Below are 129,063 nucleotides of genomic sequence, written 5' to 3'. Positions count from 1 at the left end.
TGCATAGTGATGGACCCATCAACTGTGTACACAGATACAGATAACTTGAAGAGTTGGAAACTATTGGATTTCCCTTGTCCTAAGGCAAACGTTACTATTTCATCTTTGAAATGAATGCCTCAACACGGTTGAAGGACACAGTGGTGCAGCGGTAGAGTTGCTGCCTTACAGCGCCAGAGACCTGGGTTCGATCCTGACTATGGGTGCTTGTCTGTATGGGGTTTGTACATTCTCCCCGTGACCTGCGTGGGTATTCTGTGAGATCTCAGGTTTCCTCCCACACTCCAAAGACGTACAGGTTTGTAGGTTCATTGGTTTGGTATAAATGTAAGTTGCCCCTAGTGGGTGTAGGGCAGTGTTAATGTGCGGGGATCGCTGGTCGGTGTGGACTCGGTGGGCCGAAGGGCCTGTTTCCACGCTATATCTCTAAACTAAACTAAACCAAACGTCAACCTTCATTCCAATCTGGTAGCACTCATGGGATAACATTATTGTGCTTATTGGCAAAACAAAATTCATTGACCAAATCAGAGTGGATATTTCATTTCCTCTTCCTTTCATTCATGAGAGATATAACATTCGCACATAGTTCCTTTGAACCACAACAGGGGTAAGCGATCTCAACCACAACGTGAGGTTGAGAAGCGTAGTGATACAAGGAATTATTGGAGTACAAAATAATACACAAAATGCTGGGGTAACGGAGTACTGATTGTGGATGATCAGCCGTGATCACATTGAATGGCGGTGCTGGCTCGAAGGGCCTAGTGACCTACTCCTGCACCTATTATCTGTTGTCTATCCATGTTTTCCAGAGATCAGGCAGGATTCAGATTCAGATTCAATTTAATTGACACCGACAATGACAATTAAATTGAATCTGAATCCTGCCTGACCCACCGAGTTACTCCAGCATTTTGTGTCTTTTTTTGTATGCCAGCATCTGCCATTCCTTGTATCCCTATGCTTCTTCAAGCCCACTCTGTGGTTGAGATCTCTTACCCCTGCTGTGGTTCAAAGGAACTGTGTGTGAATGGTATTCCTCTCATAATCTACTCCTTCACTAGGGATGATGCCTCAGTGGGTTCAAAGGTGGAAACATCCCATGGAATGGATGGAGTTTATCCACCTTTAAATCTAGGAGGCAAAGGAAGAGATTAACGGTTGCTCTATCATCGACACCATTCACCTACCTTCTTCCAGAACAATGGTCCAGACTTGAAATATCACCTGCAGAGATGCTGCCTGACCCACTGAGTTAAACCAGCATGGAGTATTTTTTTTGTGTGGAAGCTTGGGTTGTTCTTCTCACAGCAATGGAAGTTTGTAAGGAAAGGGCTACGAGTTCATGATGCATTTAGATAAGGTAAATAACAACAAGCTGTTCCCATTGGATTTCGGGGCAAGGGGAAGGTGACAAATTTAGAAACATAGAAACATAGAAAATAGGTGCAGGAGTAGGCCATTCGGCCCTTCGAGCCTGCACCGCCATTCAATATGATCAAGGCTGACCATCCAACTCCGTATCCTGTACCTGCCTTCTCTCCATACCCCCTGATCCCTTTAGCCACAAAGGCCACATCTAACTCCCTCTTAAATCTTATAGAAACTTACAAAATTCTTAAGGGGTTGGACAGGCTAGATGCAGGAAGATTGTTCCCGATGTTAGAGAAGTCCAGGACAAGGGGTCACAGTTTAAGGATAAGGGGGAAATCCTTTAAAACCGAGATGAGAAGAACGTTTTTCACATAGAGAGTGGTGAATCTCTGGAACTCTCTGCCACAGAGGGTAGTTGAGGCCAGTTCATTGGCTATATTTAAGAGGGAGTTAGATGTGGCCCTTGTGGCTAAGGGGCTCAGGGGGTATGGAGAGAAGGCAGGTACGGGATACTGAGTTGGATGATCAGCCATGATCATATTGAATGGCGGTGCAGGCTCGAAGGGCCGAATGGCCTCTACTCCTGCACCTAATTTCTATGTTTCTATGTAAATATAGCCAATGAACTGGCCTCAACTACATTCTGTGGCAGAGAATTCCAGAGATTCACCACCCTCTGTGTAAAAAATGTTTTTCTCATCCCGGTCCTAAAAGATTTCCCCTTTATCCTTAAGCTGTGACCCCTTGTCCTGGACTTCCCCAACATCGGGAACAATCTTCCTGCATCTAGCCTGTCCAACCCCTTAAGAATTTTGTCAGTTTCTATAAGACCCCCCCTCAATCTTCTAAATTCTAGCGAGTACAAGCTGAGTCTATCCAGTCTTTCTTCATATGAAAGTCCTGACATCTCAGGAATCAGTCTGGTGAACCTTCTCTGTACTCCCTCTATGGCAAGAATGTCTTTCCTCAGATAAGGAGACCAAAACTGTACGCTATACTCCAGGTGTGGTCTCACCAAGACCCTGTACAACTGCAGTAGAACCTCCCTGCTCCTATAGTGATGGGTAGATGAGACATATATATAGGATATGTGAAAACCCCTTGTTATGCAGTAAGTTGTAGTGAGCTCCGATATCATTCTGTAACGGTGCTGAAAACATGGAGGGCTTTCTAAAGGGGACATGGTGGGATTAGAAGGAAAAACAAATCTCAGTGTTATGGGGAAAGCAGGTTGGGGTGGGGAGAGTAGAACAGGGTGGAGTGGAATGCCTAACAAACTGCTGAAATGTGGGCTGGATTTGGCCTCTGACAATGGCGTGATGACTCAATAATTCAATGACTCTGTCCAGAATAGGCTAGTTGACAACTGGAGCTTGCCACGTGGAGACTTTGGATGTAAAATCAGTCTCCAGAACGGGAAAGAGAACTTTCCTTGATGTTGCGCTGTGTCATTTTGACAAACCAACTCCAAAGTATTTCATGCAATCAATTTACTGCAGTGGACTCTGTGATCCTGATTCAATCACAGTATACTTGGTATTTTCTGTCGTTTCAAGTTTTCCACAATGGCAAAGTGTCTCGTTCAACATTTTCCAGAGAATATAAAGCGAATCTTGGCTTTGGCAATTCTATGCGTTCCCCTATTTATTTTTCCATTCCCATAGCCTCATTGCCTTTTCACCTCTCCAGCTGAGATGATAACTGGAGACTTGTCAATGCCGTGTGCCAGACTGTTGTAAGGACAGCCCACAGCACTACCCTGCTGAGGCCCAGCCTTTAAACATTGGAAACCCTGTGTGTCAACAGCCATTAACGTGCTATTAAAACAACAGTAGGTTGCTGCATTTATTGCAGTTATTATTCATTACAGTTATAGATGTTACTGGCAATTTCCCTGCAGCAAATACGGTGATGAAATATAATAACAAAACCCCCCAAAAAACTAATTTTGATTGTGTTATTTGAATTTGGAATGTCTATCCTAATATGCCCTTATAATAAATAGGATGTTCTAATTATCATTCACATTCTACAGATCATTTGACTAAAAAAAAATGTTATTGCTGTTCCATACTCAGCAAAATCCCGGTTGCTGTGGTGTTGCAAATATCTCATTACATCTTAGCAGGACTTCAAATTACTGCCTCTGCTTTATTCACTGGATCACCACATGCTTTGTTTCCCTGTCGATGAACTAAGGGTTTTTGATAAATCACAACTGGTCTGACATTAATGTTCTTCCTTCCTTTAGTTTAGCTGAAAGATACAGCAAAGGAACAGGCCCTTCGACTCACCAAGTCCATGCCGACCATCGGTCATCCTTTCACACCCGCCCTGTAATCCCACTGTTGCATCCACTCTCTACACACTAGGGGTCATTTACAGTGACCCGTTAACCCACAAACCTGCACTTCCTTGGGATGTGGGAGGAAACCGGAGGATCCGGAGGAAACCCACGCCGTCACAGGGAGAACATGCAAACTCCACATAGACAGCACTGGAGGTCAGGATTGAACCCTGGGCCTCTGTTGCTGTGAGGCTTTGTCACTGTGTCGCCCATTTGCAGCACAGTTGATGCTTTCAACATCTGATAGCAATATAGTGTCTCGTGATATTAAGACCAAGATATATGAGATGATGTGGTTTCTTACAATGTGATGGAACTGTAGTGTAGTGGCATAACGTGTGGAGTTACTGTGCTAGTGTCCACGGTTTAACCTGACTCTGTGCACAGTCTGTGTGTAGTGTCTACTATCTTCCAGTGACTGCATGGGTTTCTGCTGCCTGCTCCGGTTTCCTCCCACACCGCAAAGGGGTGAATTGGCCACCATCATCTCCTTCACTAAGGATGATGCTTCAGTGGGTTCAAAGGTGGGAAAATCCCAAGGAATGACTGGAGTTTATCCACCTTTAAACTAGAGGCAAAGGAAGAGATTGCTCTATCTGAAAATGTCAAATAGTTGATGGATAAAAGGTAGCCGATGACTGGAGGCCAATAAATGTGACCCTTCTCTCCCCCCCAAGTAACACAATTTCAGATCAGCTTAAACCTCATTATCATTTCTCACTTTTTTCAACTGTGCAATCTCTTGTCATGAGATTATTAATATCTGAAGGCAGTTGGCGGTGAGGTAACACGATTTGTTTCCCCTTGTTTAAGAATATAAAAGGTAAAACATAGAACAGTGCAGCATAAAACCAAATCTCTTCAGCCCATATTGTCTGTGTACAATGACACAATGACCAACTCTTATCTGTCTGCCCTTAATCCATAACCATCCGTTCCATAGCAAAAGGATTTGAGTATAGGAGCAGGGAGGTTCTACTGCAGTTGTACAGGGTCTTGGTTAGACCACACCTGGAGTATTGCGTACAGTTCTGGTCTCCAAATCTGAGGAAGGACATTATTGCCATAGAGGGAGTGCAGAGAAGGTTCACCAGACTGATTCCTGGGATGTCAAGACTGCCTTATGAAGAAAGACTGGATAGACTTGGTTTATACTCTCTAGAATTTAGGAGATTGAGAGGGAATCTTATAGAAACTTACAAAATTCTTAAGGGGTTGGACAGGCTAGATGCAGGAAGATTACTCCCGATGTTGGGGAAGTCCAGGACAAGGGGTCACAGCTTAAGGATAAGGGGGAAATCCTTTAAAACCGAGATGAGAAGAACTTTTTTCACACAAAGAGTGGTGAATCTCTGGAACTCTCTGCCACAGAGGGTAGTCGAGGCCAGTTCATTGGCTATATTTAAGAGGGAGTTAGATGTGGCCCTTGTGGCTAAGGGGATCAGAGGGTATGGAGAGAAGGCAGGTACGGGATACTGAGTTGGATGATCAGCCATGATCATATTGAATGGCGGTGCAGGCTCTGTCCAAAAGTCAGCATATGGCTGTCCAAAAGTCACACACAGTTTCTATCCAGAAGCCTACTTTAGTACATTTAACTTTTCTGCTTTATGTAACTTAAGAAATCTCAAATAACATTTTACTGGTCTCTGAAATATGTATGCAATGCCACTGACGGTAAAATATTGTGATGGGACCGATCTTTCACTGCCCTGAGACTGGGTAAACATAGAAACATAGAAATTAGGTGCAGGAGTAGGCCATTCGGCCCTTTGAGCCTGCACCGCCATTCAATATGATCATGGCTGATCATCCAACTCAGTATCCCGTACCTGCCTTCTCTCCATACCCCCTAATCCCTTTAGCCACAAGGGCCACATCTAACTCCCTCTTTAATATAGCCAATGAACTGTGGCCTCAACTACCTTCTGTCGCAGAGAATTCCACAGATTCACCACTCTCTGTGTGAAAAATGTTTTTCTCATCTCGGTCATAAAAGATTTCCCTCTTATCCTTAAACTGTGACCCCTAGTTCTGGACTTCCCCAACATCGGGAACAATCTTCCTGCATCTAGCCTGTCCAACCCCTTAAGAATTTTGTAAGTTTCTGTAAGATCCCCCCTCAATCTTCTAAATTCTAGCGAGTACAAGCCAAGTCTATCCAGTCTTTCTTCATATGAAAGTCCTGACATCCCAGGAATCAGTCTGGTGAACCTTCTCTGTACTCCCTCTATGGGTATTACGTGCCCTTGGACCATATTGTTTCAGTAAGGTCCCAGGCGCACTATTAGTTTTGTTTTGTTTAGTTTAGAGATTTAGTTTAATTTACTTTAGAGATACAGTTTGGAAATAGGCCCTTTGGCCCTCCAAGTCCTCACTGACTAGCGATCATCCTGCACACTAACACTATCATTTTTTCCAAAACCAAATGGACCGACAAACCTGTACATCTTTGGAGTCTGGGAGGAAACTGGAGCACCCTGGGAATACCCACGTAGTCACAGGGAGAGCGTACAAGCTCCATACCGATAGCACCCGTAGTCGGGATCGAACCCGGGTCTCTGGCGTTGTAAGGCAGTAACTCCACCGCTGAGCCATTGTGCCACCCCAATGGCATGGTCCCAGGTGAACTATTTTGACAGTACAGAGACTCTCTTAATAGCAAACTGGTTGTCTGTACTTCACACCTGGCAAAGCCCTCAGCTGTCTGTAAAATGAGATATTTGTCATCTGAACCAGCACGAGGTGTTGTGCTATGGGAGGGGAAAAAAGTAAACAGAGACAATATATAACAGGACTCTTGTGGATCTTGGGGTGCAAGTCCATAGTTGGCTGAAAGTGGCAACACAGGTAAGCAGGTTGGTAAATAAGGCACATGGCACGCTTGCCTTCATCAGTCAGGGTGTTGAATATAAAATGTAATAGGTAGGACCTGCAGATGCTGGCTTATACCAAAAATAGACACGGAGTGCTGGAATAACTCAGTCAGGCAAAATCTCAGGTGAAAATGGATAAGGTACGATTTGAGTCGGGACCCTTCTTCAGACCCTGAGTTTTAAGCAAGGTCCTGACCTGAAACATCACCTATGTTTTTTCTCCTGAGATGCTGCCTGACTTGTTGAGTTACTTTGTTGAGTTACTTTGTGTCTATCATTGAATATAAAAGTAGGGAAGTGCTGTTACATCCATATGTAAATAACCCAGCCACATTTCTGCTGTTGTATGCATGTCTGGTTGGCGAATTTACAGGAAGTATGTGGAAGCTTTGGAGCGGGTGCAGAAGAGGTTCACCAGTATTTTGAATGGATCGGGCAGTATTGGACACAAGGAGAGTTTGGACAAATGTGAATAGTTTTCTCTGTAGTGTAAGAGGGTGAGGAACGAACCTGATGAAAGGCACAGAGACAGTGGGCGGAGTTGTTTTCCAAGGAAGGAAATGTCAATCACCAAATGGCTTGGCTTTTGATGTTAGAAATGTGATGGCAATTTTCAATGCATGTGTTTTCCACAGAGAGTGGTAGGTGCCTGGAATGTGCCCCCGTGGGTGATGGTAGAATTGAATTTAATTGAATCATTTATTGTCACATGTGACAAGTCGCAGTAAAATTCTTAGCTTGCATACATACCCAAGGTATACAAATAGTCGCCCATAAAGGGCAATTACAAAGTACCCCAGCGCCAGATCTCCCTTTGTCCCCCACCCCTCCCCCTCCCTCCCGGCAGTTCCGCCCACACCGGGTCCTCCTTTATTCCTTCCCTTGGCAGCGGCGTCCTCACTTCACGTGTCTGTCCTCATGTGTCGATTGGTCGGTGACATCATTTCAATGAGGATGGTGCCGGTTTCTCACAAATCAGATTTAGTTTTTTTGAAGACGTGGCCAAAAAGGTCAAAGAGGCTAGAGCTGTAGCTGTTGTATATATGGACTCCAGTAAAGCATTCGACAAGGTTCCTCGTGGTCGGCTGCTCTGGAAGGTTAGATCGCAGGGGATCCAAAGAGAATTAGCTGAATGGATGGAAAATTGGCTTCAGGGAAGCAGAGAATGATGGTAGAAGGTTGCTTCTCAGACTGGAGGCCTGTAATGAATGGTGTGCCTCAGGGTTTGGTGCTATTTGTCATCTATATCAATGATTTGGATCAGAACATACACGGTGAGTTTAGCAAGTTTGCAGATGATACCAAAGTGGGTGATTTTGCAGAGAGTGGAGATGGTTGTGAAAAATTCCAAACGTATCTGGATCAATTGACCAGGTGGGCTGAGGAATGGTTGATGGGGTTTAATGCAGAAAAAATGTCAGATGATGCATTTTGATGGGCAGGACCCACACAGTGAATGGTAGGACTATGGGTAGTGTTGTAGAGCAGAGGGATCTAGGAGTGCAGTTGCATAATTCCCTGAAGGTGGAGTTGCAGGTAGAGTAGGGTGGTCAAAATGGGTTTTGGGCACATTGGCCTTCATCAGCCAGAGTACTGAGTATAGAAGTTGGGAGATCGTGTTGCAGTTGCATAAGACGTTGGTGAGGCCGCATTTAGCGTATTGTGTTAAGTTCTGGGCACCATGTTATAGGAAAGAAATTGTCAAGCTGGAAAGGGTACAGAGAAGATTTACGGGGATGTTGCCAGGACTAGAGGGTTTGAACTTGAGCAGGGTGGGTCTCTATTCCTTGGAGTGCAGGAGGATGAGGGGTGATCTTGTAGTGGTGTATAAGATCTTGAGAGGAATAGACGTCTCTTGCCCAGAGCAGGGGAATCAAGGTGAAGTGGGAAAGATTTAATAGGAATTTGAAGGGTGATTTTTTTTTTTACACAAAGGATGGTGGGTGTATGGAATGAGCTCCAGAGGAGGTAGTTGAGGCAGGGACTATTGCAACATTTAAAAAAAACAATTAAACAGGTACATGGATAGGACAGGTTTTGGAAGGGTATGAGCCAAACGCAGGCAGGTGTGACTAGTGTCAATGGGATATGTTGGTCGGTGTGGGCAAGTTGGGGCATAGTGCCTGTTTCCATGCTGTATGATTCTCTGGTACTCTTATGTCAGATTACAGTGTATAGAAACATAGAAAATAGGTGCAGTAGGCCATTCGGCCCTTTGAGCCTGCACCGCCATTCAATATCGGGAACAATCTTCCTGCATCTAGCCTGTAAGTTTCTATATGATCCCCCCCCCCTCAATCTTCTAAATTCTAGCGAGTACAAGCCGAGTCTATCCAGTCTTTCTTCATATGGAAGTCAATATAATTTATAGTGTATTGCATCTTTTATTCCTATTACCAACCCAGAACTGAAAATGTATTGTTTCTTTCATCTATAGCGGCGCTCTGCTTTTCCTGTATCCCAGAGGAATGATATCCTTTTTCCCTGTCACCTTTTGCCCTTCTTAGATCCTTCTACACTCTTTAAAAAATAAAGAAAACCACTTACATTTACGTTGATCTATTGCTGATCTCCTAATGCCTCAAACTAGAGCAGGTCCAGTTGAGCTGCAGTGAATGTAATGTAGATTCCTGCACACAGCAAGGTTGGTCATGAGCAGAAGCTTTGATTTGGTGAGAGTTGAAGGGTAAGTAAACCTTGGGCAAAAAGTTGAGGAAGTAACCCTGTTCTGCTTTGAATTAGTCATGCCATATTTTTCATGCATGTAGGTAAGAAAGGAGTCTGGACTTTTGGTTTATCATTTTAGTTTAGTTTATAGATTATAGATCCAGCGTGGAAACGGGGCCTTCGGCCCACCGAGTCCACACCGACCATCCATGCGCGTTAACACTATCCTAACACTATCCTACAGCACTAGGGATGATTTACAATGTTACCAAGCCAATTAACCTACAAACCTGTACATCTTTGGAGTGTGGGAGGAAACTGAAGTTCCTGGAGAAAGCCCAAGTTGGTCATAGGGAGAACGTACAAACTCCATGCAGACAGCACCCATAGTCAGGATCGAACCAAGGTCTCTGGTGCTGTAAGGCAGCAACTCTACCAGTGTGCCACTATGCCGCCCTTATCCGTTGTGCACCTCACTGGAGCGCCAGCATGCAGGTTCGATCCTGACCTCGGCTGCTGTCTGTGAGGAGATTACACATTCTCCCTATGACCACATGGGTTTCCTCCGGGTGATCCGGTTTCATCCCACATCCCAAAGATGTGTGGGTTTGTAGGTTAATGGGCCTCTGGGAATTGGGGAGTGGATTAGAAGAGATGAAATCGGGCTGGTGTGGACGGGTGATGGGTGGTCAGTGTGGACTCTATGGGCTGAAGGGCCTGGTTCCATGCTGTATCTCCAGAACTACACTAGGCTCCAGCTGACTCCAAATGTATTACTTCAACTGTGGTTTTGGAACTTGCAGCTGGATGGCCAAGTCCGAGTTTGTAAAGAACCTTGAGAAATGTTGCCACATCAAAGTCAATAATAACTTCAAGTCTTATTACGAGACCAAACAACCCTGTGACTTATGGGACAGTCCCACGATCATACGTTGACCGCGACCAAACCGGAAGCGGGGGCCGCGCGTAGGTAGAGTGAATGACGTGAAGTTCGAGCGAAGTTCACGGGAAGTTCACGCGTGACGTACGGCATTGAGATGCTGCGCACGCCCGTCGAGGCGGTGCGTTCGGCGTCGAGGCGGCTGCGGGCCGGCAGACCGTTGCTGCGCAGAATTTTTTAACATGGTCAGTTTTTTGGAGCCCCGCGCGATTTCGGGACCAGCTCTGCACAACTCCATACGGTTCGGCGATCGAAGTGGGACCGGCCCCGCGAGGCCGTACGGCTCAAGCGATCACGTTAGGTCGCGCTTGCCGCATGGAGTCGCTTGCTCGTGGGACAGGCCCTTCTGTCTGTCTGTCCTTGAACATGTGGTTCCTGAGGTTTATAGGAAGATGGAGTTTAATGCTGATAAATGTGAGGTGCTACACCTTGGCAGGACAAATCAAAATAGGACGTACATGGTAAATGGTAGGGAATTGAAGAATACAGTTGAACAGAGGGATCTGGGTATAACCGTGCATAGTTCCTTGAAGGTGGAATCTCATATAGATACGGTGGTAAAGAAAGCTTTTGGTATGCTGGCCTTTATAAATCAGAGCATTGAGTATAGAAGCTGGGATGTAATGTTAAAATTGTACAAGGCATTGGTGAGACCAAATCTGGAGTATGGTGTACAATTTTGGTCGCCCAATTATAGGAAGGATGTCAACAAAATAGAGAGAGTACAGAAGAGATTTACTGGAATGTTGCCTGGGTTTCAACAATTAAGTTACAGAGAAAGGTTGAATAAGTTAGGTCCTTATTCTCTGGAGCACAGAAGGTTAAGGGGGGACTTGATAGAGGTCTTTAAAATGATGAGAGGGATAGACAGAGTTGATGTGGACAAGCTTTTACCTTTGAGAATAAGGAAGATTCAAACAAGAGGACATGACTTCAGAATTAAGGGACAGAAGTTTAGAGGTAACATGACGGGCAACTTCTTTACTCAAGAGTGGTAGCGGTGTGGAATGAGCTTCCAGTGGAAGTGGTGGAGGCAGGTTCGTTGGTATCATTTAAAAATAAATTGGATAGGCATATGGATGAGAAGGGAATGGAGGGTTATGGTATGAGTGTAGGCAGGTGGGACTAAGGGAAAATAATTGTTCTGCACGGACTTGTAGCGCCGAGATGGCCTGTTTCCGTGCTGTAATTGCTATATTGTTATATGACTACAGCATGTTTCATAGCCATTCCTTCCACCATTAGGGTGATATGATTACTTTATTTGTTTTATTCAATGGCCAACAGTTAATGGTTTTATTATATTTGAGGGTGTCAAAGAATATGGGGAGAAGGTGGGAGAATGGGATTAACATAGAAACATAGAAATTAGGTGCAGGAGTAGGCCATTCGGCCCTTCGAGCCTGCACCGCCATTTAATATGATCATGGCTGATCATCCAACTCAGTATCCCCTACCTGCATTTTCTCCATACCCTCTGATCCCCTTGGCCACAAGGGCCACATCTAACTCCCTCTTAAATATAGCCAATGAACTGGCCTCAACTACCCTCTGTGGCAGAGAGTTCCAGAGATTCACCACTCTCTGTGTGAAAAAAGTTCTCCTCATCTCGGTTTTAAAGGATTTCCCCCTTATCCTTAAGCTGTGACCCCTTGTCCTGGACTTCCCCAACATCGGGAACAATCTTCCTGCATCTAGCCTGTCCAACCCCTAAGAATTTTGTAAGTTTCTATAAGATCCCCTCTCAATCTCCTAATCTCTAGAGAGTATAAACCAAGTCTATCCAGTCTTTCTTCATAAGACAGTCCTGACATCCCAGGAATCAGTCTGGTGAACCTTCTCTGCACTCCCTCTATGGCAATAATGTCCTTCCTCAGATTTGGAGACCAAAACTGCACGCAATACTCCAGGTGTGGTCTCACCAAGACCCTATACAACTGCAGTAGAACCTCCCTGCTCCTATACTCAAATCCTCTTGCTATGAAAGCCAACATGCCATTCGCTTTCTTTACTGCCTGCTGCACCTGCATGCCTACCTTCAATGACTGGTGTACCATGACACCCAGGTCTCGCTGCATCTCCCCCTTTCCCAATCGGCCACCGTTTAGATAATAATCTGCTTTCCCGTTTTTGCCACCAAAATGGATAACCTCACATTTATCCACATTAAACTGCATCTGCCAAACATTTGCCCACTCACCCAGCCTATTCAAGTCACCTTGCAGTCTCCTAGCATCCTCCTCACAGCTAACACTGCCCGCCATCTTGTCATCCGCATTGGAGATATTGCCTTCAATTCCCTCATCCAGAGCATTAATATATATTGTAAATAGCTGGGGTCCCAGTACTGAGCCTTGCGGTACCCCACTAGTCACTGCCTGCCATTGTGAAAAGGACCCGTTTACTCCTACTCTTTGCTTCCTGTTTGCCAGCCAGTTCTCTATCCACATCAATACTGAACCCCCAATGCCATGTGCTTTAAGTTTGTATACTAATCTCTTATGTGGGACCTTGTCGAAAGCCTTCTGGAAGTCCAGATACACCACATCCACTGGTTCTCCCCTATCCACGCTACTAGTTACATCCTCGAAAAATTCTATAAGATTCGTCAGACATGATTTACCTTTCGTAAATCCATGCTGACTTTGTCCAATGATTTCACCACTTTCTAAATGTGCTGCTATCCCATCTTTAATAACTGACTCTAGCAGTTTCCCCACTACCGATGTTAGGCTAACTGGTCTGTAATTCCCCGTTTTCTCTCCTTGAGAGGGAAAAATAGATCAGCCATGATTGAATAGACTCGATGGGTTGAATGGTTTATTTCTGCTCTTCCATCTTATGGTCTTATTTATATGAGTAGGGAAATGTTTCTGTAAATGGATGCTACTGACCAAAGCTCTCCGTTAAAATCTGTAGGAAAGAGCTGCGGATGCTGGTGTACTTCGAAGGTAGACCCAAAGCTGGAGTAATTCAGCTAGACAGGCAACATATCTAGAGAGAAGGAATGGGTGACGTTTTGGGCTTATCCCGCTGAGTTACTCCAGCATTTTGTGTCTGTCTTCGGTGTAAACTAGTATCTGCAGTTCTTTCCTACACATTTTGTCTGTTCCACTGCAAAATCTCCTCAAGGTATGTCTACTTTGAAGAAGTTCTCCTGCTCTCTCCAACGTGAGAAGGGTCTTGACATGACACGTCATCCATTCCTTCTCTCCAGAGACGCTGCCTGTCCCACTGAGTAACTCCAGCATTTTGTGTCTATCTTTGTTAGAATTGTTGGGCCAAGAATTTGAGGCAGGTACATTAACAATATTTAAAAGATATTTGTACAGGTGAATGAATAGAAAAAGTTTTGAGGGATATGGGGCAAACACTGGCAACTGGGAGTAGCTTAGATGGGGCACTTTGGTTAGCATGGACAAGATGGGCCAAAGGGCCACTTTCCATGCTGTAGTACTCTATGAGTAAATCTCTACTCTTTTTCGCTATTGTGCTAAATACATTTCTTGTTTCTTGGTCCTCCAAAATATTCCAAATGGAATTTAAACTGGAGGTGGTACCTCATGGTGGTACCCCATCTCCCCCCCCCCCCCTCCCCCACACCTCTCTCCCCTACCCCCCTTTCTCTCCCCCTCTCCATCTCCCTCTCCTCTCCCCTCTCCTCACCCCTCTCCCTCCCCCCCCCCCCCCCCCCCCCCCACCCCATCCCCTCTCTCCCCCAGTTAGTTCAATCTTCATTGGGTTTCATCTCTGTTTATGCTGTTTGGTTAATTTGGAAATTAAAACGGAACTATTTCCACAGAATACAAGGAATGTTTCCATCCAATATTTTGCGTGTGTGTGCTGGTTGCGTTGTGAACAACTAGATCAAGCATAAAAGGCTGAACCAGAAGATCAAACTTTTCAGTTGCATTTTACAATCTTTATTGCAGTAGGAAGATGCACATATTGTTGAACAATAACACACACACACAAGTATGTTTCAATGCAGTTGTTCTGCAAGATTTTTATAGAAAGCGTAAATATTAACAAATGATATAGCATATGGTTTGTGACCACCACTTTATTCCCTCAGATCCGTCTGGTAATTATGTCACACTTACGTAATTAAGTATCGCACACTGGAAACTTGTAACTGCCTTTAGTCATTCAACTTTCAGTATACAAGTCAATTTGACTAAATTAGAAACTAGCAGAAATATACCTCCTGCATTGGCCCACACAAGAGGAAGAACTCTGTTAATTCTAGTAAAATTAATTTTCTGTTTCCTATTCGAGTGCATTCAACTAATTTCTGTACAATTCTAATTTATCCTACACATTATAGTTCAGCTGCATGCCTTCACTGATAAACTAGTATTAAGCTTGCCTTCATAAACACGAATGCACACTCCTTAAAATCCCTTTCTTCCCAGAAAATAATCAAACAGTAGGTTCAGAATGGGAATGAGGAGGAATTTATTTTGTGAGAGGGTGGCGAATCTGTGCAGTTCATTGCCACAGCCAGATGTGGAGGCCAAGTCATTGGGTATTTGTAAAGTGGACAATGATAGGTTCTTGTTTAGTAGAGAACTGCAGATGCTGGTTTAAATCGAAGGTAGACACAAAATGCTGGAGTAACTCAGCGGGACAGGCAGCATCTTTGGAGAGAAGGAATGGGTGACGTTTTGGGTCAAGACCCTTCTTCAGACTCGGAAGGTTCTTGATTAGTAATGGTGTCAAAAGGTTCTAGGGGAGAATGGAATTGAGAGGAAAACATATCTCCGCCAGGATCGAATAGCGGTGCAGATTCGATGGGTTGAATGACCAAATTCTTCTGGTCTGATGTTCTTAGTTTTCAATTGGATGATTTGTAAAAAATATTTAACATCTAATTATCAACATTAGAATTCATCTGGTATTCAGTACATAGATACATAGCCGATAGGATCAGGAGTAGACCATTCAGCTCTTCAAGCCAGCACTGCCATTCAATGTGATCATGGTTGATCATCCACACTCAGAACCCTGTTCCTGCCTTCTCCCCATACATATCCCTTCATTCCGCTAGCCCTAAGAGCTCCATCTAACTCTCTCTTGAATGCATCCAGTGAATCGGCCTCCACTGCCTTCTGAGGCAGAGAATTCTACAAATTCAAAACTCTCTGTGTGAAAAAGTTTTTCCTCATCTCAGTTTTAAATGGCCAACCTCTTATTCTTAAACTGTGGCCCCTGGTTCTGGACTCCCCCAACATCGGGAGCCCATTTCCTGCATCTAGCCTATCCATTCCCTTTATATAGTAATCTGCTATACTGATATATCTATGGTGGTGAATCAGCTGTTTTAATAGATAATGTGTTTTTCTTTCTTTCTATAGGTCAAAATGATATTACATTTAATAGATATCCTGTGGATATGCACCTCGTTGATGTTGGCATCATCGGTACACTCAAGTAAGTCTTCATTAACTTGGTCTTCGCTTTGTTGGTCTCATACTTCTGTACTTTGTGCATCAAATGACAAAGGATTGCTATGTAAATGTGCTGAACTTTTGGAAAGAAAATAGTTGTGCACTTGCAAAATTGCAGTAACTAATAATATATTTTGCCCTGTGCCACCTTTTCTTACATGAAAACAGTTGCAATGAACGTGATACCAATTTTTAAGCATCAAGGCATAGTATGTTTACAATGTGTGAAATTGGATTGGGCTCTTCAATGTGATTTAGAACCAGAATAACATAATTGATGATCAAAATGTGACTAGTGTAGCTGGGACGTGTTGGCCGGTGTGAGCCAACTGTATGACTGACTCTAAAAATCACTCAGTGTTCACATTTCTTGTGGATGTTGACTAACACTGTTTTCTTGCCATCTCGTGGATAGCCATTCCTCATCTGTGTCCTTATGTATAGAGTAGTGGCAAGCTTCACATGAAGAGCAGCACCACCGAGTCCATCCTAACCTTCTACACATCCACCAATATCACTTTTCAACAGGCACTGGACATTGTAGTCGCCCATTAAAAAAAAAAAGATGAAAACTGATCTATATTGCAATCAACCTTGGTTGTACTGAGATCTAATGAAAATAGATTGATTGGTTAATCATTAGAATCAGTCCTCTACAACAGAGCAATAGATTCAAGCCGAGTAACTTTTATTTCTGTAGCACATAGAAAAATACAAACTTGTTAGAAAGTTGGTGCAGGAGTAGGCCATTCAAACCCTACGAGCCTGCACCGCCATTCAAATATCATGGCTGATCACTGCACACAGTATCCCTCGCTCAGAGGACTCCATACCCCCTGATCCCTTGGGAGCCACATGGGCCACATCTAACTCCCTCGACTGGCCTCGACTACCCTCTGCGGCAGAGATGCTGTTCCACAGTCTAGGGGCTGCAACCTCTGTGTGAAAAAGGTTCTTCTCATCCTAGACCGCGGGATGTTCAGTAACCCTAAGTCGGCCGATCTGAGGGCCTGAATGACCTGAAGAAAGACTCAGTGAAAAGTTTTGTGAACCGAACCAACTTTCTGTTTACCCATCTTTGCTACAATGATCCCCTCTCAATCTCCTAAATTCTAGAGAGTATAAACCAAGTCTATCCAGTCTTTCTTCATAAGACAGTCCTGACATCACAGGAAACAGGCCATCTCGGAACCCTACTCTGCATGCCCTCTATTTTGTTAATGTCCTTCCCACCTTTGGAGCACCAAACCATAACAATACTCCAGGTGTTCTCACCAAGACCCTGTCCAACTGCATTTAGAACCTCCCTGATACCCAACTCACCTGCCTCCACCACTTTAAAACTGGAACTCATGTTGGTCAAAGTGCACCACTCTCTAGTAAAGAAGTTCCCCCTATACAACCCCTAAACTTCTGTAGATTAATTCTGAAGTCATGTCCTCTTGTTTGAATCTTAGCCCTCGCTCAGAGGGAGCGTCCACAAAGGCTCTGTCTAGTAGAGATGATTTTTTTTAGTCTCGACTCAGGTGTCCCCTTAACCTTCTGATCCAGAGAAGAGGGACCTAACTGTTTCACAGTCTAGGATCTCTGCAACTTAGTTGCTGAAACCGCCCCTGAGCTTATTCTGGACCGTGGGATATTTCAGCAACCTCTCAATTTTGCCGATCTCCTTCCTATAATTTGGCGACCAAAAACCAGACTCCAGATTTGGTTCTCACCAATGCCTTGAACCAACTTTCTGTTCACCCATCTTCTATGCTACAATGACCTGATTTTAAAGGCTTGCAAATTACAAAGCTTTAACCATATTAACCATATATATTAATAAGCATTATTCCTCAAACAGGCCATCTCGGCCCTACAAGTAAAAATGACGAACAAATTTTGTTCCCCTTAGTCCCACCTGCCTGCACTCGTACCATAACCCTCCATTCCCTTCTCATCCATATGCCTATCCGATTTATTTTTAAATGATACCAGCGAACCTGCCTCCACCACTTCCACTGGAAGCTCATTCCCACCATCTACCACTCTCTGCGTTAAGAAAATCCCCCTCATATTACCCCCCAAAAAAAACTTCTGTCCCTTAATTCTGAAGTCGCATGTCAATCAAACAACAAAAACATCTTCCCTATTCTCAAAGGGAAAAGCTTGTCCACATCAACTCTGTCTATCCCTCTCATCATTTTAAAGACCTCTATCAGGTGTCCCCTTAACCTTCTGCGCTCCAGAGAATAAAGACCTAACTTATTCAACCTAATCTCTGTAACTTAGTTGCTGAAACCCAGGCAACATTCTAGTAAATTTCCTCTGTACTCTCTCTATTTTGTTGACATCCTTCCTATAATTTGGCGACCAAAATTGTACACCATACTCCAGAATTGGTCTCACCAATGCCTTGTACAATTTTAACATCACATCCCAGCTTCTATACTCAATGCTCTGATTTATAAAGGCTAGCATACCAAAAGCTTTCACTATACCAAATATATTAATAGCAGGATTCCTCAAATTTGTCATTTTGTTTCTTCCGTAAAAATGACAACGTACCGTACTCTCCCCAACTTTATGCTTTTGTCACCCTGATATTTCTCATCTCAACAATTGTGCTTTTAAAGATCTATATCGTCAGAGCAGCAATAGTTACAATTATACTATTTATTACACTTCCTACGGATCAGTCCTTTTCGATGTTACTCATGGAAAACACAACCTTATAAACCCCCCCACCCCAAAAAAAATCCTTCACAAATATGTCAGTAGTACGCAGGGCAATCAAACAACAGAAACAGCTCTGTATTAAAACAGAAATGAACAAATCTCTGGAGGCCAATAACACATGAAAGTTGAGAAAAGTATGGAGCTGGTTAAATCTATAAATCCAGACCCTCATTAGACCCTCCTTGTGTGGCTTTAAATAAAGTCATGATGACATTTCAATAATATTCGGCAGCAGGTTTATTTGGTCAGATTAGGAGCATAGCAATTATAATCATTTGAAAACTCGGGGCCAGGGGTGGAGCCATTTCATTAGTAATTGGCGGTTGAGTTTGTCGTGCACTCCCAGGCATCCAGGGCCAGGAGCAGGCATCGCTGAATAAACATGTAAAACTCTGCCCATTCATATTTGTAAAATGAATGGGGCTGGAGGAGAGGCTGGTGCTGATGGTGGTGGGATGAGGCAGCTGCAGTCATCGCAACCATTGCAAAGGACTGGTCCTCCGATGTTAGTACAGTAAACCCTGGCAGCGACAGACCTCTATATAACGGATGCCGCTTATGGTGGACGGGCTGATGCTCCTGTTGCACCGGCTCCACACTTCCGCCAGTTACCCGATGGCTTGGCATCATGCTGCATGCTTCTGGTCACGGGAGTGGAGAGCGTGAGCAGTAGGAAGGTGGCATGACTACCGTGCGTGGGGCCGGGAGCTCCGTGGCTCCCTGGCCTGTAAATTCCGCATGGTTTAATCTGCCCCCCACACTACATTTAGTCCCTCCCGGCTGCACACCCTTACTCAGTAATTGTTACTGCTTCTGCAAATGGGGCATTAGTATTAGCAGGTTGAGTTGGTGGAGTGCCAATATGTCAGAGGGTTGGAGGGAATAATAGAAGTAAGGAGGGGGCAAGCTTGAGAGGAAATACAAAGTAAGCATGAAATTTTAATGGTTAAAACCTCCGCCAGTGCTCATATTTTAAACTCAAAAGCCAAAGTAGCCTTTATCGTCATTCAGACCTTTCGGTCTGAACGAAATTGTGTTGCCTTGCAGTCATACATATAATAAAAATAACAAAAACACACAATAAAACACAAATTTAATATCCACCACAGTGAGTTCACCAGGCATCCTCACTGTGATGAAAGGCACAAGTCTTAAGGTCTCAAGGACCCTCAGTGAAAAATTGCATCTCAGTTACTTCTCTTTGCTGAATGCATGAGCAAAGACTCCTCTCTGTAGGCAGGTAGCTATCTAATGTAGAAGATGGTCTTGAAATAGTTTGTGTAGCAATACTGGGCCATTCCTAACCTTGGGTCCAAACATCAGAAGATCTGTATTTGCTAAGTCCATATGATATATATGGACTTAACGGATAGTCCATATTCCTGTTGCCTGTCCTAAACACTTTTTGTTTCCTCAATACTGATTAAAATGCCTCTGCTTTTACAGATATTTTGTAAAATAATTAATGGATTAAGCATATACCTAATATGGGTATATTTGCTACTCCATAATCAAAGCTAAACATATCGAAAATGTAAGGAATTATTCAAAAACCATAATTTTGCAATATTATAAAATGAAGTTGGCAAATTCATTGCATTGTGATTAAATAATGTACATTTTTAGGGCTCCACCCCTCTGGTTTCCATTCAGTGCCAAAGAAACCCGTAATTCCTCTCAACTCCCATTTATTGGAGCGTTGGGAATAAGGGAGGAGAATGTAGAGAGGCAGCTGCAGTTTAAACAGTTAGCTGGAGATTTTGATTCAGTATTTCCAGGAATAGAGCAGGTGATGCTGGAAATGGCTGAAGCAATTAGGTGGGCTGTTGGTGGCAAGACTCACTAAAGTCTCGCACACCCATTCCTGGCAAACACACCACGAAACAACATTTCGTAAACTGAAAGGAGTGGACAAAATACATTTTGATGCATTATGTTCCCATGCATGAAATCCATTAAAGTGATCAATAGATATGTGAAAATTACTACAAAAACAGTAAGTGTTGGAAATACTCAGCAGATAAGACCACCTCTTGTGGAGGAGAGCTGATGGAGTCTCCAAACTGAAACTTTGACTGTTTCTCATCTGAGTCATACAGAGTGGAACTAGGGCCTTTGGCTCAACTTGCCCACACCGACCGACCAACATGCCCTATCTAACTGGTCCAACCTGTCTAGACATAGAAACATAGAAACATAGAAATTAGGTGCAGGAGTAGGCCATTCGGCCCTTCGAGCCTGCACCGCCATTCACTATGATCAGGGCTGATCATCCAACTCAGTATCCCGCACCTGCCTTCTCTCCATACCCTCTGATCCCCTTAGCCACAAGGGCCTCATCTAACTCCCTCTTAAATATAGCCAATGAACTGGCCTCAACTACCCTCTGTGGCAGAGAGTTTCAGAGATTCACCACTCTGTGTGAAAAAAGTTCTTCTTTGCCAATGTCCCTCTAAAACCTTTGTTTAAGAAGGAACTGCAGATGCTGGAAAATCGAAGGTAGACAAAAGTGCTGGAGAAACTCAGCGGGTGCAGCAGCATCTATGGAGTGAAGGAAATGGGCAACGTTTCGTCCCGAAACCCTTCTTCAGACTGATGATTGTAATTGGCACTGCTTCAGTCTGAAGAAGGGTTTCGGCCCGAAACGTTGCCTATTTCCTTCGATCCATAGATTCTGCTGCACCCGCTGAGTTTCTCCAGCAATTTTGTCTACCTTCCCTCTTAAAACCTATCCTGTCCTTTTACTGTTAAATGTTTTTTTAAATTTGTGAAAGTACCTTCCTCAGCTACCTCCTCTGTCTGCTCGTTCCATATACCTACCACCCTCCGTGTGTAAAAATAACCTGCTTTTCATTCTTAGGTTCCTATTAATTCTTTCCCCCCCTCATCTTAAAACCTATACCTTCTGGTTCTTGGTTCCTCTATTCTGGGTGAAAGACTATGCATTTACCCTCTCTATTCCTCTCATGATCTTATACACTATAAGATCATCTCTCGTCCTCCCGCGCTCCCAAAGAATAAAGTCCTAATCTGCTCAACCTCTCCCTACAGCTCAGGCCCTTGAGTCCTGGCAACACCCTTGTAAATCCTCTCTGTACATTTTCCAGCTCTTCCAACGCAAGGGACCTGATCTCCTGAGCATTTCCAGTGGGATCTGTTGTAGTTTTAGATTTTGTTTATTGATTAACATTTCCTTGTAAAATGAAGATGTCCACTCCAAAGAATGAACGGCTAAAATCTCTAAATCGAAAATTTGAACATCAAATTTGTAGCGTTACAATTTGTAATTTAGTAATTGTGTCCCAAAGTCACAAGAAATGGGTACTGACAAAGGGCATGATCGTAACTTGTGGAGGGAGTTGGTCATGGCAGTGTGCGTGCACCTACTCAAGGAACAGAGCTATCTGAGACACAAGTTTCATTCGATTCCAAGATTTGCAGGTCATATTTTAAGCAGACTGTACCTCGATTGTGGCTATAAGTGTACCTCCTCAACTCTACAAAGCTTCTGCAAATCACCAATAAGGCACATAAAACCCCTGCCAGGAAAAAACATTAGACTAAAATTGGAAGACCAGATAACAGTTAGCACCAAGAAAAGGCAGAATGAGATTCCAAGCTGTGGGAAAGTTGTTGGTTTTGCTGCCCCTGGTATGTTGTTTTATTACTGGAAGAAAATATGCGTTACAATTTTGGGTGAGGTGTAGAAGAGAAATGTAAAAATGAGTGAGGTGAGAACAAAATTGGCCATGGACTTGTGATCTGCTTGTTGCTATGCTAAACATGGTGGTGGGAAGTAAACAAGGGAACGCTGGAATACTCAGCAGGACAGGAGGCATCTGTGGAATTGAGCTAACATTTCATATTCCACCAAAATTCTGATGAAAGGCCGTAGATTTGAAACTTTAAAACTCTGCCCTTTTCCTGCCAAACTGGCTCCTTCCAGCATTCTCTGGTTCATTTCAGATCTTCAGCAACTGCAGTATTTCTTTGCCCATGGAAAATATGTCAGTGGTTCTCCTCCTAATCCTGCTTTCTCATCAACTCTGAGAAGCAGACCAGAATGCAATCCTAAAAGGCAAATGTCAAAACGCATATAAGATTAACTAAATACCAAGTAATGTTTTTAAATATACTAAAATAAACCTTGATATTGTTTCCAAAACCAAAATCACCAAATCGTTGATCGACACAAAATGCTGGCGTAACTCAGTGGGTCAGGCAGCATCTCTGTGGAGAACGTGGACAGGTACAAAATGCTGGTGTAACTCAGTGGGTCAGGCAGCATCTCTGGAGAAAAGGAATAATGCCCCTGTCCCACTTAGGAAACCTGAACGGAAACCTCTGGAGACTTTGCGCCCCACCCAAGGTTTCCGTGCGGTTCCTGGAGGTTTTTGTCAGTCTCCCTAATGGTCGAAGGTGGTTTCAGCTTCTTCTATGTTCTGCCGATTATTTCAAAAAATTCTAAACCGGCCGCGACTAAAAATAGGTTGCCGTTTTAAAAACCGGTGATTTTCCAGTTGAAGCCGGTTGCGATGTTAGTTGAAGGTTGAAGGTTGAAGCTAGTCGAGGCCCTTCTTCAGACAGAGTCAGGGGGAAGGGAAACGAGGGATATAGATGGTGGGATCTGTTTGTGAAAGGAATGGTTTTATAAACTCAACTAGTTGTGGATGTGCTCATCGTGATTTCTTTTTTCATTGCCCTCAGCACATGACAGCGAGAAGATGATGAGAATTAAGATTAAGAGGAGCTCTCACGTGAAAGGCAACCTTGCCAGTTTTGTGTCCCTACCTTGCCACTATTCAATGCTGGCCACACTTCCGCCCTCCAAACAATCCCTTCAGGAATTCCCGCGCATCAAGTGGACAAAAATCGAGGAAGGAAGGGACGGAAAAGTCAAGAAGGAAACTTTAATTCTGGTGGCACATAACGGCGTGATAAAAATTGCTGCAGATTACGATGGCAGAGTGGCAGTGCCCAAACATCCCGAGAGTATGAGTGATGCAACTCTGACCATTTGTCGTCTACGCGCCAGCGATACTGGTCTTTACCGCTGTGAGGTAATGATCGGCATTGAAGATGAACAGGACACTGTCTCCTTGGACGTTGTTGGTAAGTTGGCTCAATGCTGCGGTAATATTGTAGTTTGACCAAAGGCCAGTGGACTAACACCACCGCGATGCTTGTATAGATGTGATACGCATAGACTAATGTAGGAAATAGATACGATAGGATACAGTAGAACTTTATCTATCCCAGGAGGGAAATTAATTTGCCAACAGTCATGAAAACACATACACACAAACAAAATATATGAAATTAAGATGATGAGTGAAAAGGCTTGGGGGATGTGCAAAGATTGGGGAAGGGGGCATGGCAGTCGGTATCAGTCTACCCCATGACAGAAGGGGGAGGAGTTGTACAGTTTAATAGCCACAGGGAAGAAGGATCTCCTGTGGCGTTCCATCCTGTAATTTATAAGTTTCAAAAAGAAGCCCCAATTAGGAACAGAAATGGCTATATTTGTCACCATTTCTTCTTGCTTCTAGTTAATCTAAGGTAAACCCATCAATAGGGATGACATTATAGTGTTGTATTGGTGGTGTTAAAGTGAAATAAATCTCCCCAATCCTCCTGCAGTTAACATCACTGTAGGTATCATCTTTCATGACATTGTTTTGGACATGAAAATAGATGGCCTCTTTACCATTTGAATAGCAACCAGTTGGATATAAAAACCTTATAAAACTGTTTGTTGAGATTTTTAAGGTGCTATATGCTAAACACTCCCGACTTCAGTTCATGATTTTTAAAGAGTATTTATGCTGCTAATGGCATAGGTGGAACAGTTTTAGTTTAGTTTATTGTCACATAGTTTATAGTCACGTGACAAGCTTTTGTTTTGTGTGCTAACCAGTCAGCGGAAAGACAACACATGATTACAATGATACTTGAAGATAATAACAAATGCAAGTTGAAAATTGCTGTTTTACATTGAGATTTTGTAACTAGAAGTAAAACTGCATCTGTGATTCAGAAAAGGATTGCCAATTGAGCCAAGATGCAATCAATGTGTTTGGTTATGTTAGTGAATAGCTTGATGTACTGCAGTTCCCCCATAGCCTCTATCAATATCAAATTACATTGACCAGTTTCTCTTAAAATCCTTTGGCTTGTGAAACTGGGGCCGAGGAATAAAACCCCAAAATGTAAAGTTGAGGCCATTTCTACCAAAACCTGCAAATACAGAACATTCTTTCTCAAAATCAATGTAGCTCTACCAGGGATTATTTCACATTCAAGCGGTGGATTTTGAGATGTACATAGTTACTGCAGTTGTAATGCAATATTTCAGACTTCAAATATGTTTGAAGCAACCCTTAATCCAAAAGAAGATCGTTATAGCTCCTTTCAATTTCCCTAATTTACCTGATCACTTAGTAACTGTTACCCTGTCCACAATTTCAGATCAATTGACATCCATGTAACAAATGTCAAATATTAATGGTGTGGTATGGTATTTAAATGAAGTCACTTGTACCGAGGTGCAGTGAAATTCATTTTTATATACAGTTCAGTGCAAGTATCCCTATACATTAGCACTTAGATACATATTAGATAAGCATGTCAGATACAATACAAGTGTACAGCAGTAGTACACTGAGATGGTATACAGAGTCGCCAGTTTGGTGCCATTTTTAAGTTTAATTGTTGTAAGTGCAGGGATCTTGACCTGACCATGAAGGTCTGTTGTCCTGGCAGCGTTGCAGGGTCGGCCTGGCCAAGTGTAGCCGTGGTGTCCGTTAATGACAAATGATCTGTCGATCACATGCCCTAAATCCCTCTGACCCTAACCGTGCCCTCACCTCGTGTTACGACCCATCCAAACTACGTTTAAGCATTGTGCAGTGAGGCAGCCAAGTCCATCAGCAAATGCATAAAACGTGGTAAGAATCATTCTTCTTTTTCCCCCTCACTCAGACGTTTTCCAGGCGGAGTCCTGGAATGACACAAGCTGAATTTTCCTTTCTGTGGTCCAGCAGCTCTTGAGGCTGATTCCAAATCCCAAAAACTGGCTTGCAGCTAAAGTCAACTCTCAACACATGATGGGCAACTAATTTTACATCAGTAAACTGTGAAAGACAATTCTAATCAACCACGTGCCAGATGGCTGCCTTCTCTATTGATCTTTCTTGTTGGCACAAAATAAATGGGTAACTTGCTTTCCAAAAGGTGAAGGATTTGTCTAGCTTGTGCATTTAAGGTACACTTTCATCCTGGCTTTACTCCACAGTGCAAATGAGGATCTATGATATTTTAGAAGCAGTTTCATCTGCAGCTTGCAACGATCCAGAGGCAATGATTGTCCACATCTGGCTTAATGGCTCGTCACTGAAGTATGCTGAGGAAAGTGATACTTCCGTAGAGTGAAACTGATGAAAATTGGCTCCTTGATGTCCAATTGACTGTGACAAATCCATTTCAGTGACATTACAGAAAGTTGCAGGCAACTAACTGCTTTGCTATAGATCAGCAGGAGTCTCCGTCTTCCAAAGCGAAGGAGAAGAAACTTCCCCCTGTGCTTTTGATGCATGTATTCAAAACTACCATTTCACCCACAGGTGTTGTATTCCACTATCGGGGAGCATTCAGCAGGTATTCACTCAACTTTGAAATGGCCAAAGACGCATGTCAGGACAACAGTGCCACCATTGCAACTCCGGAACAGATTCAGGCCTCGTATGAAGATGGGTTTGATCAATGTGACGCTGGCTGGCTTTCTGATCAAAGTGTCAGGTAGGCCAACAACATAAGGGCAATATTGTTGTGATTCGCCAAGTCATCATTTGGAAAAGTATATTTTGGAGTTGGGAAAGATTACAGCTTAGATGATTCAAAGATTCAATGACACCTTATTGTCACTTTGCATGTGACTCCGCCCACAAGTAACAACATGACATAGTGACAGTTACAAATGACTCAGAAAACACTAAACATTAATAATAATAAAACATTCATGATAAAACACCATTGATCAAGCATGTGAACCGACAAAATACCTGATCAAAGGGAGGCTACAGATTTTTGGCTGTTGAGTAGAGCATCTACTCATGGATACAGTTTTTATGTCTGGCTGTGGCAGCTTTGACAGTCCGGAGTCGCCTTCCAGAGGGAAGTGATTCAAAGAGTTTGTGGCCAGGGTGAGAGGGGTCTTGCCCGCTCACTTCCTGGCCCTTGCAGTGTACAGTTCATCAATGGAGGGAAGGTTGCAGCCAATAACCTTCTCAGCTGATCGGACGATTTGATAGAATATTAAAACAGATTTATATAAAAAAATAATGTGCTACTTTGCCCATGAATCACCCGATATAATTATCAGGATTATTAGCTGAACAAATAGTTTCGCTGCATCTTAATGCCTCAAAATGAATAATTAATGAGATAATTAATGAGAATTAAGGGACTGAAGTTTAGGGGTAACATGAGGGGGAACTTCTTTACTCAGAGAGTGGCGGCTGTGTGGAATGAGCTTCCAGTGAAGGTGGTGGAGGCAGGTTCATTTTTATCATTTAAAAATAAATTGGATAGTTATATGGACGGGAAAGGAATGGAGGGTTATGGTCTGAGCGCAGGTATATGGGACTAGGGGAGAATACGTGTTCGGCACGGACTAGAAGGGTCGAGATGGCCTGTTTCCGTGCTGTAATTGTTATATGGTTATAAATGAATTCATCTTTTTTGTTTGAAGGACAAACTTTGGGCAGAACTATGCAAGATGACCCTTCCCCTTGGCTGAACTAGAGATTTCAAGAGACACTTAATTAATAGGATGTATCAGTGAAGATGATTTTTCAATGAAGTGCTGATAGAGCATAACCCTTTAAAAACAATAATGTTTAATTGAGCAATTAACCCAAGGCCTATGAAGTTAGACATCTAAATTATTTGGCTTTTTTTTTCAGAGCATTGAATATTTTTCAAAAGTAGTTTTATTGGCTGCATCTCAGACAACAAATAGGGAAATAAGTTGGTATCTTTTGTGATCTATTGATTAAGGTAGTTCAGCATTTATGAAACCACAGATCGAGTAAAATAATCGCTTTTCTTTTTATTTCTTAGGTACCCAATTACCAAGCCTAGACCTGGGTGTTATGCAGATAAAAAGGGCCAACCTGGTGTCAGAACATATGGCATACGAGACCCTTTTGAGACATATGATGTTTACTGTTATGTGGCAGACATACGTGGTAAGATGGATTTTTTGACGTCTAGACATTTATCACGTTGGAATGTGTGGAATAATATTCAAACAGATGGTATATGGCTCCATGAAGTTAGTGGAGTCAAATTTTGCTCAGGCCCAATGAATTATTTTTGAAGTGTTATTCTAGTTTTTCAGGTAATCCTATTCCTTAAAAAAAAAAGCTGGAATGCTAGTAGTCAGTTAGAGCCTCGATCAACTGAAAAACAGTATCTTCAGCACTCCCTTACAATTGGGCCCCAGTGGGACAGCAGTTATAGTCACTGCCTTACAGTTCCAGGGACCCAGGTTTGACACTGATACTGGGTGTGTATGTGTGGAGTTTGTACATTCTCCCTGTGATGGCGAAGGTTTCTGCCAGGTGCTACATCTCAAAGACACGCCAGTGGATTAAATCGGTTCCATGATTAATTTAGGCTGCCGTGAATTGGTTCTTAGTATAGGTAATGCAGAGGCAGGACGGTTCACCAGACTGATTCCTGGGATGTCAGGACTGTCTTATGAAGAAAGACTGGATAGACTTGGTTTATACTCTCTAGAATTTAGGAGATTGAGAGGGATCTTATAGAAACTTACAAAATTCTTAAGGGGTTGGACAGGCTAGATGCAGGAAGATTGTTCCCGATGTTGTGACAAGGGGAGCTTAAGGATAAAGGGGAAATCCTTTAAAACCGAGATGGTAACTTTTTTCACGCAGGAGTGGATCTCTGGAACTCTCTGCCACAGAGGGTAACAGGGCTATATTTAAGAGGGTTAGATGTGCCCTTGTGGCTAAAGGGATCAGAGGGTATGGAGAGAAGGCAGGTACAGGATACTGAGTTGGATGATCAGCCATGATCATATTGAATGGCGGTGTAGGCTCGAAGGGCCGAATGGCCTACTCCTGCACCTATTTTCTATGTTTCTATGTTTCTATGTGTGAGATGGAATAACAGGTAATAGGGAAAGGTGAACGGGATTGTTCTGCTTGTAGCAGGCACAGATCTGATGGACCAAATGGCTTCCAGTGTGTTGAAAGAAGTAAGTAGATTCTGCATTAATCCAATAAACCGTTACTCCACGGAGGTAAAATAGACAGGTGTGTCTATTTGAGGGCCATAGTGACAGGTAAATACCATGTTGATGAGTCTTGCCTCCACAGGCAACTTGTTACATGGCAGTGACTTGATGACCACTTGCTTTGTTGCAGGAAAGAATATCACTCTGATTTCCATTGACACAAAATGATCTCACCAAAAGATTTGTATAAACATAGTCAATGGAGATGACAGAGGGTGATTAGGTATCAGTTCTATTCCTGTAATGTTAAAGAGGTTGTGGTTTAATTCTGACCTAAAATGTCACCTGCCACCCATTCCCCACCTGACTCACTGAGCACGTCCAACAGTCTGTGTTTTTGCTGTGCTTTTGTTTCTATTGGCTATTTCTATTTTCTGTTCTATTGCCCTCTTTCTCAGCCTATTCTGTCTTGTTGTTGACAATTCTGGTGTTCTAGGTTCACGAGGCTAATTCCCAGGATGGTGGGACTGTCATATGTTGATAGAATGGAGTGGCTGGGCTTGTACATTCAGGAATGAGAGGGGATCTTATTGAAACATATAAGATTATTAAGGGTTTGGACACGTGAGAGGCAGAAAACATGTTCTCGATGTTGGGGGAGTCCAGAACCGGGGGCCACAGTTTAAGAATAAGGGGTAAGCCATTTAGAACGGAGACGAGGAAAAATGTTTTCATGCAGAGGGTTGTGAATCTGTGGAATTCTCTGCCTCAATGGGCAGTGGAGGCCGATTCTCTGGATGCTTTCAAGAGAGAGTTAGATAGAGCTCTTAAAGATAGAGGAGTCGGGGGATATGGGGAGAAGGCAGGAACGGGGTACTGATTGTGGATGATCAGCCATGATCACAGTGAATGGCGGTGCTGGCTTGAAGGGCTGAATGGCCAATCCTTCACCTATTGTTTATTCTGGTTTCATTTTAAGAAAACCTCTTAGAGAAGTTTCCTATTAAATAGATTATCCAAAGTGTGTTTTGTCCAAATTAATAGCAGATCCCATTTACTTTAATTATCAGTATCTCATTAAAGTAAATGGGAATTGGCCCACACATTCCGAGTTGACATTGTAAAAACTATTATCCATTCAGCTCTAATCTAGGGTATTCGATATTCAGTTGTTTACTATTGATTTGGCAACTCATTCATCCCCAAATAATGACTTAATAAGATTACGTATACCACTTATCAGCTGGAATCGGGCATATAATCACTGAAATTAAATCAAACCCGGCAATCTCGATCATTGTACATAGTCTTGCTATCACTGTGATACAATACATTGGATTCCATTGATCGTGGAATTAAGAATGCTATGAAATCTTTGCACGGAGATTGAGAGAATAACAACAGGAGCATTGCGTTTTGAATCTTGTAAATGGTGCATATTAGTTCATTACAGAGATAGGAGGGAATGTCTCACCATTTCCCTGTCATGATGTCTTTTGAAATGGCATCAACTCCACGAAAAAAACGATTGGCTTTTTAAATATAAGCAGCATTTACAATGAGATAAAAATGATATGGCTTGTATGATCCCTCACTAAAACTTTACAAAACTCTCAGTTTCCATTTGATCAAAATGAATAATTTATTGTCTGTCAGATGTGTTCCCCTTGGGGTGTTGCATTAATGAGTACATTTGAAATATTTAACTAAAGAGGAATGTGGTCCAAAATTCTACTTTAAAAAGGATCACTTTTTCCAAAATGTTTTATCCTATGATATGTTGAGTACAACAATGTAAGCTGCACATATCCAATTCCATCAATGCACTAAAACGTCCTGTGTTTCTGGACTAGTGGATAATACTGAGTGTCGTATAATGCTGCACATTGCCAAGTCTTACTCTTCCCTTCTGTTATACTGTTGGATTATCATAAAATGCATTTGATCAACTCATCTTATTTCGGAAAGTTAACTCTGCCCTCCGTGACCAGTGATTCTGGACCCACCAATGCAATTGAATCTTAATTTCCACTTGAACTCTGCAATTAAGGATAGACTGCAAATATCAAATGTCCATACCCTGCAAATGAATAAATAAAAATGAATTACACAATCTGACAGTAATTGAAGAAAACATTTAGTGCCAATAGACATAAAATGCTGGAGTAACTCAGCAGGACAGACAGCATCTTCATTTTACCACTTGCGTCTTTGGACTGAAGAAGGGTCTCGACCCGAAACATCACCCATTCCTTCTCTCTGGAGATGCTGCCTGTCCGGCTGAGTTACTCCAGCATTTTGTGTCTACCTTCGGTTTAAACCAGCATCAGCAGTTCCTGCCTACAGGTTTAGTGTCATATGCACAAGTGCAGTGAGATACAATTCCAATGAAAAAGCTTGCGTGCAGCAGCATCACAGGCACATAAGGTGCAGGCAACATGCAAAATATATGCTATAGGTAAATTATACAAGACATTGAGAAGAAAAAGTGTGTGCAAACACAAGAAATAGGAGCAAAAGTGATATCCGCTTCTCTACACAAGCACCGCGATCTTTCAGAGCGCATGCCTACAGCATTAACTAAAGTTGGTCAACTTGACCAAATAGGGGATATGAGATTAGTTCACAAAAATAGTATTGAGGTAAAGGATGAGCTTAACCCAGACTACACTACGCAGGCACGAGGGACTGAATGGCTGACACCAGTTCCTATTTGTTGTCGCCTTATTTTCTGCAAGCTTCCTGGTTTGCAATTGCATGGCCACTCACAGGATAACCTCAGTGACCCAACGGGGAAAGAAAATCAAACAACCTTGATGGGAAGGCCACATAAGTGGTGGCATATGTACACAGCAGAGAAATACCTCAGATTCTTTCACTTACTCACTGCTGATTGTTGGGGCTGTGGGGGTGGTGGGTTGTTGGTGGTGGGTGGAATACAATTTACATCTTCAGATAAGGAAAAGGGCTCATTTCACCCAGTGTCAACATTCAGGCCATTGTTGGCAGCTAGTAAAGGAATTGTCATGGTTTCCATTTCCATTCACCATGTTAGCTTAGTGAAGCAGAGCTAAGGCTGAGAGAAGTTCTAACAGGGCTGTTTGATTAAGTTTCATTCTGGCTATCATGGAGGCTTGCTAGTAAAACAAGCACAGTCCACATTCTGAATTAGGAGTAGAACACAAAGTGCTGGAGTAACTCAGCAGCATCTTGGGAGGATTTGCTGAACTTTTTTTTTGTACCGAGGGGAATATTTTGCCAACTTTATGTCCTATAACACTGACACCCTTCAAAACTTCAGAATTTCAAATTCTTGCTCTCAAAATCCGTTTGGAATATTTTACCAACAGATAATTTAATCACTAAAATGACCTTTTCCCCAATGTTGTGCAAACGCATATGTCTCCACTGCCAAATTAAACGGAAAGTTTGATGAACCCTTTGCACTCAAATTAAGGAAAGGTTCGTTAGGTAACTTGCAATGAATTGGTGTTCCTGCTGTTAATACTATGAGGATAATGAAAAACTACAGTCAAGTGCTTACTATTCAGCCTTTTGAAACGCTCTTTCAACTTTGTCAACTCAAATGTATGAGCAGAATGAAAAATATATTCCTGCAGTCAAAACATTGGAAGTTAAAGATCAAAACATAGAAACATAGAAATTAGGTGCAGGAGTAGGCCATTCGGCCCTTCGAGCCTGCACCGCCATTCAATATGATCATGGCTCATCATCCAACTCAGTATCCTGTACCTGCCTTCTCTCCATACCCCCTGATCCCCTTAGCCACAAGGGCCACATCTAACTCCCTCTTAAATATAGCCAATGAACTGGCCTCAACTACCCTCTGTGGCAGAGAGTTCCAGAGATTCACCACTCTCTGTGTGAAAAAAAGTTTTTCTCATCTCAGTTTTAAAGGATTTCCCCCTTATCCTTAAGCTGTGACCCCCCTTGTCCTGGACTTCCCCAACATCGGGAACAATCTTCCTGCATCTAGCCTGTCCAACCCCTTAAGAATTTTGATTCTATAAGATCCCCTCTCAATCTCCTAAATTCTGGAGAGTATAAACCAAGTCTATCCAGTCTTTCTTCATAAGACAGTCCTGACATCCCAGGAATCAGTCTGGTGAACCTTCTCTGCACTCCCTCTATGGCAATAATGTCCTTCCTTGTGCGCAATACTCCAGGTGAGGTCTCACCAAGACCCTGTACAACTGCAGTAGAACCTCCCTGCTCCTATACTCAAATGACTTTTCAAATGAATTAAAATTGAATCTGAATCTGAAATCTCAAAAGAATAGCATTCACTATGTATCCTCACATCATTTGTGTGTTCCAATGCCTCTTGGTGGTTTATGAGGTCTTAGGATTGATCCTAAATTAGTACTATAAATAAAGCTCTATTTCTAGTACTGATGACTACACAATGAATGCAGCAAGAACAAAAACCAAAGTGCTGGAGGAACTCAGCAGGTAAGGCAGCAACTGTGGAGGGAATGGACTGATAGTGTTTCAGATTGAGACCCCTCTTCAGGACAATGGCCCAAGTCGTTGTCTGTCCATTCCCTCTACACATGCTGCCTGACCTGTTGAGTTCCTCCAGCACTTTAGTTTAGTTTAGAGATACAGTATGGAAACAGGCCCTTCAGCCCAACGAGTCTATGCTGACCAGGCAATCCCGGCACACTTCACAATCCTACGCCCAAGGGGTAATTCACAATCTTTACTGAAGCCAATTAACCTCCAAACCTGTACGTCTTTGTAGTACGTACAGGCGAACCTACAATTAACCTACAAACCAGAGCACCCGGGGGAAACCCATGTTTTTTTAGTTTAGAGATACAGGGTGGAAACGGGCCCTTTCGTCCCACCGGTTCCACAACGACCAACGATCCCCGCATATTAACACCATCCTATACCCATTAGGGACAATTTTTTTTAACATTTACCAAACCAATTAACATATAAACCTGTACGCCTTTGGAGTGTACAATGTTCTGATCACGAGAAGAACGTACATGCAGCAGCTGTAGTCGGGATCAAACCCGGGTCTCTGGCGCTGTAAGGCAGCAACTCTACCGCTGACCTCTATTTAGTTGAGGATTCCATCACCTTTATCTTGTGCCTCCAAGCCCTGCTAAGTTATATGTAAATTGAAAGCATGATTAGGCTCATCTGTGAGGTCCAAAAAATCTTTACCATCCTGTTTGCATTTACAGTCCCATGTAAGAACGTGTGCTACTTTGGGAAGTAACTTCTGGTTAGTCACAGCGTCTGTGGAATTAATAGCCTACCTAGTATGTCGGAGCCTTATGGGTGGGAGAAAGGGATGAAAGGGACATCTTTCTGTGGGCGCTAGGTATTGAAGTTGGCATTCTTTTAATTAAATGATGCTCATCACTTCTAAAAATTAAGTCTCTTGGTTCACGAGTAATTATTGGTGAAAATAATGAGATTGTACAGCGTCTGAATAAATATTTTCCAATTGAATTGAGTGAGAAATGTTCTTGAAATATTTGTCTCCTTTGATGATTGGAATAATCAAATGTTTACAACTAACTAGTTGTGACTTCAAAGTTCAAGATGTGTCTTCATCACCGCTGGTTTATTTTTTGGATTTGTTTTAAGTTCTATTATTCAAATCTCTTTGTACGGTTTCTTCCCTAACTTCTGGTTCCAAGTTAGGACAAGATAGAAACTTACAAAATTCTTAAGGGGTTGGACAGGCTAGATGCAGGAAGATTGCTCCCGATGTTGGGGAAGTCCAGGACAAGGGGTCACAGCTTAAGGATAAGGGGGAAATCCTTTAAAACTGAGATGAGAAGAACTTCTTTCACACAGAGAGTGGTGAATCTCTGGAACTCTCTGCCACAGAGGGTAGTCGAGGCCAGTTCATTGGCTATATTTAAGAGGGAGTTAGATGTGGCCCTTGTGGCTAAGGGGATCAGAGGGTATGGAGAGAAGGCAGGTACGGGATACCGAGTTGGATGATCAGCCATGATCAAATTGAATGGTGGTGCAGGCTCGAAGGGCCGCATGGCCTACTCCTGCACCTAATTTCTATGTTTCTATGTTTCTAAGTTCAAGTGAGTTTATTGTCATGTGTCCCTGATAGGACAATGAAATTGTTACAAGTAGACCTGACTCCAATAAATCAAAGGCTATTTCAGAACTGATATCACACAGGATTTTGCGGTACTTTGAGTGAAGCTATGATGTTACGAGTTAAACACAAGAACCGACCAGCATGTTGGTTGTGTTATGGAAAGAGGAAGTGTGTGTTTGACCCACAGATCTGTCTGACACCTGTAGTTATCTATTTCTCAATGGCTTGGCATGATGTTTCAATTAATATTTTAAACTGTCTTTACGATTGGCAGCTTATTGTGGAAAGCTGCCAATTGATCATTTCAATCAAAATGAATGTTAAAGTTGGGGGTGGGGTGAACCCCAGTAGAACCCCATATAACATATTAAAAAATAATAAATATTTAAGGATCTAAAACAGAAGCAGGAAATACTGGAAATACCATCATCAGTTGCAAAAAGAAAGACTGGTCAATATTTTGGCTTCGCCTTTTGTTAGAATACTTTGGCAAAGAATCAAAGACCATGGGTTCAGTCTGTTATCTCATTGTAGATCATTCAGCAGAGTATTTCTCCTTAAACCTATCCCTGTAAACCAATCATTAAGTCACAGCCAATGACCATTCTACCTTGTTTCTGAGTAAGAAACTATGTTTCTCGAAAAACCGAAAATGAAATTATTGGAAAACTGAAGAAGGTTTCTGACCCGAATTGCCATCTCCAGATAGGCTGGTTGACCCACTGATTCACTCCAGCACTTTGTGCCTTTTTTTTTGTAAATCAGCATCTGCAATTCCTGGCTTCTCCTAGGAAAACATGGCCTCCGGTTTAGACTCAGAATGCAGATGTAAGCGAGGGAGGACTATGCATTCGTAAACTCCTTTCCAGCTGACTCCAATCTTTTCTGCAGGTGATCCAATACGCATAATGCAACATCTGAGAGGGTAATAAATAAAATGACTGAAATTTCTTTCCTTAGATTTTGTTTACATTTGCAACAAAAATGCTTCATGAAGCCATGACATGATATGGTATTCCTTATAGATAACTCCGGCTTTATTCTTTGGATTTATCTTTCCATTTAAATGCCAATGTTAGGATCAACAACAACTTTAGTCGAAGGAGTTAGGGTGAGAAAAAGATAAGGACTTGGTATAGAAAGGAAAAATGCAAACAAATGATTTTATTTTTAAAATCTTAAAATATTCCTACCAAGGACAAATACAAATTAACAATGGGGGAAAAGAGCAAGGCGAATGATAACCTCAGTAATAACATAATATTGAAATGAAAATAAAGGTCACTTTGAGTTCTACAGTGTAGATATTAGTTTGCATAATTGTGTTTTCTCTCCGAATCTTTTTACAACGTGTGATTGGTTTTTCTTTATTGTTTGACAACAGGGCATGTGTTCCACGTAACAACACCGGGAAAGTTGACGTTTGCCCAATCAAAAGTGGCGTGCCGGCGTAGAAATGCCCAGTTGGCGACCACTGGCCAGTTGCACGCGGCGTGGAAGCAAGGTCTGGATCGCTGTGACTATGGTTGGCTAGCTGATGGCAGTGCGCGCCATCCAATCGTCTATGCCCGGAGTCAGTGCGGAGGAGGCCTCGTTGGAGTAAGGACCAAGTATCGATACGACAACAGAACTGGGTTTCCACATCCTACTGCCAAATTTGATGCCTACTGCTTCAGAGGTAAAAACATTTTTTTCCCCTTGAATTTTGGAGATTACCGTAGGGTGTACGGGGGGAGATGCAGCGAGACCTGGGTGTCATGGTACACCAGTCATTGAAGGTAGGCATGCAGGTGCAGCAGGCAGTAAAGAAAGCGAATGGTATGTTAGCTTTCATAGCAAAAGGATTTGAGTATAGGAGCAGGGAGGTTTTACTGCAGTTGTACAGGGTTTTGGTGAGACCACACCTGGAGTATTGCGTACAGTTTTGGTCTCCAAATCTGAGGAAGGACATTATTGCCATAGAGGGAGTGCAGAGACGGTTCACCAGACTGATTCCTGGGATGTCAGGACTGTCTTATGAAGAAAGACTGGATAGACTTGGTTTATACTCTCTAGAATTTAGGAGATTGAGAGGGGATCTTTTAGAAACTTACAAAATTCTTAAGGGGTTAGACAGGCTAGATGCAGGTAGATTGTTCCCGATGTTGGGGAAGTCCAGGACAAGGGGTCACAGCTTAAGGATAAGGGGGAAATCCTTTAAAACCGAGATGAGAAGAACTTTTTTCACACAGAGAGTGGTGAATCTCTGGAACTCTCTGCCACAGAGGGTAGTTGAGGCCAGTTCATTGGCTATATTTAAGAGGGAGTTAGATGTGGCCCTTGTGGCTAAGGGGATCAGGGGGTATGGAGAGAAGGCAGGTACAGGATACTGAGTTGGATGATCAGCCATGATCATATTGAATGGCGGTGCAGGCTCGAAGGGCCGAATGGCCTACTCCTGCACCTAATTTCTATGTTTCTATGTACCTTTAATAAATCTCTTCGTGAGGCACCGTGGTGCAGCGGTAGAGTTGCTGCTTTACAGCGTTTGCAGCGCCGGAGACCCGGGTTCAATCCCGACTACGGGTGCTGTCTGTACGGAGTTTGTACATTCTTCCTGTGACCGAGTGGGTTTTCTCCGAGATCTTCGGTTTCCTCCCTCACTCCAAAGGCGTAGGTTAATTGGCATGGTAAATGTAAAAATTGTCCCTAGTGTGTAGGATAATGTTAATGTGCGGGGATCGCTGGTCGGCGCGGATCCGGTGGGCCAATGGGCCTGGTTCCGCGCTGTATCTCCCTATCTAAAACAAAAACTATTCCCACTTCTTGGAACTACATATGGAATAAGGATGATCAATGAGCATTGTTAGTTTTTCTGTTCCATCAGCTGCTAGTACAGTGGATAGGGCGTCACGCTGAGAATGCAACATTATAAAATTCCTTTGGGAATATTGTGCAGGAAACCAAAGATGGAAATAAAATGAAAATAGATGTACATTGTACAGTGATCGGTCCCTTACCTCTCTCCTGCTTTTAGTAAGTTGGCTCAGTGTGTGCTGATTCTTCCTGAAGAGATTGTGGGTTATTCTCTCTGACGTCCATGTTAAAGGCACTCTTTCTCACAGCTTTACACACATACGAAGGATGATCTACTCCCACGGCCCTATCGTGGTACATTTTCATCATTAGTTTATGTTGTAGGAGCAGAATTGGGCCATTCGGCCCATCAAGTCTACTCCACCATTCAATCGTGTCTGATCTTTCTTTCCCTCTTAACCCCATTCTCCTACCCTCTCCCCATAACCCCTGACACCCGTACTAATGAAGAATCTATCAATCTCCACCATAATAATATCCATTGACTTGGCCTCCACAACCCTCTGTGGCAATGAAGTCCACAGATTCACCACCCTCTGACTAAAGAAATTCTTCCTCATCTCCTTTCTAAAGGAACGTCCTTTTATTCTGAGGCTAGGGCCTCTTGTCCTACACTCTCCCACTAGTGGAAACATCTTCTCCACATCCACTCCATCCAGGCCTTTCACTATTTGGTAAGTTTCAATGAGATTCCCCCTCATCCTTTTCAGCAGGGTAAAGTTCCACTGTTGGGGTTTCTGAATGTGCTATTTTCCTAGGATGTCCTTTCTTTCTGTTGTGAGTTGTAAAGGTCTTACCGTGTGTGTAAACATGAGCCAAAGGTCAGTGTGTGATTTAAACACATCTTTAATGAGCAGTTAGCAGCATTGAGGACAACAGGTTATCAATACATCCTGGCTGCTTGAAGGCAAGAATGGCGTGGGAGAGGCTTGCAGGAACCGAAAGGGGAAACGTGCGGTAGGTGAGACCCCGTGGTTAGTGGAGACCGAGGTCCTTCGTCCCAACTTGCCCACATTGCCAACATGCCCCACCAACACTAGTCTCACCTTCCTGTGTTTGGCCCATCTCCCTCTACACCTAACTTATCCATGTTTTGGAAAGTTATGCCGCTGTCCCACTTAGGAAACCTGAACGGAAACCTCTGGAGACTTTGCGCCCCACCCAAGGTTTCCAAGGGTTTCCGTGCGGTTCCCGGAGGTTGCAGTGGGGTTGGTACATACATTAAATACATGCTTCTTATTATGGGGCTTACAAACCTGAAGCAAGCAGAAGTGGAATTGATTGATATAGAGACAGAGATAGATTAATTCTTAGGTACACAAAATTGCTGGAGAAACTCAGCGGGTGCAGCAGCATCTATGGAGCGAAGGACATGGGCAACGTTTCGGGCCGAAACCCTTCTTCAGATTAATTCTTGATTAGCATGGAGGTCAGGGGTTATGGTGAGAAGGCAGGAGAATGGGGTTAGGTGAGAACCATGATTGAATGGCCTGATTCTGCACCTATCACTTTTGACCTTATGTGAACATATGTGGTGTAATGAAGAAAGTGACAGGGGGTGGGGATAGGTAGGATATAATCCCATGAGGAGTGCTTCATTTTGTCCACAGGTGTCTTTTTTTCATTCCCAGTCACGTGGGAAATTGTAGACAAGTTAGTTCCACAGTGGCTCTCTCTCAATTCTCTCCGCCTAAGGAGTTATAGCATAACATCCTAAGTATTTTGTTACACTGCTTAGTGACCACAGTTGGTTGAGACACTAATGTGAAACAGCAAATTAATGGCATATGCTGCATACATTTTCATCCCATCCGTTATATATTATTTGTCTTGTACAATGGCCTTTTTTTTACCTTCTGCAGTTTTGACCTCTCTCTTCTGCTCTCCTTTCCGGGAAGAGAGGGAGAGAAGGGGGTTTGGGGCATGGAAGGGGGAGCTGTGGAGGGGGAAGAAGGGGAGTAGAGCTGAGAGGAAGAGATTTAGTTGAAGAGTGGAAAAGGGGGAAGGAAAAAGAATGGGGAATGTGAAAAAGAGAGGTATGGGGTCAGTGGGAGGGGAGTATGCAAATGGAGAGAGGGTGGGAGATGGAGAGAGGAGGTGAGAGAGAAAGGAGAGAGAAAGGAGAGGGGGAGAGAAAGAATTAGAGAGAGAAGAGAGAAAGAGATGCACTAAAGGTACACAAAATTGCTGGAGTAACTCAGCGGGTGCAGCAGCATCTATGTAGCGAAGAAAATAGGCGACGTTTCGGGCCGAAACCCTTCTTCAGACTGATGGGGGGTTGGGGGGAGGGGGAAGGAAGGAAGGAAAAAGGGGAGGAGGAGGAGCCCGAGGGCGGGCGGATGGGAGGATGGGAGGAGACAGCTCGAGGGTTAAGGAAGGGGAGGAGACAGCAAGGGCTAGCAAAATTGGGAGAATTCAACATTCATGCCATCAGGACGCAAGCTGCCCAGGCGGAATATGAGGTGCTGTTCCTCCAATTTCCAGTGTTGTCACTCTGGCAATGGAGGAGACCCAGGACAGAGGTCAGATTGGGAATGGGAGGGGGAGTTGAAGTGCTGAGCCACCGGGAGTTCAGGTAGGTTATTGCGGACTGAGCGGAGGTGTTCGGCGAAACACTGACTTGATTACTAAATCTTGTGTAAATATCTGGATTCGGCTCTTTTCAATGAAGGGTGAAAAAGTTTGATTTTTAGAATGTAAGCTTAACAGGGATTGGAGCCAAGGTGTTTGAATGGTGACCCATATGGTGGGTTTGAAGGAAATTGTGAATCTGGGTTTGAAAGGAAATTGTGAATCTGCAAGTGATTTGGACAACGAAATGTGGAAATCTCGGGGCGTAACATTCCATTACAGGCAAAGGTGGGTGAAGTGTCTTGCCCAAGGACACAACGACAGTATGCACTCCAAGCGGGATTTGAACCGGCTACCTTCCGGTCGCCAGCCGAACTCTTAGCCCATTGTGCTATCTGTCGTCCCTATCTCGGGGCTGTTGGTTACCATGGCTGGTACGAGTGCTGGAGAGAGTTTGAAGATCTTTACGAATTAAATTAAATGAAGCTATTAGAGGCTATTAAGGTAAAACATTTCTGGACCATTCAAATTGCAAACCATTTGACATTCAAACATGTGGTAATTTGTTATATTCATGAATTATGTAATTAATTATTTTTAATCACTTGACAAAGGTATAGATAGAGTGGATGTGGAAATGATGTTTCCACTGGTGGGAGAGTCTAGGACCAGAGGTCACAGCATCAGAATTAAAGGGCGCTCTTTTAGAAAGGAGGCGAGGAGGAACTTCTTTAGTTAATCTGTGGAACTCATTGCCACAGAGGGCTGTGGAGGCCAAGTCAGTAGATATTTTGAAGGCAGAGATGGACAGATTCTTGATTAGAACGGGTGTCAAGGGTTATGGGGAAACAGCAGGAAAATAGGATTAGGAGGCAGAGATCAGCCATGATTCTCCATCCTGCCATCTGGGAAGAGGTACAGGAGCATTAGCTGCAAAACCAGCAGGATGCTCCTCAGCTTCTTCCCGCAGGCTATAAGACTGCTAAACGGACTTTGCCCCCCTGCCAAAGTATCGCGCACCAACCACCAACCTGGACACACTGCAGCAGAGCCACTGTCGTGCCGCTGCCGATCGGAACGCCTGTTGATGTTTAGTAGAGAGTAGAGTGTTAATTTGTTCATGATATATGTATTTTTATTTCTATTTATTTTTTACTGCACACTGAATGGACACTGGTTGAGCAACGTTTTTTTGTTTCCTCTGGGTACGTGAGTACTCGGGAAAATGACAATAAAGATATACAATACAATACAATATAATGATTGAATGGTGAAATGGACTCGATGGGCTGAATGGCCTAATTCTACTCCTATAACTTGTGAACTTGTGAATTCCAATTAAATCTGAGTTCAAAATCCTGAAATGAAGGAACGGAAGGAGGCCATTCGAACTATAATCCATGAGTAGCTCTGATGGAGCTGTTCATTGAGGTAAACTTTGCCATCAGTTCTCCAGAGCATTGTAATACTTTTAGTTGCAGCTGGAATCCAAAATTCTTTCAAAACTGTTCATCTGCTCCCACATTTCTATCAGATGGTTCATTCCAGACAACAAAACCATAATCCCCTGAAATCTGTGTCCTCGGGTTATTCCCTCTTCTGCCACTGGAAACATTTTCTCTTCATTGCTCTATCGAATTCAAGTAAATGCTTTCCTTCTCCTTACCAAATCTCATAATCTTTTTTCCCTCTGAGGAGAACAATCCCAGGTTCAGATTTAAAGCATTGAATCATTAAAACAAAGAAGAATTGGAGCAGGAGTAGGCCATTAGGTCTCTTGGGCCAATCATCTTCAAGGATTTTCCTTTCATTGTAAGTTTAGAAATTATTATCTATTTTTTTTTAAATTATTAAAAAAAAAATATATATATATTATCTGCGTTTCATAGAAACATAGAAAATAGGTGCAGGAGGAGGCCATTCGGCCCTTCGAGCCAGCATTGCCATTCATCGCAATCATGGCTGATCGTCCCCAATCAATAATCCGTGTCTGCCTTCTCCCCATATCCCTTGACTCCACTAGCCTCTAGAGCTCTATCTAACTCTCTCTTAAATCCATCCAGTGATTTGGCCTCTGTGGCAGGGAATTCCACAAATTCACAACTCTCTGAGTGAAAACGTTTTTTCTCACCTCAGTCTTAAATGGCCTCCCCTCTATTCTAAGACTGTGGCCCCTGGTTCTGGACTCGCCCAACATTGGGAACATTTTTCCTGCATCTAGCTTGTCCAGTCCTTTTATAATTTTATATGTTTCTATAAGATCCTCCCTCGTCCTTCTGAACTTCAGTGAATACAAGCCTAGTCTTTTCAATCTTTCCTCATATGACAGTCCCGCCATCCCAGGGATCAATCTCGTGAACCTACGCTGCACTGCCTCGATCACAAGGATGTCCTTCCTCAAATTAGGAGACCAAAACTGTACACAATACTCTGGCTGTGGTCTCACCAGAGCCCTATACAACTGCAGAAGAACCTCTCTACTCCTATACTGAAATCCTCTTGTTATGAAGGCCAACATTCCATTTGCTTTCTTCATTGCCTGCTGCGTTCACTGATTATTACAGAGTTTTCATTCCCATTGATATTTAGTTGGATAGTAATAGTTGGGGGGCACAGTGGCACAGTGGTAGACTTGACCCGGGTTCGATCCTGACTACGGGTACTGTCTGTACAGAGTTCTCTCTGTGACCTGTGTGGGCTTTCTTCAGATGGTCTGGTGGTTCGATTTCCTCCCACATTCCAAAGACATGCAGGTTTCTAGGTTAATTGGCTTTGGTTAAATTGTCCCTAGTGTGTAGGATAGTGCTTGTGTACAGGGTGATCAATGGTCAGTGTGTACTTAGTGGGCCAAAGGGCCTGTTTCTGCAATGTATCTCTAAAGTCTAAAGCCTGGCATCTACACAGCAGTGCCCAGATACCATTCCAATATAGGTTGACAATGATCTAGGGACATTCAAGCCAAGAGAGTTCCTGATGTTCATCTTCTCTAGTTAGGATCTAACCTAATATCTTATCCAATACGATTACCATTGTTGAATCTGCCATCACTCATCTTGAGTGTCACAACTGAGAATGTGAACTGAACCTCTGCCTTTAAAGTTGATAGTTCATTGGCTATATTAAGAGGGAGTTAGATTAACCAAGGGGATGTTAAACACTCATCACGGGATACGATGTGATAGCCAGGATCATATTGAATGGCGGTGCATAATCTTCTCATGCACCTAATTTCTATGATACCAAGTTTTCCAAACTTGCAACCTAAATTATCCAAGAATGACCAGTGGTAATGGTCATCATCCTGAGTGTCACAACTGAAATGTAACTGAACCGGCCTTTAAATATAAGCTCATTTATTAGACATTTAACAATGTTAAACACTCATCACCATCAATGTTAAGGGTATGTACAGGATAATCTTCTCATGGGTTCTTTGATACCAAGCCAAACTTGCAACCTGAATTATCGAAATGCATTCTCCTCCCCTTTTCTTCTTTTCGTGGTCATCTTGTTACAAATGTTAGCCTCGCTGTCATCGTTCGTCCTGAAAAGGATGAATGATGAACAATCAGTGGGAGCCATCACCTGTCACAATAGATGATGGTGATAGAAACATATAAACATAGAAATTAGGTGCAGGAGTAGGCCATTCGGCCCTTCGAGCCTGCACCGCCATTCAATATGATCATGGCTGATCATCCAACTCAGTATCCCATACCTGCCTTCTCTCCATACCCCCTGATCCCTTAGCCACAAGGGCCACATCTAACTCCCTCTTAAATATAGCCAAAGAACTGGCCTCAACTGGCTTCAAATGGGGCTGAAACCCAAAGGAAATAGGCAACGTTTCGGGTCGAAACCCAAAGGGTTTCGGGACGAAACGTTGCCTATTTCCTTCGCTCCATAGATGTTGCTGCACCCGCTGAGTTTTTGGCTGATCATCCAACTCAGTATCCCGTACCTGCCTTCTCTCCATACCCTCTGACTCCCTTAGCCACAAGGGCCACATCTAACTCCCTCTTAAATATAGCCAATGAACTGGCCTCGACTACCCTCTGTGGCAGAGAGTTCCAGAGATTCACCACTCTCTGTGTGAAAAAAGTTCTTCTCATCTCGGTTTTAAAGGATTTCCCCCTTATCCTTAAGCTGTGACCCCCTTGTCCTGGACTTCCCCAACATCGGGAACAATCTTCCTGCATCTAGCCTGTCCAACCCCTTAAGAATTTTTGTAAGTTTCTATAAGATCCCCTCTCAATCTTCTAAATTCTAGCGAGTACAAGCCGAGTCTATCCAGTCTTTCTTCATATGAAAGTCCTGACATCCCAGGAATCAGTCTGGTGAACCTTCTCTGCACTCCCTCTATGGCAATAATGTCCTTGGAGACCAAAACTGTACGCAATACTCCAGGTGTGGTCTCACCAAGACCCTGTACAACTGCAGTAGAACCTCCCTGCTCCTATACTCAAGTGATAGCAGAATTAGCTCGGGACACTTCCAGTTTCCAGCCCCACAATTTGGATGCTTCTGCTTTGGGGCCATTCTCCTCCCTATCATCCACATCCTGATTTGGGAATTATTTTCTTCTTGCTGGGCCTCAGTCTTATAAGTTTTTCTCTACCCAGTAGATTTCCATTTATTAATGGATTACACCAGTCCCTCAAGGCGACAGTTAAGGGCAGATAAGAGAGAGTGGCCATATTCTTGATAATAAATTCAAAAAATAGTGAGACCAGTGTATTGAATCAGTGAGTTCTGGTTTGGATTGCTCAGCTTTAAGGGATGTAGAAGATACTGTAATTCCAGCCAGAAGAAACTATGACAGGAGAGAGAGCTGCCGGACCATGGGGAAAGGGCAGGAGAATGGGAATAATGGGTGAACTCTTATAAAGAGCCAGCGCAGACAGAATATGCTGGAAAGCATACTTTTATCATTCACAGAGATCAGATTAGAACAGTTGGACTGGACTGATTCTTCTCATTCTCCTCTTCTGACTTAAGGCTCCAAGCAAATACACAAAGATGCTTAGCTTTTGAGCAGGGACAACACAACAGACATTTCTTTCAGCACAACCTAAAGGGTTTACATAGATACACAGATACATAGAAAATAGGTGCAGGAGTAGGCCATTCAGCCCTTCGAGCCTGCACCGCCATTCAGTATGATCATGGCTGATCATCCAACTCAGTATCCCGTACCTGCCTTCTCTCCATACCCCCTGATCCCTTTAACCACAAGGGCCACATCTAACTCCCTCTTAAATATAGCCAATGAACTGGCCTCAACTACCCTCTGTGGCAGAGAATTCCACAGATTCACCACTCTCTGTTTGTGGAACTTGATGCGAATGCCTAGCACAGGATGATATTTACAGTATCAGTCGTTGGAGCTTGAAGTAGTTTCCTCAATGTTCATGGTCCTGAACGGATGGGGAATTTTGGGGAATTTGCACACCGGGTTCCTGTGACTAGAGTTTTATTTGTCGTTTTGTCACTTCTGGATTCTTTGGGAAGACAAAAAAAAGAGGATGTGAAAATGCAATTTGTTTTTATCTCTTGCTGCCATGAATCAACATGGTTGATCTACTTTCATGTAAAGTTAGGATTGTTGAATTAGAACTTAAAAGCATATTTCCAACAAACCCTTTCAAGTAGGCAGGTACTGGGACTCAGACCAACGTCTGTGGAACACATGTTCGTCCTGTTATTCAGAAGTAGATCATTTTTCTTTAATATATCTCTGTATCGTTGCCTCAGACTTGTGCCGCTACATTCTGTCGAGCAATTACATCATTTGTTTTTAAGAAGCGTTTATATCGTTAACTGAGAATTATTTTCGAACAATATGTTCTTGTATTTTTCTTCAATCTCCCATATTGGCTGAGGGAGGAGGACACTGGCCATTTTATGGGCTGCTCTGTAATTCCCCACAAGGAGGCGCTCAACATTGCCCTGACATGATAAAACTCAGACCTCTGATCTTCATATGAGATATTAGAAACATAGAAACGTAGAAATTAGGTGCAGGAGTAGGCCATTCGGCCCTTCGAGCCTGCACCGCCATTCAATATGATCATGGCTGATCATCCAACTCAGTATCCCGTACCTGCCTTCTCTCCATACCCTCTGATCTCCTTAGCCCCAAGGGCCACATCTAACTCCCTCTTAAATATAGCCAATGAACTGGCCTCGACTACCCTCTCTGTGGCAGAGAGTTCCAGAGATTCACCACTCTCTGTGTGAAAAAAGTTCTTCTCATCTCGGTTTTAAAGGATTTCCCCCTTATCCTTAAGCTGTGACCCCTTGTCCTGGACTTCCCCAACATCGGGAACAATCTTCCTGCATCTAGCCTGTCCAACCCCTTAAGAATTTTGTAAGTTTCTATAAGATCCCCTCTCAATCTCCTAAATTCTAGACAGTATAAACCAAGTCTATCCAATCTTTCTTCATAAGACAGTCCTGACATCCCAGGAATCAGTCTGGTGAACCGTCTCTGCACTCCCTCTATGGCAATAATGTCCTTCCTCAGATTTGGAGACCAAAACTGTACGCAATACTGCTCCCCCTCTACATATTAATGTTTTAGAACATGGCAAAGGAGGACCAAGAAATTGATAGAAAGGGCAAGGTAGAGCACGAGAGCAAAGGCAAGATAGAATATAGTGAAAGAACAGAGGTGAAGACCAATGAGGAGAAATGTGGGCCCCCTATGGAGAGAGATGGGAGAATTTATAATGTGGAATAAGGAAATGGCAGATTAATTAAACAATTACACTGTGTGTGTTCATGGAAGAAAACACACAAAATCCTGTCTGATATAATAGAGAACCCATTTAGTGAGGAAGAGGAACTAAAGTAAATTAGTTAGAAACATAGAAAATAGGTGCAGGAGGGGGCCATTCGGCCCTTCGAGCCAGCACCACCATTCATTGTGATCACGGCTGATCGTCCCCAATCAATAACCCGTGTCTGCCTTCTCCCCATATCCCTTGACTCCACTAGCCCCTATAACCCGTGCCTGCCTCCAGTGATTTAGCCTCCACTGCCCTATGTGGCAGGGAATTCCACAAATTCACAACTCTCCGGGTGAAAAAGATTTTTCTCACCTCAGTCTTAAATGACCTCCCCTTTATTCTAAGACTGTGGCCCCCTCGCCCAACATTGGGACCATTTTTCCTGCATCTAGCTTGTCCAGTCTTTTTATAAAGATAGTAATCAAAAAATATTCCAGAGAAATTGATAACAATAAACAGTGCTAAATTTCACAGGATGTTATAACTTAGATCACATAGTTCTTATAGAAACTTACAAATTCTTAAGGGGTTGGACAGGCTAGATGCAGGAAGATTGTTCCCGATGTTAGGGAAGTCCAGGACAAGGGGTCACAGCTTAAAGATAAGGGGGAAATCCTTTAAAACCGAGATGAGAAGAACTTTTTTCACACAGAGAGTGGTGAATCTCTGGAACTCTCTGCCACAGAGGGTAGTTGAGGCCAGTTCATTGGCTATATTTAAGAGGGAGTTAGATGTGGCCCTTGTGGCTAAGGGGATCAGGGGGTATGGAGAGAAGGCATGTACGGGATACTGAGTTGGATGATCAGCCATGATCATATTGAATGGCGGTGCAGGCTCGAAGGGCCGAATGGCCTACTCCTGCACCCAATTTCTATGTTTCTATGATGAGGGGGCTATGGAGATAATGGATGCTTTATTTATCATCCCTAAACATTCTATGGATTTTGGCATTGTTGATATGGAATGGAAAGTAGTGAATGTGACCTCACTATTCTAGAAATAACAGGGAGAGAAAATACTGCATCCACTAGTTGTCCCTTACCTATTCTCGTGGTCACATCCTCAAGAAAGTCCCACCAGATTCATCAAGGAACGGACAGAAGATCTCTTAGGCTATAGACCAAAATGCTGGAGAAACTCAGAGGGTGAGGCAGCATCTATGGAGCGAAGTATCTATCTTTGCTCCGTAGATGCTGCCTCACCCGCTGAGTTTCTCCAGCATTTTGGTCTACCTTCGATTTTCCAGCATCTGCAGTTCCTTCTTAAACATCTCTTAGGCTGTCATCAGTAGTAAAGAAAATGCTATAATGTATAATGTAAAACCAGAAAATAACGGGGGGAAAAAAATAAGAGACATGCCTTCTCTCCATACCCCCCTGATCCCTTTAGCCACAAGGGCCACATCTAACTCCTTCTTAAATATAGCCAATGAACTGGCCTAAACTACCTTCTGTGCCAGAGAATTCCACAGATTCACCACTCTCTGTGTGAAAAATGTTTTCCTCATCTCGGTCCTAAATGATTTCCCCTTTTTTGTTTTGTTTGGATTTATTGACATTTGATCTGTTCAATTAATTTAATCAATCTCTGTAAAGCACTTTGGTTCAAATACTGGTTTTGTTGAAAAGTGCTATATAAATAAACATTATTATTATTATTATTATTATTATTATCCTTAAACTGTGACCCCTTGTTCTGGACATCCCCAACATCGGGAACAATCTTCCTGCCTCTAGCCTATCTAACCCCTTAAGAATTTTAGACAAGAGCATATTCTGCATAGATTTCTGAAATAAAATTCATATTTAACTGTCAGTGAAAATTAATTTAAATAAAAGACTTTGCGCAAGTCCTTGACCAATCAGCTGGAGTTTCTTGAGGATGTGGCCCATAGAATGACAAAGGGAGAACTAGTAGGTGTGGTTTATTTGAATTTCAAATGGCTTTCAATAAGGTCCTACACAGAGCGTTCTCCTGCTTTTGCTTCTATTTCGTAGCCCCTTAATTTTCATTGATAGGCTGTGCAAAGATATTTGGTCTTTAATAGTCATTTGATAGTCAAATACATAAGGTCGTCAGGTCATAAGTAATAGGAGCAGAATCGGGCCAATTGGTCCATCAAATCTACTCTGCCATTCAATCATGGCTGATCTATCTCTCCCTCCTAACCCCACTCTCCTGCCTTCTCCCCATAACCCCTGACACCCTTACGAAGCAAGAATCTTATCTCTCTCTCTGCCTTAAAAATGTCTCAGCGGGACAGACAGCATCTCTGGAGAGAAGAGATGGGTGATGCTTTGGGTCGAGACCCGCCATAAGGTACTTCAGGTGAAAAGCTTTTGTTACATGCTGACTAGTCAGCGGAAAGACAATATATGATACAATCGAGCCATCCGCAGTGTACAGATACATGATAAAGGGAATAACGTGATTAATGTTTAGTGCAAGATAAAGTCCAGCAAAGTCCGATTAAAGATAGTCTGAGGGTCTCTAATGAGGTATATAGTAGCCTTGGACTGCCCTTCTCGTTGTTGGCAGGATGGTACAGTTGCCTGGTAACAGCTGGGAAGAAACTATCCCTGAATCTGGAAGTGTGCATTTTCACACTTCTAGTGCTTTTTTTCACAGCATATTTGTTTATCTTGTAATAGAATCACAATACGCTCAGTTTACCAGACATCTAGGCAGCATTGTTCCAAAATATAGCTTGCTGGTCATACTTTGTATCATCTTCTTTAATATTTTGTAATACATTTGGTTAATACAAAAGATGTGTTGGATGCAGATGGGTGAGATGGCCTTGTATTATAGCCTGCCTCATGTGTGGCAGCATCTCACTTGGGTGCATTCCTTGGCATCAATTCCTGAAGTTGTAAAGTGTATTTATTGACAGCTTGTTCAGCTGGAAAGCCATCGGGTTTCAAGAGTAATAATGTGTCTTCCACTGGATTGCTACTCAAGTATGCATTCAGGGGCTTTATAACAGGAAAGTGAGAGTCGTATTCTTAAAATAAATGTGCCCAAATATATCTCATTTCTTACCGAATACTTCCTGGTGACTCTGGACTAAGGCAACTTTATTTTTAATTGACACAAAGCTTGCGCTGTGTAAGCTTCTTGATGAATTTGTCAGAAAATTGCACTCAATAAATATTGTCTGACTATGGGGAAAAAAAACTACTGACTGCATTAAAAAAAACTAGACATTCGGACCCATACGAACTGGTGTGTAGTTTCCAGAGCCACATTTTTTTTTTAAATGAAAGAAATTAAGTCTCAGTTTGATAGATGAAAAATTATAAGAAAACAGAAAATGGCGTATCCGGTAAACAGATGTGTTGAGATGATTAGATGTGGAGAGTTAATAGATTTGTTGGTTTTTATTGGGAAAATCTGTCTCGCGTCTTACATCACTGACTGCTACCAGAAGACACCATTGAGAATACGCTGAATGGGGGTGGGGAAACTAAGCTAATGAAGAGCAGCTGTATCTAGAAATGAGCAACAAAAGCTGGAGATTGACCTATAAAACGCATAGAGAAAAGCTATTTACGTGGCTTTCCATGTAGATGAGCAAGAATCCGACAGGATTCATTGTTTTATGTCATTGCCATAACAAACATGTTAGACATCTGTGCAACATATACACTATCGACTGTTCCCACACTCCAGCATATCTCATGGATTCCAAGTGCCAGCATCATCAGATTACTTCTCCACCTATTTCTGACTAAATGTTCAAGTGGCTTCTCTACTTGTCCGTGTCCGTGGATATCTTGTGTCAGTGGGTTATGTGGAAATGTATTTGGAGCTAAATGGCAAAGGTAGCAGCCCCCTAAATTCATCGCCAATATGCTGACTGTCTCTGCCTGAACCCAGGCTCTTTACTTGCCTGGGTCAGGCAGTGGCAAAGATATCACTTGGGGTCCATTTTCAGATTCAGATTCAAACTTTATTGTCACTGTGCAGTGTACAGTACAGAGACAACGAAATGCAGCCGTCCCCTAGAGATTTCCATATCCATTTGCTGAGATTTGTGTTAGTGGTTAGGGTGGTAAGAGTCTGTGTTAAAACAGCCCTCGGATATGTAGACTTGGGCACTTTCTTCTTCCCATGAACGCTTCCTGGTCCAAATCTCCACCTTTTTACCACGGATCCTTTTGAAAATCTTCAGCGCACAATCTTTCTGATCTTGGTGAGCCTTTTGAATGCAAGGGTGAAACCCTACCACTGTCACAAAGACTCAAGTGATCTCGGTCAAGGTCAGGATGCAGAATATGAGGCAGTACAGTGGAGCAGGGGCAGAGCTGCAGCCTTGAAGTGCCAGAGACCAGGGTTCAATCCTGACTACGGGTGCTGACTGTACGGAGTTTGCACGTTCTTACAAATTGTAAATTGTCCCTTGTGTGTAGGATAGTGTTAGTGCATGAGGTCATAAGGTCATGTGATAGGATAGAATTAGGCCATTCGGCCCATCAAGTCTGCTCTGCCATTCAATTATGGCTGATCCATCTCTCCCCTCTAACCCCTTTCTCCTGCCTTCTCCTCATAACCTCAGATACCCGTACTAATCAGGAATCTATCTATATCTCTGCTATAAAGATATCCACTGACTTGGCCTCCACAGCCTTCTGTGGCTAAGAATTCCACAGATTCACCACCCTCTGACTAAAAATATTTCTCCTCATCTTCCTAAAAGAACATCCTTTAATTCTGAGGCTATGACCTCCAGTCCTAGACTCTCCCACTAGTGGAAACATCCTCTCCACGTCCACTCTATCCAAGCCTTTCACTATTCTGTATGTTTCAATGAGATCCCCCTCATTATTCTAAACTTCAGCTAGTACAGGCCCAGTGCCGACTAACGCTCATCATAGGATAACCCACTCATTCCTGGGATCATTCTTGTAAACCTCCTCTGGACCCTCTCTGGAGCCAGCGCATCCTTCCTCAGATATGGTGCCCAAAATTGCTCACACTATTCCAAATGAGGCCATACCGGCATTTTAAAGAACCTCAGCATATTACCAGTCGGTATGAACTCGGTGGGCCGAAGGGCCTGTTTCTGTCCTAAATCTCTAAACTAAACTAAACTAAACTGATATGGATGAAGGGGTGCCAGTGGATGTAGTGTATCTAGACTTTCAGAAAGCCTTTGATAAGGTCCCGCACGGGAGACTGGTGACTAAAATTAGAGCACATGGTATTGGGGGTAGGGTGTTGACATGGATAGAAAATTGGTTGGCAGACTGGAAGAAAAGAGTAGGAGTGAGCAGGTCCTTTTCAGAATGGCAGGCAGTGGCGAGTGGAGTGCCGCAAGGCTCAGTGTTGGGGCCGCAACTGTTTACCATATATATATTAATGATTTGGAAGAGAGAATTAGGAGCAACACTAGCAAGTTTGCGGATGACACAAAGCTGGGTGGCAGTGTGAACTGTGAAGAGGATGTTAGGAGGTTGCAGGGTGACCTGGACAGGTTGAGTGAGTGGGCAGATGCGTGGCAGATGCAGTATAATATAGATAAATGTGAGCTTATCCACTTTGGCGGCAAAAACAAGGGGGCAGATTATTATCTCAATGGGGTTAGGTTAGGTAAGGGGGAGGTGCAGCGAGACCTGGGCGTTCTTGTACACCGGTCACTGAAAGTTGGCTTACAGGTACAGCAGGCAGTGAAGAAAGCTAATGGAATATTGGCCTTCATAACAAGAGGATTTCAGTATTGGAGTAAAGAGGTTCTTCTGCAGTTGTATAGGGCTCTGGTGAGACCACATCTGGAGTATTGTGTACAGTTTTGGTCTCCTAATTTGAGGAAGGAAATCCTTGTGATTGAGGCAGTGCAGTGTAGGTTCACGAGATTGATCCCTGGGATGGCGGGACTGTCATATGAGGAAAGATTGAAAACACTAGGCTTGCATTCACTGGAGTTTAGAAGGATGAGGGGGATCTTATAGAAACATATAAAATTATAAAATGGACTGGATAAGCTGGATGCAGGAAAAATGTTCCCAATGTTGGGCGAGTCCAGAACCAGGGGCCACAGTCTTAGATTAAAGGGGAGGTCATTTAAGACTGAGGTGAGAAAAAACTTTTTCACCCAGAGAGTTGTGAATTTGTGGAATTCCCTGCCACAGAGGGCAGTGGAGGCCAAGCCACTGGATGGAATTAAGAGTTAGATGGAGCTCTAGGGGCTAGTGGAGTCAAGGGATATGGGGAGAAGGCAGGCACGGGTTATTGATAGGGGACGATCAGCCATGATCACAATGAATGGCGGTGCTGGCTCGATGGGCCAAATGGCCTCCTGCACCTAATTTCTATGTTTCTATGATATCTGGTTCCCAGCCATTTAATTTCTGAATGATTCCACTGAATCTCCTGCTAAGGTAGAACGGGAGTTAAGTGTAAATGTCAAGGATTTGCAGACTTGTAAACGGACAGTTTTACTTAGGAAGTTATTATTAATCATGAAAGAATCACGGGTTGGAAACATAACCGTTTAAAGTGTATGTGATGAGTAAGCGCTTTTACGTCATTCCCATGTCAGGTGAGTGGACCTCTGACTCATTGTAGGAAGGGAGCGCTGGAATAATTTTGTGCTGTATTCATGCCGACTCCATCCCCACACACCTCGGGAACACTGGAAATTTGCACACAATCTGCACATGATTTTCCAGTCATTTTAGCTGCAGCACAAGGACACAAATCTCTTCCAGAAGTGTTTCACTCACAGACATCTGATTGCAGTTAGTGCCTCTGTTGGCTCGGTACTCGTGACAAAAAATCAAAATGAAAGTAAAAAAATTCCCAGACTGCCTCGTGGAAATGAACTCACACTTTCTGTCTGATTTCTGGGGGATTTTCACACCCAAAACCATGTATATGGCAAAGCTGCTTTCCCTTGTTACTGTAACACTAGCTTGTTACAGGTAACAGCTCAATGGCATCCAAATATATCAATGGCAATAAAAGCCTTATAACTTAAAAAAAAAATACTTACCCTCCCTGCCCCCTCCCCCTCCCCGCTGCCCCCCCCCCCCCCTCCCCCCCCTCCCTCTGCCCCCTCCCCCTCCCTCCCCCCTCCCCTCCCCCCCCCCCCCCCCCCCCCCCCCCCCCCCCCTCCCCCCCCCCTCTGCCCCCCCCCCTCTGCCCCCTCCCTCTCTGCTCTCCTTCCCCCCTCTGCCCCCCCCCTCCCCCCCCTCCCCCCCCCCCCCCCCCCCCCCCCTCCCCCCCCTCCCCCCCCCCCCCCCCCCCCCCCCCCCCCCCCCCCCCCCCCCCCCCCCCCCCCCTCCCCCCCCCCCCCCTCCCCCCCTCCTCCCCCTCCCTCCCCCCCTCCCCCCCCCCCTTCCCCCTCCCCCCCCCCCCCTCTGCCCCCCTCCCCCCCCCCCCCCACCCCCCACTCCTCCACCCCCCCCTCCCCCCCCCCCTCTGCCCCCCCCCCCCCCCCCTCCCTCTCCCCCCTCCCCCTCCCCCCCTCCTCCCCCTCCCTTCCCCCCTCCCCCTCCCTCTGTGCCCCCCCTCCTGCCCCCTCCCCCTCTTCCCCCCCCCCTTCCTCCCCTCCCCCCCCCTCCTCCCCCCCCTCCTCCCCCCCCCCCCCCCCCCCGCTCCCCCTCCCATAATTTAATTGATTCATCACTTTTAGCATTTGACTAATGCACTAAATAAATATAATCCCGAACTCATTTAAAATCACAATCTTATTTTCAATGACCTTTTTTTAGGGTCACCTGAAGGACTTTGGGAATGTAGATAAGACCTGTTCTATAATTGGTGTGCTAAATTTAAAATAGACAATCTGGTCCAATTAGTGAGGTCCCAAATATAGGTTAAAGCAGCATTTTAAACACTGAATATGTAGCACAGACTATACTGAGCTTGTTCTAAATTAAGCTGTTCCCATGCAAAGATTGTCATTCTATTTAAAATCCCTCTACTCTCTGCATTTGTCAGGATGAATGACTAATAACATCGAGAAAGGTAAGGCAACCATTAGTGGTTATTAAACATTGAGGGTGGCGCTGTGGTACAGTGTTAGAACTGCTGCCTCACAGAGCCAGAGATCCTGGTTCGATCCTGACCACAGATGCTGTCTATATGCAGTTTGTCCATTCTCCCAGTAACTACGTGGGTTTACTTCAGGTGCTCCGGTTTCCACCCACATTCAAAGGTTTGTAGGTTAATTGGCTTCTGTAAACTGTCCCTGTTATCTCGGATCTAGGATATGAAAATGGTACAACATAGAACTAGGGTAGGGGCTAATCGATGTTGGCGTGTGCCAAAGGCCTGTTTCCACGCTGGATGGATTCAAGATGTTGGAGTAGAACATTCGGAAAACAATCAGGACACCAAATTTGCCTCTTGTTTGAGAGTGGCTGGAAGAAAACACAAAGGGCATGTTTTCGAGGTTGGATGTTGATGGTGCAGATAGGACATTGGTAGGGAGAATTGGAGAGAAAGCCTTGCGTTGCAGGCTCAGGATTTCTCCAGCTGCACTCACTGAGTGAGCAGCTGTTCGTCACAAGCCCTGATGTTTAATGGTAGACGTGAAAATTCCACGTGGGCTAACCAGCCACTTCTCATTAGGTTTTAATGAATGTACATGTTTGTGCATGTGCGCCCAGCAGCCAAATAAATCTCCCACATTTTTGGTTTAGAGATACAAGATGGAATGCTGACCATCGATCGCCTGTCCACACTAGTTCTATGTTATCCCACTTTCTCATCTACTCCCCACACATTAGGGGCAATTTACAGTGGCGAATGAACCTACCAAACTATGTTCAAGAAGGAACTGCAGATGCTGGAAAATCGAAGGTAGACAAAATTGCTGGAGAAACTCAGTGGGTACGGTACGAGAGCTGAGAAGGGGAGGAGACAGCAAGGGCTACCGGAAATTGGAGAAGTCAATGTTCAGGCCACTGGGGTGCAGACTGCCCAAGCGGAATATGAGGTGCTGTTCCTCCAGTTTCCGGTGGTGCTCACTCTGGCCATGGAGGAGATCCAGGACAGAAAGGTCGGAATGGGAGGGGGAGTTGAAGTGCTGAGCCACAGGGAGAGCCTGTCTCAGCTCTCCCTCGGCCCTCTGGCTCCTCCTCTTCCTTTCTTCTTCCTGCATCAGTCTGAAGAAGGGTTTCGGCCCGAAACGTTGCCTATTTCCTTCGCTCCATAGATGCTGCCTCGCCCACTGAGTTTCTCCAGCAATTCTGTCTACCTACCAAACCTGTATGTTCTTGGGACGTGGGAGGAAACCCACAGGGAGAACGTGCAAACTCCACACAGAGAGCAGCCGAGGTCACCCGTTCTCTGGCTCTGCGAGGTTTTCTGAATGCTGTGGGTCTTCTGATTGCAGAGTACTCCTGAATAAGCCACTGTTCTGAATGAGAAGGAGAAATGAGTGTATATAAAGCATGTCTTACAAACTGGCAAGTCCTGGTACCTTTTCTGCCTGCTAATATATGACTATTTTGCCAGTAGAAGTGTCATAAGTAGCTGCTGATATCCTGCTGGGGTTGTGGTTGCCTGAAATGTGCACATGGAAACCACCCCCTTTAGAAGGGTGTAAGCAAAACATCAGAAGTAAACTGAGAAAATAAAAAGCAACCATCCCAATTTAGCACCTATGTATGATGTCATTCCCAATTTAATGTTAGGAAAATATACAACATGTTTATTTATTTAATGAATGATTCATTTTGACGGGCCTGAATACAATTTCTGTGCCAAAGGCTGCCTTGTCTGATTTGAATTATAGGTTTCTGTAGTTTTGGAGCCGGTCTAAGAAGTCAGGAAATGGAAGGTTTAAATATAAAAGAAAATGGGAAAATCTCGGCTTTATGAGCTTCTTAAAGAACTTCGAAAAAAAAAAAAAAAACATAATTATCTCATAAATTATTACACGATTCATCTGGATATTTTCATCTGAAAACACAATGCAAACATTACTTTGCTGTCCAACACTGGTAACGTTTTAATGCAATGTGATGACAATTTGTGATTTTTCAAGTGAAAATCACCTTCAGAACCATTCTTCTTCATGGCCCAAGCTTTCAAGTTACAGCGCTTGTGATCAATTTTACTTTGAATGTCTTTGGCTTTTACCATCTTACCTTCAGTCAAATATTTCTTATTGTCAGAACTTGGGTTGTTATCATCCTGGTCTTCAAATGGGGTTGAAGATTATTATTCACACCATTAAGAGATCGTGAAGCCAATAGAGCTATGTAATGGGCCTCTTGGTAGAATAGGTCTTCAGTGAAGATTAACTATCTTCAGAAACATTGACATACAGTATGGAATCTGTTTTAAAATATCTAGGTGGGGGGGGGGGGGGGGGGGGGGGTGGGGGTGTGATTGCTTACAAATTTCACCCATTGTTTCAATATGATTTGGGGATAATCTAGTTATAACCATATACCCATATAACAATTACAGCACGGAAACAGGCCATCTCGGCCCTACAAGTCTATGCCGAACACCTGCACTCGGACCATAACCCTCCATTCCTTTCCCGTCCATATACCCATCTAATTTATTTTTAAATGATAAAATCGAACCTGCCTCCACCACTTCCACTGGAAGCTCATTCCACACCGCTACCACTCTCTGAGTAAAGAGGTTCCCCCTCATGTTGCCCCTAAACTTCTGTCCCTTAATTCTGAAGTCATGTCCTCTTCATTTGAATCTTCCCTACTCTCAATTGCATTACTCTCTAATTGCATTCAAACAAAATCTGGGATAGAAATTCATGTATGGTCACATGCTAACATCCAGTATTGAGGATATAATGCCTGCAGCTCCCAATACATTTAGCACCAGTGAAGTCTATGGAAGAGAAGTGCAATGGACAATGGATACCATGGTACTCAGTAACCACCAGTGAAGACATTTCTGTCCCCATATATTGTTATAGCGTACTTAGAAATGACTAGAAATGCATACAGGTCTGACTTACTATCATTTGATTTTGATCCCAGGTTATCGTGGAGTGAGCAATCATGACTATATACGACTTGTCCAAAATGTATTGATTTCATTTTAGGCAGGAAATTTATATATCTAATCCTATAATAATTTTGAAAAAGCCTGAGAAGGGAGGGTGATTTAATAACATTAAATGTGGCAGTATTTTCACTCGGGTACATAGGGTCCTGGATACCCAATTTCTTGTGTGAAATTTGAACAATGTCATTTATCCCTGTGTGAAATACAATATTGTGTTCAGTATTGCTCTCCCTTTTTAATGTGTTGGAGATGGGACGACAGATGGCACAATGGGCTAAGTGTTCGGCTGGTGACTGGAAGGTAGCCGGTTCGAATCCCGCTTGGAGTGCATACTGTCGTTATGTCCTTGGGGCAAGACACTTCACCCACCTTTGCCTGTGTGTGAATGTAATGTAATTATGTGAAGCACTTTGGGGTCAATGCAAGTTGACTCAAAATGTGCTATATAAATAAGATTATTATTATTATTATTATGGTGAGAGAACGTTTACTTGATCTGGAAATGGGCGGGTTGACCCGTGAGGAAAGAATAGACAGACCAGGATTGTATACACCAGAGTTTCGAAGAGTGAGAAAGGACTTGATTGAAACATAACATCTTGAAGGATCTTGGCAGGATGGATGTGAAGAGGTTATTTCCTCTTGGAGAGAATCTGGAAGAGGCGTCAATGTTTAAAAATAAGGTTTATCCATTTAAAACTGAGAAGCAGCAAAAGGTTCCCTCGCAGGGGATCATGAGTCTTTTGAACTCTCTTTCTCAAAGGGGAATGGAAATCAAGTCTTTGAATATATTTAAGTCTGAAGTGGATATTATCTTGATGTGCAGCGGTAGAGTTGTAGCCTGAAATAACCCATGACCCGGGTACGATCCTGACTGCGGATGCTGTCTGTACAGAGCTTGTACGCTCTCCCTGTGACCAAGTGGGTTTTCCACAGGTTCTTCAGTTTCCTCCCACATTCCAAAGACGTACAGGTTTGTAGGTTAATTGGCTTCGGTAAAAATGGTAAATTGCTCCTAGTGTGTGGGATAGTGCTAGTGGATGCCTATCGCTGGATGGCATGGACTCAGTGGGCCGAAGGGCCTGTTTCCGTGCTGTATCTCTAAACTAAGTTACATATTGAGATGAAAGATAAGACGAGAGGTTGGGGTTACAATCAGATCCGCAATGATTTTATGAAATGGCGGAGCTGGTTAGAGTCAAGTCAAGTTTATTCGTCACATACACATACGAGATGTGCAGTGAAATGAAAAGTGGCAATGCTCGCGGACTTTGTGCAAAAAGACAAACAAACAAACTACAAACAGAATGGAACAGAATCACATATTCTTTTTCATATTAAATATTGTGGGGTGGAAGGAAAAAGGGGAAAAAAAGCAGTAGAGTGGTTCAGTAAAGTTAGTCTCTGGTGAGATAGGAGTTTACAGTCCGAATGGCCTCTGGGAAGAAACTCCTTCTCAACCTCTCCGTTCTCACCGCATGGCAACGGAGGCGTTTGCCTGACCGTAGCAGCTGGAACAGTCCGTTGCTGGGGTGGAAGGGGTCTCTCATGATTTTATTGGCTCTGGAGTTGCACCTCCTGTTGTATAGTTCCTGCAGGGGGGCGAGTGAAGTTCCCATAGTGCGTTCGGCCGAATGCACTACTCTCTGCAGAGCCTTCTTGTCCTGGGCAGAGCAATTCCCAAACCAGATGGTAATGTTCCCGGACAAGATGCTTTCCACAGCCCCTGAGTAGAGAGCCCAAGTTGCTTCCTTTTGCTCCTAATTCTTATCTTTATATTTCGCTGAAATTATGGGCAAAAATGTCATCATTTTCTTTTTATCTGTTCGTAGGAAAACCTGCGAAGAAATATCCGCAAATAACCTGGGGATCAAAGATAGTCCACGAAATGACAGCCAATCTGACCGTCAAGAAGGTGGCACCACCCGCTGCGTTCACTGAAGCTGAACAGGCTGGAGGAACAAGCACCACACCGAGCCACAGTACGCATCCAAGCAGCACAGCAAGGCCCAGGGGTGAAGCTACAGTACACATATCAATGGGACAAAGTACAACTGCTGGGGTAACCACAGCCATTGACAGTACTACTCCTACTGCAAAGGAAGGACAGCTTCAACCAAGAACAGTGTTCACATTTGCAGGCAAAACGGATAATACAACAGAAGAGGAATTGAAATTACCTGTGGGTGGTAGCACCGTAAGAATAGAAAGCTCAGAAAAAGCCACCCAGACTGGTGGACAACAGATCACAGATCACACTACCAGCAGCACAAGACTGGCAGGTAGGGACATGGAGGAAATTACAACAGAACGTGCAATAGTGACCACTAGGACATTGGAGGGCGAGGACCTTAAGCCAGTGTTACCGTCATCGACCACTGGTAAGGTGCAAATAACTGAAGAAGTGCTCCCCTCTAATGATTCGGTGTCTGATCCGGAGGTTGAGGAGCAAGAGCTGGAACGTGAAAAGGATTCGGAGAAAATAACAGCAACTGCTATTGTTACGGTAGCTAGCATTCACGAATCAGCCTCGACAGAGCAGGGGAAAGTTCACACTGAAAGCACTGAGAAAACAAAAGTGAAACAGGATGGGAAATTCCATCCATCGCCAATAGTACCAATCTCAGGGGTATCTCAAGCTGCGTCGACAGTGCGTGTTTCTCTAACAGACTCGACCCCTATGTTACCCCTGGACCATACTTATGGACTGAAGGAAAGGGTGGGTGGGAAGATGGCAGTATCGATGGATACAGTAAGCATCTCTGCACCAACCACTGATGTTGATACCATCCCGTCTGTAGAAGAAGATGCCAAGCATATTGAAAATGTTACTTGGACAGAAATTGGAATTGAAACCAGCCCACCCAAGACTGTAAATGATACTGATGATACAGTGTTACCCCCTAGAAGTATCAGTGTAATGACAATTGAGCCAGAATTCATTGAAGTCAAGCCAGCAACATCGCCGTCCACTATCGCAACAGTGAAGCCCACAATATCTGTGCCTCACACGCATACTGTTGAATCTGAAGAAACTACTGTTTCAGAGTCACACATCAGCAAGGTGGATAAGGCAGAACCACATTCAGAAACTGTCACTTCGGAAGTTATACCAAGTGGAGATTCTGAAGCACCAGGGATTAAGGCTGTTCATACCGAGTCAACTAGATTTGTTGAAAAGTCATCGGTTCATTCAGTTACCTCTGAACCTCAGCAGTTTACTTTGCAGCCCACACTCCATCACAAACCTACCACACCAGAAAGTGCTGTGGAAATCTCATCACTAGAATCCGCCCACAAAAGTACCATTGTGGACGATTTCATTACCAGACGTACTGACGTTGTTCGGGTACCAGCCCTGTCGACAATGTCTGTGTCAGTGGAGGAAACCCGTCGCTCCTGTTACCACAATGAAAGATTTATATCAGACCGGTGCATACGAGGGAAGCAGACCAGGGGAGGAGATCACAACAGAACATCGATTGATTGAGGAATCTCAGTCTGTTCCAGATGCAGTGACAAAGGTCGCGGAATATACCGACGAAGCAGTTTTTGTAAGTCATGCAGGCGAGGCCACGGAAAAGCAAACTGAATATGTGAGTTACGTCCCAAGTCAACCGATGGAAGAGCACAGTGAAGCACCTACAGCTGCTGCTTCGGGTTCTGAAATGACATCTGTGGAACTGGATGGCAAAGTGGATTTAACAAGTGGGCTATCACTGAATGAATCTGTAGGTGTAACTGGAACGGTGCCATCCACAGCTACTTCAGTTCCAAGTGCTCAAACAAAGGAGGCTGAAGAAATAATCCGCTTCTCTGAATTTGGTCCAAAGGTATCATTTGAGACCCCATCGCCAGCAACTGTTGGGAGAAGAAATGTCACGCACAAAATAACTGCGGCCATTGAGACTTCGGAAGCAAAACGCGAAGATCATATTACCACAATAATAACGCCACCACAGGAAGTGTCATCGACTGGTTTTATGGCCCTGAACAAAACTCACACAGCGGGACCAGTGCTAATTAGTTACGAGGGACAAAAAGCTACACCCAAAGCTACGGTCCAGTATACATTTTCACCAGTGGAAAGCTCAACAGATGTAAGCCATCAGGAAACACCAGGGGTTGGTACAATTAAAAAAACTCAGCTTGAGCAAACAAGTGAGGAAGTCAGTGTAATCAGCCAACACACTGAATTGGATTCAACAGCCCCATCAACAATACACACTCATAAAAGTGTTGAGAGTGAGCCAGGGAAAGCAATGGCCCCTCACCCCGGCTTTGCAGAGGAGACTTCAACTCCTGAGTTCGAAATACAAAGGACTGTCAAATTGCAGACTGAGTCAGTTGCCGTCTCCCCATCTATGGAAGGAGAACAGAGACTGGGTTCGGGTGCGACAGAGAAAGCCACAGCCAAACATGAAACAATTGTGACAAGCTCTCAAACGTCGCAACCCATCCACATCAAAACGCCCATCCCTGCAGATGCCACCAAGGTGCAGGTCATTGTAACGTCGACTGAAACACTGCCAACAGTACTAGCTCCTTCTGCCAAATTAAAACCAGGTGGCTCAGTAGCAGAACATGAAATTAAAACCACAGCAAAACCTAGGCAGCCAGTAACAAGTGCAACTCCAATTATTATTGAAAACGACCCTGATGAGACTACAGCGGAAAAGATTATGATTATTGATGAGTCAATCACCCTGCCTCCTTTCAGCGTGGAGGTTGATTTATCTGACACAGTATCACAACTGGATATTGATCGCGAATATTTCACGACGCCAACACCCAGAACAAAGCTAGTGACGGCAGCCCCTAAGCCTTCGCTTACACACCCTAAGGCTACCCAAAGGGCTCTGCAAGGCCCAACATTTTCAACTGTTTCATCATCAGCTACAGATTCGCCAGTCCCAGTGGAACCTAAGGAACGGCAAAAGCCTGTGGCTATCGATGAAAAATTAATTGCTAACACAACCGCACAGATGCAACCATCAACAACAGATCTAGGCAAGTAATTGTTTTTGCAATAATTCACGCAGTCTATCATATCTGTGTGGTTCAATTAATTGAATATTATTTGGAATTGACAGCACTCTGATTTTGCAGAATGCCAACCTCTTACTTTAAGATTATTGTGGCAATTCCATTTAAAATGCTGAGAAACTCAACAATTAGAATATAAATGTGATCAAGGCCATTGTGCAGGTACACTATTTCTTTGCACACGGTTATGAGGTGAAATTGTTGCATTCTACACTTGGAGCACTATGGAATTTGTCTAGTGGTTGTTAATAAATAGTTATGGCCAATTGTTCAAATTGGCACAATGTAAATTGTAGTTGGCGATTTGGTTTCAGCGTGATGGAAGCAATTTAGAGTTATCATGCTTGCATGAATTCATAAACACTGAAGTGCATAAATACTGAATGTAGTCTTCTGGTGTTTTTATATATATATATATGTTTAAGAATTTTCCATTTTGTGGGAAATGTTTGTGCTGGAGTTACATTCTTCTAAGAACGTGAGTATATAATTTATGCTGTCACTCCCGTGCGGTTCAGAACAAAGGCTACACTGTTAGAGGCAACATCTTTCTGAATAATGTGTGACCAAGACTTGTCTGCAAACTCAGGTAATTTAAAGAATCTGTGGGACTTGGTCTGGCAACAAATAGAATGGTACAGCCAGTCACTCATCTCAGTGGTAAATGTGTGATCTTACGCTATGCAAATAGTCAGCTTTGTTCAAACAGCAGTGCTATATTTCAAAAGTCCTTTACCGGCTGTGAAAAGATGATGTACAAAAACACATTGTTAAATTCCTTAAATTGTGATCACAGCGTCCATTAGGAGAATATTTCAGCTGGAGACCACCAGTGCAGGTCTCAAGGGATAATAGGATGTTAGTGGGAGGGTTTGTAAGTTATACCCAAGTTATTGCTAACCCATTTACTCAGTATTCTCCCATGGAAAGATGTCCATGAAGTCTGTTAAGCCTCACAGGGATTGGGGTGGGCGTGGGATCAGTTTAGTTTAGTTTAGAGATACAGTCTGGAAACGGGCCCTTTGACCCACTTGAATCCACGCCGACCAGCGATCACCAATACCACTAGTTCTATCCTAAACAATAGGGCCAATTTATCTACAAACCTACACATCTTTGGAATGTGGGAGGAAACCGGAGCACCCAAGGAAACCCACGAGGTCACAGAGAGAACGTACAAATTCTACACAGACAGCACCCGTAGTCAGGATCGAACCCGGGTCTCTGGCGCTGTAAGGCAGCAACTCTACCGCTGCGCTATTGTGCCCACTGTGTGATATAAATGTCATAGAAACATAGAAAAATAGGTGCACGAGTAGGCCGTTTGGCCCCTCGAGCCAGCACCACCATTCAATATGATCATGGCTGGTCATCTAAAATCAGTACCCCATTCCTGCATTTTCCCCATGTACCTTGATTCCTAACTCTAAATCTAACTCTTGGAAGCATCCAGTGAATTGGCCTCCACTGCCTTCTGCGGCAGAGAATTCCACAACTTTCTGGGTGAAGATGTTTTTCCTCATCTTAGTCCTAAATGGCCTATCCCTTATTCTTAAACTTTGACCCCTGGTTCTGGACTCCCCCAACATTGGAAACATTTCTCCTGCATCCAGCCTGTCCAATCCTTTAAGAGTTGTATATGTTTGTATAAGATCCCCTCCCATACTTCTAAATTCCAGTGAATACAAGCCCAGTCGACCCATTCTTCCAGCAGACTAGTTAATGAAGCATGAGATAAAACGTCTTTCATTGGATACCAACTGTGACCTGGGCCTGGGACACTAATGCGAACGCAACTGCTGTTGAACTTGTTCCTAAAACTCAGTGTTTTAGTTTCTGACAGTATGAGTTCACCTAGGATAGGGATTCCAATACACACAATTCTTGTCTATACATTTAGTGTCTTATATTTGGAATGAGTGCAACTATAGCACTCTCTGGTCTGAGTATGGGATTTCAGCATCAGAGGCCAGACAGAGTTTACATCCTTCATGGGATTTACGGGAGGAGACATAAGGGACTGCAGATGCCGTCACCTTGAGCAAAAACCAAATGCTGGAGAAACTGTAACATCTGGTCTGGCCAGCTGAGCTGCAGGAGAAACCTACTGGATGTGCTGAACAATGTCTTAATGGAAGTCAAATATGTTCCACTTTAGTCAACGCCAGCACATTCATTCTGACCTGTTGCTTTCAATGGAATCTTCATATCCTGTTCCATTCCTGTGTGCAATGTTTCAGTTGAAATTGTATGATATAGCATCTCTTTGTTATAAAATACTGAGCTCCTTTCAAGGGCGGCATGGTGGGGGCAGTGGTAGAGTTGCTGCCTTACAGTGTCAGAGACCCGGGTTTGATCCTGACTACGGGCGCTGTCTGTACGGAGTTTGTACGTTCTCCCCGTGACCTGCGTCTGATTTCTCCAGTTTTCTCCCACGCTCCAAAGAAGGTTGGTAGATTAATTGCATCTATGGAGTGAAGGAAAGATTAGTAGGTAGATTAATTGGCCTGGTATAATTGTAAATTGTCCCTAGTGTGTGTAGAATAGTGTTAGTGTGCAGGGATTGCTGGTCGGTGTGGACTAGGTAGGCTGAAGGGCCTGCTTCCGCACTGTATCTCTAAACTAAACTTTGATACTAATGTGAGCGTGCAGTCTTAATTCCACTATGAGTTTTCATTATGTATTTATTCCATATTTCTAGATTTATGATCTGAATATGGCTAATCTGCTTTAGTGACTTCCATTCCATGCATTTTATAGGGAGAAGATGAGAACATTGCAGAGACCCTTATTTTTGTTCTCTATTGTGTAGGAAGGAACTGCAGGTTCTGGTTTACACTGAAGACAAACACAAAATGCTGGAGTAACTCAGCGGGACAGGCAGCATCTCTGGATAGAGGTACTGGGTGGTGTTTCTGGTTGAGACCCTTCTTCCAACTTCAGTCTGTGAAACTGACATGCAGTCAATGGATGTAACACCCCCCATTCCTTCCCTCCAGAGATGCTGCCTGTCCTGCTGAGCTCAGGGTCTGTCCCACTTACGTGTCCTTGGCATGCAAATTACGCGACCTCGTGGTCACGTTGAGCCGCAACGGTCCCGCGAAGGTCGGGCGCGATTACATGCGTACGCACAGCCGACTGGAGCTTGTGACGTCATTTGAAGATGGACACAAAGCTGGAGTAACTCAGCGGGACCGGCAGCATCTCTCGATAGAAGCAATGGATGACGTTTCGTGTCGAGACCCTTCTTCAGTCTGAAAGAAAGGTCTTGACCCGAAACGTCACCCATTGCTTCTCTCCAGAGATGCTGCCGGTCCCGCTGAGTTACTCCAGCATTTTGTGCCTATCTTCAATTTTCTTGGTCCCGCTCTGGGAGTAGAAGTGGGGGCGGATCTGGACTGCAACGGCCGTGAGCCCCAGGCCGAGCTCGGCGATCGTTTGCCTGCTTCTGCTGCTGTTGGAGGTGAGACGTTGCGTCGCGACAGGGTCTTGGGCCTGTCCCACTTTGGCCGTCAGTTCCGCAACAGGCCGTTGGCGCGCGAAGATTTCGTTCACAACGAAAATTTTGGAGCCCCGCGCGATGTCGCGCACAACTACATACCCCTCTGCGCTTCTTAGTGGGAAGTGCCCGTGCACCTCAACGCGACCACGAGGTCGTGTAATTTGCGTGCCAAGGACACGTAAGTGGGACAGGCCCTTTGTTCTAGCATTTGGTGTCTATCTTCTTTGTTCTCTATTGTTCTCTTGATCCAGGAACTGTTCCCTTCGATTAGAAACTTGTGCAGATCACTCCACTGCATAAGGAAGGTGAGAGGGGAACCATGGGATAATCATTTCCTGGCCCAGCTTGACATCTGGTGTCAGGAAATTGGCAGACTTTAATATCGGAACACCTGGAAATTTCCAGTTGATCAGTCAGAGCTAGCGTAGATTTGCAAACGCTGACTTGTGCCTGTCAGACTTGATCATTACCACATCAAACAATACAAAATCATGGACTGGGCAACGTTTAAGAATGTTATTTATATGGATGGACAAAACAAAAGTCTTTACAGAAGATTTTTAGTTAAAAATTGAAGCTCGTGGAATTAATGTGGTGGAAAATCCTCTTGAGTTTAGGAAATTGTAAAAGGAAATAAGACCAGATCCTCATGAAGATTGGGTTAATTACTTAATCTACCGAGCCAGCCCATAAACTGGATAATTATATTGATATCACTCCTGTTAAAGACTATTTAAGAACCAACAATCTGCTTGAGATTCAAGTGGTGTTAATTGTAGTTTGCTAATTGAAAAATCACAATATAGATGTGTGTCTCCCATTCCTGAATTCCATATTTCCAGATCTATGACCTGAATATGGCTTTAATGACTTCAATTCCATGCATTTTATAGGGAGAAGATGAGAACATTGCAGAGACCCTTACCTTTGTTCTCTATTGTGTAGGAAAGAACTGCAGATTCAGAATAATGACTGGATGGGATGTTTCAAAAACCATCTGATTTTCCAGCAGTTGCTGCTGTATGAGGGGTTGTATCACTGTTTGGGTATCAATATTTATTCAGACTGTGAGAAGTAGTAACTGGAATGGAACTCAATTAAAAAATTAAGGCATAGATGAAAATTGAGAAGAAACGTTTGGATTCTGACATAATATTATTTTGCTTATGTGACAATGCTAGCAACTGGGGTATTGGCTTCCATATGTTATACTTGTTGATTTTTTGGTTTTAGAACTGAGCTAGAACTTTAATGGTTATGAAGGAACTGCAGATCCTGGAAAATCGAAGGTAGACAAAAATGCTGGAGATACTCAGTGGGTGAGGCAGCATCTATAGAGAGAAGGAAATGGGCAACGTTTCAGGTCGAGACCCTTCTTCAGACTGCATCTCCTCCAACCTCATCTATTGCATCCGCTGCTCTGGTGTCAGCTGCTCTACATCGGTGAGACCAAGCGTAGGCTTGGCGATCGCTTCGCCCAACACCTCCGCTCGGTTCGTAATAACGGATCTCCCGGTGGCTCAGCACTTCAACTCCCCCTCCCATTCCGAATCCGACCTTTCTGTCCTGGGTCTCCTCCATGGCCAGAGTAAGGCCCACCGTAAATTGGTGCAGCAGCTCATATTTCACTTGGGCAGTTTACACCCAAATTGGTATGCTTAGGTGTAAACTGGTATGAACATTGACTTCTCCAATTTCAGGTAGTCCCTGCTGTCTCCTCCCCTTCCCAGTTCTCCCTTAGCCCATTGTCTCCGCCTCTTCCTTTCCTCAGCCCGCCCCTCCCTCACATCAGTCTGAAGAAGGGTCTCGACCCGAAACGTGGCCTTTTTCCTTCGCTGCATAGATGCTGCCTCACCCGCTGAGTTCCTCCAGCATTTTTGTCTATCTAAAACTTTAATGGAATAACTAATGGGAAAAACTAATAGTGTGCACAGGAATTCTCTCCTATATGCATAATTGAATAGGATTGAGATTCTCAATCTCCTTTGGTGAAATCAATGGCACTATAACTTGAATCAGTACACAGTGAACATATGGAATAAATTAACACCAAGAAAAAACATTGGGCTCTCCTCCATTTGAACAGGATAATCTCTCATCTCTACACTTCCCCCTGCTTGTTCTAATTTTGAACCCCTAACACCCCCGCCCCCCCCCCCCCCCCCCCCCCCCCCCCTCCCCACCACCCTCTGCCTGCAAAACCCGCCTAGTCTGCAATAATGCATCATCTTTTGTCCTTAAAAAGCAAACCAAAATTCTGCATCCTTCATCCTTAGATTCCTGATCAGTACGGGTGTCATTTTCCACTCATAGCCCAGTCGTAGTTGGTCTTATGGGCTATGAGTGGAAAATGATCACATGATAAAATGGTCATGTTTGCCTTTTTTTCCCTCGGGCCAGTATCCGACCTATGACTATCTACGACTACCTATGTCTACCATCACGACCTACTACGACCTACCTATGACCTACCTACAAGTAAAAAGTATCCGTTTTTTCCATGCCAACCTTTTTTATTTTACAATGTGGACATTTTTTATCAGGCTGGAAAAAACGCTGCGATCTACTTGAGGCCATGAGGGGGGTCGTAGGAGGTCGTAGACTTAGTCATAGGAGGTCTTTTACTTCGGCGAGCCAACACGACCATGACATTTTTTTCAACTGGTCTAGGGTCTTCTGAACTCATGGATTAGGTTGTCCAAGTGGGACAGGCCCTTAAGAGAGTTATTTTTTTAATCCAGTTTTGAAATACAGGAAATATTTGTGTCTTAGTTTAATTTTTCTTTGGTATTAGGGTGTGGAGAAGAAACAACATGTGGGACAGCGAACATTTGAACTAATTACAATGTTAATGCTCGTTAGTTAGTTAGTTTATTGTCCCGCGTACCGATGTACAGTGAAAAGCTTTTTGTTGCGTGCTCTCCAGTCAGCGGAAAGACTATATATGGTTAATAATAATAATAATAACTTTATTTATAAAGCGCTTTTAGACAACATCAGTTACCACAAAGTGCTGTACATGGGAAGTCAACAAAAAGTTATTACAAACTACTAAAACCATTAAGACGACAGGACTATAAAAACAGTAAAAATTAAAAGACATTAAAAGCACTAAAAACAGGAGCAATGTCTCAGCCAGTGTCGAAAGCCAGTGAATAGAAGTGAGTTTTTAGGGAGGATTTAAAGATGGACAGTGAAGGGGCCTGTCTGATCTGCAGTGGCAAGGTGTTCCAGAGTGCCGGGGCAGCAACAGAAAAGGCTTTATCCCCTCTGAGCTTCCGCTTAGACCTTGGTACCTCAAGGAGCAGCTGATCCGCTGACCTGAGGCACCGGGCAGGAGCATATAGGTGGAGCAGCTCAGAGAGGTAAGGCGGGGCGAGGCCATTCAATGATTTAAAAACAAATAAAATCGGTTAAAATTGGTTAAAATCGAGCTCTCCGTAGTGTACAGATAGAGGATAAAGGGAGTAACGTTTCGTGTGGCAGATCTGAAAGGAAAGCATAGTTAAATTTTACTGATGGAGTAGAAGCTTCCGAAACACTTTAATTTTCCTTCCCATTCCCACACAGACCTTTCTGCCCTGGATCTCTTCAATGGAGGAGACCCAGGACAGAAAGGTCTGTGTAACGCTAAACGCAAATTGGAGGAACAGCATCTCATATTTTGCTTGGGCAACTTACAGCCCATTTCTCTCACTTCAGGTAGCCCTGGCATTCCCTCTCTCTTTCTATCCCTCCCGCACTAGCTTCTTGTTTTCACCCAACAAACAGCTAACAATGGCCTGAAGGTAGATATAAATGCTGGAGAAACCCAGCTGGTGAGGCAGCATCTATGGAGCAAAGGAAAAAGTGACATTTTGGGTCGAGACCCTTCTTCAGATGTCTTCTCATCTTCTCCGTCTTTTCCAGCATCTGCAGTTCCTTCGCTAACAATGGCCTGTTTCCTTTATCATTGTTACTTTTTATTATGTCTTTTATTCATTGTTCTTTATCTCTCTACATCATCGTCTACATCTCTTATTATCCTTATCCCTAACCAGTCAGAAGAAGGGTCTCAACACGAAACGTAGCCCATTCCTTCTCTCCAGAGATGCTGCCTGTCCCACTCAGTTACCCCAGCTTTTTATGTCTTATCTTCGGTTTAAACCAGCATCTGCAATTCCTTCCTACACAAGAGAGTGGAGCAAGTGTAATGGGTGGGTGATTGCAGGTCCAACTTCTAGGACCAGAACAGGGAGAGTCGCCTGGATTTAGGCGCCATTTAAATAAGCAACGAAGTAGTGACTGAGTTTCATAGTACACAGTTGACTTAAGCTATGCTCAGACATGTATTAATGGAAAATGTTTGTTGATTTAAACCATGCACTGAGAACAAGTATGACCACAGAGCAGTGGTGTGATTGCAGTGGGCTCCTGAACTGGGAGATTAATGTTGGCTCAGAGCTGGAGAACAAAATCGGGAGTGGCTGCACAAAATACTGCCAATTCCTCTGGGTGTTATTTTGTTCTGCCAAACCTTTCCCCTCTGTTTTCTTTCCAGACACCTCCAAACAGTATATGTTAGACAAGACACAAGTACAAGTGGAGGGAAATTTGATAACATTTAAAACTTTTTGAAAAGATGACAATTTATGCAATGTATGCCATTACCAATGTCCATATGCCGTTACTAATAGAGTTGATTTATTGCTGACCTCTTCATATTAACTGGTTGCAACTCACCACGAGTGTAGGGTGATTTCACAAAAGGTCACTGGAGCGTAGATCCGCACCCACGTGACCGAAAATCTCAACTGGAGTACATGTTATACATCGGTACATGTTAGTGAATGGGAAAACACGCACTTTCCCACCCGTTAAAAACATGGAAAACGGCCGATATTTGAGCTGAAATTTTCTGTGCTAGTCGGGGTGACCGTGAAGCACAGCGACCTAAATTTTCAGGCAAAAAAAAAGATAGAAAGTAAGGTAATTACAAGAGGGAACTGAAGGCGGAAAAACAGCGGAAGTGCTTAGCAGACATTTGCCGTGGAGATTTAAAGATCCAAAATATCGTGAATTATCGTGTTTGCTCACTGAATTTCATCAAAAGTAAGGCATTATTAACTTACTTTTGATGAAATTCAGCGAGCAAACGTGATAATTTCTATCTTTTTTTTTGCCTGAAAATTTAGGTCGCTGTGCTTCACGGTCACCCCGACTAGCACAGAAAATTTCAGCTCAAATATCGGCCGTTTTCCATGTTTTTAACGGGTGGGAAAGTGCGTGTTTCCCCATTCACTAACATGTACCGATGTATAACATGTACTCCAGTTGAGGTTTTCGGTCACGTGGGTGTGGATCTACGCTCCGGTGACCTTTCGTGAAATCACCCTATAACTGAATGTCAATAGATGAATGCTGTTCCTCCCAATACTTCATAACTGACTATTGTGAAAAGCCGCTGACACTCTCACAAGAAATGATAAACTAAATCCTTTTTATGTAGGAGTGTCTCCCGGGAGCACTGTATGTTTGACAGTCTAATGATTAAAGATTCATGTTGCTTGGCAACACAAGCTGCATGTAGAGTCATACAGCATGGAAACAGGCCCTTTGGTACACCCCGTGCACGTCAACCAAGATGCCTATTTAATCTAGTCCCATTTGCTTGTATTTGTCTCACAAAAATATACCAGCTCAAGTGACTTAAATGTTGCCATTGATCTGCCTCGACCACTTTCACTGGCAGCCCATTCCATACACGTACCACACCGTGTATGAAAAGGTTTTTATGATAGACTGTGTATTCTCCCTATCTTAGCCCCTCATGAATGTATACACCTATACACTTCAAGGCACAAGGTCCTACCCTGCCCACCCTCTTCCTATAATTCGGTTCCCTGCAGCATCCTCATAAATCTTTTCTGCACACTCTCCATGTTAATTGCACATTTTCCATAGCGGGAAATAGCGGGAAAATCCGGAGTACAATAATCCATGCACGCCTCACCAATGTCTTGTACAATGGCAACATCAATCCAAACGTTTATATTTGCTGTCCTGACCGATGGCGGCCAACATGCCCAAAGCATTCTTCACCATCCAGTCTACCCGTGATGCCCTTTCAGGGACCTATGTACTCTCAGATCCCTGTGTTCTGCAACACACTTCAATGCCCTACTGTGAAAGTCATCCACAAGTCGTTCTAATATTCTTATATTTCTTACTTGGTCGGCCTAGAATTTTGATAAAAGCTTTGTTTTAGAACTTTGTGATTAACAATAAAGGCTTAATTGAAACATCAAATCATGTGGTGTCAGAAACTGTGGATATATCTAAATTAACACTACAAGAGAAAGAACCTCTGAAGACATTTTTCACACAAGAGTGGTGAATCTGTAGAACTCTCTGCCACAGAAGGTAGTTGAGGCCAGTTCATTGCCTATATTTAAGAGGGAGTTAGATGTGGCCCTTGTGGCTAAAGGGACCCCAGTTCAGGATCATCTCGGTCCTAAAAGATTTCCCCCTTTTCCTTAAACTGTGACTCCCTTATTCTGGACTTCCCCAACATCGGGAACAATCTTCCTGCATCTAGCCTGTCCAACCCCTTAAGAATGTTGTAAGTTTCTATAAGATCCCCCCTCAATCTTCTAAATTCTAGTGAGTACAAGCCGAGTCTATCCAGTCTTTCTTCATATGAAAGTCCTGACATCCCAGGAATCAGTCTGGTGAACCTTCTCTGTACTGTACTGAACCTTCTCTGAACCTTCTCTGTAAGAAGGATGATAGTTTTAACATTAAAGCATGGGTGGGCTGAAAGACTACATAGATCACCAATGTCTTGAACAAGAGCTGGTGGAACTCAGCGAGATCAGGCAGCATTGTCAAGTCAAGTCAAGCCAAGAGATTTATTGTTATGTGTCCCAGATAGGACAATGAAATTCTTGCTGCAGCACAACAGAATATTGTAAGCATAAATACAGAACAGTTCAGTGTGTCTATATAGCATAGACCATATATATACACATAATTAAACAGATAAATTGCAATTGGCTGTAATAGTTCAGAGTTTGTCTGATGACGTGTTTAATAGCCTGATGGCTGTGGGGAAAGAAGCTGTTCCTGAACCTGGATGTTGCAGATTTCAGGCTCATGTACCTTCTTCCTGATGGCAACGGAGAGATGAGTGTGTGGCCAGGATGGTGTGGGTCTTTGATGATGTTGGCAGCCTTTTTGAGGCAGCGACTGCGATAGATCCCTTCGATGGTAGGGAGGTCAGAGTCGATGATGGACTGGGCAGTGGACACAACTTTCTGCATTCTTTTCCGCTCCTGGACACTCAAGTTGCCGAACCAAGCCACGATGCAACCAGTCAGCATGCTCTCTACTGTGCACCTGTAGAAGTTCGAGAGAGACAAACCGACTCTCCGTAATCTTCTCAGGAAGTAGAGGCGCCGATGTGCTTTCTTTATAATTGCATCGGTGTGCTGGGACCAGGAAAGATCTTCGGAAATATGCGCGCCCAGGAATTTGAAGTTAGTGACCCTTTCCACCATGGTCCCGTTGATATAAACGGGATTGTGGTTCCCTATTCTACCCTTTCCAAAGTCCACAATCAGTTCTTTGGTTTTGCTGGTGTTGAGAGCCAAGTTATGAACAAGAACAAAATACAAAGTGCTGGAAGAACTCAGCAACTGTGGAGGGAATTGACAGTAGATGTTTCATGTTGGGTCTCTTTTTCAGACTGATCTGGTGTGTTCCTCCAGCACTTTTATTTTCCCATGATACCAGCATCTGCAGTCTCTTGTATCTCACTTGAGAACAAGAGTTAGTGTGACTTAGGAAACCAGCAGCAGTGTTTTTTAGAAGACCCCTCAAACGATATGGCAGAATAGCAATAACAAATAAAGGCTGGAAACAATGTTTGTACCACAAGAGCAGAATTATTACTCCTGGAATACGACAAAAAAATAAATCTTCCTCTCACTTCCTTCATAAAAGGATATTTATTTACTGAATAAAGTAAATAATTTGACACTATGTTAACACTCAAGCATATCATTCATAAAAGGTTGTGTACATGATTCAGAAACTTTATATGCTTACTTTACATTATGAATTTAGCAAAGAGATTAAGCCATGTAAACATTTGTCTCGAGTCAAAAAATTAAGACCACATTATGATGCAATGATAAATAGCTTATGAGAACGCCTGGTGACTTTAAATGTTCAAACATATGGAGTTGCTGTTTTATAAAGATTTTAATTTTTTTTTAGAAAGTTTTAAAAAAAAGCAAATGATGGGGTTAGGATAATGTAGTTATAACTACATCATAAATAATGTCGTTTATTTCTTTGAATGATTGTTAAAATCAAGTTTCTTCCATTTACGAATTTAAGAAACTTCGACCTTGAAGGGTTATAGCCCATATTTTGTCTGCCACACAGTTACAAAAATAACGAGGAGCTCTAATTTACTGAGGAAACCTCATGAACAATATACTTTGTTTGCTGTTGGAGTTTCAGCAATGTAATATTATATTCAACATCAATTTACTGCTTTGTCATGCATCATATAATATGATTCAACTGTATTCAGTCCCTGTTATCAAATGTTATGGGGAGAAGGCAAGAGAATGGGGTTAGGAGGGAGAGATAGACTATAGGTGCAGGAATAGGCCGTTCGGCCCTTCAAGCCAGCACCACCATTCAATGTGGTCATGATCAGCCATGATTGAATGGCAGAGTATACTTGATGGGCTGAATGGCCTAATTCTGCTCTTATGATCTTATGTTAGCATTGGATCATTTGGCTTTGGGATACGAATCAAGATCAAAGAATCAAAATCAGGTACTCACTTCACCATTCAAATGGAAGGTTTCAGAAAACGTGGGGACCTTTTGTTAAATGCATTCCAGACTTTATAAATGCTTGATCATCAAGCACAGTTTAACAGCTTAACAGTCTACCCATTCATTTATCGTGGATTATTGTTGTGACAGGCTGATATTTGCATATGCTCACTGGCAGTGACTGGGGAGGGGTTATTCTTGGTATCTCATTTTTCTTTTATTGTTGTTGTCTTGTTATGTTAGCATAAGTTAGCATAAGTTAGCACACTAAGCACTCTTACTGACACACTAAGCACTTTTACTGATCGCCTGATATAAATGTTATATTCTGCTGCTACTTTGAAGAGTCAATGCAACGAAATTTCGTTCAATGTGCACTGTGTCTATGTGTATACCTGAATGACAATTAAAGTTATATTCTATTCTATTCTATAAGTCTGTAACAAATAGACAACTTTGCACTTTGTTATGTCCTGAAAACGAAATTAAAAATATCTTTACACCTGCTGAATACTTAATGCCAATATGTCATGGGCCAATAATCAGGTATAGAAGGTCTTGCTGAATTTGCCTCTCCTTAGCTCAGACCAATAATAAGCCATGTAGCTCGAATTAATTAATTGCCAGGACTTGAGGTCCTTGGCTACAAGGAGAGGTTGGGCAGGATAGGACTTTGAAGGCCTTGACCCAACACATCACCCATTCTCTCCAGAGATTCTGCCTGAACGGCCGAGTTACTCCAGCTTTTTGTGTCGGTCTTCGGTTTAATCCAGCATCTGCAGTTCCTTCCGACACACTAGGACTTTATTAATTGGAGCACAGGAGGTATGAGGGGTGAATGCACAGTCTATTGTCCAGGTTGGGGGAATCACAAAACAGAGGCCATGGATTTAGGTGAGAGGGGAAAGATTTGATGGGAACCTGAGAGGCAACTTTTTCACACAGAGGGTGGTGGGTATATGGAATGAGCTGCCAGGGGAGGTAGTTGAGACAGACACTATAACTAACAACATTCCAAGGACCTTTGAACAGATATACGGGTAGGAATGGATATGGGGGCAAACGCAAGCAGGTGGAATTAGAGTAGTTGGGAATCTGGGTCACCATTGGCAAGTTGGGCTGAAGGGCCTGTTTCCGTGCTGTCTGACTCTATGACTTTGTAGCATAATGGGCCCCATTCATCTGGACATTAAGCATCTTTTCTTTTATTGCCTATAATGGCCATTGAAAACGATTTATTTTCATTTTGAATTGTTGCTGAACTATGAATAAACCCATTGAGTTAATGGCATTTGTTTGTTCAAAGTGGGTCAGTTTTTGGTCCTAAGCACCAGAAGCACCCACAACAACAATAACATATTAACGACGGGGTAATAGTTGCCTCGGAGAAAGTTCCAATCATTGGGTTCAGATGAAGCCATAAAACATAGAAAGTCAGCAGTTTTGTAACATCCATCCAAGAAACCTCTTTGTCTGTAGGAACAAGCTACCTTCCAATTGCCATTAGTTCCAATGGTTTCTTCCACCACTGCCAAGTTTCGGCAGTGGGATGCCATCATGTGACGGGGAGAAAAACGCTGAGGTGTACTTACTGCAGGATGTTATCGGAATATTAATTTATCAATAATGAGAGCAGCAGATGACTGAAGATTTGTTGTGATAGAGGAACATTTCTGCGTATACCAGATGATATAAATGACACGGATGATCTCTTGTGTCAGCAGTCTTCTTCTTCTTGCGTATGGCGTGCACAGACTAAAGTTGTAGATCAAGGGTAGACATCCAGGCCAGGACAGCATCAGTTACTGGGTGGATGGGCTTTGATGCCACCAGGGAAAAGCCTCAGTGGGCGGTCATTCACGATGTGTGGGATGGTCTGGTCTGGATGTCCACAGTCGCAAGCAGGGCTGTCTGTCATTCCCCCACTTCTGCAGGTGATGGGCTGATCTTGCATGGAGGGTGCGGATTCTGTTCAGGGTTAGACATTGCTTGTGATGGAGGTCAAAACATGATGGTTTCACTGTGTGGGGTTTGTGATGACCTCTCTGTTGTTGGTGTTGGCATCTTTCCAGTCTCTGCGCCACTCAGTCCTGGAGTCAAAGTCTTCCAGGGATTTGACTGAAGACCAGAAGGGTTTGTGGGACTTCAGGTGCATGTTGGCCAGATTGTTCAAGTCAGCATGGATGGAAAGGTCAGGGTTAGCCTCGATGGTGCACCAATCTGTCAACATCCTCTCCCTTCTGCGTATGCTGGGAGGGGTGATATGAGAGAGGACAGGGAGTCGCTGTAAAGGTGTTGTCTTCAGCGTCCCTGTGATGTCCCACATTGCAGAGTTTAGAGATAATCACCAGTGATTTAGTTTGTCACAGGAAATAAAACAGTACAGCACTGGAACCGGCCGGACAATGTCCATGCCAATTGTGATACCGAATCTCCTCTTCCTCCACAAGATCCATGCCTCTCCATTCCCTGCATATCCACATGCCCATCTAAAACCCTTGTAAATGCCACGATCAACTCTGCCTCCACCACCATCCCTGGCAGCTTGTTCCAAGCATGTGTCCAACAAACCTTGCCCTGCACATCTCCTTTAAACGTTGTCCCTCTCAATTGAAAGCTATGGCCTCTCGTCTTTTACATTCCCTTCCTGGGGAGCAAAGATTCTCACGGTCTACCCCATCTATGCCTGACTTCACACAGAGAGTGGTGAATCTCTGGAACTCTCTGCCACAGAGGGTAGTTGAGGCCAGTTCATTGGCTATATTTAAGAGGGAGTTAGATGTGGCCCTTGTGGCTAAGGGGATCAGGGGGTATGGAGAGAAGGCAGGTACGGGATACTGAGTTGGATGATCAGCCATGATCATATTGAATGGCGGTGCAGGCTCGAAGGGCCGAATGGCCTACTCCTGCACCTAATTTCTAGGTTTCTATGTTTCTATGACTAACCTCCAACCAAAAGGTTTGGATTTAAGTTCTATTGCAGAGACAGGAGGTTATAAATTTGATGCAGTACTGAGGGAGTTCTGCACTAACAGATTTGCCAACCTTCAGAGTTCTCTGTGAAGGTAGACAAAAATGCTGGAGAAACTCAGCGGGTGCAGCAGCATCTATGGAATGAAGGGAATAGGCAACGTTCTCTCTGTGAAGCTGGTTTCTGCTTTGAATATCTTGAATTTAATCCTATATCAATCGGCCCTTATCTTTGATCCCTGGCTACTGTAAACATTACATTGCTATTTACCCTACTGGATCATTTCACAATCTTAATGACCTGATTATGTCTGTATTGTAGATAAACACAAAATGCTGGAGCATCTCCGGAGAGAAGGAATGGGTGACGTTTAGGTCGAGACCCTTCTTCAGTCTGAAGTTTTGGATCAAGACCCTTCCTTCTTCAGTCTGAAGAAGAATCTCGACCCAAAACGTCACCCATTCCTTCTCTCCAGCGATGTTGCCTGTCCCGCTGAGTTACTCCAGCTTTTTGTATCTCTCTTTGATACCCATTACATCCAGCTTCTATCCCTCCCCACTTATTTTGACTCTAATTCTAAAGGGGGAGGGGGTGCTGTATTGGATAATCTCCAAGCACAGATTACAGTTCCCGATAAACCGTGACACCTCCCAACTCAATTCAAACTCTGGTAGACAAAAATGCTGGAGAAACTCGGTGGTTTTTCCAGCATATTGTGACAAATCCCTAGAATGGGATTCACAGAGCCTTTGTGAAGGTTGCTCCAAGCTTCAAAGCATCCACCTGAATATAGTCCTGCAGTATGGAATGTGCAAGGCAACAGATTGTAGACACTTCAAGAGTCAAGAGTGTTTTATTGTCATATGTCGGGGATGGGACAATGAAATTCTTACTTGCTGCAGCACAACAGAATATGTGAATATGTAAACATAGTACATAACGGGGGAAGAGAAAAAAATAGACAAAGTCCAATAAATAACAAATATAGTGCAATAATAATATCGACTTTTGTAGTTCAGAGCTTATTTGTTGTTGTGTTTAGTAGCCTGATGGCTGTAGGGAAGACGCTGTTCCTGAACATGGATGTTACAGTTTTCAGGCTCCTGTACCTTCTTCCCAATGGCAATGGCGAGATGAGTGTGTGGCCAGGATGGTGTGGATCTTTGATGATTTAGATAGAGCTCTAGGGGTTAGTGGAGTCGAGGGATATGGGGAGAAGGCAGGCACGGGTTATTGATCGGGGACGATCAGCCATGATCATATTGAATGGCGGTGCTGGCTCAAAGGGCTGAATAGCCTCTTCCTGCACCTATTTTCTATGTTTCTATGTTTACCTTTCCTGGTGGTCACCCCGCTACTTTATGGCTGCCCCGTCGGTGACCATCTTCCTTAAACTCCTGTGTATGATCCTCTCAACATCTTGAGTGAGCCCGAATGTGGTCAGATCCAGTTCCTTCAGGTGGTTGGTCAGTCAGGAGCTGCAGCTGGACATGCTTCTTCACCAGTGACACAGAAAGATTCCATAGTGGTTAGCATGCTATAAAAGCTTTTCACTTTACCTTGGTATACGTGGCCAGAAACTAAACTGAACTGAATTGATCTCCCTTGAGGAAGCCTATCATAGAAACATAGAAACATAGAAATAGGTGCAGGAGTAGGCCATTCGGCCCTTCGAGCCTGCACCGCCATTCAATATGATCATGGCTGATCATCCAACTCAGTATCCTGTAACTGCCTTCTCTCCATACCCCCTGATCCCTTTAGCCACATCTGACTCCCTCTTAAATATAGCCAATGAACTGGCCTCAACTACCTTCTGTGGCAGAGAATTCCACAGATTCACCACTCTCTGTGTGAAAAATGGTTTTCTCATCTCGGTCCTAAAAGACTTCCCCCTTATCCTTAAACTGTGTGGCCCCTTGTTCTGGACTTCCCCAACATCAGGAACAATCTTCCTGCATCTAGCCTGTCCAACCCCTTAAGAATTTTGTAAGTTTCTATAAGATCCCCCCTCCCTCAATCTTCTAAATTCTAGCGAGTACAAGCTGAGTATCGCTGCCCTATATGTCATCCCAACTGCAAGTTTGAATAGGAAAGTTAAAAATACCTTGCCTTACATGATTCAGCCACCTTTCCAAAGGCTCTTGAGCCTCAGTTTCTATACTTAATCCCAATCACAGCTGCTCCTAAAAGTGGCCACTCCAAACTTGGCTGCTCTGCTAGTACCCGAATCCCTTGTGTCCACCATAAAGGACTTTCCCTCCTGGAAACTAACAGCTGGTATTCTAATCTCCTGCTCCCTGTCTCTACACTCCATGGTCTCCGTTGAAATTAGACAAAAGTTTGACTTATAGACAAAGGTATTTTCTGCAGAAAGTTCCCTACGAGACACAGATGGTGCAGCACAGGCTGACTGAACAGAACGTTTTACACAACCGAGACCATGGCCATCACTGTCACTGATTCATTGACTTTAATGGCCAGTGAATCGGGTTGAATCAAGCCCTTTATAGGGTCCCCCTCATCCCCGTACCCCACCTGAATTCTCTCCTGTTTCTCACCTCCTCCCTCCACCTGTATTCCTTACTCCAGCTCACAATTTGCACATCTTTACACTTCTTCTCTCTTCCTCCCTGACCATTGTGCAACCATCTGCCTATCGCACCCCCCCCTCACCTGTATCCATCTATAATGTACCAGATTTTGTCCAGCCCCCACTTCTCTTCCAGCTTTCTCCACCCCTCACCTCCCACCACAGCCTGAAGAAGGGTCCTGACCCAAAACATAAGCTATCCACATTCTGAAGAAGGGTTTCAGCCCGAAACGTTGCCTATTTCCCTCGCTCCATAGATGCTGCCTCACCCGCTGAGTTTCTCCAGCATCTTTGTCTTCCTTTGATTTTCCAGCATCTGCAGTTCCTTCTTGAACAGCTATCCACATTCTCCGCTGAGTTACTCTTTTTTTCTCCAGCATCTTTGTCTACCGTTTTGTTATTTTCCAGCATCTGCATTCCCAATCCCCTTCTTACAGCACGGAAACAGCCATCTATCCACACATAATCTCCCCTAGTCCCATAGACCTGCTGCCTAACCCTCCATTCCTTTCCCTGATATTACTATTTTTTTTTTTGATAAAAAACGAACCTTCTTGCTATACTTGCTCAGTTTTTTGTTATCTCTTTCACATTCTCAGAACAATGTCCCCTGTTTGAATCTTCCCTACTCTCAGTGGGAAAAGCTTATCCACTCAACTTGTCTATTTCATCATTTCAAGACCTTATTGTTCATATCTATGCGCTCCAAAGAATAAAGCCCTAACTTATTCCCTTTTCCTGTAACTTATGAAACCCAGGCAACATTGTAGTAAATCTGCTCATCACTCTCTCTATCATCAGATAATTCAAGGATGTGTTCAAAGACTCCTTGGAGAAATACAATACCCACACTAACCTCTGGGTTCCTCTGTACCATGACTGCTCAAAATGAAGAGAGAACATGAGAACATCAATCAAGGCGAAGTAATGGGACCACACAGAAACCCCACGTAAGCAGTGCACTAACCCAGTAACCCAGCCACACACCCTCCCCCATTTGTGACCTCATCTCAGCTGTGCAGGAGTCTATGACTCCCACATTGACCATGAGCCAGAAGATAGACACAACATGCTGGAGTAACTTAGTGGGTCAGGCAGCAACCCTAGAGAAAAGGAGTAGATGACGTTTTGGGTTGGAACCCTTCTTCAGACCAGCTGGCCATTGGCCAACTCGAAATCCACAAAACCGCAATGGAAATAAAACATCCTTAATCCCGAATGACTACTTAGTAAGAAGAACTGCATTGATTTTTCATCATCTGATGTAATGAAGGCACACCAATATTTTAAATTGATTTCTCACCTATCCCTGGAATCTCCTGAGCATTCATCTGGGTCCAGCCTTTTGTGGAGCATGCCTCTCTCTAATTGCCTTTTAAAATATCTCTGAATCTCTTCTTCCTTGGATTATAACTCAATTTCCTTGCACCTTTCTGTGATGTACTTCTGGCAATTGATCAGGGCCCCAAAACCTGTCCATTTATCTGTCGTTGAAATCCACAACTCATTACTCTCTCATTATTCAATGTGGGCCCACTCACTTTGTAGACATGACATTTCCATCGTCCCAGCAACATAGGGACTATTGTTGTACTCTGAGCTCTCTCTTGATCTTTATCTCCCCAGCCTTCATTCCAATTCCTGATCAAATATTTGTTCAACTTTTTTTTTTGCAAACGTTAATCACAGGAACTTCAACTGCTTTTGTTGGAATTTGCTTCAACTGTGCAAGGATGTCCTATTCAAAATAAAGATCAAAAGTGCTCAAAGGAAAATGTGCTGCATTCTTTTAAATAATCCCTTTAAACAAAGAAAGAGATGGCAACTGAAATCTGTGGAATATCTGGTAACGGGATTAACTGGATTAATCAAATCCTGGTCTTGCACTCATTTCAGCTTGTAATTACTTATTTTGTTTTGTATTGAATGTTTTTGATACTAAGCTGAATTAGTGCACAAGTATATACCAACAACATTTGTATAATTCTGTATTAGTATGGATAAAGTCAAGAGTCAATAGAGTTTAATTGTTATATTTTGCCGACAATGAAGCAATGAAATTAGTGTAGGGAGGAACTCCAGATGCCGGTTTACACCGAAGATAGACACAGAGTAACTCAGCGGGACAGGCAGTATCTCTGGAGGTAAGGAATGGGTAATGTTTTCGGGTCGAGACCCTTCTTCAGACTTGCAGCAACATAATGGGTCAGTTGGGTAGGAAGTAGATTAACAAAAAACAGCTAAGAGTGACATTTTGTGTTTGTGCTTCAAAGTTGTATTAATGTTGAAGATGCCGACACAAATATGTATTTTCTGCTTTTCCCATCGAATGTGAATGTGTGTTTCCTCGCATAGATATATACACCCTGGGACAGAAAATGTTACTGATTCACATTGGACTCTCAACTTGGCTGTGAGTTCTATGTCTGTGTCATAGACAACAGCTAGCTCCATATGTTCATTCGGCAACAGATGTTTTAAAAAAAATATTATGACGGCAATTTGCAGATGGAATCCAATCATTAAAACACAAGGCAAATTTTGATTGCAGTTCCAGAAGATTTTTCATGGTTACATTTCTTAACTCTTAACTCTGTTCCTTATGGGTTTTACCTCCCAGCTAAAGGATAAGACATATTGCATCAGATTTCCAGCCGTGGATCCAAAGACTCCTATTTTGTTTTAATAAACCTCTGTATCTTAAGGTGTTGTGGTGACCAGGTCAGATTTTGCTGGGGATTTTGCTCCGAAATCATTTACCAAAATGTGTGACAAATCTCTTTTTTTTTTTCTGGTCGAGGAACGACAAAGACATCAGAGAGAAGATTATAGAGCCATGTGTTGACAGTATTGCCCCTGTCCCACTTAGGAAACCTGAACGGAAACCTCTGGAGACTTTGCACCCCACCCAAGGTTTCTGTGAGGTTCCTGGAGGTTTTTGTCAGTCTCCCTAATGTTCGAAAGTGGTTTCCGCTTCTTCTATGTTCTGGCGAATATTTAATAAAATTAAAAACCGGCCTCGACTAAAATAGGTTGCTGTTTTAAAAATCGGTAATTCTTTAGTCAAAGCTGGTTGTGATGCTAGTTGAAGGTGGTTGCCGGAGGTTGCAGGTAGTGGAAGGTAAGACATCCCTGGTGGAATCAAACTGGATGAAAAAAAGCTCTTACCTTCCACTACCTGCAACCTCCAGCAAACACCTTCAACTAACATCGCCACTGGCTTCAACGATAAAATTACCGATTTTTAAAACGGCAACCTATTTTTAGTCGCGGCCGGTTATGAATTTTTTTAAATAATCGCTGGAACATCGAAGAAGCCACGGAAACCACTTTCGACCATTAGGGAGAGTGACCAAAACCTCCGGAACCTCACGGAAACCTTGGGTGGGGCGCAAAGCCTCCAGAGGTTTCCGTTCAGTTTTCCTAAGTGGGACAGGGGCATAAGAGGCACTAATTACATGGTACAAGTTACATTTACTCAATTGGGATGCAGAGGAAAACAAGACGAAAATTTGAAAAAAATTAAATAATTTATACTCTTCTGTTATGTCATTTATTTCTTGCGAGTAAATTCAGGCAGTCATTATACACTTGGAATAACTGGAGAAAGCATTTCATGGCACTATGGTGCCTTTGATAAGATGGATGAGTTTTCAAATATTACTCTAAAATAATTGTATTGACTTATTGTATGACGTTACAATATTTCAATCATCACATAGACAATAGGTGCAGGAGTAGGCCATTCGGCCCTTCGAGCCTGCACTGTGCCCGCCATTCAATATGATCATGGCTGATCATCCACAATCAGTACCCTGTTCCTGCCTTCTCCCCATATCCCTTGATTCCGCTAGCCCTCTATTTAACTCTCTTTTGAATGCATCCAGTGAATCGGCCTCCACTGCCTTCTGAGGCAGACAATTCCACAAATGGCCCTTTCTTTATAACCATATAACCATATAACCATATAACAATTACAGCACGGAAACAGGCCATCTCGACCCTTCTAGTCCGTGCTGAACACGTATTCTCCCCTAGTCCCATATACCTGCGCTCAGACCATAACCCTCCATTCCTTTCTCGTCCATATAACTATCCAATTTATTTTTAAATGATAAAATCGACCCTGCCTCCACCACCTTCACTGGAAGCTCATTCCACACAGCCACCACTCTCTGAGTAAAGAAGTTCCCCCTCATGTTACCGTTAAACTTCTCAAGTCATGTCCCCTTGTTTGCATCTTCCCTCCTCTCAGTGGGAAAAGCTTATCCACGTCAACTCTGTCTATCCCTCTCATCATTTTAAAGACCTCTATCAAGTCCCCCCTTAACCTTCTACGCTCCAAAGAATAAAGCCCTAACGTTCAACCTTTCTTTCACGCATGCGACCAAAAGAATGAAAAATTGTGGAATACATCTCTTCTAATTCTGGCGGCATTACAGGTATTTTGTGTTGTGCTGTATATATATGATTTATATATTTGTTTGGTTTTATCAAGTGAAATGTTAATATTTTGCGCTGACAATATTGGTTTAGGATCAGAGGGCAAATGCGACTGGTCACGTGAGTGACGTTGCAGCTCTCTTTTATTAACCCCCCCCCCGTCAATGACTCACATTCATTGATACGACTACACATGTGATATTACGATCAGCGAGACACATAAAACTTCACTGATTCTGTGTGACTGCTGTAATGCAAACTTCCTCCTGAGGTTATATCACTTCTTAAACCAGAGATGCCGAAATATTACCGTGATCGTATTTCCAAGCCTACTCCAGGAACACAGCATGGCTGGGGCACAGCAGAGCAGCCAGGATGGAAAAATATAAATTGTGTAAAGTTGCAAAGGCAACTGCTTGTAGCAGCCTCTACTTTAATAATTACACTTGAGTGATGTATGAGCTGGTGCGATATTATTGTTCCTCCAGTAGCTGCCAGCTGCCATCAGTCTAACTGCGATATATAAATGGGATGAAGTGTAGGCTGCCAATCTCAGTGAGCACCAGGAATATACTTTGTGTTAGATCAATCAAATGCATTAGTCAGAGTTTAGAAATGAAGTGAAACCTTGATCATAGGATTTGGCACTCACTTGGAAATCCCCTCTTTGTTACTTGGCAGGATACATACCTCCCTTCCCTTCTCAGCGGCAAGCGGGCAGAAGGATGGTTACATTGGAAAGGGGGTGTTTCACCTACTCCTCTCCGATGTCAATCTGGCTGAATCGAATTATCAGCAACTAATCAAATGCAGATGTCACAAGCCAGCTTGCCCAAGCTATCCCCCCCCCTCTCTTCTCCTTTCCCTTCATCCTTCAATGTTATGTTTGGTCCGTTCTCGTGGATCTGCAGTGGTAGCCTTTGAAACAACAGTGCCCCTTCACGGCCACAGTTTTCTGAAGGACATCCTGTCCCTTAATGAAAACTAATTCCTTTTGAGGTATTTCAGAGGCCACAGCCTGCTTAAAGCAGACAGAAGAACTAATACTCTCAGCTGACGGTGTCCACTGTACAAATACTGGGTGCAGTGGGTCTGAAGAAGGGTCCCGACCCGAAACATCACCCATCCATGTTCTTCAGAGATGCTGCCTGACCCGCTGAGTTAATCCAGTGCATTTCTGGGCACAGCAATCCTGATTGCTTTTATCTCTATTCATTGACACATGATAGCAGGGAGAACTGTATTTCATTCCGGATTGCTCATGGATCAATACTAACTTGCAAGAAATTGTCATTCTTCATTTGTACCTTTGTATGTACAATAGGATATTCAGCAGGATCTGTGCCAGTTTGAGGAGGTATGTTTGTGGTATCAATAATGATGCTATCAATGTGTATCAATATTGGTGATGCAGAGAACAGGAAGGAGATCGAGAACCTCGTAAACTGGTGCTAAGACAATAACCTCTCCCTTAATGTCAGTATGTCAATGGGGATTGCAATTGACCTCAGGAGCAAAGTAGTGTACACTTCCTTTCAATATAAGGTGTATATTGATGGTCAAAAGCTTCACATTTTTAAGGGATTACTAGCACCAGCAATTTGTCCTGGATCAGCCACATCGAAGCAATGGTTAAGAAAGCACAGCTATGCGTCTACTGCCTTATGCCCCTGTCCCACATAGGAAACCTGAATGGAAAACTCTGGAGACTTTGCACCCCACGCAAGGTTTCTGTGCAGTTCCTGGAGGTTTTTGTCAGTCCCCCCTACCTGCTTCCACTACCTGCAACCTCCGGCAACCACCTGCAACCTCTGGGAACCGCACGGAAACCCTGGGTGGGGCGCAAAGTCTCCAGAGGTTTCCTAAGTGGGACAGGGTCATTAGAAGGCCATGTCCCCGACAGCCCTCGCTACCTTCTACAGATGCATCATAGACAGCATTTTATCGGAATGCATCACAGCGTGGTTTAGGAACAGCTCCACCCCAGACCACAAGAAAAAGTTGAGGACGCAGCCCAGACCTTCACACAAACCAACCTCCCGTCCATGGTCCCATCTGTGCTTCACACTATCTCTGCTGGGCCAGCAGCATAATCAAGGACTCAAGGCCTCACTCTGGTCACTCCCACATCTCCCCTCTCTTCAGGTGGGAGGTGCGGAAGTTCGACAGTGCAAAACCTCCAGACTCAGACCCAGACTCATTTTCATCCCAGCTGTTATCTGGCAACTGAACCACCCTCTCGCCAGCTGGAGTGCAGTCTAACCTCCCATCTACACCATTGTAGACCTTTAAACTATCTTTAACAGATTCAACTTGCATTAAATATTCTACCCTTCATTCTGTATGAGTGCACGGTGGATGGCTTCATTGTATAGTCTTTTTGTTGAATGGTAGCACACAATAAAAAGCTTTTCACTGTACATCAGTACACGTGACGGTAATAAACTAAACTAATGAAACATACACAGGAAGAATCAGACCTTCACCCTGCTACTGCTCTGATCTTGGGTTTCAGTCAAAGCAAGTGAGAAATGTAAGAGCATATCCCCATTTCCTTCTTTAACCTCTCCGAAGTGAGGCTCGTAAATTAATTTAATAGCAAAAGTTGACCCTGCAGTAAAAGTGATTCAGCAGACGGAACCTGATGAGTGTAGGCAAGCATTATAGCAAGGATCCTGTGTAGGAATCCTGCAGGTGACCCAGTGATTGCTTTCAGGGCTGCTTGGGTCAACGGATAGAGTAACTACTTTTGTAGCCTCGGTTTGCCTTCCAGTGGAGTGGAGCTACATTTTCATGCTTGAAAAGGTTGGAATTAGTGTAAATTTCCACATGACTCCTCTGGCTAATCGACTAAAAGAAGTGGACATTTTTTATCCAGGGCACGGAGCAACAAAAGGCACAGTATCCAGGAGCTCTGCTTTGAAGTGTTTTGATTTCTGACGAGCAAAACAGTGGCACCGAGCTTTGTTGCTGAATTTGTCACAACTTTATGTACAATTCGCCACAGGTGTTGGGAACAAGAAAGATCCTGCTTGCTGGACAGAGTGAAACAAAACTTTTCTTCATTGCGCTCATAAAAAGGAATGGAGTCAGTAATATTCCTTTTGTTTCAATCTGTAAACATTTACTCTCCTATTTAAACTAATTACTGATGGACAACCTGACTAGAGGCGAGGCGCTGGTGAAATTCCAGGTCTATCTTCTGCCTCATTGCCCATCTTCCTGGTGCGTCAGCTTAATTCATGCAATCAGCTTTCATTTCAGTTTAAGGTTTAATTAGATCCTGGTGAGATCTAACCAACATCACTTCAACAGTATGCCTTTGTCTCACTCGCAACAGAGTACAATTTGGAAATCTCAGTACCGTCAACAGAATATCCCGTTCTGTTCTTTGTCAGACTTAACTTGTGCAAATACCACACACCGCGGGGAGGCAAATAATCCGCTGTATTGCAGCAGTGTTACAAGACCACTTGTGTAGGAAAGGACTGCAGATGCTGGTTTAAACCGAAGGCAGACACAAAACACTGGGGTAACTCAGTGGGACAGGCAGCATCTCTGGAGAGAAGGGATGGGTGATGTTTCGGGTCGAGACCTGATCTTTGATCAGTCTGAAGAAGAGTCTCGACCCGAAACATCACCCATTCCTTCTCTCCAGAGAGCAGCATGCCTACCCCGCTCAGTTACTCCAGCGTTTTGTGTCCATTTACAGGACTACTTGCGCCTTGTGTTAATTACAGCCTCTCTAGAATTCAAATATATATTAGTAAACATCCAAGGAGTAGAAAAGTAACGGAATATTCCAAGATTTTAGTCCAGGCCTGTCATGAGCGTCATATTGTTTTGTCCTCCTACCATCCGGGAGGCGCTACAGGTCTCTCCGTTGCCGAACCAGCAGGTCGAGGAACAGCTTCTTTCCGGCGGCTGTCACTCTACTCAACAACGTACCTCGGTGACTGCCAATCACCACCCCCCCCCGGACACTTATTATTATTTATTCAAATCGTTTGCTATGTCGCTCTTCCAGGGAGATGCTAAATGCATTTCATTGTCTCTGTACTGTACACTGACAATGACAATTAAAATTGAATCTGAATCTGAATCTGAATCTGGAAAAAATGATTAGGGTAACTACTGGACACTAATATTTATAAATGGATACAGGGATTTGTATTTTTGGAGCAAAGGTTAAACAAAAGAGTGTAGGAAGGAACTGCAGATGCTGATGGGTGTTGAAGAAAGACACATGGACTGTCATGGCCACCTTCAGCAACGGCACTTTCAAGTGCTGGAGCAACTCAGCGGGTCAGTCAGCATCTCTGGAGTAAAAGAATGGGTGAGATTTCGGGTCGAGACCCTTCTTTAGACTGCCTGAAAAAGAAAGAGATTTGATTTACAAGGTGAAAGAGAAATAGAAACATAGACACATAGAAATTAGGTGCAGGAGTAGGCCATTCAGCCCTTCGAGCCTGCACCGCCATTCAATATGATCATGGCTGATCATCCAACTCAGTATCCCGTACCTGCCTTCTCTCCATACCCTCTGATCCCCTTAGCCACAAGGGCCACATCTAACTCCCTCTTAAATATACCCAATGAACTGGCCTCGACTACCCTCTGTGGCAGAGAGTTCCAGAGATTCACCACTCTCTGTGTTGAAAAAAGTTATTCTCATCTCGGTTTTAAAGGACTTCCCCTTTATCCTTAAGCTGTGACCCCTTGTCCTTGACTTCCCCAACATCGGGAGCAATCTTCCTGCATCTAGCCTGTCCAACCCCTTAAGAATTTTGTAAGTTTCTATAAGATCCCCTCTCAAATCTCCTAAATTCTAGAGAGTATAAACCAAGTCTATCCAGTCTTTCTTCATAAGACAGTCCTGACATCCCAGGAATCAGTCTGGTGAACCTTCTCTGTACTCCCTCTATGGCAATAATGTCCTTCCTCAGATTTGGAGACCAAAAACTGTACGCAATACTCCAGGTGTGGTCTCACCAAGACCCTGTACAACTGCAGTAGAACCTCCCTGCTATACTCAAATCCTTTTGCTATGAAAGCTAACGTACCATTGGCTTTCTTCACTGCCTGCTTCACCTGCATGCCTACTTTCACTGACTGTCAAGTGATGTGAAGTAAAGTTATAACTATATTGTTTGCTCAAGTGGTGTTGCATCAGAGAGCACTTTTCGATGACATGTGTTCTACCCTGCTGGCATTCCTGTATGGTTTGAGCCAAACTGAGCTTATTTGCTCTAACTGAATATGGTTGCACTAAAGTCAGGCAGGAGGTTTACCAGATGTCAGTAGTGTGTCAGACCTGTAGGAAAAGCATGAAGCATTATTCAGTAGGTGCTGCTCCTTTGCAGGTTATCTGTGTTACCTCTTCAAGACTCTCTGAGTGTGTGCAGCCCAACACTCCAATCTCCCTTGCCCATAACTAATTACAATCGCCTTTGAACACCCAGCACTCCAGTACAACCCGTATTATGCTTTGATTAATGACCAGACTACATATGAAGAAATTAGCCCTTAGCACTACTTAAGTGATTGTGTAGGCACTGAAATGAAATTGCCCTCTCATCTCCTGTATTTCCCTGGCCTTGAATGGTGTTCCTTGCAAATCCCAGAGTCTTGCTCACTTTGATGTCAATAGAACAATGTTAGGCTACCTGTGGAACTTAAGTCAACAGTGGTGACTCCAGACTAATCTTTCTTTCTTAATCTGGACTTGCCCAACATCGGGAACAATCTTCCTGCATCTAGCCTGTCCAACCCGTTAAGAATTTTGTAAGTTTTTATAAGATCCCCCCTCTTTTTATAAGATCCCCCCTCAATCTCCTAAATTCTAGCGAGTACAAGCCGAGTCTATCCAGTCTTTCTTCATATGAAAGTCCTGACATCCCAGAAATCAGTCTGGTGAACCTTCTCTGTACTCCCTCTATGGCAAGAATGTCCTTCCTCAGATTAGGATGAATGTATCATATGCTGCATATGTAGTTGAATTTCTTCTAGGTTTGGACAGCCCTATTCAAAAGATATATGTGAGGATTTTCAACACTGAGGCCAATAGCAGTATTCTAGTTTAAACGTTATTCCAGCTCTATTTAAACTTCCAATCAGTAAACATTGATCATCATTTCTTTTCATACGCTTTCTCGGATTCTCTGTTGCCCAAGATTGGTGATAGTACGGGAGGCAGTGGCACAGAACGATTTTGCATTGGAGCTCTCATTTGTCTTTGAATTATTATTTGCTATATAACTGATCAGTTATCATTCAGAAGCTTGCACTCACACCATCTCTCCTGCGATAGTGCCAATGGACAAAAGGTGCATGTTCTGTAAGAACAGAACAATGAAGACTTCACCGGCTTACTAAGATGGAGCAAGACATTTCTATCCATATCTATTTTGAACCTTCTAGACAGTTTAATAATTTATCTGAGGCCTTGGTTGTGTAGGAGTAAATGTGTTATGAACATCTTAAAGGAATAATGGAAAGCTTTTATTGATTGGCTTAAAGTTTCCATTACCTATTAGAAAGACATAAAAGACATGTTCAAAAAGTCTAACCATTCTTCTTTGGGATGGTCGATGACTGGCTTCTAATCTAATTCTATGGTGGCTGAAGAATCTAATACAGAACTCACAGAATCAAAAGTGGATGGGATGTGTTTAGGCTCCTTCATTCTACTCTTGTTCCACTTGTGTATAGATAGCCTTCATGTGGTTCTGCCATACATGCTCTAGCAACTCAGGGTCTACCTTGATGTTTCTCTCAGTGTGAATTGGCATGGCTAAGGATATAAAAGTTGATACATTTTAATTGAAACGTTACCGAATAAGGCTTAGTTAGATTATGTCTAGATAATGTGCGCAGTTTTGGCCACAAGATTTTCGAAAGTAGGTACAAAGTACTGGAGTAACTCAGCAGGTCAGGCAGCATCTCTGGAGAACATGAATAGGTGACTTTTTTGGGTCGGGACCCTTCTCTAGACGACTCACACCCAGTCTGAAGAAGGGCCCCAGCACGAAATGTCAACTATCCATGTTCTCCATAGACGCTGCCTGATCTGCTGTCCCTCCAGCACTTTGTGTCTTCTTCTGGAAAAGCAGCATCTGCAGTTCTACATTTTAGAAAGTAGGACAGGCAGCATAAAGTCTGACTAGTTATCCCAAGCTCGAAGGGACTGATGGTATGTATCAGGAACAGTCAAAATGTGTCAGCTGTCAAAAGCTGATAGTTTTAGGTTCAGAATGAAATTACTGCCTAAAGAGATGAATTAGATTCTGTCTCACGGCAAAATATTTCTATTTTCAATCTATTGATTAATAAATTATTTATATATATATATATATATATATATATTAGGTTAATATATTATGCATTATATTGATTATTATTTATGAAGATTCACCTGAAACATTGATGTTGGGATATTGCCAGATGGAGGGGCAGGTGCTATTAAAGCATTCATCTGATTCCCAAAATCATATTGTCCGTAGAAATTTGGGACAAAGTTTATTGTCTATTAGAAGGAGAAATAGAAAATCCTTCTTTGTTGATTCAGCCCCGAGGAAGGGATTGTGACCTTCAACATATTGAACATACACGGCAATTCACATCTTGTTGGGGAAAGTACACAGTTAATGACAAGACCCTCAACAGTATTGATGTACAGATGAAACTTGAGGAGCAAGTCCATAGTTCCCTAAAGGTGGCGGCAAAAATAGGTAGAATGGTAAAGAAGGTACATAGTATTCATGCCTTTATTGGTCAGGGCATTGAATATCAGTCAAGAGCCTGTCCCACTTGGGCGACCTAATCTGCGAGTTCTGGTGAGTTTGCCCTCGACTCATACTCACAGCATGGTCGACACGTGGTCGTAGGAGGTCTTCGTAACTCACCTTAATGCTCGACGGTGGTCCCCGTGTACTCGAGGCCTCAGCTAGGTCGCGGCGTTTTTTTCAATATGCTAAAAAATGCCCGCGAGTAAAAAAAGGTCGCCATGGAAAAAAACGATACTTTTTTATTCGTAGCTTTCGTCGTAGTATGTCGTAGTAGGTCGGCATGTTAGTCGTAGGTAGTCGAAGGTAGTTGAAGGAAGTCGTAGATAGTCTTCATCATAGTCGAAGGGAGGTCGAAGGAGGTCGTCTTCACTCTCCACTATTCGGTGTCCAATTTTCCTGAAGCTAGTGGTAGTTAGTGGTAGCTGGTCTTCTACATAGTCGAAGGAGGTCTTCAACATGTCATTTTTTTTAACTCTTCTAAACTCGCCAATTAGGTCGCCCAAGTGGGACAGCCCCTTCAGGAAGTTACGTTGCAGGATTTATGGGCCTTTAGTTAGGTCACGTTTGTAGTCTTGTGTGCAGTTCATGTCGACCCATTACAGGAAGGATGGTGAAGGCTTTGGAGAAGGTGCAGAAGAGGTTTACCAGACTGCTGCTTGGATCAGAAGGTATTAGTTGTAAGGAGATGTTGGACAGACTTAGATGTTTTCTCTGGAGCGTGGGAGGATGAAGGGAACACTGATAGAAATATGAAATTATGAATGGCGTAGATAGTATAGACAGTCATAACCTTTGTCCCAGTGTGGAAATGTCAAAGACTCGAGGGCATAGCTTTAATGTGAGAAGGGTAAGACTTAAAAGACATGTGCGGGGCAAGTTTGTTCACAGAGAGTGTCTTATGTCTGGAATGCGCTGCTGAGCGAGGCAGATATAATTGTTGCATTTCGGAGGCTTTTGGAGTTTAAAGGAGATGCATGATAGGTATACACATGTTTTGTACAGAAATTAGGATATGCTTTTGAATAGCTGAACTCAGGGCAAAAGAAATCAAGGGATATGGGGAAAAAGCAGGAACAGGGTACCGATTTTGGATGGTCAGCCATGATCATATTGAATGGCTGTGCTGGCTCGAAGGGCCGACTGGCCTACTCCTGCACCTATTTTCTATGTTTCTAATATGTTATTTTCACAGTTAATTGCAGAAAATGCACAAACATTTGAAGCGAGGATACAAAACGCATATGGAATGTATATGGAGTTTCTGCATGAATATTAGTTCTCATGGGATCCAAAATAGCTGGTGATTTATTACTTACACAACCAATATTGTACCGCGGGCGGGCATGGTTATTGTGGGCCCTATAAACTTTTATTTACATGAATTCTTTGAATACAGTGCAAATGTACACCCAGAGTTACCTCCATTCATAAAAAACATGGGCCACAGTTTAAGAATGAGGGGTAAGCCATTTGGAACGGTGATGAGGAAACACTTTTTCTCACAGAGAGTCGTGAGTGTGTGGAATTCTCTGCCTCGGAGGGCGATGGAGGCAGGTTCTCTGGATGCTTTCAAGAGAGAGCTGGATAGGGCTCTTAAAAATAGCGGAGTCAGGTGATATGGGGAGAAGGCAGGAACGGGGTACTGATTGGGGATGATCAGCCATGATCATATTGAATGACGGTGCTGGCTCGAAGGGCCGAATGGCCTACTCCTGCACCTATTGTCTATTGTCTATAAATATAAATGCAGCCTGGCTTCCACAGCCATATTATTATCATATTAAAATATTATCCTGGGCTTTGAGTGCAGGTAAAAGGTTAAGTATTTGTTTTAATCTGATTTTTTAAATCTTTATTGATAGATTGAAAGAATACAGCATGGAAACAGGCACTTCAGGCCACTGAGTCCACACTGACCAGTGATCACCTGTCCACACTAGTTTGATGTTATCCCACTTTCTCATTCATTTGCGACACACTCAGGCCAATCACCACTACAAGCCTGCATGCCATTTGGAAGCGGAAGAAATCCAGAGGACCCGCAAGAATCCCACTCGGTCACTGGGAGAACATGCAAACTCCACACAGACAGCACCTCGAAGTCAGGATCGAACCCTGGTCTATGACATTGTGTGGCGCCGGCTCTATCAGCTGTGCACTGTGCTGCTATTCTTACTGGTCCCCTCCTTTCCTTTTGCACTTATGTTTTTGCAGAAAGCTAAGAAATACAATGTTAGTTCAGGCACCTTTTATATGCAATAGATTCTCACACATTTTTGGGTGGCACAGTGGCGTAATGAGTGGCACAGCGGTAGAGGTGCAGCCTTGCAGTGCCAAAGATCCGGGTTCGATCCTGACTCTGGGTGCTGTCTGTATGGAGTTTGCACCTTCTCTCTGTGGCCGCTGGGGTTTTCTCCAGCTGTTCTGGTTTGCTCCCACATAAGTTCATAATTGATTAGGCCATTCGGCCCATCGAGTCTCCTCCGTCATTTAATTATGGCTGATCTAACTCTCCCTCCTAACCCCATTCGCCTGCCATCTCCCTATAACCTCTGACACCCGTACTAATCAAGAATCTATCTATCTCTGAATAAAATATATCCACTAGCTTTGCCTCCACAGATTCACCACCCTCTGTCTAAAGACTTCCCAAAGAGTTGCAGGTTAAATTACGTTGGTAAATAGTTCCTAGTGTGTAGGGCAATAGTTTCTAGTGTGTAGAACAAGGATAGAACTACATCGGACGGTCACGGTGGGCAGCGGTAGAGTTGCTGCCTTACAGCAAAATGCAGCGCCAGAGTCCCGGGTTCGATCCCGACTACGGGTGCTGTCTGTAGGAGTTTGTACGTTCTCCCCGTGATCTGCGTGGGTTTTCTCCGAGATCTTCGGTTTCCTCCCACACTCCAAAGACGTACAGGTTTGTAGGTTAATAGGCTTGATAAAAATGTAAAATTGTCCAAGTTGGCGATATGCAGAGTACTGCCCTGCTGACTACAAAATACAGAATGTTCAGAAGGTAATGTACATTGTGGACTTGTTGGGTCGAAGGGCCATTTTCCACGCTGTATCTCTAAACTAAACTAAACTAAATTTATTATCTGTAAAAGTGAAGGAAACTGGATGAGTTCTTCTACAATGATGATTTATGTAATACAAGCATCAAAAAATGGCATCGGCAGGAGTCACTGCTGATGATCTCATTTACAGAATCCTTGTGGAATGAGCACAAAATCCTAATACTGGTGCTTTGTTCGATTTGAACACTCTACGTCCCCCTGCAGCCTCTGGCAATTGTATAACCCAAAGATCCTTGACCCAGGAGAACAAACAGCTGTAACATTCCACCACAGGTGTGACTGTTCATACACACGCCATTAAACTCTGAGATAAACCTCGGCTCCTTTTGAATCGGAGGGCGACGGGAGAATTATGTTTACAGCCTAGAATTTTCACCCTTCACTTCCAGGTGTGCAAAATAGTTTGGGCCAATCTTTCGCAAACCTCTTAACGTAAAATCCTTTGAAATATGCATAATAAATAGATAAGATAGAGATTTTTTTATGAGGCGTGGAAGCCATTCATTGAAATTATGCCACTCAAGAGTATTGGGGTATATTCATTTATATAGCTGCTGGTTAGGAATCAGCAATAAGCTTACTTCCGAGAATAAATGAAATATATTTTATTGAAACCCAATGAAATCTCTCTCGCCTATCATGTAAGGCCACAAAGTGCTGTAGTAACTTAGCGGGTTAGGCAGCATCTCTGGAGAACATAAGTGACCGGATTGCGGGCAAGTTGGGTCGAAGGGCCCGTTTCCACACTGTAAGACCCTAGGACCCCATGCCTCTTGGTGACGTTTTGTGTCGGGGCCCTTCTTTGGACTCTGAGGAGGATCCCGACCCGAAACATCACCTATCCATGTTTTCCACAGATGCAGTCTGACCTGTTGAGTTACTGCAATATTTTGTGTATGCTGAAGATTCCAGCATCTGCAGTTCCTTCTGTCGATATTTTGTTGAACCCAATGCCGGAGGGCCGATAGATAGCCCTGTGGAAACTTGGAAACCAGCTAAAACTACAGGAAGTCAGCTGTTTTAAAAGAGGTCAGAGCTGGGTGAAACTAGGTTTTGCAATTAGTAAATATGTTATATGTTTAGTCTGATCGCCATGTGTAAGGTCATCCTCGCAATAAAAGGTACTTCATGGTTTTCTGCTTTGCCAATTGCATTCATTGCTTCCCTCTCTTGACTAGTTTGTCAATGCTTGTGTCACAGACCTGGCTTAAGTTCCTTTAAACTGTTCCGAGTCTGAACCCCAGTGGAGAACAGGTGTTCATCTGCACAACATCTCCCGTTACAGGTGCTCCAAGTGGGTGCCAGTATCGGGGTCAGTCTGGTGGTTATGGGAGCAGACGAGAGCACACTGTGAATTCCTAAAGACAAATACAAGCTGGGCATGTTGACGAAACATCACTGGGGATTTATACTGCTTCCGGACGTACAATGTTTGACTGGCTGCCATAAAATCTGCCCACCCACCTTGAGATAGTTTAAAACTTCCTAAATCCAGTTGTACCACGATTTCCCTCAAGAGGGGGAGAAACCATCCTGCCATTTTTAACAGCTTTCATCAAAGCACACCGTCTACACACAATGCAGTCTGTTAATATTTAGTAGATGGTCTATACTCTTCATGGTGCTAAAGCCTGGGCAGAAATCAGTGAAAATGCACGAGCAAAGTCGAACTGTTTCTTTTCTCTGGGCACAAGTCAGGAGTTAAACACAGGAAAAGCCAGCACTTCAAGTGTGGTTATTCCGTTTCAAAGGCAGCTGTATGTTGTGGTTGCAATCGGGTGCATGCTATGCAGGGACTTCATCACAATTAGATTTGTGTCACTGCTACATTAATATTAGCTTTAGGGCTTAGTATAGGCTGTTCCCTTGAGACTGACTGCACAAGAATAATGGAGACAATAAACTAACATTTAAATTTAACTCTGAATGGATAAAAAAGCACACAGCAGTAGAATTGCTCCACCCACCCCCCCCCCCCCCCCCAAAATTTAATTAAATATGCCAATTCTTTTTTGTAAGAATAGTCTCTGTTATTAAATTCCAAAATAAATTATCTATTTTTAATGGGTTTTTTTTTAATACATGATTTCAGGAAAATGATAGGAAGTATAGGAATTTACCCAATCCATTAATTTGGTCAAAGTGTAGATCATTTGCACAGGGCAGTCACTATTTTATATCTGTTTAATGAAAAAGTAATCTTCTTGACGATGACTTTCATCCAGTATTTTGCTAAATAGTCCATTTTTTGTTTGAAGTCAATCAATCACTGAATGTTGATTGAATAGCTAATTGGTCAATTGTTTAACAATAAACTGAATACACTCAAATTAATTTTATTTGAATACATAATTGGCATTAGTGTATTATTGTCATGTGTACCAAGAGACAGTGAGGTTTTGTTTGTATGCTATCCAGTCAAATCTTACAATCAAGCCATACAGAAGTAGAAGTACAAAGAGAATACCAGGAGACAGAACATAGTGTTAGAGCGTAATAGCACTACTGTTGCAAAGATAGAGTCTAAGGTCTCCAATGAAGTAGGTTGGAAGATCATGACTAGAGCCTAGCTTAGGGGAGTGCCATTAAACACCATCGAGAGCATCCTTACCAACTGCATCACAGTATGGTATGGCAACTGCTCTGTCTCCGACCGGAAAGCACTGCAGAGGGCGGTGAAAATTGCCCAACGCATCACCGGTTCCTCACTCCCCTCCATTGAGTCTGTCCAAAGCAAGCATTGTCTGCGGAGGGCGCTCAGCATCGTCAAGGACTGCTCTCACCCCAACCACAGACTGTTTACCCTCCTACCATCCAGGAGGCGCTACAGGTCTCTCCGTTGCCGGACCAGCAGGTGCAGGAACAGCTTCTTCCCTGCGGCTGTTACATTACTCAACAACGTACCTCGGTGACTGCCAATCACCACCCCCCCCAGGACACTCCTTCCCCCAGAAAAATTGCACTACTGCTAATGTATGTACATATATATATTTAACTGCTCATTATTCTATGTTGGCTCTTCTGGGTGAGATGCGAACTGCATTTCGTTGTCTCTGTACTGTACACTGCACAATGAGAATAAAGATTGAATCGGAATCTGAATAACAGTAGGGATGAAGTTGTATGGACTTTCAAGCTTTTGAATCTACTGCCCCACTGGAGAGGGTGAAGAGAGGGAATGACATTGAGGCAGTGTTAATTGGAGACGGAGTATAGAGAAGGGAGGCTTTGGTCTGTGTGATAGATTTGGTTACATACACGGCTCTCAGCAAATGTTTGTGGTCTTGGGCATAGCTGCTGCCAAACCACATTATGATGCATTCTGATAGGATGCTTTCCACAATACATCTGTAGAAGTTGGAAAGAGTTGCATGCAGAAATTCTTTAGTCTTGTGAGGACATAAAGGCATTGTGTGGAAGTAATATTGTTGATGATAATATTGCTGAGATATCGGTGGTTAAAGAAAGACCATCTTCTTTCCAGAATGCTTGAAGGAAGGTCCAGATTGAACAACATTTATTCCCCCCCCCCCCCCCAATGTATTGAACTACAAATCCCACATTTGGGCAATTAACATTCTTTAACATCTGGCAAAGGCCATCTATACTCTTGACCCGAAACGTCAACCATTCTGTCTGTCCCGCTGAGTTACTCCAGCATTTTGTGTCTGTCTTTGTTATAAACCAGCATCTGCAGTTCCTTCCTCCACAAATTAACTTCTATATATTTTGACACCAAATAAAGTGAAACATTGATTTTTAGCAATGTAGAGAGGTATGTATGGAAACTGTTGCTAATGAAAGTTGACCAATATGAATCAGTAGTGGCACATCTGCTGGCTGTTGTATCACTGACAATGTTATTCTCAGATGGTGAGACAGATACTGCAAGATACATTTGTGGAATGAAAGAGCAAAAGAAGAGAGGTGGCATGTGGGAGCGGCACGGTGGCGCAGTGGTAGAGTCACAGCGCCAGAGACCTGGGTTCGAACCCGACTCCAGGTGCTGTCTGTACGGGACTTGTACATTCTCCCTGTGACCGTGTTGGTTTTCTCCGAGATCTTCGGTTTCCTCCCACGCTCCAAAGACGTTGTAGGTTAATTGGCTTGGTATGAGTGTACATTAGCCCCAGCGTGTGTTGGATTGGACAGTGTTAGTGTGCGGGGATCGCTGGTCGGTTCAGATCCGGTGGGTCGTAGGACCTGTTTCCGTGCTGTATCTCTAAACTAAACTAAGAGAGACCGTTACTTAAAGCACATTATTCAAGTGAAAATTGTGAATTTTGTTTGATGAAGCTTCTTGGATAAAGGATAGGCATGTTAAATCAAATTATACCGTTATAATATTCAAGGAAAATATATTAGAAATGTTCCATTTGTTCCATGGTTAAAATAAAAAAAGCTATCAAATCTAGATAGATGTCCCTCAGATACCTGATGGTCTTTTGTAAAAAAAGGTTATTAATAAAGTGATACTGATATTCTTGTTATCTGAGTCAAATCATTAAATGTTTGCTATTCTGATGGAACTAGAGTCCCTTTATAAGGGAATTGCTCACTCCTGTTCACAGTGACTCTCATGCTTACTTCCTCTCTCTGTTTATAATGTGTGTTCCCATGAGAAGGGTGCGAGCATCGCCTCCAGCAATGGATGGCTCAACCTCAAGGGCCTGTCCCACTTGCATGCGATTGCGTGCATTTGGCGCGACCAAACGGAAGGCAAAGTTCACGCAAACGCTAAGTTCGCGTGTGGCGTCATTTGCGTCATGCTCACCAATCAGCTGGGCAGGAGGCGGGCCGACTGAATTTGGGCGTCGCACGGTGTCGGGCAGTGACATCATCACGCAATGGCACACCGGTCGTTGACGTCATCGCGCAATGCCACGCGTACAACGTCAAGACGCTGCGTACTTGAGTCCAGTTCATTAGCTATATTTAAGAGGGAGTTAGATGTGGCCCTTGTGGCTAAATGGATCAGGGGGTATGGAGAGAAGGCAGGGATGGGATACTGAGTTGGATGATCAGCCATGATCATATTGAATGATGGTGCAGGCTCGAGGGGCCGAATGGCCTACTCCTGCACCTAATTTCTATGTTTCTATACGCCTGCAATGCGCCTGTGTGCCGACAGGCCGTTGGCGCGTGGAATTTTCAGACGCTGCAGGAATTTTGGAGCCTCGTGCGTTGTCGGGACCAGCCCCGCACAACTCCATATACCTCCACGCTTCTAAGTGGGACAGGCCCCGCGAGGCCCGTACGCCTCACGTGGCCACGAGGTCGCATAAGTGGGACCGGCCCTTCAGTATCACCACAATCTTATCAGGTTTGCATGACCCTTTGGCTTCAGTCTTCCTCATTTTACAGCTGTAGCCTTTTATAGATGTCACTTAAAGTTCAGGACGTGCACAATGAATGCTGAGCCTGTGTGTGATATGACTCTGTTTGGAATGATGTTGAAGAGGAAAATGTTTAACCTTCATAACAAGGAACCAATGATCACTGTAATGCTGCTGGATGTTGGAGAGTGATGGGACAGGCCATCGCAGAGGAGATGGGGAGGGAGCGAGTGAGTGGGGGGTGGCGAGGAAGTAGAGAGGGGGAGAGAGAGCAGGGGGGGAGAGGGACAGGAAGGGGGGGGAGAGGTAGAAAGAGAGGGGGGAGGTGTGAGAGATGAAGGGGAAGGGGGAGGGGAGAGAGAGAGAGAGAGAGAGTGAGAGAAGAAATAGAGCGAATGTGGCACAGGCAAGGAAAATAAGTGTGAAAAATACAAATGTGGGAACAATCGGACGGGAAGGGAATTTACAAATATAATCTTTCTGTATAATCTTTGGATTATGAGGCGGTGATGTTTATATACTGGCTCCTTATGTTTATATCACTATTACTAGCTCTTTCATTTTTGGAGCACTATAACAGAGACACACACACAGCATTCTCCCATGGCTGAAAGATCGAAGTGTAAAAGAGCCTGAGAAAGTGAGTGAGAAAGTCTTACGAAAGAAACAAATATTTCCGGAATATAGATGGGAAATAGCAGCTGCAATATACTGTAACAGGGAAAAGAGAGCTCTTATATTGTAGCCCTTGTCTTTGGAAACTAAGCTAACTAAGGCTCATTAATTTGATCTCCATCGTGCCCTGTTAGACTTCCTGCCGGCAACGTGTGGGGCCCACCATTCTTTGTACGAGCTGATTGTCCCCCACATTTTGGTCGGAGCATTTATCACAAAGCAGTGACATCTAAATCTGGCCACGGGGAGAATTGCACGGGGTATAACAATGGCATGTCGTCACCACCACCACTTACACTGAGGAAGACCAGCGGCAATCAATAATAAACAGGTTCTCCAGCTCATTGGTCTCCGAAAATCCGGCAGGTTTATGTGGACATGAGTGCCAGCTGCTTAAGCCTTGACATTTAAATGTCGGAAACTAAAGAGCTACGTTTACTAATCACTCCAGGTGAAGAGTAGTGGGGAGTTGGAACGATTTCAAGGGTGAGAAATGAATGTAGGAACAATCAAACACAGATTGTGTAGGAAGGAACTGCAGATGCTGGTTTAAAACAAAGATAGACACAAAATGCTGGAGGAACTCAGCATCTCTGGAGAGAAGGAACGGGCAAAGTTTTGGGGCGACACCCTTCTTCAGACCAAATAAAGGGATACAATTTTAAAGAAAAATCTGAATTTTGGATTAACCACTGTTTAAAAAAAAATGCTATTCAGTTGACAACACGTGTATTTTATATTATATCCCTGCAACTTCATTTAAAAGTGGATAGACACAAAAAGCTGGAGTAACAGCTGATCAGGCTGTTCATCAGATGTTGGTTCGAGACCCTTCTTCAGATCTATTTAAAAGCATCTTGAGTAAGTTTTAAATTTCTGAAAAGTTATTCGTTTATTTATTGTTATTAGTTAGTAGTTTATTTAGTCGATGCCACTGTGAACATTTTGCTAATTAAGCGCTCACTTTAGGACAGGTATAGAATATAAGAGAGACGTGATATTCATTTTATTCATTAGAACCCCAGTGGTAGACAGCTCCTGGCATCAGCCCCACTGGGGTATGTTTAATCCCCCACTGTAAACAAACTTTAAAATGAATGGAAGTTTTGCACAATGGGTTGTCAAAGGAGCCAAGGGTAGTGGTAGTGCATAGAAGGCCTCAAACTTTAATTGAAGCATGAAACAAACACCTTCTCTCTTTCCCAGCATCTCAGGACCAACACAAAGAATTTCCCCCAAGGAAAAGCTGTGTCAATAAAATATCAATCACCAGGTTAATCAGCCGGTCTAAATGATCCTGTTCTTGACTTTTACTTTTATTTAATAGTGCTTTATTCATAGTTTGTAGTTGATGAAAATCAACCTTTTGTCTCATGCAATGTGTTTAAATACATTAATCAATGTTGGTTCATTGCTGGCATCATGGCAATGAACAACTCAGTTGAACAGGATGCACTTTATCTGTTTATTTATGTGTATATAGAAACATAGAAACATAGAAAATAGGTGCAGTAGGCCATTCGACCCTTCGAGCCTGCACCGCCATTCAATATGATCATGGCTGATCATCCAACTCAGTATCCTGTACCTGCCTTCTCTCCATACCCCCTGATCCCTTTAGCCACAAGGGCCACATCTAACTGCCTCTTAAATATAGCCAATGAAATGGCCTCAACTACATTCTGTGGCAGAGAATTCCACAGATTCACCACTCTTTGTGTAAAAAAATGTTTTCCTCATCTCGGTCCTAAAAGATTTCCCCTTTATCCTTAAACTGTGACCCCTTGTCCTGGACTTGCCCAACATCGGGAACAATCTTCCTGCATCTAGCCTGTCCAACCCCTTAAGAATGTTATAAGTTTCTATAAGATCCCCTCTCAATCTCCTAAATTCTAGAGAGTATAAGCCGAGTCTATCCAGTCGTTCTTCATATGAAAGTCCTGCCATCCCAGGAATCAGACTGGTGAACCTTCTCTGTACTCCCTCTATGGCAAGAATGTCCTTCCTCAGATTTGGAGACCAAAACTGTACGCAATACTCCAGGTGTGGTCTCACCAAGACCCTGTACAACTGCAGTAGAACCTCCCTGCTCCTATACTCAAATCCTTTTGCTATGAATCATAAGTGATAGGAGCAGGAGATTAGGAGACCAAAACTGTTAGGAGACCAATACCATAGACCATATATATGGTATTTGGTATATAGACACACTGATCTGTTCTGTGTAATGCCTACAATATTCTGTTGTGCTGCAGCAAGCAAGAATTTCATTGTCATATCTGGGACACGTGACAATAAACTCTCTTGACTTGACTTGACTTGAAATTAAAAAATCATTAACATATGCTAAAGGGGCCTTGCACCCACCCCAACCCCCACCCTTCTTTAAATTATTTCAGATGTTTTGAATTTTAGATCTTGAGGATTCAATAGTTGATTCCTTGGCTATTCTGACTGGTATACTTTGTTACTGATCTTTTGAAATTGGCAGGCCTTCAACACATAATTTTCCATTTTCAATAGGTATCTGTAATCCATTTGGGCAAACGAAGCAAGGCCTTTATAGAGCCAATCAATCTTACTTGGCAGTCCTTTAACAGGACCAGATTGTTTAATGTGTTTCATAAACAATCAATTTACTATTCTGTTTGGAAGTGGTAGATCCTTTTTAGGGGCGACGTTTCGGGTAGTCTGAAGAAGGGGTTCGACCCTAAACGTCACCCATTCCGTCTCTCCAGAGATGCTGCCTGTCCCGCTGAGTTACTCCAGCATTTTGTGTGTATCTTCGATTTAAACCAGCATCTGCAGTTCCTTCCTACACTGTTTATGTGGAGGACTGTTATCGGTCCTGCACCAATGACCACATTCATATCCTGTCCCACCCTCTATAAACCTGCATTGTGGTAAAAGTAGACCAACTTTGAGTGTCATTCAAGTAGCCTTGATATTGATAAAGTTGTACTTTTTATGGGTTACAGAAACACAGGGACCAATGAGTTCTTTGAACCATTCTTACCATTCCATGAGAACGTATCTGACCATTTAATAAATTGTATATAACTGTCTAACCCTATATTCCTTCATTCTCAGAGCTGCCAAGCAGTGTCAGAGCATTTCAGTATTCTAGTACCTGAAAATCAATATTTTGCTGAGGAAATCAGTATTTTTACGCGGTGCCATTTTGCTGAATTAATTTTTTTTTAATATGTGCTGTCATACCCATAGAAGAATGCTTATCTTTGCTACCAATTGACATGTCCTCTATGTACCTTACTTGACTGAGCATTCATTACCATCTCTTTGAATACTGCTGTTTGAACGGCTGCTTCCTGCTCAAAGCACCAGATGATGATGTAGAAGCCATTTTGGGAACCTCTCCCTCCCTCCCTCACCCCCGCTCTCACCCCCTCTCTCTCTCCCTTCTTCTCCCTCTCCCTCCCTCCATCTCTTCTCTCCCTCTGTCCCTCCCCCTTTCCCTCCCGCCCTCCCCCTCTCTCTCCTCCCTCTCCTCCTTCCTCTTTGTCTCCCTCCCTCTCTTATCCCTTTCTCCTCTCTCCCTCCCTCCCTCCCTCCCTCCCTCCCTCCCTGTGTAAAGCCCATAGCGCTCCAGCTGGTAGCGCTATTTTTGGAACCCATAGCGCTGTAGCCGACAGCTCTTCATTTAAATTCCCACACGTTAAACTGACAGCGCCCTGGAGCGGGACAGACAGCGACTCTGGAGAGAAAGAATGGGAGACGATTCAGGTCGAGACCCTTTTTAAGACTGAACTGAACTCCATATTTAATATCCATATTTAACAACACAAAATCGTTAATTCATTTTAATCGCATTTCTGTACAAAATACGGAAAATCCGTACTTGGCAGCATTTTCAGAGAAATACGCAGAGGAACATATACCAATTGAGTCATCATTATGGAAACAGTATGTTGACAGCAACTTCAACATTGTTGTGCAGAAAATTAGAGATGAAGTTGCATGCAACAAAATATGGATCTCAATAGACGAGACAACCGATGCTGTGGTGCATTATGTTGCCAATGTGGTTATCGGTACACTGGAGGCAGGTCAACCATCAAAGGAGTATTTGTTGACATCGGAAGTATTGGAGGTCAAATAGCTCAACTGTTGCTTAGTTGTTTACATCTTCACTTGCTGCACTTTGGCCAGAAGGTAAAACACGAGAATGTTCTTCTGTTTGTGACTTAAAGTTTTATTCCCCAAAATGTTGCATTTGACATGCTTAGCTCAAGGACTCCACAGAATTGTCAAGCACACACATGCATAGCTTGTTTCCAAATATCAATCGCCTAGTTTTCAATGTCAAGAAACTCTTCCTCAAAGCACCATCACGTGTGCAGTTGTTCAAGGAAATGGCACCCGAGATTCCGCTACCTCCTCAGCCCATTTTGACAAGGTGGGGTACATGGCTCTCTGCTGCCCTCTACTATGCTGCAAATTTTGAAAAGATAAAATAAATTGTCAACTGTTTTGAAGAAGAAGAATCTGCTGCAGTCAGGATCGTCAGTGAAATCATGCCAAAAAAGTCCCTCCACCGCGATCTTGTGTTTATTGCTTCCAATTTTGCAAACTTCCCACAAGCTATCACTTCCCTTGAGAAACGTGGCGAAACATTAGTGAATAACTTGCAGGTTTTCAACAAAGTAACTGACGATATTTGTAAAGTTCCTGGCGATGTAGGTAAAGACATACAAGGAAATGTGAGAGAGTGATTTTAGCTAACAAAGGTCTTGAAGAAATAGAAAACATAGCTAAAGTTCTCAAAGGTAGTTGTAATGCACAATATATCGACATGAATATAGAGGCTGTAGCTTGTTTCGGGTATGCACCAGTGACCTCAGCTGAGGTAGACAGAAGTTTTTCTAACAGACGGCATAGTTTAACACCAGTTAATTTGAAATAAATGCTAGAATTTTGTGCAACCACGCAAATTTGGTCGTTTAATGTAGTATACCTTTATATTATTTTTAACCATATTTTGATGGTTGGAATAAATGCCTTTTTATGTCTTTGTCTTGGTAAATAAATGCCTTTTTTGTGCCTTTTAGGAAATGTTATTATGCCTTTTTGCCTGCCTACTTCAGAGGTTTTTAGTGCCTAAACATCCTGGCTCCAATGATAATAAATCAATGCATTGAACTGGACACAGTTAGCAATTACATGGAAAGAGCAGGAAAAGCATATGATCCTGTCCAGTTGCTCCTTAATCAATTCTCAGGAAATCAAAACAAATGTCAAGCGAGTTCAATGTTTGCTGTTAGCAAAAAGCTTTTATGACTTGATTCTCACCATTTTTATAATTTCACTGGTTTATTTGTACGATATATACCTGTGGCTTCAAAGGAACTTTATCCGTAAAATATATCAGTCTAATTGAGAGGTGTGTGTTGTATTGCCTCTATACTGTGATTGAACAATGAAAGGCAGGCTTGAATCCAGATCAGACTGACACGATTAAAGTCTCTTCTCTTCAGTGTGCTAAGTGAATAATTGCATTTCTCTTGTCTTGTTCCTAGTCCCTGTGCATTGGAATGCAGGGTAAAATAACCACCACCAACAACAAAACAAAAAGCCCGGTAGTCCTAGTCAAGTACTCAGTCAAGGAGTAACTGAATTGGTAGAGCTCCTTATTTAAGAATAGTGAGAGAAACCTTCCAAAAAATCTGGCAGTGCTCATGCCTGTAGGCAACTTCCTTTTCAATGCATGAAGGTTGCCCTTCAGTAAATCAAACCACTTCAGTCTCAGCACCTTTCAGTAGTACTGTGGCTGGTTCCTACCCCCACTTGACTTTCAAAGGCAAGTGTCTGTAGGGTAGTGACTGCCACTGAGCAGCGATTTACCGTTGCCTCCAATGGCATCAATGTTGACATATATGAGATGCTAAATGTGATTTAGGCTGAGTATTCATGAACGAAGCTGGATATTTATGGTCACTGCAAGTGCCCTGTAAATAGTACTGTGGCTTTATATAGGGGATCGACGTCAATGTGCATGTTTTGTTTCCACTGTAGTATCTTGAAAGGCAGCCTCCCACTTTCCTAAATTGTTTCCAGAAAAACTCATAAATTTGATATGGGGAAAGCCCAGGGGTAGTTGGTTCTGTGTTATCACAAACAGGATTAACTTCCATTGAAAACAGTAGGTTTTCTCTGCTGAATTAATCAGGAGAGGGAATTGTTCTTGACTATAATTTCACGATGAATTGGGAGGAATAATATGTATTTTGATATTTTAATGATGATGGTGTAACTTGGATCGCTAGCATTAAACTATTGAGATTTCCATTCATTGATGGCATTATACAGAAATCACGGCCTCCTCTGGGATTGATACTCCTCCACTGGCCTTTTCCAGTGTAATGAAGGAGAGACGATGAATTAACCCAAGGTAGATATTACAATCTATTCTTTCAGTAAAATACCACAAACGTTACACTTTGGTTTGTGTGACTATCCAGGTGTGTTGTGATCTTCACCATTGCACAGGGAATGCACTTGGCTTAAACAAACAAATTCATGCACCACGATATAAATCACCTCAAATAAGTATTTAAAAATAAGAATGATTATTTAATATAAACCATATAACAATTACAGCACGGAAACAGGCCATCTCGACACTTCTAGTCCGTGCCAAACATGTATTCTCCCCTAGTCCCTTATACCTGCGCTCAGACCATAACCCTCCATTCCTTTCCCGTCCATATAACTATCCAATTTATTTTTAAATGATAAAAACGAACCTGCCTCCACCACCTTCACTGGAAGCTCATTCCACACAGCCGCCACTCTCTGAGTAAAGAAGTTCCCCCTCATGTTACCCCTAAACTTCTGTCCCTTAATTCTCAAGTCATGTCCCCTTGTTTGAATTTTCCCTACTCTCAGTGGGAAAAGCTTATCCATGTCAACTCTGTCTATCCCTCACATCATTTTAAAGACCTCTATCAAGTCCCCCCTTAACCTTCTGCGCTCCAAAGAATAAAGACCTAACTTGTTCAACCTTTCTCTGTAACTTAGTTGCTGAAACCCAGGCAACATTCTAGTAAATCTCCTCTGTACTCTCTATTTTGTTGACATCCTTCCTATAATTAGGCGACCAAAATTGTACACCATACTCCAGAATTGGCCTCGCCAATGCCTCGTACAATTTTAACATTACATCCCAACTTCTATACTCAATGCTCTGATTTATAAAGGCTAGCACACCAAAAGCTTTCTTTACCATCCTATCTACATGAGATTCCACTTTCAGGGAACTGTGCACAGTTATTCCCAGATCCCTCTGTTCACCTGCATTCTTCAATATCTTAAAATATTTATTTGTGACAATTTAGTATCTGCCTTGCCTTAATTAATTCCTTCCTGCTTAGTCACCTGGGAGAATGCTTCCTGGTAAGTGCTTCAAGATGAACTTCTTGTTGCTTTGTGGGCTTCTCAGTGGCGCAGCGGTAGAGTTGCTGTCGTACAGTGTCGGAGACCCTAGTTCAATCCTGACAACATGTGCTTTCTGTATGGAGTTTGTATGTTCTCCTTGTGACCGTATGTGTTTACTTCAGGTGCTCTAGATTCCACCCACATTCTAAAGATGTGCAAGATCATAGGTTAATAGGCTTCTGTAAATTACCCCGAGTCTAGGAATATAGTCCAAAGGGCCTTACACAATTTTTTCTGCAACTTGCCAGCACCTGCGACTCCTGTATGGTCGTGAGTAATCGCCTAAACAGTCGTACCTTTTTCTGGTCGCTGCTGGATTTCCAACATTTTGAACATTTTCGGCGACCTGCTGCGACTATGACGGGTGCCGGCAAGTTGCCGAAAAAAACGCCTAAGTGGGACAGGCCCTTAAATTGTCCCGCAGAGTTACTCTGTCTTCCACGTGTCCCTCTTTGGTGTAAACCAGCATCTGCAGTTCCTTCTTACACTTACAAAGAGGGAGTTAGATGTGGCCCTTGTGGCTAAAGGGATCAGAGGGTAAGGAGAGAAGGCAGGTACGGGATACTGAGTTGGATGATCAGCCATGATCACATTGAATGGCGGTGCAGGCTCGAAGGGCCGATTGGCCTACTCCTGCACCTATTTTCTATGTTTCTGTGTTTCAGACTTTCTTCTATACTCAATACTCTGACCGACAATTCTGTTAATCGATGAATGGTTGAGTTTTTATCCAATTTTTTCGAAGGGCCGAATGGCCTACTCCTGCACCTATTTTCTATGTTTCTGTGTTTCAGACTTTCTTCTATACTCAATACTCCAACTGACAATTCTGTTAATCGATGAATGGTTGAGTTTTTATCCAATTTTTTCAAAAAACAATGGCAGTGGTCTAAACACTGCACTTTCTGAAACCAGCAAACTGAGTCCATCCACTGAAATGTCGTGAAGAAGCAAGGGTTAAAATTGCTTTGAGCAATGAGATTTATTGACAGGTTAAGTCACCAGCCAGCCATTTCCTCCATCCAATTCAGAGCCTGAGGCATTCAGGGAAGAGCTGATGAGATTATCTGGGGACAGGGAAACACACATTGAAGGTTTTTCTGATGTCAAGGCTTTGCAGTGTCCTGTTACAGAACAAACGTGTCTTTAATTTCTGTTTCAACGCATCTGCCATCGTAGCTGCATTTTCTTTTAGACTATACCGACATCAAATGTAAAGCTTAGATTTTCAAGCAGATTTCCATTCTAACCTGCTTATGCATCAACTACATTTGATTTTGCATTCCAGGTCATTTTACCTGTTGTGCATTTTTCTCTCCTTATTAATTAAGAATTTAAACGATTAACCTATAAATGATTACATGTGATTGAGGACCCCCTAGCGTGGAAAAATGCAAATGGTTTTACAGTTTGGAGCAAGTGGCAGTAGGTTGAATCTTGCTGACGGCAGTAGGTGTTGGTTTAGCCATGGAAACCACAGCGGGTCTTGGTCTCCCATGCCTGCACGGACATGTGTGGAGGTCCGAGATGTCAGCTGACGGATGGGGATGTGTCTTCCTATTGTTGGACTGAACATGGAGTACAACAGAGAGGGTCCATTCTTGTTGGGATTATCCAGCAACATGTTTAGTTTTGTTTAGTTTAGAGATACAGCACAGAAACAGGCCCTTCAGCCCACCAAGTCCGTGCCGACCAGCGATCCTCGCGCACCCAACAGTTTTCTACACACACTAGTGTCAATTTCCAATTATACAACGCCAATGAACCTACAAACTTGTACATCTTTGGAGTGTGGGAGGAAACTGGAGTACCCAGAGAAAACCCACGCAGGTTACGGAGAGAACATACAAACTCCATAGAGATAGAACCCATAGTCAGTATCGAACCCGGGTCTCTGACGCTGCAAGCAGCAACTCTACCGTTGCACACTGGGCTGCAATGGAATCTTGTCAGTCCAATCTCATTCTAGTACAGACATGGACAAGGATCTGAGACCCTAGAGTTTTAATGGGCTTTCTGAGTGTGAGAATCTGGAACCAAAGGGAAAGGTGATTTAAAAATATATATTTTGGTTGTTTTTTTTTAGCAACTTTAAGAATTTTATTTTTTAATTGAGGTTTTATTTTCTACATGCTACATACGTTTAATATATATTATGTTTTCTATCATTGTTTCATTCAATCTCAAAAGCAGTTAAATATCTCTTAACGTGCCAACAATGATTAGAATAATTACAATTTTACTCAGCTTTGACAGGAGGTGAAGGTTTGCTCTCAGCTTTGCCTGGTGTGACAGCCTTGGGGAGTGTTGCCAGGAACAGGCCTGAGACCTCTTCACTCTCCAGACCCTGTCACCTAACTCAGGGCTGCATCAGTTGGCTTTCTACCAAGTGTGGTCCAGATAAATTTACAAGCATTGATTCTTAGATTTAGATCATGCTTCAAAGTTTCTTATATTTTTAAAATATTCAATTCAAAGTTCCATCTATGTATAAGAAGCTCTACCAGCAGATCAACTAGGACTTTCATTTTCATTTCTTGATTGTAAATGTTCAGTTCTGTTCGGAGCAGCTGTTTTACACTTGGTCAGAAATTTCCACTGACTTATGATTATTGGCTTTGATCTGGATTTAAGTTAAAATAGCATGCTTGCAATGTAATGTGACATGCACACTAGCCAGGAATCGAACCAAGCAACATCATAACCTCTCTTTCATTTGTATCCTCCTAAACTTCTTTCCCAATTCTCTTTTTTAATTGGCAGTACTTCCTCTCTGTTACACCTTTTGAGTATTAAAAAAACTGTCCCATTTTGCTATTTATCTGTGATGAGCGGACTCCGATCACTCCTATGTGTAGGAAGGAACAGCAGTGGCTGGTTTAAACCGAAGAGTCTGAAGAAGGGTCTCAACCCGAAACGTCACCCATTCCTTCTCTCCAGAGATGCTCCGATCACTCCGAACTCTCCAGCTGGTGGATCAATTGGGGTGACATTTCTACCTCACACACTTAGTCTGGCTTGTTTACATAATAACAATCCTAACGCAATAACTGTAAGGCTGAATAATCACGTGTTGTCTTGTTGGGAAGTCCGCTATGTAGTTCCAGTGGGCAAGATTCCACACTCGAATGAAGCGAAAATTTGGTTCCTGTAAACTCGAATGAAAGACAGTTTTTGCTCAGGCATTTTAAAAAACATATGGATGGATGAAGTGGATCTGGGAATTGGAGTACAATGCGGAAAAAAGTGACGTTCTCCATTTTGTCTATAAATATAAAAGAACCGTGTTAACTAATTGGTAAGAAATTTCCTGGCTGTGAGATAAAGGAGTTTGGGTGGATAGAAACATAGAAAAACATAGAAATTAGGTGCAGGAGTAGGCCATTCGGCCCTTCGAGCCTGCACCGCCATTCAACATGATCATGGCTGATCATCCAACTCAGTATCCCGTACCTGCCTTCTCTCCATACCCCCTGATCCACTTGGCCACAAGGGCCACATCTAACTCCCTCTTAAATATAGCCAATGAACTGGCCTCAACTACCCTCTGTGGCAGAGAGTTCCAGAGATTCACCACTCTCTGTGTGAAAAAAGTTCTCCTCATCTCAGTTTTAAAGGATTTCCCCCTTATCCTTAAACTGTGACCCCTTTTCCTGGACTTCCCCAACATCGGGAACAATCTTCCTGCATCTAGCCTGTCCAACCCCTTAAGAATTTTGTAAGTTTCTATAAGATCCCCTCTCAATCTCCTAAATTCTAGAGAGTATAAAACCAAGTCTATCCAGTCTTTCTTCATAAGACAGTCCTGACATCCCAGGAATCAGTCTGGTGAACCTTCTCTGTACTCCCTCTATGGCAATAATGTCCTTCCTCAGATTTAATTTTACTAAAGCCTAGTATGTGGGTACAGCAAGTAAGAAGGAAATATAACAGAATGTCATAGTTTACTTGGAGGGGAATTGAATACAGCAGTAGGGACATTATACCTCATTAAACGGGGCATTGTTGAGACCATATTGGTATTGGTGTGGGCTTATTATTGTCATGTGATCCACGATACAATGGTGAACTTTGTTTTGCATGCTATTCGGGCAAATTAAACCACACATAAGCTGCACAGTAGTGCAGACGGGAAAGGAAGGAGACAGAATATGGTGTTACAGCTATAAGGAATGCAGATAAAATACAGTGTACAGGCTGCAGCAACTAGATGAGGAGAACAGGAACCCTTGTGGCATGTGCAAGGTCTGTTTAACTATCTGATAACAGTGGGGAAGAAGTTGTCCCTGAACGTGGTGGCAATTGGTCTTGTATCTTCTGATCAATGGGGAGAAGGGAGCAGAGAGAATGGCAGTGGGTGTGGGTGGTCCTCGATTATGTTGCCTGCTATCCTGAGCCAGCATGAAGTGTAAATGGCAACAATGGGAGGGTGGTGAAGTCTGGTTTGTGTGATGCACTGGGTCCATAGCCATAAACCTCTGCAATTTCGCTATTTCTTGCCATCCTGGGCAGGGCCGTGGCCATATCAAATTATGATGAATCTGATAGCAATTGCTTCTGTAGCAACTGGCAAGAGTCTCATTCAGACTGATGTCAGGGGAGAGAGAGATGCATAGATAAGGAAGTGTAAGGTGTGAAAACAGGGTAAAGGGGATGGAGATCAAGGAACATGTAGGATAGATCATTGGTTACACAAAAAAGCTGGAGAAACTCAGCGGGTGCAGCAGCATCTATGGAGCGAAGGAAATAGGTGACGTTTCGGGCCGAAACCCTTCTTCAGACTGAAAGGGGGGTGTGGGGGGGCGGGAAGAAGAAACGGAAAAGGAGGAGTAGCCCGCAGGCTTGGGTGTGGGAGGAGACAGCAGGGGGGCTGAGGGAGGGTAGGAGACAGCAAGGACTAACAAAATTGGGAGAATTCGATGTTCATGCCCCCGGGGTGCAGACTCCCCAAACGGAATATGAGGTGCTGTTCCTCCAATTTCCGGTGCTGCTCGCTGTGGCCATGGAGGAGACCCAGGACAGAGAGGTCGGAGGCGGAGTGGGAGGGGGAGTTGAAGTGCTGAGCCACCGGGAGGTCAGCTTGGTTATTGCGGACCGAGCGGAGGTGTTCGGCGAAACGATCGCCCAACCTCCGCTTGGTCTCACCGATCAAATAGATCTGCTGACATCTAAAGCAGCGGACGCAATAGATGAGGTTGGAAGAGATGCAGGTAAACCTCTGTCGCACCTGGAACGATTGCTTGGGTCAATTGGCTTAGGATAGATCATTGTTAGCTGGGAGCAGGTAACAACAAAGCAAACAGAGATAAAGTGTTTATCAGGTGGGTTTGGGTGGACTGAGCAGAGGTGTTAAGCAAAACGATCGCCAAGCCTGCACCGATATATAGGAGTCCATACCTGGAACATTTCCAACATGGCAGTGCACCCTCAGTACTGCATTGACCAACAGGCTGGTCAAGCATACAATGTAGTTGAAACCCATAAGCTTTTGTCTCTGAGGTGGAGTGTTGTCATCTTAGCCAAGGATGACTTCACATCCAAATTGCAAACAGCTTGCATCTTCTTTCCTTTCACTCTGCCTCTGGCTCAGGCAGTGTTATTCAGCAGCACAGGAGTGTAACATTGGGGAGTTTTGAACGAGGAAGATGCTGGTCTAGTGTGATATAAGCTTGATTTATTAGATGCTTTTTAATCATTGTCGTAGCAGGGCTGTTCTCTGCCCGATCGCAGAGTCCTGCATTCGTGCTAGCAGCCAGTCTCTGCAGTACTACGCAACTTGGGCCAAGAAATTCCTTGGAGATCTTCCCACTCCTTTACTGTGACGTCATCTTTGGTGAGGTGAGACGGCTCTTTGTGCAAGAAGTCCATGAAAGAGACACAGTGCACAAAGAAAATGAGGAACCACAATGAGCAACCACAGATATCTCACAAGCATTCTGAAGTTCGCGGAGCAACATTTTGTTAAAGATTTGCGCCAGTTAAGTTACTTAGATTCATAGACCTATACAGCATGGAAACAGGACCTTCGACCCAGCTTATCCATGCCAACCAAGTTGGCATACTGGGAAAGTCCCTGTGGTATTATGCAATAATAGTGTAAGACTGAGCAGAGGGGCACTAGGACCCTGTGTGCCAGAAGCCAGGCTCCAGTAACCGGATGTGACTGGAACCCAGGGTGTGGGCAGTTGGAGAGTTGCCAAAGTCCCATATAAGTTCATTCGTCGTAGGAGCAGAATTAGGCCACTCGGCCCATCACATGTATTCCGCTATTCAATCATGGTTGGTGTATCTTTCCCTCTCAACCCAATTCTCTTTCCTTCTCTCCCTAACCCACCCCAACATTTGGCATCTAAACCTTTCCTACCCATATATCTGTCAGGCGCTTTTGGAACAGCAGAAGGTTACATTTTGGAGGCTCATTGTGGGTGTTAATTTTCTAAAGGTTTTACATGAATAACAAGTTGTGCAGATGGCAGTCAATGACAATGGAAAATGAACATAGCTTCCACTTTACAAGCAGGAGTGAACATGACTAATTTTCAGTTTTGCAAACACGAAATATAAACATTGCTAAAATTGTCAATGACACAAATGTCGTTAGGTTGAATGCTGATTTGCAAGCAGATTGCCCCAGATTAAGTTTAAAATTAACATCTTGCTGAGATTGGATCACACAGCCCATTAATATTGTGAAAGTTTAAATAATAAAATAGGATTCAATATTTGAAAGATTTTGCCCACTTTGTATGAGCACTGTTAGCAACATTGCTGCCTGTATCAATTAATCATGTTCCTGATTAGAAACGTTTATTGTGGAAGGGAAAGGACAAAGAAATCATTCATTTAGATAACACACACATTTATTAGTTATTCTGTTCTGTTTTGTTTTAAACAAGGGATGGCTGGGTTCATTAAAATAGCAAAAGCAAGAGTTGCTTATGAACCCAGTGATAAACTAACATTGCAAAACCTGACTTCAGTCCAGTGGTAATTTATTGGATTTGAAACAGCTGGGTTGAGTTAACAGAATTTTCATCATTGAAAAGGAAAACAAATTTGTGGGTTTTGTTGAGAAATTTAAATGATAGGGCTGTTCTAACTTGAGTACCTCCGTGGCATTTGTGAATGGGAAGCTATTGAATTCAGGTATGCCCTGAGGATATCCTTTCATCTTCACAGCTGTGATGGTGATGGGTTGGATTTCAATGGAATCAAATCAGGTGAGCCGTCAGATGGGCGCTTGATCCACTCTGCCCAATCAACGCCCTTAAGGGCCCGTCCCACTTATGTGTCCTTGGCACGCAAATTACGTGACCGCGTGGTCGCGTTGAGGCGCACGGGCATCGTATGGCCGCGCGGGGCCGGTCCCACTGAGAAACGCGAGGGGTATGGAGTTGTGCGCGATATCGCGCGGCGCTCCGAAATTTTTGTAGTGAACGAAATCTTCGCGCGCCAACGGCCTGTTGCGGAACTGACGGCCAAAGTGGGACAGGCCCACGACACGCAACGTCTCACCTCCAACAGCAGCAGAAGCCGGCAAACGATCGCCGAACTCGGCCTGGGGCTCACGGCCGTTGCGGTCCGGATCCGCCCCCACTTCTACTCCCAGAGCGGGGCCAAGAAAATTGAAGATAGACACTAAATGCAGGAGTAACTCAGCGGGACCAGCAGCATCTCTGGAGAGAAGCAATGGGTGACGTTTTGGGTCAAGACCCTTCTTTTCAGACAGAAGAATAGTCTCGACATGAAACGTCACCCATTGCTTCTCTCCAAAGATGCTGGCGGTCCCGCTGAGTTACTCCAGCATTGTGTCCATCTTCAAATGACGTCACACACTCCAGACGGCTGTGCGGACGCATGAAATCGCGCCCGATCTTCGCGGGACCATCTCGGCTCAACGCGGCCACGAGGTCGCGTAATTGGCATGCCAAGGACACGTAAGTGGGACAGGCCCTTTATGGCGAGGCTGAAAGTCTGGAACTTCACCCCCAGTCAGTGGCACAAAAAAGTGCCGCATCAGTGCGTTGTCCTCACAATTAATTCGATTGAATTGTGGAAAAGAGCACAGCAGAAGCAAGGTATGATGAGCTGACACTTGTATGGAGAACAAAGCACAAAGTGCTGGAGGAACTCAATGGGTAAAGGGCCTGTCCTGCTTGGCGATTTTTTATTTAAAAATCTAGCGGCTACAAAAAAAATGGTGGACATTTGAGGAAACACTGTGCGTCAATACGTCATCATGCAGCGTCACACCGCAACTTTATCGGTGACCTGATACGTCAGTCACTGATGCCGGCAGTGGCCGAAAAAAATCGCCAAGTGGGACAAGCCCTTTGGGCAGCAAATGGGGAGGGAGTGGACGGGTGATGTTTTGGCTCAGGACCCCTCTTCAGTCTACTATGGAGACCCTTTCACTCTCAGCCACTGATTGGGGATCTATTAAAAAGGGGTTAGATGTTATATACTGCTCCTTCGGAATCCAATCCATAATTAAAATTTCACATTTTCCAATGTTATACCAGCGGTTATATTGTTATACAAGATAATAGAAACATAGAAACATAGAAATTAAGTGCAGGAGTAGGCCATTCGGCCCTTCGAGCCTGCACCGCCATTCAATATGATCATGGCTGATCATCCAACTCAGTATCCCGTACCTGCCTTCTCTCCATACCCCCTGATCCCTTTAGCCACAAGGGCCACATCTAACTCCCTCTTAAATATAGCCAATGAACTGGCCTCAACTACCCTCTATGGCAGAGTTCCAGAGATTCACCACTCTCTGTGTGAAAAAAGTTCTTCTCATCTCGGATTTAAAGGATTTCCCCCGTATCCTTAAGCTGTGACCCCTTGTCCTGGACTTCCCTAACATCGGGAACAATCTTCCTGCATCTAGCCTGTCCAACCCCTTAAGAATTTTGTAAGTTTCTATAAGATCCTCTCTCAATCTCCTAAATTCTAGAGAGTATAAACCAAGTCTATCCAGTCTTTCTTCATAAGACTGTCCTGACATCCCAGGAATCAGTCTGGTGAACCTTCTCCGCAACCCCTCCCTTCAGAACAGGCCGGCACGGTGGCACAGTGGTAGAGTTGCTGCCTTACAGTGCCAGTGACCCGGGTTCGATCCCGACTACAGGTGCTTGTCTGTACGGAGTTTGTACGTTCTTCCCATGACCTGCGTGGGTTTTCTCCAGGAGCTCCTCTATTTCCACCCACATTCCAAAGAGGTACAGGTTTGTAGGTTAATTAGATTGGTATCATTGTGAATCATCCCTAGTGTGTGCGGGGATCGCTGGCCAGCATGGACCCAGTAGGCCGAAAGGCCTGTTTCTGTGCTGCGTCACTAAATCTCTAAAAACAATTCACCCCTCCTCAAAGATCAACATCTTTCAGAGAACTTTTGACTTCCATTACTCCCCACCGTAAATCCATGTTCCCCAAGCACACCCATGTACGTCAGTCAGATCCATGACTAAATCTGCTATTCCGATTGAAACAATAATTAGCTCCAAACCTGTAAATTCTTCACATGTCATGTCAGCAAAAAGTTATTAACTTTAAGATCAGTATAAGTGTTTATAAATGTCATGGGACCTGCTGAAGTATTACAATATCAAAACATGTGAACTTAATATAAACAAAGTTATTATTGGAAAGGATTGTGCAAACCATAACACGACTTTTAATACTTAGCAACCGTGTAAAGTTGAAGGAGCCCAGCTTGAAGTCACTCACACTCCATTTTAGGGAATTTAAATACATGCGATGAAGTTAGAAATTGCCTTATCTAGAAGGAAATGTATCTCCATTGTGATGCTGTAGTACCAAAGACCAGAGAAGATGCAGTGTGTCTGCAGAGTTAAGCTTTCCTCTGTAGCCTTTTGTTATGTTTAATAAATCTCTGTGTCACGTTCTGTGGACGCTTTGTCGAGTCATGATATAACATTGAATGGTGCTGCATGGCATTCATCTTTTAACTGGTGAATTGCATCTATGGATGGTGAAACACCAGAGCAATTACATTATAATTGTTCCAGAGCAATTATTTTTCAACACAGATTAATATATAGTGGTGAAACTGTGAGGAACAATGACGATTCTAATTGTGAAATGTGGCTTCCACATTTATCAGATAGTGGCATTTAAAATAACTTTGGATAGGCATATGGACATGCAGGGAATGGGGGATGTGGATTTTTTAGTTTAGTTTAGAGATACAGCGCGGAAACAGGCCCTTCGGCCCATCAAGTCTGCACCGACCAGCACATTAGTACTATCCTGCACACACTAGGGACAATTTACAAGTATACCAAGCCAATTAAGCTACAAACCTGTACGTCTTTAGAGTGTAGGGAGAAACCAAAGAAAACGCACGCAGTCACGGGGAGAACGTACAAACCCTGTACAGACAGCACCCGTCGTCGGGATCGAACCTGGGTCTCTGGCACTGCATGTGCTGTAAGGCAGCAACTCTACTGTTGTGCCACCGAGCTGCCCCTATGTGCAGGTTGATAAGAGATGGGCTTGGCATAATGTTTGGCACTGACACTGTGGGCTAAAGGGCCTGTTCTTGTGCTGCACTGTTCCATGTTCTATGAAGCACTGTTTTAGTTTGTAATGGACCTGATAATAGTAACAACTGCTTGAAACAGTAAGGGGAGAGAAATGCAAAAGCAAGGATTCCTGGTACATTTGCAGTAAATATTTCCTGTCGAAGTGATTATGTATTCTTGGGTCATGCAAGGGAAATTGCAGAAGGGTCCCAGCCTTCTGTGTATTCCCTCCACAGACGCTGCCTGACCCACCCAACACTGGTGTGTTCTGCACAATGACTCAATTGTTTGACAATGATGGTGATTCACTAAGAGATCGACATCCCACTTGAGAAGGATCATGCCAAACACTGCAATTACCGTAGCCACCATTCTGCCAGTAACATAGTTATTCTGTGCAGTTTACTTATTGGCAATGACGGGAGGTATTAGAAGGTATTTGCCCAAGCAGGCCAAACGTTTCAGTACAAGTTCCAGTACTATTATGGGCTTCAACAAATAGTTAACGGCAATTTGCAGTTATTGCCTTTACACAGCATGGCAGCACATGTTAATTAGTAGCTACCAGTTGAGAACTACAATTTCACTTGGGAGGTGCTTCTTTATCTGATGTCGATGATACCACCTCATTTTTGTCACAGCTGTACTAAGGCCATTAAGTTGGGACATCTAAAAGAAGTTTAGCTGGGTCAGCAATGCCTCCGGGCTGTATTCCCGAGAAATGATCAAACAAGTCTGGCGTGTCTGGCTATTGTATGGTACAAACTGAACTACAGGGGGGGATCAGCTCATGAATAGTGCCTTTTGATAACAAAGTTCAATTGAAATGAATACATTTTCTAACTGAGGGGAAAAAATGATGTCGAAATTCATCCTTCATTCCACTACTGAAAATGTAATTTTGTACCAGCTGTGCATTGGAGCCTTGTCAAAGTCATTGGAATCAAATCATGGAAGTACCATATGGTCACAATATAGCAAATCATTAACATTGTGATTTACATTGTGAATGTAATGGGATATAATGTTAAAATTGTACAAGGCATTGGTGAGGCCAAATCTGGAGTATGGTGTACAATTTTGGTCGCCCAATTATAGGAAGGATGTCAACAAAATAGAGAGAGTACAGAGGAGATTTACTAGAATGTTGCCTGGGTTTCAACAACTTAGTTACAGAGATAGGTTGAATAAGTTAGGTCTTTATTCTCTGGAGCGCAGAAGGTTAAGGGGGGACTTGATAGAGGTCTTTAAAATGATGAGAGGGATAGACAGAGTTGATGTGGACAAGCTTTTCCCTTTGAGAATAGGGAAGATTCAAACAAGAGGACATGACTTCAGAATTAAGGGACAGAAGTTTAGGGGTAACATGAGGGGGAACTTCTTTACTCAGAGAGTGGCAGCGGTGTGGAATGAGCTTCCAGAGGAAGTGGTGGAGGCAGGTTCGTGGTATAATTTAAAAATAAATTGGATAGTTATATGGATGAGAAGGGAATGGAGGGTTATGGTATGAGTGCAGGTAGGTGGGACTAAGGGAAAAAAGTTGTTCGGCACGGACCTGTAGGGCCGAGATGGCCTGTTTCCGTGCTGTAATTGTGATATGGTTATATGGTTATTAGGAATCAAGGACTCATTTCTTTATTTTTTGCTGTGAATTCTGCTGGTTTCCTCTAAACATCGTGTGCTTTCAGCATTCTCTATTTTTGTCTAAAATTCCCAGAATTTCCAATCATTTGCTGTTCACTTGTTGATTTTAATTATATTCCCCATATTTAGAGTCGGCGTTTAGAGTTTAGAAACAGGCCCTTCGGCCCATCTTGCCCACACTGACCAACATGCCCCATCTACATTTATCCCACCTGCCTGCATTTAGCCCATATCCCTCTAAACCTATCCGATCCTTGTACCTGACCAAATCTTTTAAAAAAAAATGTTTGTTATGCTATTATGATGAGTATTGTATGTGATGAAAGACCAAGATGCTGATCTAAATTAATCCCATTTAACCTGCGTGATCTAACATAGAAACATAGAAAATAGGTGCAGGAGGAGGCCATTCGACCCTTCGAGCCTGCACCGCCATTCATTGCGATCATGGCTGATCATCCCCTATCAATAACACGTGCCTGCCTTCTCCCCATATCCCTTGACTCCACTAGCCCCTAGAGCTCTATCTAACTCTCTCTTAAATCCATCCAGTGACTTGGCCTCCACTGCCCTCTGTGGCAGGGAATTCCACAAATTCACAACTCTCTGGGTGAAAAAGTTTTTTCTCACCTCAGTCTTAAATGACCTCCCCTTTATTCTAAGACTGTGGTCCCTGGTTCTGGACTCGCCCAACATTGGGAACATTTTTCCTGCATCTAGCTTGTCCAGTTCTTTTATAATTGTATATGTTTCTATAAGAACCCCCTCATCCTTCTAAACTCCTGTGAATACAAGCCTAAGTCCCTCTATGCCCTGCCTTCACATGTGCCTGTCTAATTGCTTCTTCACAGTTTAGTTTTAAGCATGTTTTTTTTAATGTTGTAATACCTTAATATTTTTTTTATTCATTCAAGAAGCATTTCGACAGGTACATGGATAGGATTGGTTTGGAGGGATTTCAGCCATTAACATAGGCGGGTGAGTCTAGTGTAGATGGATCATGTTGGTTGGTGGTGGCAATTGGGGCTGAATGGAGCCTGTTTCCATGCTGTCTTCTGCTTCCTGTTCTGAGTAGTTAGGTTGGCTGTGTGGTTTGCTAATTCTCCCTCTGACCTCGTGGGTTTGCTCCGGTTTCCACCCATACCCCAAAGACGTGTGGGCGCCATGGTTAATTGGCCTCTGTAAATTACCCCTAATGTGTAGGGAAACAATGTGAAAGTAAGATAACATAGAACTAGTGAGAATGGATGATGGACAGTGGGCAGAAGTGTCTATTTCACATGCCTTGTCTTCCAAACAATTAAAGCCATAATTAACATCCAAGAAAAGGATGTTATTTTTTTTAAAATTGAAATGAAAAATAGACAATTGATTTAAAACAAATTCAATCATTAGCAAACTGAAAGTAGAATAAATGTAGAAACACGGAACTGCAAGTGCTGGTTTACAAAAAAGGACACAAAGTGCTGGAGTAACTCAGCAGGTAACTCAACGTGACCAGATGACCCGGAGAAAACCCATGCGATCACAGGGAGAATGTACAAACTCCACACAGGCAGCTTAACTCCTCAGAACAGGAGTTTGGTGGATCCAAAGTCACACGTGGCCAAATCGAGTAATGATGGCAGCTTGAAGAATATTAGTGGATTCAATGGGTATTCGTGGCAATTCTGTCGTTTTATGGGCATCATTACTAAGACCCAGAAATGCTACCTGACATGTTGAGTTACTCCAGCACTTTGTGTCCAATTTTGAAAGTAGACCTAATTGTGATGGGTCTTCCTAGATTCCCATGTGTGTCACTGATGTATATATCTTTTAATGTATTTGCAGAGCTTGTATCAGAAGCTGGAAAAACGCCAACAGAACCACGTTTATTGCCACTCAATCAGTCGACTGAAGATGTGACGCATACACTGGGCACCAAGATCCATGTTGTGCACATTCACTTTGATGTCAGAGAGGAGGAGGGTGGAACTATCGGCAGCGGAGAGCCTGACATTACCAAATTTCTCTTCCCGCAAGTTACCACAGCGGCTCCAGTGCAGGATGCTCACCCATCGCTCAGCTTTATTAACGGGAAGACACAGATAGAATTTGAGCCGCCTTATACTCGTGGTGAGGAAGCCAGGGGAGACCAAGTGGAAAGGGTATCTCCTAGTATAAGTGCTATACCAGATGATGAAAGCAAGGAGGACTTCTTAACAATTGAGGGTAGAACTGCTGAAAGTCAGGAACCAGGAATCTCCACTGAGAGTTCAAAAACAGTTTCCAGTGTTAAAAGTCCGTCCGAAAGACCCACGGTTACAGACGAGCAGAGGAGAATCCAATCTAGCGTTGCTGGAGAACATTGGGTCATCTCGCCCAGCACGCAAGATGCTCAAAAGACACCCAAACAGATTTTCACCACAGAATCAACGGAGGAAAAACCTCACCTCTTTGGGATTGTTACAACTGCACCAGAAGACGTTACTCCACGAAAAACTGAAACTGTGACCAGGACTGAAGACATCATTTCACGGGGAACAATTGATAAAGAAACTGTTGAGGCTTCTGTTGAAGGGTTGGTGCCGGTTTCTACCACAATTCCAGGTGCCCCCCATAAAACAACTAGCAAACCAAGGGAACCGGAACTATATCCAAGAACTTCGGAAAAAGATGTAAAACAAGAAACGGCAACACCGATAAAAATGGACATAGAAACCTTGTCCACATCTGGACCTGGTGGAGAAATGCTTAGTCCATCACCGGTTACAAAGTTAGTTGTCCCTCCCAGTATTGTTGTACCATCTGCAACTGAGCGAGGTCGAGCCACGATCCCAGAAAGGCAGCGAGAACAAACCGAAGCCGTCACAGAGTCATATGACGGCAGTGAGGGCAAAACATCAAAACCAGAAGAAAGTACAGAGGAACTAAAACATGAAGTGGGTTCTATTACACCAAGCAAATTATCAATACGCAGAACTGAAATTGTAACCGACAAACCTGAATGGGACTCTTCTAAAGTAACGCAACCTGTGGAGAAGAAAATCCATGACGTGGAGAAAATTAAAGAAGCCACAAGCATAGCCACGACATTTACAGAGTTAGGTTCAGGTGAACCACTGAGTAACGATACAGTTGTTTTAACATTCACAGAGGTGCCCACAGTGGTCGTTGAAAAGGAAACCTTACAGACACCTGTTTCAGTGACAACAAAAGCTGCGGGCGAGAGAATTCCCGACGATGCCCTCACAACGACTTTAGATAAGCAAACTCACGCAGTTAGATCGCAAACACCATCAGTGATATCTGAGAGCAAAACCAGCCCTGATAAAATGGTTGTGGAATCAACTGTGAAACATCCAACAATTGAGGTATTGACAGAGAAATCTCCAGCCAAAGAAGTATCTCCTCATGATTTTGAGAGTTCTGGTGCAGGAATGTTTACTGTCAGTCCTGATGTTCACACACTCGAGGTGAGCAGCCATGAGTCTCCAGTGACCAGCAGAACATTATTGGACGAGATAACCCTTCACAGTGCTGTTCCAGCAGCAACTGACCAAGATACTGGAATAGCCACTTCTGGATTACCCGAGGCACACACTCAGAGGGAAGGTTTGCTAGTAAAAGTCCACACAGAGGTGGAAGACAAGACTGCTGCTACAGTTGTGGTTAGTGACAAGGAAACCGGATATACATTGGATTCAGTGGCAAGAGAAATAGATGATGGAGTACGCCCTGTCACTGCTTCCACAGTAATTAAAGAAAGGCCAAAAGAATTCACGTCAGAAGGACCATCAGTCATCACTGAGCTCAAAACCAGCCCAGAGAAAAAAGTCACAGCATCAACTTTGAAACCTCCAGCAATTGGGGCAACCAGAATAATGGAAAAAATTTCAGCCAAACCAACCCCTTCTCCAGAAATTGTAAGTTCTCGTGAAGAAGTGGTTACATCCAAACACATGGTTCAATTTGGGCCTGACGATTCCACATTGGAAATGAGTCCAACACTTTTACCAGTGACCAAGAAAACATTAGTTGATGGGGAAGCTGTCCACAGTACAGCTGCAGTTATACGTGAGAGTGAGGAGGAATCTTCTGGTTCTGGTTTGCCGGAGGTACACACAGTGAAAGATGGTTTGCTGGTAAAAGTCCACACACAGCTGGCAGAAAAGTCTACATCAACAGTCATCGTTGATCACGAGGAAACCAGATATACATCAGTTTCAGTCACCACTGAAGTAGACGATACAGTTCCTCATGATACTGTTACACCTGTAATTGTAAAAACACCCCAAGAAACCTCATCGGGAGCTCCATCAGTGATCGTGGAGATCAAAACAACACCAAAGAAAGTGGTTACAGCCTCCACTATGAAGCCTCCATCAATCGATGAATCAGGAATAACGGAGAAAGTTTCAGATGAAGTACCCCATTCAAAAGTATCTCAAGAATCCTCATCAGACGCACCATCAGTGACTGCTGAGATCAAAACCACCCCAGAGAAAGTGGTAGTGGAGTCGACTGTGAAGCCTCCAACAATCGATGAATCAGGAATAACGGAGAAAGTTGCATACAAACTAACCCCTTCTCCAGATTTGGAGAGTTCTGGTGAAGGAATATTTACTATCAGACCCAGGGGCCGTTTTGACCCTGATGTTTCCACACCAGAGGTGAGCCGCCATGAGTCTACAGTGACAAGCAGAACTTCATTGGATGGGGAGGTACTTCACAGTGCCGTTCCTGTAGCACCCGATCGAGAGACTGGAATACCCACATCTGGATTAACTGAGGCACACACACGCACAGAAGGTTTCCAGGTGAAAGACCACACAGAGGTGGAAGACAAGTCTGCAGCAACAGTTGCGGACGGTGATAAGGAAACCTATACGTTTGATTCAGTGGATGAAGGGGACCACACTGTCACTGTTGCCCCTGTAATTAAAAAAAAGTTACCAGAATTCACATCAGAAGCACCACCAGTGATCACAGAGATCAAAACCACCCCAGAGAAAGTAGTTACAAAGTCAACAGTAAGGTCTCCTGTATCCAGTGAATCGGGAATAACACCAAAGGTTTCAGTCAAACTAACTCCTTCTCCAGAATTTGAGAGTTCTGGTGAAGAGCTGATTACTTCTGGAGACAGAATGCTTACGACCGGACACACTGGCCGCTTTGAACCTGACGTCTCCACTTTAGAAATGAGGTCTACACTTTCGCCAGTCTCCAGTAAAGTGTTGGTGGATACGGAAGGTGTACACAGCACTGTCATATTCGCACATGAGAGAGTGGAGACACACACACTGAGGGACGGTTCGCTGGTGAAGGTCAGCACACAGACGACAAATCAGCCTGCTTCAACAGTTGTGGTTGGCGATACGGAAACCAAATATACATCCCATTCAGCCAGCAGTGAAATCGAAGAGGGAATTCCCCAATATACTGTTACACCTGCAATTGCAAAAGTATCTCAAGAATCCTCATCAGACGCACCATCAGTGACTGCTGAGATCAAAACCATTCCAGAGAAAGTGGTTGTAGTGTCAACTGTGAAACCTCCAACAATTGATAGATCAGGAATAACGGAGAAAGTTGCAGACAAACTAACCCCTTCTCCAGATTTGGAGAGTTCTGGTGAAGGAATATATACTATTAAATACACTGGCCGGTTTGATCCTGATGTTTCCTCAAGAGAGGTGAGCAGGCACGAGTCCCCAGTGACCACCAGGGCATCATTGGATGGGGAGATACTTCAGAGTGTTGTACCAGCAACACCCGATCAAGAGACTGGATTACCTGTATCTGGATTACCTGAGGCACACACCCAGTCTGCTGCTACAGTCATGTTTGCTGATAAAGAAACCAGATATACACTTGATTCAGTGACAAGTAAAATGGATGTTGGGGAACGTCCTGTCACTGGTACCTGGGTAATGAAGGAAAAGTCAGAAGAATTCACATTGGAAACACCATCAGTGACCACTGAGGTCAAAACCATCCCTGAGAAAGCAGTTACAGCAAGAACAGTGAAATATCCAGCAACTGTGGAATCAGGAATAACAGAGAGAGTTTCAGACAAACTAACCCCTTCTCTAAAGTTTGAGGGTTCTGGTGAAGAACTGATTACTTCCAAACAAGTTGTTCAATTTGGTTCTGATATTTCCATGGGAATGAGCTCTACATTTTTACCGGTGACTAGTAAAACGTTAATGGATGGGGAAGTTCCTTACAGCACAGTTGCAGTTACAGGTGAGAGCGAGGAGCATTCTACTGCACCGGGCTGGACAGAGGCAACAACAGAGGGTGTGCCGTTGATAGTGTACACGCAGGTGACAGATGAGTCTGCTACTTCAACAGTTGCGGATGGTGACAAGGTAACCAGATATGCATCAGCTTCAGTAACCAGTGTGGTGGAGGAGAGAGATCCCCATGATACTGTTACACCTGCCATTGAAAAAAAACATCTCAACAATCCTCATCAAAGGCACCGTCAGACATCACTGAGATCAAAACCACCCCAGAGAAAATGGATATGGAGTCAACTGGGATACCTCCAGTAATTGAATCTGGAATGACAGAGCAAGTTTCAGGCAAACTACCATCTTTTCCAGAGTTTGAGAGTTCTGGTGAAGGATTATTTACCATCAAACCCACTGGCCAGTTTCAACCTGGTGCATCCACACTAGAGGTGAGCAGCCAAGAAACTCCAGTGACCAGCAGAACTTCATTGGATGGGGAAGTACTTCACAGTGCTGTTCCAGCAGCAACTGATCAAGACACTGGAATGGTCACATCTGGATTACCCGACACACACACACGCTCTGATGGTTTGATGAAAAAAGTCCAGACACAGGTTGAAGACAGAACGGCACCAACAGATGTGGCCGGTGAGAAAGAAACCAGGTATACACTTGATTCAGTGACAGAAGAACTAGTCGAAGGAGAACGTCCTGTCACTGCTACTCCAGTAATGAAAACAAAATTACAAGAATCCTCATCAGAAGCACCATCAGTGATCACTGAGATCAAAACCATCCCAGAGAAAGTGGTTGTGACATCAACTGTGAAATCTCCAGCAACTGTGGAAACGGAGATAACAGAGAAAGTTTCAATCAAACTACCACCTTCTCCTGAAGTTGAGAGTTCTGGTGAAGAGTTGATAACTTCCAAACAAATTGTTCAATTTGGTCCTGATTTTTCAACATT

General features: G+C 43.4%; 1 protein-coding gene across 1 annotated transcript; it reads left to right on the top strand.

Annotated features, from left to right (window-relative positions):
• The first annotated feature begins 61,227 nt into the window (after positions 1-61,227).
• On the top strand, positions 61,228-128,553 carry LOC129695924 (mucin-17-like). The gene is made up of 2 exons (XM_055633391.1): positions 61,228-62,968; positions 123,709-128,553. The coding sequence occupies exons 1-2, from the start codon at positions 61,369-61,371 to the stop codon at positions 128,415-128,417; spliced, it is 6,309 nt and encodes a 2,102-aa protein (XP_055489366.1). The 5' UTR covers positions 61,228-61,368; the 3' UTR covers positions 128,418-128,553.
• The last annotated feature ends 510 nt before the right edge of the window (positions 128,554-129,063 follow it).

This window comes from Leucoraja erinacea, chromosome 3, assembly GCF_028641065.1.
Source record: "Leucoraja erinacea ecotype New England chromosome 3, Leri_hhj_1, whole genome shotgun sequence".
In the NCBI taxonomy this organism is placed as follows: domain Eukaryota; kingdom Metazoa; phylum Chordata; class Chondrichthyes; order Rajiformes; family Rajidae; genus Leucoraja; species Leucoraja erinaceus.
Note: the sequence above shows the minus strand (reverse complement) of the source record. Positions and strands in the feature narration are given on the sequence as shown.

What these genes read in the sequence shown, in the direction of transcription:
- LOC129695924 (XM_055633391.1), top strand. Translation starts at nt 61,369, where the DNA reads ATGAAAGATTTATATCAGACCGGTGCATACGAGGGAAGCAGACCAGGG. An exon ending in ACCATCAACAACAGATCTAG is followed by an intron (nt 62,969 to 123,708) that starts GCAAGTAATTGT and finishes ATGTATTTGCAG; the next exon opens with AGCTTGTATCAGAAGCTGGA.